The sequence below is a fragment of the Artibeus jamaicensis genome, unplaced genomic scaffold, assembly GCF_021234435.1.
Source record: "Artibeus jamaicensis isolate MK-2021 breed Jamaican fruit bat unplaced genomic scaffold, CSHL_Jam_final contig_391, whole genome shotgun sequence".
In the NCBI taxonomy this organism is placed as follows: domain Eukaryota; kingdom Metazoa; phylum Chordata; class Mammalia; order Chiroptera; family Phyllostomidae; genus Artibeus; species Artibeus jamaicensis.
Genome location: NW_026521814.1, coordinates 26,639,961 through 26,784,139, shown reverse-complemented (window position 1 = coordinate 26,784,139; position 144,179 = coordinate 26,639,961). Strand labels below are relative to the sequence as shown.

The window sequence follows — 144,179 nt, the reverse complement described above, 5'->3', positions numbered from 1 at the left end:
ACACTGCACAATTGTAAAATGTATTATTATTTCTAGGAACTTTCTTATAGATTCTACGGATTATCCTATATTCTGGATCATATTCCTTGAAAATACAAAGTTTTATTCTTCCTTTCCACAATATATGCTTTTTCTTTCTCTCTTTTTTTTGTTGCACTGTGAAGAACCTCCAATGAAATGTGGAATAAAAGTCGAGTGAGCGGGCATTCTCATTTTATCCTGATGGTGGTGGGGTGGGCTCAGCACTGCTCTTCAAAGAATGTATTAACCATGTGGCTCCTTTGTTTGTTTGCTGATGCCAGTAATCAAACTGAAGATGTCACCTTTTATCATTAGTCTTCTAAGAGTCTTTAAAAACTATTTTGAATAGTTTTTAATTTTGGCCACATATTCTTCTGCACTTAAAGAGATGATTATGTGACATTTTTAATTATTTTTAACATAAAAACACTTTACTAAATTGCTGGTATAACTTTTCTGGATTTTAAGTTCACTAATTTTTTCTTCTTGTATTCAATGAACATTACTTGGAATTCTCTTTTATATGTTCCACTTCTCTTGTTATGTTGAATATATTTTCCTTTAGATTTTAACACAACTATAATTGCTGCTTTAAAGTACTTATCAAATAGTTGAGTAATGTTCATCACTTTTTTATTCATTGCTCTTGGTATGGGTCTCATGGTACTGCTTCACCTTTTGTTTAGTTAATTTTGATGATTTCCTAGACATTGTAAGTTTTGTTGTCCTTTGTTATTTTTGTTGTGTTTCTTCAAAGTGTGTTATCCTTTGTTCTCAAAGGCATTTAATTTTTTTGTAGTGCTTTGCAGCCTTGTTTTTAAGTTTCTTAGACAAATTTGGAGTAACCTTTCCACTGGCTATTTTGGGTTCACTGCTACAGTTTACCCTTTCTGGAGTCTCTATGAAATGCCTCAGGTGTTCAACATGGACTTTTAACACCAGGCACTCAGAACTCCAATACCCTAGCCTTTTGTGAGCTTCAGTGTATAATTTCTGGTTGTTCCTTGCTTGGCTTAATGGATTTATTATCTATCTGAAGTGTACCCTAATGAAGATTGTTGAGCTCTTTTGTCATGTAGCTAGCTCCCTCTTCTCTAGATACAGATTCTTCAAATTTAGGGTACCTCATCTACCCTGAATTTTAATAATTTTTCTTCAGTTTAATGAGGCTGTTTTGTTCTTCTCAGACATCACCTACCTACAGCGTCAAAGACAACAGTCTCTTAATATTTTTGTTTTTCTTCATGTCCAGGGCTGTCTTTGCAAAGAGAAAGCTGAATTATAGACAAGTTGAATGATACACATGCCTTGGAAGTTAGAAATCATGGTTTGTACCGAGGGATTTAAATAAAACCTTGTCTTCATTGAAGCCATTTGCTTATATTCTAAGATAAATAAAACACAGTGACATCTGTTTACATTCCATGGTGATGAAGGAAAGCTGGAGACTTTCTCTCCCCTCCTCTCTGAAGAATCGTTTACATTTAGAGTAAAGGTCTTTCTTGCTACCTCTGAAAGGTAGGAAAGAAGATGTGCCAACAACTGCTATGTAAGGTCAAAGTTTCATAATTTCAGTGTTTAACTCCTATGTGCCAGTACTTGCAAGTGATAGGTACCATCTCATAAGAAATTGGAGTGTGAGGGGCTGACAGAAGATTCTCAGTGCATAAATAAGTTGTTCATTCCTCCATCCATAGGTCTTGTGTGTGTGTATGCGTCACTGTTTCAAACACATTTGTTGTCCTATAAGGTAGTGGGTACAGTTCATGTTTGAACCCACTCTCCCGCATGTCATTCAGGCAAACATAAGGAATTCATTGAAGTTAATGGTCTCAAAACTTATGTCATGATTTTCAATGAATATAAAATATTTTAATTTGCAATCAGGGTAACTTTCAGACCTTTTACACTTTCTGACTTAACACACACCATGATAAGAAAATGATTCCAGAGATAAGCTATGATTATTCTGAGGCTCACTTTGCTTGTTTACATTGTCTCAGATGTTACAGTCTGTTAGCTATTGTCCAATCTCTAAAAAAAATTACTTGTCTCAAATATGGTCCAGAGAAACAGAAATAAATTTGGATTCAAAGTCACATTTTTTATTTTCTTAGCAGGAATGGAGAGCATTGACTCTTGCGTGGTGATGGATGCTGTAACTGCCAATGAGATAGTTGATACTAAAAAGCATCACTAACAGGGCACTATAGCAGTATTCAGTAGAGGGCATTTTTTAAACATTTATTGGAGTTATTATCCAAGAGAGCTAATATTATTATCCCGAGGAAAAGAAAGAGACTAAAAGAAAGATGATTAAAATAGAATGGCCAGGGCAGTATGTATCTCCTTTTTGATTATGGGTTATTAAATTAGGAAGTCTTAAAAGATATGATGGTAACTGGTGAAATGGTTCTTTAGGAGAATGAGATATCTGACTATAAAAATAGTATCAAGCAAGGATAATAATAAACAGGGTGAATATTTGCATGTTGTCTTGAGTTAGCTTTTTAATTTTAAGAATTTATAGAGAGGAACAATCTGAACAACCCTACAGTAATGTGTAATGTTTTCTAATATAATTAAAACATTTTTATACTGATTAGAAAACATAAGTTTTGAGTCCATGAACTTCAGTGAAGTCCTTGTGTTGGCCTAGATAATTTGCAGGAGAGTGAGTCAAACATAAACTGTATTTGCTCTCTTACATGACACACAGTTATTACTAACATGACATCTTCAACAGTGTAATTTCATGTAACCTACTCTACCAGGGTTTCATGGATGATTTAGCATTTAAAATAACTTGAAATAGATATTTCATACTTTATAATTTTGTCAAGTTTCTTCAAGTACTGTACACCAAAAAATATAACAGTGAATGAAAAATAAATAAAAGCAGAAGTGTGCCATGTGCTGCAAAGGTTTGTGCAAAATATAGAAATGTAATTATAATTGAGAATGGGAAGTTTACGTTTAAACAATTAGTGTGACTTTCAAAAAACATTACCTCGTAAATGGTGCAAGCTGTGTTCATAGTACTAGACATTAGAATAACATTCCACATGCTTCTATAGGTATGTGTCAGTGGGGTTTTACTATCCTAATGTTAGGAGATTCATAGCTCGACCGACCTCCCCCACTTCATGGAAAAGCATCTCTGCTTAATTATAACAAATGTAAGTATACAGATTAAAATTCCAAAACTATAACAAATATGTGGATCAAAATGGAAACTTTTCTCATAATGAATGCATTAATACAAATAAAGCATAATATGAAAATATCAAAGTCTATATAAGTTCAGATATGAAGGAATTAGGACACACATTTTAGAAACTTTATAATTATTTCTCTCACATGCTTGTCTTAAGGGAAATTAACATTAGAAATATATATATCCCCCCACTAGGTTATATCTAGTAATTGCTATGTCAGGTAATATGATTCAAACAGAGGATAATGTGGTCTGTGAGAAGTACGGGATATGAGTATTTGATGTAAAATGTATATCGGGCCCAGAAGCACTTTCATGGACCTCAGATTCCCACTTGGTCAATTTTTTGGCATAATCAATAAATTACTGAATACATAGTACTGAGAACTCCAGCCACCCATGTCCTAGATTGTCCACAGACTGAGCAACACTCTGACCTTTGAAAGACTAATTTGACAGATGAAGCTATTTGACAACCTGTTAGAAAACGGTAGATACAAAAAGTTTATTGAGAAATACCAGTTTCAAGAATATACTAAGAAAGCACAAACATCACTCACCCACTTTTTATCATGACTTTATATTTTTATCACTTATGGGTTTTTGTAACCTACAGTTAAAAATAACTGCTTTGTTTAAGAATGAAAAAGGTAGAACCACTTTGCAATACAGTTTGGTAGTTTCTTAAAAATTAAACATATGCCTAGTTAATAATCCTGCCATTTCATTCCAAGGAAAAAAAAGAATATATAGCTATACAAAACTCATACATAAAATCTCATACTAACTTATTACCCCAAAATTGGGAACACAAGTATCAACAGATAGATGAAAAAACAAACTTGATATATCCATATAATTCAATACTACTCAATAATAAAAAAGGAATGTACAGCAGTTGTACACAACAAAATGGGTGAATCTTAAAATTATTTTTAAGAAAAAGCTAGATGAAAATGACAATATATTCTATTATTCCACATCTATGAAATTCTAAGATAATGTAATCTCACCTATAATGACAGAAAGAAGATCAGTGTTTGCTGAGGGATGAGTGATCTGTGTGCAGAGAGGGAAGAATTACAAAATGACACCAGATACTTCTGGTGTGATGGAAATATTTATTATTTTGATTGTATTTTGATTGTGGTGATGGGATGATTTCTCTCTCTCTCTCATACACATACACATAAATGTGAAAACATATCCAATTGTACCTGGTTGGTGTGGTTCAGTGGACTGAGTGCCAGCCTGAGAACCAAAGGCTCACTGGTTTGATTCCCACTCAGAGCATATGCCTGGGTTGCAGGTTAGGTCCCCAGTAGGGGGTGCATGAGATCAAACCACACATTAATATTTCTCTCCCTATCTTTCTCCCTCCCTTTCCCTCTCTAAAAATAAATAGATAAAATCTTAAAAAAACATATCCGATTATACTTTTTAAGTATATACAATGTATTGAATTTCAATTATACCTCAGTTAAACTGTTTTAACTAATACCTACAAAATCATGGGTAATGTTTATTTATAGAGCAGTGAACAAACATATACATATACTCTCTTTAGATGGTATATGAAGTTTTGGCAGAGATATTTGCTCTAAACCTTTAAAATTTTTTTGTTAATATTTTAGTATATTTTCCCACCAGATGAAGAAAAATCAGGCTTATTATCTTGCTTTTTTCTTAATTAGGTTTTGATGCCTGTGAAGCTAGTAGAGTTCTATGTATCAAGTATTGGAATGACTTCCAAAGAGGACAAGATGCCCCAAAGCAATCTAAACACTGTAATGATAAACAAAGGATAACTTGCTTTAATATTTAATAGGCTATTTTTCTATTGTCTTTATCAGCATGTATATGAAAAATATCTATTAAAAACATTGTAAGATATAAAAATGACTAATATGTCTAATTACATCTCCAGGAGCCATATGAACTGCATAAAAGGGGTAAATATAACCACAGAATAGCTATTATAAGCACAGGTTTATTATAAACATAGGCTTACTATATGACTTTTAGGATTACACTTTCAAAAGAATCCTCTTTGGTGAACTGCATCTAGATTCCTTTAAATGTCCATTTAGAATAGAAAATACATCACTGTAAGTTTTTATATATATATGCTATTGCATTGGACTAGTTTTAGACTTACAGAAAAGTTGCAAAGATTATACAGACAATTGCCATTTACCGGGCACCCATTTTTCTAGTATTAATATATTACAATTGTATGATGTATTTGTATCAACTAATGAAACAATATAGACAAATTATCATTAACCAAAGTAACTAGTGTATTTGGATTTTTTAAACTAATGTACTTTTCTGTTCCATGATCTCAGTACAGTATTCACATTTTAGTCATCATATCCTCTTAGGCTCTTCGAGACTGTAACAGTTTCTTAGATTTTTTTTATTCTGATGACCTTGATAGTTTGCTAATGACATTAAAATGTTCTGGTCAGGTACATTGCAGAATGTTTCTCAATAGCAGATTTTCTTAATTTGTTATTATGATTAGACAGTGGTCGTGGGTTTTGAAAGGAAGACTAAAGAAGAAAAGTGACAATCTCATTACATCATATGAAAGTATGTAATATCAACACAGAAAAATTAAAATGCTATTTACTTTCTTAAAATCCATCCACTTACAAGTCAGTTACCTCTTGGCTTTTCTTGCACATAATACACATTTACTCTCTCTGTTTACAGTGGGTAGAGACAGGGTGAGTAAGTATTTCCCAAGAGAAATAGCACAGCTTTATAGTGAAATTTGTCTTGAAAACCACTTGATTTTCATAGTTCTATAACATGAATTTGTTTTAAACTACAGACAATTCCTTTGCAAATATAAATAAAAAATACTATTTCATTGTTGTTATTGAATTTTTGGTTTGTTTAGATTTGTTTTTATTTAATTTATTTATTCTGTAGAAAGCCTAAAAACATTTTTCTCTATGTTGACTTTTGCTGAGGAAACTTCATCAATACCAGTTGGAATTTATCTCAGGAATGCAATAGTGTTTTGATTTTAGAGACTTCATTAATATTAATTCTTTTGTGAATGTGAGATAATTCTGAAAAGCCTTCCCAGGTCCAGAAATCCTTTAACCCCTTACAAGTATAGTGCTTAAGAGGACTTCTCAATAAAATTTTCTGTGTACAAATATTTATTTCAGAAATTTTTCTTAGAAAATTTGATCTAAGATATATTTAAAGTATGTATACCATATTTCTTCTCATTATATATTATTTTGCATTTTCTAGAAGTTTTCATATATATATTTCACTATATAAATATATATATTTTTATACATTTATGTTTTATGTAATTTATATATGACAACTTCTAAAAGAAAATGCAGAAGACTACCTTCACAATCATTGTGTAGGGAATTGTTTTACTAAAAAGGGCACAAAACCCACTAACTTAAAATAAAAAATGACAAATCGGACTTCATAAAATTTCAAATGTCTGTTCTGGATAAACACCATGAAAAGGCAAGTCACAAACTGGAATTAAATACTTGCAATATGTATATCTGACAGAGGAGTGGAATCCAACATAAATAAAGAGCTCAGTCATAAACAATAACACAATCGATGAAGAAAAGACTTGAATAGACACAGTTACAAAGGGAAAAACTATGAATAATCATTAAGATGTAGATCAATAAGCATATAAGTATTCATCAGGGAAATGCAGATAAAAACCATTGCATGCTTATAAGAACAACTAAAATTCTAAAAATTACCAAATATTGGTAAGAATGTAGGAAAACTATAGTTTATCAATTATTGAATATAGTGATTCTACTGCATACTAGAATCACTATATTAGATGTAGTAGAATCACTTTGTATATTTAACAACTTGTATTTAAATAACTTCTTATACAGTTAAATATACACCCAACTAAGTATATAGCAATTCCACTCTTAGATGTTTACTAAAAATTAATAAACATATACATGCACAAAAATGTATAAACAAAAATTTTATAACCCTGGCCACTGCGGCTCATTTGGTTAGAGTATCATCCTGTAAACCAAAAAGTTGCAGGTTTGATACCCCATCAGGGCACATACCTAGGTTGAGGGTTTGGTCCCCTTTCAAGGTGCATGCTAGAGGCAACCAATTGATGTTTCTCTTTCACATTAATGTTTCTCTCCCTCTCCCTTTCCCTCATTCTACTCTCTTTAAAATTAATAAATATGTCCTCAGTAAGGATAAAAATATATAGAAAAATTTTAATAATAGCAAAGCAATAGAAAGTCTTAATATTTATCAGCAGGTCAAATGTTTAACGATTATGTTATATTTGCATAATACTATATCATAATAATTAATAATAAAAATAAAACAATTATTGATATACTCAAAATGGAAGAATTTTCACACATTCTGTTTAAGAAATGAAGCCAGACTCAAAAGAGTAATCGCTGCATTATTCAATTTAAATAAAATGGTAAGACTGGCAAACTAATGTATAGTAATAAACATAAGAGCAGTGATCATCCTGTGTTAAGAACCTGGAGGGAAACTTTCTTAGCAATCAATATACCCTATAAAGTGAATGCTTTGGTGGTTGCTTGGTAGATAAGAATATATGTGACATTTATTTGAGTGGGCATGCAAGTATATGAACTGAGAAATGACTGAGAAATGCAATAATGAAATCATTAGATGAAGAATGTTAAAGGTGAGATATATCAAAGAGCAGTTGGACAGAACAATAATATGTGGATTTTTATATCTACATTGGAAATTATTCTAATGGCAAGATATCTCTTCAGGTATATTATAAATCTCAAATAATTGAACATAACCAATATTAGAAGATTTCAAATCTCCCATAATGGGAAACCAACAAACCAAATTTGGATGTATATAAAAAGAAACCCAACACCTTGGCCAAAAATCAAGACAAAGGAAATAAATCTACACTACTTGCTTATATGAAAAAGGGGAAGGCAACTTAACTTAGGAGTATGTTCCAAGAAGAAGAAAAATAAAAAGAAGAGAGAAAAGGAGATGCTTGAAAAAGCAATACCTTAAAGAGAACATGGCAAACATATAGTTCTTAATAGGTTCTCAGTCTCACAAGGCTTAGAAACATCAGGATAAACACCTGGTCAGGTGTTGGTTATCTGGGTAGTTGCTATAGGGCATGGCAACATAAAATACTATTTTGTAGGAATAATTTTGCCTGGAATAAGTACGTTGTGGGTTAAAGAATGAAGCATAAAAATATATATAGTTGATCAGGGACTTAGCTTCTTTTAATTATTTTCCTTTAACTCTGAACTATTTACAAGTGCAATCATGAAAATTGTTTTAATTTTCATCTCCCTGATGACTGCTTCAATATAGTCATTATACCTACTTATACCTTTTTGTCATCCATATATTTTTCCACTTGGTGACTGTGTCTGTTCATGTTTTTCCTCATTTATTGTATTTTTGTTCATTATTGAGCTCATTAAAACTTTTGAGATCCTAAAGAAACTTTATATTTCTTATTATTGAGCCTGGGTTATAGTAGTTAAAGCATACTCTGTTCCACCCAATAATTATTCTTCATGAAACTTAATCTAATAAGAAATTGGGGACAATGCTATTTTTATTTTATATTAGTCTAAAATAAGAATTTAGAAGTATGTACTTTAACACATCAAAAAATAATTTTATTTTTAACATAATCTATTACATCTTCAAACCATAATTTGTAAGGGGATTTAATTTTGGGGATTATATTTTTCCACTGGGGACTTTATAAAGAAAGAGTCAGATTTTTTGATGAACTATAGTAGACAGTGTGATTGGGTTTGTTTGAGCAAAGAAACAGACATGAGCAATATTGTTACCAAAAAAAGTGGGATTGGGCTGCCTACCACCACACTGAAACATAACGCAAAAATTGGTAGGGAAGTAAAAAGGTTTTTATTAAAAGGTTGCTGAATTGAGGGGAGTGGGGACTCTCTAGCTCCAACCCATTCTCTTCTGCAAAGCACAGAAAAAAACCAGCCACCCCTAGGACCAGAAGCAGTGTCCAGACAGTATACTCCATTCCTATCTGTCCTTCTGGGGCCCAAAGCTGTTATGCAAATGTGTTTTTTGTCTCTCCAGCCCCAGTCTCTCTCTCTCTCTCTCTCTCTCTGGAGTGCACACTTATAGGGCTGGCACCTCCATTCACACACAGCCGTTTCCTCCCCCTGCAGGGACCAGGGTGCTGCAGTGATCTGACCTTGCCAAAAGTTCTGTCTGCAGGACCAGCAAACGTACCTGGCTTACACATCTGGGCTCTGTTCTCAGAGCAAGAAAATGGAAGCAATCCAGGACCCATGCCATGTGGTGCAGAGCCACCATGTCCTGTGGGCAGCTGCCACCAAGGCGTATGTTCCGCCCGTGTAAGCCTGCTCCTGACCAAGCAAGCAAGGGCAAAGCAAGAGCCACAAGCGGGGCCCAGTGTTTGCTGAGTCCTGTGAATGAACATTCCAACCCCTCTCTGACTGGATGAACAAGAAGAACCAAAAAAGGGGTGAGTCTCTCCATGCCTTTTATTTCAATCTTCTGCCCCCAAATCCTACGTGGTATAAGATTGTCCAACTCATCAGCCAATTCAGGCTAACATCTACCGTGCTCATCAGTCTTCACAGTACCTCTGGCCCTCCTCCTGCCACTAGGACCTGCAAGCAGGTAGTAGGGTCTTTTTCTTTGTCCGAACATTTTACTAGCCCGGCACTTACTCTGTGCAAACGTCCTTCTGTCGTGTCACACCACGCTATTTGGTTGCCAGGGCAACACACATTGGCATGTTAGGCTAGCTCCTTTACTGTTGCCTCAGTGGCCTCCTCTTACGGTCCCTCCCTTCTCCAGGGAAGGCAGGCTCTTGCCCCAACTTGCAGATGCCCGCTTCCCTCTGCCCAGTGATCTGGCTTGTTACAGTATGCTATTTTTGTGTTCAAAGTGTTTTGAAGTCCCCTATGTTACTCTTTAGGATCACTTCTTAGCCTCTGAGTGTAAAATGGATATTATCCATCCACACACTACCACAACCAGAGGAAGCTCATTGTTATGAGGAAACAACCTTAGGAAAAGGGCAAGGACTTCCTTGAGAAACTGCTGACTCCTTTCACAGAGAGAAAGAGCCAGACCACATTTAATAATTAAGAGCAATGGGTCATGAACAAGAAAAAACATTAGGTGACATTAAAGCAGGTTATGTGGAGTAGAGAGGAAATACAGGGTCATTCTGAGGGAAAACAACCACAAGGTAGAGAGAGAGACTGTGGTAATGGCTGCCTAGGAAGCACTTGGAAAATTCAAAGGCTAGTATGGCCCTATCAAAAAACCAATGTAACAGTGATTACACAATATTAAATGAGCTGGTTCCTGAGAAACTAAGGAGACTCATCCACTGCAATCTTCCCCCTTGTTTCTGAGATAGAGAGAGAGAAAGAGGCATACGTATGTAAGCATGGGTATGCATATACAGGGAGCAGCAAAAGTAGATTTACTATTGTGAGTATGCAAAACACACGGCTTATTCTTTTGTTATTTATTATTGTATTATTGTTTATACTACCAACTGTAAAACTGTTTTTGTCCCACCTTATGTAATATTGTCACTGCTTGTTTGTCCTTCTAGTACATTTAATTAAAGCCTGCCTTCCCGAGGCAACTGTAAGCTCTGTGAGAGTAGAATCAAAGGTAGATGAGTTTGATTCCCTCACTGTTTTAGTGCTGGTCCCTCGCAGAACACCTAAAGCTTCTGTACACCTATTGAATCTTGAGTAAGTGAATAAGTTGCCTCATCTGTTTTATATTCTTTATTGCTCTAAAGGTAATTTTGTGTGTATGTGCATACATACACAAGAGGATTTTGATGATTTACACAACCTGCAAATGCTTAAAAAATTAATGAGGGGATAAAATAGATGCCAGATGTTTCTTCCATTTGGCAACTTTCTGGACCTTGAAAAAATCTTTTAATATAGGTCTTTGTATATCTTTACTCCATTGTTTTACTTTTAAATTTTCTTCAGAATTTTGTTTCAAAAGATTATGATGAACCTACATACATCAAGTCCCAAGGGGTAAAAACAATCTTAAATTGGATTAAAAGTTAATGAAATGTTTTACTACTGCATTTAAACATCACATTTGCAATTTGTAACTGAACATGCTAATAATTTTAAAATCACTCTCCTCATCTCAATCAGTGAAGGCTTATGAAAAATTCTCATTTTATGATCCAGAAAGTCTGATGCAAAAGAAAAGAAATTATCTGATAAAAGGAAACCTGCCTAATGGTTTGTAATCTGTTAAAAAGTACAGCTGCAGCGGGCTGTTTAACAGGTGCTATTATTATGGAGCATAATAAACATGCTGGGCTTTGTAGTTCATTTAATACCTTATAAACAATTGGGCTGACTGGGAAAAGTCTAATAGATTTGTTCAAGGGGCACTCTTTTTTAAAGGCCTGTGATTATGCTGTACACAGTTCACTGAAATCCTAAGCTTCTAGCAATGTGTTCAGCTTTAAAATGAGTAGAATACTATTTTTGATATTCCAGTGCTACATTCTAATATTGTCTCCTTCATATAAAATACTGTATTTTGAATGGGGATAAACATTTCTCATGGCATTCTAGTAGTTAGTCTCTACCAAAACAAAAACCATGCCTTAGAGTGTTCCAACAGTTTCACCACAATACACTTTGAAAATGGGCATAAAGCCCTACCCTGAAACCATCTGAGCAAATCATTTGGGTTTTTTTCTGCCAAGCAATTAACTACACATGTGCTACTGAAGTACCTTTGAGGAAAAGTGACAGGATTTTATGCACAGATTAAAGCCAATTATTTAATAATTGGAGAATTTTCTTTCTGAAATGACTGACTGAATACAAGAATATGTGGGCCAAAGGTAAAATCTTTGATAAAACTGGAAACATAATAACAAAACCAATATACCCTTTGGCAAATTCACTAAAACTCGAGAAGGAAGAATGGATATGAGGGTTATTTAGGGAAATCAAGAAAAATAGTACGTCACCTGGCAGGGGCAGCAACAGAGCAGGCATCTGAAGACAGTGTCAATGTCTATATCAGCTCGATGAGTCTGCAACTTTGAAGACCTATCTAATGGTACACATTTAGGAATTATTAACAAAGATGTATTGAGCCATTTGAATAGTTAAACTCAGTTGAAAATAAGCACAGCAAAATGTTGACACAGGTCACAGGGTCAACGACTGAGCAGCAATTGCATGTGGACATAGGGAGAAGAGGCAGCTTGGAAGATGAAAGTGGAGAGGTTGGGAACAAAAAAGCCAGAAGTTTGTGGAGTCACAGAAAGTGATAGTGTAAGTGTTCAGAGGAATGGAAATAGAGTTTCAGGATCTGTTGAGGAAATGATAATATCCATCAGGGCATGTTGATTGAGTTGTAATGATAGAAGGGTAATTAGAGAATGCTTCTATATTCTGGAAACCAATCCTAGCCAAAACAGCTGATGAAATGTAGGCTAAACTTAATGAGTAAGATCCAATCCTTAATTTAAAAAATCCCTCAACAACCTTTTTTTTTAAAGATTTTATTTATTTATCTTTAGAGGGGAAGGGAAGGAGAGAGGGAGAGAAACATCAATGTATGGTTGCCTCTCATGGGATCCCTGCTGGGAACTGGCCTGCAACCCAGGCATGTGCCCTGACTGGGAATTGAACTGCAATACTCTGGTTTGTAGGCCCGAGCTCAATCCACTGAGCTACACCAGCCAGGGCAAAATGTTTAAAATATATTATAATCAAGTGAGGTTAACCTTAGAAAATAAAAAAGAAAGTAATTACATTAACAGATTAAATGATGAAAATGTATGCTTATCTCAGAGGATGCAGCAAATAATGTTGAATATTTTATGGCCATCAGAGGAAAACAATTAAAGTAATTTTGTAGCATAAATGCTGTCTACCGGCAGCTCAAGGAACATACTATTTAATAGTAAAAAAGTGTTTTCCTTTATGTAATGAGATAAATGGATGTTGTCTGGCATCACCTCTTCAAACACACACACGTTCATAGAAAAGACGGAAACGTTGTAATGGAAGAAATCAAGGTATCCTGTGTGCACTTGTAAGAGACGTTTAGGTAAATAAGAAAATTCAGTACATTTCTGAAAATAAAATTAGCATGCAGAAATAAAGTACTTTCTTTTACCTCAGAAGCAGATTTAGAGAAAATAGTGTAAGGAAATACAGTTTATGATAGCAACCAACATATAAAGAAAGTAATGATTTTAAAGAAAGACAGGTACATAAGAACTTTATGGATACAATTTAAAAAAACCCAAATGTAAGACATTAAGAATAACTAAAATATGAGAAAGTAACGGATTTTACAAATAAAAGATACAATATCATAAAACCTCAGTTCACTCTCATATGAATATTTGAATTTAATTTAAAAATCAAGAGGGGTTTTTTAAACACTGCCAAGGAGATTCTGGGATTTATAAGGAAGAACAGAGAATAAGAATACCAAGACATTTTTGGAGGAAAAACAAGATGGAATAACTGATCCTAACAGAGAGCAAACTGATTAAATGGTGATGATAATCTGCATTTCCAACCCTGACGGAATAATTGGGACCACACTACCACCTGCCAGAACACATAGAACGCTGGAAGGGAAAACAGCAATGGTTCTTTTTTTCATATTTTTATTTTTTTTAATTTTAATTGTTTTTCAAGTACAGTTTTCTGTCTTTTACTCCCATCCCAGCCAATGCTCCCTCCCTCCCTCCCATTTCAACCCCCCTCAATTTTTGTCCATGTGTCTTTTATACTTGTTCTTGTAAACCCTTCCCCTTGAAATTCCCCTTTCCTTTCTGCTGAAATTCCCTCCCCTCTCCCCTCAGCCTGTTCTCAATTTCAGTGTCTTTGGTTGTATTTTGCTTGTTTGTTTGTTTTGTTGACTAGGTTCCTGTTAAAGGTGAGATCATCTGGTATTTGTCTTTCACCATCTGGCTTACTTAGCTTAGCATAATGCAGTGGTTCTTAAACACTGAACAAATGCTGCACTCAGACCCAGCCAGCTTTGCACCCTCATTGCCCGACCAGCTCTAAGGTCACAGAGCTGTGAAAGGGGTGTTGCCTTAGGTGAAATCTGATGCTTTGTGTTACTGAGTGCCTTCTGAGTCTCACTTGATCTCACAGAGACCTCTTGTGCCTGTAGAGCCTTGGTCAAAGTAGAAGACTCAAGTCTCAGAATTAGATGAGGGACATTGACTCTCTCACTGTGACCCTCATCAGGTCTTCACTCACTAGATCTATGCTTTTTGTGTGAGTGGTGGGGGTGTGGGGGGATTAAAAATTTTCAAAAATTAATTAATTAATTAAAAAATTTAAAAAACAAAATAGAAGTAAATGGGTATTTATATAGAGTATCTATTCAATACTTTGGCTTTCTTAAACCCACAATTCCAATTAGTCACTCCAAAAAATATCTCTGCCGGCTGACATTATCCTTATACCTATTTTTTTATGACTGCTGTTATTTGTGGTTGACATGATGTTACTCCACTCCACAATGACAATGGCACTATGGAAAGAAGAGTCCCATCTCAAAGGCAGCATATTCTGCCTTCATATGCAAACTGCAGAGAAAAAAAGAACTACTGCAATTTTCAAATACACTGAAATCTGTCTTCAAAAGTGTTTCCTGTGATTCTCCAGCCACTTTGCTAGACGTCTGAAACTAGTACAGAATAATATTGAATGTAAACTCTAATTGAAAACAACTTTAAATATATAAAAAAGCATTTTCCAAAAGGACTTGGACAAAGACATTGTTTCATATCTCCTTCCTGTATACATTTTGCATAGTAACTGAGCAAGTCATGAGAAACCTCCTTTCATTATTTATGTTATTTCCATAGATATTAATTCCTCTGTAACAGATTGAAGAATTTTTGACATCTCAACTTTATTTACAATGAATCCAGACTACAGACCACTAATTAAAATCTGTTTGTAAAAGTTATAGACATTTGCAGCTGTTTGAACTTGCATTTTGATTAAAAAAAACCTGTTCAGTTATACTGAGCCAATATAAAATAATTTTCCTTATGTATCTAACACAAGAATTACATATTGTTATACACATTTTAAAATTGTATACTGTTATAAATTAATAGAATGTTTGTGCGTTTTTGCCACACTGTCTCTCCCTCAGGTTCCCGATACACAGAAGCACGCAGGGATCTGGCCCTAGGTACTGATCTGCAGGAGAAAGGCCGTTAATTTGCATGGGAATGCATCAGGTACAGTATGATCAAAAAATAAAAAGCCTCAATATTTCAAAAGGTGGAGAAAGTTACTGCTCCTGCTGGCAAGAAAGTTTCAGTGGGATTTGCATTTCTATTACTTGGAGTTATCCCAGTTCTCCCAAATTTCTCATACTCTTACTATTTTTAAAAAACATTTATCTATCTATCTATCTACCTACCTATTTATTTATATTGGGGCGATGTTGTTTAATAAGATGATACAGGTTTCATGTGTACATTTCTGTGCTACATGATCTATATATTGCCCTGTGTGCTCACCGCCCAAAGTCTTCTCCTGTCCCCATGCATCTGGCTCCCCTCGCCACCGCACTTCCCCTTTGGTGACCACCACACTGTTGTCTGTGTCTGCGAGTTTCAGTGTTATTTCTCACACATGAGTGAAATCGTATGGGTCTCACCTTTTTCTGACTGACTTATTTCACTTGGCATTATATTCTCAAGATTAACCCACATTGCAGCAAATGGCATATTTCATGTGTTCTTACAGCTGAGTGGTATTCCATTGTGTATATGGACCATGTCCTCTTTATCCAATTGTCTATTGAAGGACACTTCAGTTGTTGCCATGTCTTGGCCATCGTGACTAATGTCACAATGAACATAGGGATGCATATATCTTTGTGGATAAATGTTTTCAAAATTTTCAGGAAGATACCCAGAACCAGGGTTGTTGGGTCGAATCACACTCAGTTCTGAAGTTTTTGAGGAGCCTCCACACTGTTTTCTGTGATGGCTGTACTAGTTCACATTCCCCCCATCAGTGAACAAGTATTGTCTTCTCCACAACTTCTTTAGCACTTATTACTTGCCTTTTTGACAGAAGCCACTTTAACAAGTGTGAGGTAGTATTTCACAGTAGTGTTGATATTACCCATACTATTTTAAACAAAATTCTGCCTTGGCCTGGGCAATTTTGTGAATTCTGAACCTAAAATTTCATTAAATCTGATCTGTAGCTACAAAGTATAAGTAGATAAAGTAGTCATAGAGAAGCTTTGTGATTCTTTGACAAAGAATTGAACTGATCATTTGAAACCTTAAATTTTTAACTCATTGTTTCTCAGTTAGGAGGAGTCAGGTCGTTCCATGGTCTTGAATTTCTTATAGTTATTCTATAGTAGTATTCACTCTATGTACAAGATATTTGCTTTCTCTTCACCCAATTTTTAATGTGACATCAAGCACAATTTTAAGAAAATAGTTTAACATTGCATCGTTTCCTCTAGTTCTAACCAAAACTTCACTTCTTTTAAACCCATTCAGGTTAGAAAATCACCAACTCCTCATTTACATCGTCCTTGGATTCTATTATATTTATTGCTGCCTGAGTTCTCAGCTGTAGACAATAGAATTTGTTCTTGCTAGTTTAATAAGGCAAATATTTATTAAAAGATGTAGACTGGAGAACAAGACTTGAACTATACACAGCAAGACACAGCCAGAAGAGTCGCTAATGACATTGTATTACACTAGTGCTTCAGCCACTCGACAGTAGCTTCCTGTGAAAGATAGACCCCAAATCTGGAATATCTATCATAGTTATTTCAGGAGAAAAAGAGCAACAGAAACAAACTGTCACACTGGTTGGTATGATGACATCTCTCTCTTCCTGCAAGTCTCATGCAAGTGCCTCTACATGAAGACCCTTAGCATCAAATGAATTTGAAATATGCTGTTTTATGAACTTTCCAACCCCTAGAGTACATGAAATCAAGCCAGAAAGAAGATGGAATGAAGATCAAGAAAATTTAAATAAACACTAAATATGTACAGCTTTCTCGTTTTAATTATGATGTTGACTTACAGACCTTCCTGTATGAGTTAAATGCAAATAACTGTCTTGGGGGAAAAAAGACACAAAGAAGAATAATATGATTAATGACCAACATTTTTGTTTACTAAATAAAACACTTTGCCTCTTTGTCTCCAAATGATATTTGGCATTCATTTTTTAACACAGAACTAAGTTATACCAAATACAAAATGTATACTTCTAAATAGTATGAAATATGTATGATCATTTGCAGCCCAAAAAACTCTTCAAAAGATAAACTAATTTAGAAATGAATGATGTATTTCTTACACAATTATACAGTGCATTTTGTTTGAAAGTAAATGCTTAACGCAGTTCTTTGTATCTTGAAATGAGAAAAATCTTCCATTCTTTTAGCTTTCAATATAAAAAAGTTGATAATGGCATACCAAAATTATGTACATTGTTTAAGGAAGCAGTTTTCCTGACAAAAATTTATAATGAGCTAATTTAGAAAATTTCTATAAATGATTTAAGAAACTTCTCATTGTCTGTGGTACTCTCCCACCTTGCTCATAAATCTTTTATACATTATACTAGGATACCCAATGGGATTATTACTAATTCCAGATGTCCCAAGACAATAGGATATTGTGATTTCTAGACCACTTTTAAATGATGAGCAAAAGAAGAGCTCCAAAATTAGTTTTGCAACCTTGAGTCTCTCAACTTCTTTGAGTGTACAGTATGAACATGGGAAAGTTGAAGAGGCTAGTAAGTAGAGAAATTCTTAAGAGGAAATTGTTAATATGGTGTGTGTCAGACCCTTGTTTCAGGAACTGTAATAACGAATGAGGCTTCCATATCTTTTTCAACCCAATATGAAGAGTTTCAGGAGACCATTTAGGGAGTGGGGTCTATGTCCCTTGACATCTTGGGAGGAGAATCCTGGATAAGGTGCTGGCTGATCATTTAATTGACTGAGAGGAGATGGCTGTGCAGGAGACAGTTTTCATTTTCAGAGTGTTTCTGGACAAAGGCTGTCAGAGCATATCCCATTTAAAAATAGGGGAAAAGGATAAATAGTTTGGAGTTGTTCTAAAGGAGACGTAAAGTAACCTAGTGAATAAAGTAACCTAAAGTAACCTAGTGAAACCCCAAAAGACAATATCTATGTGTGGGTTACTATCACAAATCAGAAGTTGAGAACAGATTGCCAAGCAGACAGACAGAGGAAAGACTAAGGAATTGACTGAACAATTATCTATGGTGATGGAGAGTCTCTGAAAGCCCACGAATGCGACACAAAGGAAATTTTGTTCTCAATATCTTGATTTGCTGTAAAAAAAAAAGACAAACACACACATAACACTGTTTGGTAAACAGAACCACTGTTTGCTTGACTCATATTTTTTCTCCTAGTCTCTCCCATTGAAATCCTGAATAAATCAGAAAATGAGGGTGAAGTATGAGGAGTTAGCCTGGATGCAGAAGAAAGGCAATGCTGGGAAACAGAACAAAAGTATCCCACTCTGTATCTCCATTGAAGGCTTCTGTATAAGAAGTAGTCCAAGTTGGGGAATAAAAGGTTCTTGAACTTTAATGAAGTTCAAAGATGTAACTATATGTTAGACTCATCATGTGTATTTTTTGTGCTATGGGTTTTTGGAGATTGAAGTCATCTGAACATTTGTATTTAAGTTTGAATTGATGTCTTGGTAAATATCTTAGATTGTACTCAGTGTAGAGACAAATTAGATACACAGAATTGGCTTATATGTACACTGTGAACGACAAAGGTCATGTTATTATTTCATTGCTGTGCATCCTACATGTTTAGAATAAGGCCAAACTGAGAATGATTTCAGGCTGTACATCAGTGTTTTTCTCTCTCTCACAAACATGCAACCACATCTACAGTTTAAAATCATTTTTATTACAAGTATGGCAAAATTAATAAAATACCTAAATGTATTGTGAAATGGAGGCTTAGCAGAGTATTGGAGTTCAATATTAAGCTATCTCTTACAACTCCACACTATTTTTTATTCAAATATCATCAAAAAAGATTTTCTATTTTTTTCGATGGAATTCAGTGAAAGTATTTTTGAATGTTTAATACCAGCAATCTTGTATATGTCAGAAACATGAATATTGCTAAAACCATGTTGCCATTTGTTTTAGTGAAGTTATGTCTGTTTATGCTAATTACTTAATAACTGATCCCATAGGTTAAGTCAAGTATTTGAGTTATAAACTACTACAAGTGTTTTTCCTTTCGATTTAAAATATGTAATAGAACTGTAACACAATGATTAATTATAAAGTCATTTGTTTAATATCTTCTACCCATGGGTGTCCTTAAGATTCATTTTCAAGTCTCATAAAGAATAAAAACTTGATGTCAGCAACATGACCCAAGAAGCCATCCCTGGGCATGTACTACTCCTTCATCCCCAACAGTTGGCATCCATTCTCAGGTAGAAGTGCCTTCATGAGTGTCTGGGGTCTCAGAAGGAGATTGTGAAACCTCAGTGCAGTCCAGGAATGAAAACCATTTGAGAGGATGAGCTCACACCGAGGCAATGACTCATCAGCTGTGGTTTGAGCAACGGAAACAGAAATGGCTCTGCACCTCTGAGAACCCAACTATACCCCTGTTTGGTTTGGGGCCTGTCACCAACATTATAGGCCAAGGGGCCTGAGAAGATTCAAGCCCACGTATATATCAGGTAACAGACATACAGACCTTGGTCCTAAGTAGAGACCCTGAAGTAGTTCATAAACTGTCCCTAGCTGCTCTTGGCCATGGTCTGGGAGATCCTGAATGTAAGCCTGTCAAACTCAACCAGACTGTAAATTCTGAAAGGGCCTTGTGACTGGGCTTCCATCCCAGCCACAGACTGTACATAGTCTGGCTGGCACAGAGACGGGGCAGGAGAAATTTCTGTCTGTAATCCAGGAGTTTCTGAAAGGAGGTCCTGGTACTAGGCATCAGCCCCCTCCCACCCACAATCTATAAGCAGGCCTTCTGGCCCAGGGACCAGCCCTGTCTCCAGAGCAGGCCTTCAGACCTCAGTACTGGTTGTAGAACATGAAACAGCACTGAGGCTTGGCTCCAGCTCCTTTCAGCCATGGTCCAGGGCCAGTACTACCCACTCAGGGACCCATCTAGTGACCAGGCAGGAGCCCTTCCATGGGTCTGGTGGGAGCCACACACACCTTAACAACTGATAATATGTCCACTAGCTAAGAACCCAACTAGAAATGATGGGTGGGAAAAGCCCACCTACTGAACAAGATAGTGAGGACAATTCCATCCACCTAGGTACCATAAATGATCATGGCTGCCCAAGTATGTGGTAACATGTTCTCCAATCATGGACCTGCTGCAGACCCAGTGCCAGCTTCAAATCTGTCTCAAGCCAGCACACTGTCGGTCTGGAAGTAAAGGTAATCACATCAGCCCAGAGAACAGTTCAGAGAAGGCCTTTACCTATTGCAACCAGTCTGTAAAGACTAAAAGAAATATATGTTCCTTCAAATGCAGAGAAGCAATGCAAAGCTGCGTGAACACTGAAAATCTTAGCATTTAAAAGACACCTGGGGTGGTTATACTTACACAAGATAAAATAGACTTTCAGGTCAAATGCATCCCAAGAGGCCAAAAAAATTATAATACAGTGATTATGGTGTCAATTCAAAAATTGCATGCAACATTGGAGCATCTAAATATTCAGAGCAAATATTAACGCCACTGAAGGGAAAAACAGACAGCAATAAAATAGTAGCAGGGGACATCAATGCCCACTTTCAACATGAGATAGATTATCTTGTCAGAAAACTAAGAAGGATACAGTGAACATATGGAATACTATATACCAAATATACCTAATGTAAGTATATGGAACATTCAAATCAACAGCAATAGAATATGCATTCTTCTTAATAGCACCTGAGACATTCTCCTTGAGAGATCATCTGTTGGGCCACAAAGCTTGAGCCCTAACAAATTTAAGAAGATCGAAATTGTATCTAATATCTTTTCAAACTACAATGATATAAAACTGGAAATTAGTAATGAAAGGAATACTAAAATTTTCAACTACATGGAAATTAAATAATATACTCCTGAACAATCAGTGGGTCAAATGAGAAATAAAAGGTGAAATTAAAAGTATCTTGAGATACAACATATTGAAACTTATAGGAGGCTGCGATGGCAGTTCTCAGAGAAAACTTTCTAGCAATAAATGCCTTCATTAAGAAAACAGGAAGATCTCAAATAATCAAACAGCAGTTACACCTGAAAGATGCAGAAAACAAAGAAAAAACTAAGCCCAAAGTTGGCAGGTGGAAGAAAATAATAAAGACCAATTAGAGCAAAAATAAATGTAGTAGAAATGAGAAAGACAAAAGGAAAAATCAACAAAACCACAGGTTGGTTTGTGAAAAGATAGAAATTGTCAATTTTCAAGTAGACTAAAGTCAGGTACAAGATAAAGGTCCTCACTCTCACTACTCTTATTCAGCATAGTACTGGAAGTCTCAGTCACAGCAAATAGGAAAGAAAAGGAAATAAAAGACATCCAAGTTGGAAAGGAAGAAGGAAATTGTTTTTCTTTGATAATGAAATGATCTTACTAAAACTCCACCATTCACTGCAGCATTATTCACAACAGCCAAAACATGTGAACAACCTAAGTGTCCATTGTTGGGTGAATGAGTAAAGAAATGAAGAGGATATGTGATATATATTCACAATAGAATATTAGTCAACCACACAAAAAATAAGGAAATCCTGCCATTTACAAAAACATGGATGGACTCTGAGGGCATTGTCCCAAGTTACAATCCAGACAGAGAAAGTCACATATTACATATTGCGTGGTATCACCTACATATGGAGTCTTTAAAAAAAATCCAAACTCATAAAAACAGGAAGTAGCATGTTGTTGTATTTGCCATTGGAGAAGGAGATAAAAAGATGATGGTCAAAGTGTAAAAACTTCCAGTTACAAGATAAATAAGTTCTGGGAATCTAATCTTCAGCATGTTAACTATGGTTAAAAATACTGTATTATACTGGGTCCAGCGGAAGTAATGCCATTGATTATGTTTGGTAGAGTACATGAATGTCTAGCATGAGATGGACAACAATTTGACTATTTCATCTAAAATGTCATATGGTGTGCTTGAATGTGATATTGTTATGTTACAGAATTACATGTTTATTATTTTGTGATAAGAGATTTGCTATATATTCTCTGCTCATAAAAAAGAGGTATTATGTGTGCCAGACCCTGTATACTAGAAAATTGCTAGAAGAGTAAAATTGCAGTCATGTAAGGAGGTATGTTACCTAGCCTTATTGTAGGGATCATCTCACAATATATGTCTAACAAACCATCAATTGTACACCTTAAACTTGCACCCTATAGTTGTCAGTTGTCTCTCAAGAAAGCTGAAAAAAAGAATAAAAACTTTGTATACGGCCTGGCTTATTGAAGGCATCATTGCATACATTACCTCTTTGGATTATTAGTATAAACTTGATGAAGATTTTACTAATTATATTTAAAGAAAAGTAAGAATTAAACATTTAGTAGGTGAATCTGTGTCCATATAATAAATTTTAAAATACACACCTACAATTTTCTTCTACATGTTACTCAAAATCATGCTTTTCTACTCTATCTTGTTTACCAGAATTATTTTTGGCATCAAATACTTCATGCCTCTATGACTTACCATATTTTTAAATCTATCTGTATATGAAATTCCTTTTTAAATGTTCAGTTTGTGTGTGTGCTACCCTTGATAGGTATGAAAAAGAGATGAAGTTTAAAATATATTAATATATGTTGGTACTTCGTTAAGCAGAATGAACTTGTGCTGTTCAGCAACCATTTCACATGTAGAGGAAACTGTTCCTTTAACTCTTGCATTTATGGGACATTTTTTCTGTGTCCCACAGCATTCAACTGCCATCCTTATTGTTGATCTGGTAGAAGGATTAGTGTCCCAGTGTAAATACAAGAAGAGCAATGTTTTTCTCCAAGAAAAAATGCTCACATTCAGTCTATTCTTCTTACATAATGGATCTTCTCTGGCCTACTCTTATTATTTTGTTTAATCAAGTTACTCTCTATAAAACCTACAAATGAACAAAAGGATTAAAAAAAAGTTGTTATTCTAGGTAGAAGAGAAGAAAAAGTCTATCACCAGGTAAGATGAATAAAAGTGCCACTCTGTATCTCCACAGCTCTCCACCCTCTTATGGTCTTAATCAGTGCAGCTCCCTAAAAATTCATATGGCGAAATCTAAACCCTCAGTGTGGACGTATTTGGAAATGGGGCATCTAAAGAAGTAATTACTGTTAAATGAGGCCATAGGATGGGACTCTTACCCAACTGAATGGGCATCTTTTTAAGTATAGATGCCAGAGAGCTCACTTGTTCTCTTTCTCTCTCCCTCTCCACACACAGAGATCGTGTGAGCACACAGGGAATGGTGGCCATTTATAGCTCAAGGGGCGAGCCCTGTTAAAGACAAACTATTCATGACACTTGTTCAAAACAGAGAGATAATTTTTATTCATGGGATACTATCACCATAGTTGTAGGGATCACTGCAATGGAATTTTGCAAAGGACAAAAAGGATTGAGTCAATTCCAAATAGGGCATGCATGAGTGGTGCAGGTCGGAGGACGAAACTTAGTAAGAGAAAACATCAGGGGAAGGGGGCTGTGGGCTAAATTGATCTAACAAGATTCTTGCTGAGAGCAGGCCAAAGTGACCTAGGGATGACCAAGGATAAGAAACCTAACTGGTTATGGAGGGTGGTCAGATGATGAGGGGGTGGTGGTTTCTGGTTAAACTGACTTAAGACTCTTGTTAAAATCAAACAGTGAAGAGATGAACATGGAGGATCAGAGGTCGGCCCTAATTGAAAGAGTTCAAGGAAGCCTGACCAGAACTGGATCAAGGAGGAGAATCTGTCACTTCTCATTAGACAACTTGATTTTCAAGTTCCAGTGTCCAGATGTGTGAGAAAATGCACTTTTTAAAGCCACCCGGCCTGTGGCACTTTGTTATGGCAGCCGAAGACCACTAATACATGGCTCTTAATCTATGTTTCGTTATATTTTCCTACCAATGTAACCCTCACGTTGTAACTCTAACATAATGTCTGGTTTACTTATTTACCAAGAAATTTACTTTTCTGCCACGTATGTAAGATTCAAATAGTGTAAAATCTCCCAGAAAGCAACCAGTTCTGTTCAGAAAACTTTGTACTTAGTAAGATTGAAGCAAGTCACCAAACGAAAAGTGAACCCCTCCTCTTACAGAAGTACCCATGGAGACACAGGGACCGTTTGGGACAGAGGGGTTAGAAGTGAATGTGATATGGTAGAGTTCTGGACGTGATGTTGTCCTTGTAAGTCACACATTCTGCCATTTTGGATCGCACTCTAAGAACCAATTTAATTTAATTTTTTTTCCTCTGGAAATATAGATGCAATGGTCAAATTATAATCCAAGAACACTAGTATGAGTGTATCCACTATATAGTTTATTCATCCAGTGACATACAGAGAATAAAACCATGAATCTATGCTCATTTATGACTCAGGGGGATGGGTAGAAAGAGTTAATGATTGATTCCAGGATTTGTATTTCTGTGCTACACCTCTAAGTGTAAATCTTTGGTTAAAATAATGATCAATGATTAATTTGTTTGACTTGCATGAATAACTGTGGGAGACTGAAATTGAGATAATTTGTTCCTAACAGGGGCAGATGTCATGGACTCGAGTTTGCTACCCTTTTCAAGTGCACCTATGCACAGCAGCCATTTGAAAATTGAATAGGTCTTTACTCTGAATAAAAAGCAGAGACTGCAGTGAATCTAAGTAGTACTTAAGGTGCTGATATTTGTGGTTGAGAATAAATGCACAGCCTAGAATGAGTGCAGAGAGTGAGTAAAGCATGTTTAATAGGTATGGGTGTTACCAGAGGGGACAGGGGAGGGAATTTCAGAGGAAAAAGGGGAAGGATTTACAGGAACTAGTATAAAGGACACATGGACAAGAACTAAGGGGGGTGGAAATGGGAGGGAGGTGGGGGACATGGGGGGGTGGGCTGGGATGGGAGTAAAAGACAGAATACTGTAGTTGAAAAATAATTAAATAAAAAACAAAAAAATCCAAAATGAAAAAAAAATCTTAAATACTTATGTTGATAAATTTTGTTTTTAAGGCAATTGGAATTTATTATTTTTACATTAATATGGATTGTGCACATATATTATTGAAAGTTCAAAAATATAAACCTACATATGGTTTGTCCTTGAAGGTGATTAGCATATGCACCTTGAAAATTGTTTCTAAAATTCTGGCATGTAGGATTTATGGGGCACAACTGCTGGTCTCCAGTTTCTTGGGGACATCTCAGAAGGATCTCAAGGCAGACCCCTCAGATGTTTTAGCAGAGTTGGGAGAGACCCAGCTTCTTGGCACCTGATCACAAGATCCCTTCTCTTTGTTCCCCTAGTTTAGAGCTTGACCAATTTTTTATTAAAAGTCCAGATGGTAAATATTTTGCATTCCGAGGGCCAAGATGTAAAATTGACAACAGTATGCAGGTCCTTACGTAAACGTTTTAAATGTAAAAAGGTCAGTTTTAGTTTGCTTCCAAAAGTAGGTTGTAGGCTGGTTGTAGGGTAGGGCTGGATTAGTTTGCTGAGCCCTACCCTAGTCCTAGGGGTTCAGCAGGCTCCTGAATTTGTTATTTGAATTTTGTCTTCATTTTTCCTTTCTATTTATTTATTTTCATTCTCTTTCTTTTTTGTAAGCTTGTCAAGGCCTATCTAACCAATTCTTGACATTAACTTCTGTTTGTTAAAACACCTTGTGCATATCTGTTTTCTTGTCCAACCTATGACTAAAACATCACATTGATAAACTTGACCTTGTGTTACCACTCATATGCTCAAGAATTCCTGGGGTCCTGAGGAAAGAAAATGTAAGAGAGAAAAGATTTAAAGTTTTGTCGTTAGGAAACAAAACAAATAGACAAAAATACTTATTTTATTTTTAATGAATAGTAATGAATAGAACTTAATAAATAGAAATCTGCCTTACTATTGCCTTACAGGAAAAAGTTAAAGGATAACAAATCATTACACTGGAAAGCTAGAGAGATGTCTTTTTGATATCCAGTATTTTCTAAATGCTGACAGATGAGGAGATCCTAGACAACATTTTGATGGTTGAGTCGTAGGTTGTTGACAACAGCGTCTGAGAGAAAATCAGGGAGAAAAATGGTATAAATAATTGAAAGTCACCTTGTGTAATTTTGAACAGAAGGCTAGACATAGCTTTCACATCAAATTAAAAAATAGCATACGTGTATGTAATATAATTTATGTTTTTAAATAACTGCTCTGAATTTTAGAGTCTAAAGTCTTATAAATGAAAATATCAAAACTCATAACTAAATATCTGCCTTGAATTTGAGGAGTAGGTTACTACCTATAAGACTGTTTTAAAAGGTGACACTGGGATATTTCTAAAAGTGTTGCAGTATATTAATAAAGTGAAGTTTAAGCGATTGGGTTAAAAACCTGCATTATAGCTTTCACGTAAAAGCAAAATTCCTGAAATTCATTTCACAAAAGCAAGTGTTTTGTTCAGTTTAAGAATTAAGTGAAGTGACAGTACAACATTAACTTATAATTAACATTCTACCTAATATAATGGAAATGTCATTATCTCCAATTAATTATATTGGACAATCATGTAAAGGAGATAAATATCCACTGTTCTTAAAGCTATTTGGAGAGCCATGGACACAGTGATGAGAAAGCTTGTCGGGATGGTACATCGAGTTGGCAGTTCTACCTTATTATCTGAAGATAATGCTTCCGAACACTGTAGACAGAGTTTCCTGAACATAATGCACGTGCTTTCTCTCAGCCTGGGAAAATGTCAGCCAATTTAGCTTCAAATACTTCAAAGTAGTATGAAGGAAGTATTAGACCCTACAATTAGACTCAATGATGCAGAGATATCTATTGTTGTAGTGTACAACAAAATTAAAAATAGGGAAGTCGGATAGGTACATGTTAATCCAAATTGGAGTCACCATGTTGTAAACAAGTGTATTGTTTTCCACTGAATGGGATAGAAAATAAATTATTTACCTGTATATATTTTTAAAAAATCATTATAACATAGTAACTCATCTTCTTAGTGACCTTTATAGAACTGTAGTAATACTGTGTATTAGTTTGCTAGGTCTGTTGTAACAAAGTACCACAAACTCAATGCTGAAACAACTGAAATTTGTTGTCTCAGCATCCTGGAGTCTAGAAGTCTGAAGGCAAGGGGTGCCGGTGGGTTTGGTTCCTTCTGGGTGCTGCCGAGGAAGGGTCCGTTTCAGGTCTTCTCACCTTATATATTACTGGCATTAGCCTCGATCTGTGGCTACATCCACATTTCTCCCTTTTATATTTTATTTTTTAAAAGATTTTATTTATTTATCTTTAGAGATAAAGGGAAGGGAAGGAGAAAGGGAGAGAAATATCAATGTATGGTTGCCTCTCATGTGTCCCCTGATGGGAACTGGCCTGCAACCCAGGCATGTGCCCTGACTGGAAATCAAACCGAGATACTATGGTTCACAGGCCCACGCTCAGTCCACTGAGATACACCAGCCAGGGCTCATTTCTCCCTTTTATAAGTACACCACAATCACATTGGTTAGGGGCTCACCCTTACTCTAGTGTGACCTCAGCTAATTACATGTGTTGACCCTATTTCAAAATACGCTCACATTCTGAGGAACTGTGGAATAAAACTTCCAATATAAAACAAAAACTAGAGAGAAATCAATTTAACCCATAGCATACTATCTGGTACAGTATTTAAATATGATGGATCACAAGATAGACGAGCATGAACAAGATCACACCCTACCAGTGGCAAACACAAATCTCCTATATTGGGGCTGTTAGTTACAAATGTTCACATGTCCCCTATGATGATCATAATGCTTTAATAATATTAACGCAGTTGATAAAACAGTAGAGGTGGAGGAGGGAGTGACATCAGTAGTGAATGAGAAATAAATAAAATGACAGCCCTACACTGTAACATGTTGATAGTGCAGCAGCAGCAGGAGGTATGCTTTGCTACATTCTCTACACCTGAGGCTACAAATATATGGTTTATAGTGGCAATAATATGTTCACATTATCTTTAGTGTCCCGAGTGATGCACCTTTGCCAACCATCATCAAAACACGCAAGAACCAATTTAATAAAGGCTGGCTAAACAAAAGACATATTTTCAATTATATTCCAAATGGTTCTAAGTGATTGTAAATAGATGCTCTGGAAGAGAAGTTCAAAGCTAATCTTTTAAAAATAGCTTCTCTGAAGCTGAACCACTATTTTAAAAGCCTCTAGCTACTTAGTGTTTCATAATGAGAAAAATGATGGACCCAAGATACCTTTCTCTTTAACAAATCAATAATGTTTTAAAAAATCAACACCCATGACTTATGAAGGTGGCTGATTCAATACAAGTCTGTGCCTTAAAAACCACATTAAGTATTTATATTTTACAATTGCATATAAATCGTTGTGATTTGGCAGCGTATTCTTATTAAAAGTTCATTTGTGAAAATTGCATGCTGCCATCTTTTCTGCTTCTACAACACTCTGGGGGGAAGCTTTTGTGTTTCCTGGAAGAGATACCTATAAAAATTGCCTTAAAAAAATAAATCACTGAGAAAACGCACCTTAGAAACTTAAGTGTGTGTTGATGTAGTCAAATTGCAAAGTTATAAAATAGAAAATTAATGCTGATTTAGTACATAAAATTAAGAATTGTTCTTAGTGTTCCTAAAGATTCGAAATAAAAAAAAATAAAACTTGCAGGATGAATCCTTGAGGGAAAAAATAGGGATTTACATGAAGAATATGGGTCATTAAAATCAGGTCATTTTCATCATTTCTTCTAGCTATGGGCCCATGAACATCATGAATAGAATCATCGTTTTTAAAGCAAGCAAAGAAAATATATCCTTTAAAAAAAGCTTATTGTGGGAAAATGCATTCAGAAGTTGAATGACATAAAATGAGGAACTGCTATTGCAAATGTCACTAAGACATTAAAAATATACAGTTACAAATAAATTTTAATATTGCATAAATTACTGTGATCCAAACAAAAATATTGTCATTCTTTGATGCGCAACAGCCATTATAAATAAGTAAAAATTAAGTAAATAAAATCTATGTATCTTTGTGAAAGTGAGAAAAGCAATTCATCACCTACTCAAGATCACTATTATACCAAGTTCTTACAGTGAAATTTGGTAACTAAAGGAAAAGAAATATGCACATATTTAGCCTGCTTTGTTAGCAGAAATTATAATCTAGTCCTACTTGAAACCAAGCCCTTTTCCCCCTTCTCTCTCCCTCTCCCTCATTTTTCACTTTTTTCCCCTCTCTTTCTCCCTTCCCCTGTCTTTTTCCTTCTCCTCTTCCTCCTCCTCCTTCTTCTTCTACATTTTTCCAAGTTCTTGTTAGAAATTACCTGTCCAAAGTGATTGAAATTTTATAGAATGAACAAATTAAGTTTGTGCGCAGGCTTCTTTTCTTCTGCCGTGGGTTTCTTTCCCATGGACTTCTGAACCACTGGGTTCTTGGTAGCTGCAGCCTTTTCTTCCCCACCAAAAGCTTCTTCTGCTTTGTAAGGCCAACAGTCTTCTTTCTTTCTTCCCTACCTCAGGTTTCTTGCCTTGAACCTCTTTCTCACCTGAATTGGCTTCTAGTACTGCTGCTGCTTCACCCACCTGGAGGCTGTGGTTCTTGACCTTGTGAGGAATGACTTAGGCACATGGGTTTAGCTTCAACAGGATTCTTGGGTTTTTCAGTGAATTTTCTGTTTGGACTCTGTGATGTATCCTCTTTGTGTGATGTTCAGTGGGCTCTTTAAATCTCTGAACATTTCAAGATTCTTCTGTGGTCGGTATCTAGTGCATGGGAAGGTTTCAGTTACTCCGGAGGGAGGCAGCTTTATGCCAGGTCCATACAGGCCTCATCTAACTTGTAGAAAGCACTGTCGGTCCAAATGCAGAAATCGTCCACATGCCCCCTAGGAGCAAGTTTCAAAATATCCTGTTTGCTTGCATTACTCAGAGTAATGTCAGAGACGTTTCTGGAGGATTTGGTGATAGCATTTTCCTCATTATAAATGATACAAAGTCCCCTGTGCTTGCTGGCTACTCTTTTGGCTCTTGTTAGCTGTCATTTGTTGAGGGGCATAGATGTTTTGATATCATTCCAGGCCTTAAGTTTTCTAAAAAACAAAACAGCCTCTTTGGGTTTTCTGAACCCTTCAACTTTACCTTCAACCACCAAAAGAAGTTCAGGAACTTCCTCAGTGAGATGACTTTTAGACTTGCCCAGGGCCCGTATGGCCAAGGCAGCCGGGCACAGCCCGTGGTAAATTGCTGCTGTGTTGAGTTCACTCTGCAGTGCAAATGGCATTAAGTTTTGTTTGGTGCAAACATCTGGCCCCTGAAACACATACTTCCCCAATCACCCCAGCCAGAACAACAAGTCCCACCACCTTGAATTCTGGGAACTGGAGCCAAAGCTCTGCCAGCACCCGGAGGCTCAGCGGTGTTGTGATGACTTGGCAAGTCACCAATAGAGTAAGACTGTCTATTGATTTTGTGCAAGTGGGTGTGAGCAAAGTTAACCATATCTGGCTGAATGTGAGCTTTTAACATAGCAGGCAAAGTGATAGCTTTGCCAGATGAGCCCTTCTTTTCAGAGCTCTCTGATGCCTGGGGACCAGCACACACCTGGGGGTGGAGAGGAAAGAGACACACACCTGGGGGTGGAGAGGAAAGAGACACACTCCTCTCCAGGTCCCCCACGGGCAGGGAAATCCACCCTCCTTTTGTTTTTAACAGAAGAATGCCAGGTAGTATTCTGGCATGACTGAAAAGAAAAACAATGGCAGTTTAAAATTACCTTTGTAACTCTGAAATAATGGATTCAAACAAGATGCTAAAACTAAAATTTGAAGAGGAAATGCAGACTGGCTAATCCAGGGTGCTGGAGTATCACTGTCACTTTACTTGGTAATCGTCAAGTAAAAAGACTACCTTCACAGTAAAAGTATCTCGGGGTCACAACCGTAACTGGGTGATTAAACGTCACCTATTGAAGAGGGGGACATCTGACATTCCGTGCGATGTGATACAATAAAGCAGCGTCCAGAACTGCAGCGCGCTCCCGGAGCCTCCTTGTGAAGACGTCGGTCTGAACCTATTTCAAGTCAGTAGAAGTGATTTTGAATTTATTTATAATCAATTTGTTTTAGTTTCTTTTTAGAATGAACATCTGAGCCAGTAGATGACAGACTGCAGAGTTAGTCTGATGTATGGGCATAATGTATGTGTGCGTACGTGTGTGAGAGAGACAGAAAATGGGTGTACATGTACACAGAGGCAGAAATCACCTTAGTAAAAAAAATCCAAATTAGAAAAAGAAAATATTTTCAAGAGGTAAAACATGGCCAGTGTGTGTTTCTTTTTTTTTTAAAGCATATGAGGAAAATGGCAAGGTAAGTCTCCTGAAGTAGGCAAAGCAGAGTCTATACATCAAAGAATGACTTTAACACCATGTTGCAAATCACTCTAGCTGCAATGTGAAAAGCAGAAGACTAAATGAAATTTAGTGGCGGTGTTTGTATTAAGCATGTTTCTTTATTTGGATACATTGTAGCTGTGGCACAGCCTTCTCGGTGATTGAAAAAACATGTTCCAGGATGAGTTGTCTGCTATTTCTAACAATTAGCAAACCCTGGGAGGGAAGGTCTCTGTAGTGTCAGCAAAGCCCAAGATCCGTGGTTGCTTGGATTCTCTGGTTGAGTTTGGAGATGGTTAGGACTGGGTACTGTATTTGGTAGTAACTGGAGCTATGAAATAGGTTCCCTGAACTGGCAGGGCATCAGGATAATAATACCCAGGGCCTACGCAGCTCATGTTTGGAGACCCAAGTCAGGCTAGAGTGTGCACTGCATTCCCTGGTCAGGTGAGGCCATGGATTTTGACGGGGAAGGCTACGGGCTGTGCTCTCTGTTTAAGTACCACGGTGCATGGGTTATGCAATTTCCCACATGCTCTGCAATGGGCAAAACAGCTCTAAGCTGATATAGCATTTTCTTATCTTAAGCCAGGGTGATCCACACTCCGAATTCCCTGACCAAACAGGGTCACCATCTTTGCTCTGCAAACTGTTGGCTCTGACTGTCCAGTTCTCTGTTGGGAGCGCTGCTGGGACATACAGCCACCAGGAGCTGTTGCCCTCCCTTTGGGGTATGTTGCAATTCCCTTATCTAAGCAGGAGTGGGAGGTCCAGCTACAGGCTGCTCTTAATTTCTCTCAATTTTCCAGTTAGGCTCCTTGTGTTGGGAGGGTCCAGGAGCCACTCACTTTCAAAGCCTTGGCTGTGAACTAATCCCCTTCCTGAACATATAGCACAGGAACGCTTCACACCTGGTCCTGGCTTTGCTCCAGGAGCCATGAACTCTTACTGCCTGTCTCTTGGTGTGAGCAGTGCTAGGCTGCACTGATTCCAGGAGTTGTCAGGAGCCTCCCTGGTCAAAGGAGGCTGGAATATACTCTTTACAGTAGGTGGGCTCTGATTCAGCTCCTTGCTGGGTGTGGGGTTTAGGGCCAGCAATAATCCTTCTTTGAGGATCTGAATCAAGCAGTTCTGTACCCTGTTGAGTTCCCTACTCAGAGTGTGCTACCAACTTTGTTGTGCAGATTAGCAAAGCTTCTAGTTCAAATTACTACTAGGACACTGAAGGTATGAACTTGCTCTGCCAAGATCTATGGGCTTGTTGTCCCAAGCCTCTACCCAGTTCTCCATCAGTCAGATTTCCAGGCATTGAGCCCCACAAATCCTCCTACAATACTCCTGGTCCAATATCAGAGTAAGGTTTTTCACAAAGTGACCACAATGCTGGGGGTGCTGGTGGTCTCTCTCCCAAGGGTTTTTTTTTTTTTTTTTTTTTTTGCCTCATTGGAGGAACCAAAGGCCCAGAGTAGCCTCACCACGTGGTGCTGTGCTGGCCTGGGGGAGGGGCAATGAGGTCATGTGCAATGGCTTCTGTTACCCTTCTATTGTGGTCTGTCATGGTCTCTGTGGGAGTGCTTTAGCCTCACTCCCTGTGGAAAGCAGGACAAATAAAATGACGTTGGACTGCTCAAGAGAGAATAATGTACATGAAACAAACTGGAGTCACTTATGTCATCCAAGACGGATGTCATATCCTGACTTTGGTTCAAGAGGGAAACTACCTAAGTCAGAGCAGACACATCTGGCAAGGAGACATGCCTAAGATTTCTGCACATGTGATCAGAACAGCCACATTTACAGAGTTCGACCACCTATAGATAAGCTCCTAGGCAAATATCACACTCGTCATCAGGGTGCCAAGACACTTATCAAGAGACCGAGAGGGTAGAGTCCACCACTCTCCAGGTATAACTGAGGGAGGCTCCAGACCACGGCTGAGAGACACCAGTGTGGGGCTCCACACCATGCTGATCTCCCTTGGCAGCAGCTTCTGGAGGCTCTGCCCTGCTGGACTGAGTGCTTCATCTTCCCTGCTGCCCACCTGGCTCCAGAAATCTATCCTTGAAAGTTGCTGACAATTCCCTTGCCCACCACACTTTCTCCTGGACCTGCAGACTGTGGCTCTGGGACTCAAGTTTGTCATTCCCCACTGATGGCTGTGTGGTTTGGTATTTCTCTTAAACAATTAGTGTGAGTAGGATACTAATGTATGCTGATGTTCTACTTTGAGTGGCCCTGTATTCAATAAAAGCTGAGTGAATAGCATAGTTACTGTGTGTGACTCTTGTCTATTCCTTGGTGCTGGGCTGCTCAGCAGGCAGCTAGCCAAGCAGTTGCCTGGATGACTTATAGGAAAGACTATGTCAAGAACATCAGCTCCTGACACTCCCTTGATTTAGACTTGTCTCAATAGTGTGTTGTTCTTGAATGGTTATTCACTGGTCTACTTGTGGTGGACAGCGGAGTCAGGGGCAACCCATGACATCATCTTGGTATGTAGTTTCTTAACTCCACATGGCAAAATACAGCACATCATTCAGCCAACATTAAAGTGAACCGCATAGATCACCACATCAGGTAGACTGGACTTTGAAAAGTGAGTAGAATTATACCTATGTCCTTATCCTACTTGTACAAGTATCTTTTAGTATATATTTGTTGCATGTATTTGTGAGGAATGTAAGCATGTATCAGGGCCAATTTCTTTAATATAGATGCAATAATGTTATTCAAAAATTCAGAAGCATTCTCAGTTTTTGAAGACTTAGAAAGTAAATGATGCATCACATTCCTTTAGGTCTTGAATTCAAAATTCAAGCTTCAATTCTCTCTGTAGAAAGGGAGAACAGTTATCCGCCAGGGACAGAAAAGTGCTTGCTTATCTTCACTGGACAGAAATATTTAATACAATACATCTCCTCTTACCAGTACAATGTAGTATGCAACTCAGTATGCTTTTTAAAAAAATTATCTTCACCCAAGGACATTTTTTTATTGATTTTTAAAGAGAGAGGAACAGAGAGAAAGAGAGGAACCCTGATGTGAGAGAGAAACAGCGATGGGTTGCCACTATATGTGTCTGTTCAGAGGTCCTATGCATCCCTATCAGGGAGTGAACCCACAATCTAAGCATGTGCCTTGGCCAGGAATCAAACCCACAACCCTACAGTTACAGGATGATGACCAACCAACCAAACTACACTGGCCAAGTCTTCAGCATGCTTTTTGATTTTATAATTTATCTTATTATAGCCCAGTTTAAAGCTACAAGTTTACATATTAAGGAGGCAAATAATCACATAGGCATCACTATTCAGATGTTATTTTTGTAATATCTTCATGTCCTTTAAATGAAATTACACTTAAAAATGTTCTCTTCAAAAATATGGGTACAATATAATCATTCAAGTTAATTTCAGAGAGCACCCAGCAACTACTTCAACTTAAAAATAATTATGCAGTATGAGAAGTGGACATACTGAATGAGAATTTGCCATCTAAAATCCTTATCCAGGTACCTTTCCTACAACACTGTTTATCTGTATGTATTAATTTATATTTAAAAATTAGCCCTGGCAGGTGTAGCTCAGTGGATTGAGCATGGGCCTGTGAAGCAAAGGGTTGCCGCTTCAATTCCCAGTCAGGGCACCTGCCTGGGTTGCAGGTCAGGTCCCCAGTAGGGGACACATGAGAGACAACCATACATTGATGTTTCTCTCCCACTCTTTCTCCTTCTCGCCCCCTCTCTCTAAAAAATAAATAAATAAAATATTTTTAAACATTAAAGATTTATTTGTTCTACCTTCCAATTAAACCAAAGTCTCCTTAGATATTATAATTTTTCCCATACTCCTTGTTTTACAGCTGTGCCACATGTGAGCACCATTGTACCAACAGGCATCTAAAATTGTATTTTAAACTCTTATAGTCCTAGAAGCCTTATGGACCTTCCTAATTTGGTCAAATATTTTATCATTCACATAGTATCATGTAATTTTCTTCCAGTGCATTCATCAAAACAGCAACTTTACATCAATTTTGTAATTAGTTAAGTAGCATCTTTGCTATCTCAGCTTCTTAACTCCTTCATGGTAAGGACTATATTTTTATAACCATTTTGTGGCCAATATCTTACATTTTGTCCAGTATATGAAAGATTATAAATGTGTTGAAATATATGACTTTTACACTTACAGCTTGTTCTTTTAAATGTGTTTTACTAGTTTAATAAAATTCTAAAATATTTATTATCTACCTAACAAAGTACAAAACTTTCACCCAAATAGACATTCAGTGTCATTATCACTGCATGCTTGCTTGGCTTCACCCAAGTTAGAACAAAACAAAATAAAACTTTGTAATAATGGTAGTAAACATGAATGCAATGCTTAGTATTTATTAAGTGCTTTGAACTTTGGTATGCATATTAAAAATTTTTATATTGTCTATTACTCATAATTTTCTTAGATTAGAATTCTAATATTAATTTGTCTGATGATTAAATTGAAAGGTTAATTTTTCCACTGTTACACAGCATGTGGTTTAAATGCAAACTCAAGACGTTTTGAGTCCAAAATGAAACTTTCCTTAATCTACTATACTTGTAATTTATTGATCCTCTAAATTAAATTAAAACAACATTTTAATGGCTTTTATTCAAAGTTCTTAAGGTATCTATAATTGATTCTACCTTTCATATTCAGATTCAATTTCAGCTTTCCAAATCTTTTTGAACTTTTATGCTTATAAACTTGGTAAAATAAAAACATATACATTTATATTTGAAGTGTCATTATGCATAGATAAAACTTTATATAATGTTTAATTTATTATATAGAGATCAAATTTTATTATTTATTCTTAATAAATGTGTTGGGTATGCAAACAAAAGTTGATTTATTATCCTAATTATATAAATAGAAACATCACTTTTAAAAGAAATGAATACTGCTAAACTTTCTGATAATTTGGAGTAATATGTTAATAGTCCAATAGCTGCATGTCGACATTTTCTAAATTGATATATTTAACTTAAATATTTCCATTGTCCTTATTCTATGTAATTTAAGAAAGACTTTCCTTCCCTTCATGAAACATTTTCTAAGCAGAATGATGTAAAACTAATCAGCTCCTCACTTCTTTGTATCTGCCAGTTTTCCAACTTGGGTTCTACTTCAAATCTCTTCCCACATAACAAGAATCAAACAATTGAACATTATAAATCATCCTAGAATTGTGTATTATAGGTATCCTTAATTATAGACTTTCTAATAATTGTACTTTCTCTAAGAACCTCTTTTTCTTGGAGGAAAGCAAAACAATGAGGTTCACTTTGTATAGCCACAAATTAGAAACAAAGACCAAACCTTTCACGTATTCCAGGCACTGCCTCCTGATTTGTAAATGGAGGTCATGAATCATCTAACCGGACAGGCTTCATTGGAGATGACACACACAACCGCATTCATAATGCAGCTCCTGGGTGTACGGGTTCGTGGGTCAATTGATTTTTCTCTGTCGCTATTGTTCATGTCAGTCAGTGGATTTTTAGAAATAAAAAAGGTTTATTTTAGCATTGTGCTATTGTTGCTAATATGCATATTTATTTATACACATCACATTAAAGCCTAGATATAACTGTTAACTATTATGGAAATTGAAGGGCAACGAGTGGGAAGACTACAGTGAAGAGGGTAATGTCTGTATTCTTTTGAATACTCCTAGAGTTTTATCACCTTCTTTATTTTTAATTAACCATTTAAAAAAATTTTTTGTTACCATTCTTTTCTGTCTTGTAGTTTTACCTTATTTATGGGTGGTTATTTAACCTAGTTTCAACATCGTAGTAATTTTACCTTTGTTGAGACCTCACGTGGTCTTCGCCTCACAGTGCCATCAACAGCATCCTAAATAAATCGGTATTGATTCTCCACTGTGCTCTACCTTTTTTTTGTTCCAGATTCTTAAGCCATTTTTAACCTTGTGATGGTTACCTTGCTGATAGGTCTACTTTGTCATGGTGAATATAGGGAGAGCTGTTAGTCTGTATGTAAGGGTTTGTGTTTTATGGGGTAGAAAAATTTAATTCGGGATGTTAAAATTGGACTCTTTCCATTTTGATTTTATCAGAGCCTCCAAAAGAGAAAAAAGTATAATAAAGTTACAATAATAAAGCAAAATTATATTGTTATGCAGAAAAAATCCCCAAGAGTACAAAGGAAGAGCAAGAAAGAGAATGAATGTCAGCGAGAATCGCTGCTTTTTCTCATTTTTCTCCTTGCCTATTTTTATAAGGGGTACAAGGAGTGGGAAGATTTTGAAAAAAAACAAGTAGGGCACAAGGCAAATGGCAATGCAACCATGTTTTTCTGCATTATACCTCTTGTACATCCCCCACTGAACCCGCAGCACCCAGTTAGGCACAGAGCAAGTGGGGAGCAGGCAGATCACAGGGGGAATAGAGCAGATGATGGTCATTTCCTGCCACCCAGCCATTCCTTTCCTTGTAAAATTTTGAGCCCCAGAAGAGTAATGAACTCGAATGCATTTATAGCGTTTTATAATAATTAGAATATCTGCAATATTTTAATATGAATGGGACTCTTAAAGTTATACTGGTACATATGAAATTTCATGTGAGAAGGAGGTAGGAGCATGAGAAACAACGAGTCAAGTAAAAGACTTGGAAGAAAAATGATAGAAAAAACAAAGCTGCTCTCCATTCATTGCCTACAGTAAATGGCTAGTTTAAAAAAACAAAGGGTTTTTCTGTGAAGACTGACTTCCGGTTCTCCCACATTGTTTAGCACTTGTCAGTTCAGGATGAACTCTGATGAAAGATGGTACATAGTCCAGGCATGGATATGTTGCATTTTTAAATCTGTCAGTTGTTCCTACCTTCTGGCTATTAGAAATGATGCTATGAGGAACATTTCTGTATAAGTTTTTGTGTGGACACATATTTTTACTTATCTTAGGTATATGCCTCCAAGTGGAATTTTGGGTCATAAGAAAACTCTATGTTTAACACTTTAAGAAACTGTTCAACAGTTCTCTAAAGAGACCATACTAAGCTATGTACTTACTGGCAATATGTGAGGATTCTTATATCTCCGTATTCTAAATGACTTTTGTTATTGTTGGTTTTTTTTCATACTAGTGGGAGTAAAGTAACTAGTGGGAGTTGAGTTCTTTTTCCCTAGTACTAACGATGTTGAACATGTTTAGATGTGATTATTGGCCATTTGTATACCTTTGGTGAAATGTCTACTCACATAATTTGGCAATTTTTAAATTGGGTTATTTTTTTTTATTGTTTTAAGAGTTCCTTTTAAATGGTAGATACTAGTCCCTTATCAGATATATGTCTTGCAAATATATTCTCCCACTCTGTGGAGTTCCTTTTTACTCTCTTGATGTTACCATTTGCAGCAAAAGTATGTTTAATTTAATATATTCTCTTTTTTGTTATACTTTTAATATCATATCTAAGAAATAATTACCTCAAAACTACTAAGATGCATTTCTACATTTTCTTCTAAATGTTTTATATTAATTATTTTACATTTAAATCTATGATTATCTTACATTTTATTTTTGTATGTTTTGAGATAGAGGTCCAAAATATTTTTTTTATATTTTTTGCATCTGGATAACGTACAGTTGTTTTGATTAATTGGACCCCTTACATTTCAGTATGAATCTGTAGATCAGCTTATCAGTTTCTATAAAGGAGCCAGATAGAATTTTAATAAAGACTATGTTTACTTTGCAGATTAATTTAGTGAATTTTACCATTTAAACAATTTAAGTCTTTTGATCCAAGAACATTAAATGTCTATCTTTATTTGGATCTTCTTTAACTTATTCATTTTTTTTTGTATTTTTAGTGTAAACTTCTTCTACTTCTTTTGTGAAATGCTATTCTTTCTAATGCTGTAGGAAGTAGAATCATTTTCTAAATTTTATTTTCTGATTGTTTATTGCTAGTATATGGGAACACAACTTATTTTTGGATATCAACCATGTATCCTGCAGAACTGCTGAACTTGCCTGGCTCATACTGTTCTGCAAGGCTTCTGTGTCTTTAGTGATATTTGTGTAGATCTATCCACTATTGAAAATGAGACATTACATTAATTTTCATTTAAAAAAGTACTGATTTGGTAGGATTTGATTGGTCATGTTACTATTTGTTTTTGTTATATTTATGTCTTTGTTCCTCTATTCTTTAATTACTGCTTTTTTGTATTAAAATAGTTTGCTAATGTACGTTTTAACTCCTTTATTATACTTTAAGTTATTTGAGTTATTTTCTTAGCTGTTGTCTTGGGGATTAAAACTAGGATCTTCATTTCAAACAATCTGCAGGGTCTGGGAGAAATAGCACCTGCTCGAGTGCTAAGCCTGTCTGTTTCTTTTGGAAGTTAGAAATGTATTTTTTTCCTACAACTATTGTGGCTGAAAATCTACTGGTTTTATGAGAGAGCGAGAAAGCTGAGGAGGGAGGGATGGGACTTAGTCAATTTACAGTGTAACAAATTCTATTGTTCTTTTAGAGGTTCATCACTTTTTCTTGAATAAACACTGCTTCAGTTACAACTCTTCAGAGAATTTCCAGAGTTTTACAAGAGTTTACGTTGAAAAAATCTTTCAATGTTTCATTTATTTCATTGAGGAGCAAATATATAGGTATCTTCTCTCCTCCATTACTGAAGTCTTACCTGGTATTTCTTTCTAATAACAGGTCCTATATTTTCTTTAAAGGTTATCTTTTTTATTTGGGTAGATGGCAAAATCCTTAAGAGAAAGAAAGAAAATGGTCCACGTAAACTCAATACAGAACATCAATATTCCAAAGCACTTTTATTTTAGAGTTTTAGTTTGTTTCCTTAAAATGAGAAGCTAAGACGAAAGTCAGACAAACATTATCTTTCTTGCTTATAAATATGCACAGCTGTGTAATGTAGTTACAGATTATTCATCTCATGATTATTTTCTTAATCTTATCTTCTCAAAGCTCACAATAATATACTTAAGTTCTGTGTCTTACATTTTATTTCTTTCTTGGTTGTCATGTCATCTAAGATGTTGAAGAATATGGAACTCCTTAGTTCTAAATTGAGCCTCCATTATTAAAGATAAAATTAAATTGAATTTACAGATTTATGTTGGTAACTTTTTTTTTAAATTTTATTTAGTTACTTTTCAAGTACATTTTGAAAATATAAAAAAGGAAGTATTCGCTTGTACTGGGGGAAAGAAAGCAAAATTATTATAGAAACAGCATACTAAATTTTTAAGATTGAGGATTTCAATAAGGAGGAAGTGAGAGGAAACAGCGATCATTACACCGTAGGAAGTGAAAATCAGAAGGCAGTTTTTAAATATCCTGCCAGCAATATGTTTCTGGTTTAATTTTCAAGATATGATAAAGCAAAACTGAAACTTGATGAACTAAACTTTTTTTGAATTTAGCTCAGTATCTAATGTCCTTACTGCAAATTGGCCAAAATGGTTTTAGGGAAGAGTTATGCATTTGCAACTTTTCAATAACTGAGAATGGTCTGTGAAAAAGGATAAACACCACTTCTTTAAAAAATATCTTAACAGAAAATATACTAGGAATAAATACTCTTATTTTAATATAAGGATATAAAACTTGGCACTAATACTGGTGGATGTGCATAGACGTGATTTTTGAAGTGTCACAGTGCAAGCTATTTACTAAGGTCAACCAAAGGTCATTGCCATTAATTCGATGCCAACAAGAGTCCTCAATTTGGGGAAAGGAGGAGACTGTATTCAGTGCCAACGGCTCAGTTGTGTTACAGCTCAGGTATAGAATAGCATTGCTGTGAAGATAGCTCACAGTGCTACAGCTCAATCATGGTACAGCATGGCTGTGAGCCAGCCTTGAGGCATGACAGCTTCAGTTCCCTCCACGGCAGTGTTGCAGCTTAGCTCCTTTCCAGTGAGACAGCTCTGGTCAGGTCTGGCAAGACAGCTTCCGTGTTACAGTTCCAGCTGGGAAACAGCCTTCAATGGAAATGAAACGCTTGCTCCACTGAGACAGAGGGGATGCTGACTTGCGCAGAGAGGAGTGCCCTCCCCTATTCCCTAACTGGTCCATTTCTATGCATGTGGGGACTCCAAATCTCCATAGTTTGGTCCAAATAATATTGTCCTGATTAGTCATAACGGTGCCATTGTGATTGGTTTGGCAAAGATGCAACTGAGGATACAATTGTACAGCAGCAATTGGATCAGGAAAGTCTCAGTCCTATTTGAAATATGGTAGGAGCTTTCGAACACACATACATTTAGAGGTTGAAGCTCAACACTGTCTCAGAATTTAATTAACAAACATGATAAGTAGGTGTGTCTCACAGAGCTGAAAAATATATCTTTTAATAAAAAATTAAAAACTTGAGATAGGTTAACAGAAAATCAAATGTTACATATCTACTGGGAAACTGTATCTAGTCCTTTAAATTTAAATACTCTTATTGTTTGATGTCAGTCATTTTTAGGTTGAGCAATATATTTTTCACTGTGTATGGAGTATCATTTGAGATTATCTATGTCTATTGATACTTACAATTAATTGGTACTAAATATGAATTGATATGTACTTAAAAATGTCAAGTTATTGATAAGAATGGAAAGCGTAATAAATCACCTTACTTAAATAGGAAATGTCTTGTGTTAGAAAGCAACTTTATATAAGATCTAAGTGAATTAAACTAATTTTGAACTTTACTCTGGAGATTATATATATATAATTTATATATTTATATACATAAATATACAAAATACTAATATATAAATAAGGATATAAAATTTCATACTAATACTGCAATATACACATACACAGATCACTTCATAGTTTTTCCCATGCAGCTGATTAAATTCATTTAAATGTCTTATTAAATAGTAAATATGAAGATATAAAAGGTGTTTTATTGTTAAAGTGCCATTGTATTAGTTGAAAGATAGCTTAAATAAAGCAATGAATTATTAAAATCAACAGAGTAGAAAGCATTTGATTCATTCTTTTATGTTATCAATCCTTTAAAATCTATTTCATTTTCTTTAAGTTCTTCTAAATTGAAATAGAAAATGTAATATCTGCCATTTCTTTGAAGGAGATATATTTTTAGTATATTTTATTGGCTCTGAATTTTATATCTGAAGTAAAATCTAAAGCATTGAAACTTTAAATGAATAATATTGGAGATGAAGATGTGCTTGATGATATAATCTTAAAGGAAATTGAAGGCAATGTTATTGTCAATCATTCATTGAAAGCTAGAGTTAGTGAAGTCAGCTTTAGAAAGTGAACATATCAATAGACTTTTATTTTTGTTACATTTCCTGTTAGTATGATGTATAGTTATAACACAAATTAAATGATGAAGTTATATACTACCTAAAATATAATAATTTAAAAACTATTTATGTAAAGGAAAAACTGTAATATAATTTTCAAACAATAACAATTTAATTAACCTTTTTTGATAGTCACAGAGCAAAGTAAATCACTACCAAGACTGATAATAATACAAGCCAAAGAGTTTCTTTTATTATCAATACATAGTGGATCAAAGGAGAAAAACATAAAAATTATCTAAAGATGTAGAATAATTATTAGGCCATCCAAATGCCTTTGCTCTCTGAGTGTCCATATCTATCAAGAAAAGAACCTACCCCTCAAAGGGATCAGCTGAAGTCCTTGCCCAAGAGCATAGACATTTAGGCACTGGAGGCAGTTATAGCTCCAATGTGAGATAGATTCATTAGGGTTTACCAGGCTAAGGTCACATCGTGTCATGAAACATTAATTGTGGTTATGAATGCACTATATCTGGTACATGTCACAATATGCTTGCAGTGACAATTACATGGCATCATACCTTATATGTCTCTCATAAGTTTAGATGTCATGACTCAGCCCCTGAGAATTAAACTCAATAATAGGGATTACTACTGTTTCCAAATATTCTCCAATTCTTGCAAAGCATGCTGATGTACTACATATCTCAGTCCTTCAGTTAGCATTTAGGGGGCTATAAGATTAATCATTTCCAATTGAATGTGAATGATAGTGAGAGGTGGCATTCCTAGGCCTACACAGATAAAATTAACTGTGCCTGTTCAATATTGTCTTTCTCTAGGAATACCAGATACAACACAAAAATATAAATATTAAACACTCCTTAAGATTCCTTACCTAATTTATTCTATAGATGCACACCATGAATTCCTTATGTTTTTAACCCAATGGAATTTCAACAATTGTCACAGCTCATCATGTTTGTCCACCATTTACAAAATAAATTGCCTTCTTTCTTCTATCCCTCTTTTATTTCTTGAAGGTGAGTTCTAAAATTTTTGTGAAAATTTCTATATTTATAAATAATTATTTATTTTTATAACAATCCAAAGATAATTATGTTATATAAAAACTAAATTTTGATTCCTTATTTAATACAATGTATACAACCTTTTAGTATCATCGTTCTTTAAGTTTGTTCTAATTTTGGTTGTTTCACGTATTATATAGCTAGCTGTATGTGCTTCATATGTGAGTAATAATATCATGTTTTTAAAAATTTTTCTTATTTTCGCCTTAGTCTAGGTGTCAATTTTGTGAATTTAAATGTCATTTTGATTTTTATTCTCATTCCCACAACATATATCTGCTTCTTCCAAAAATACATTCCTAAATCAAAGTTTGCTGATTAATTTCAAACTTTCTTTAATACAGAAGTATCTTTATATTTTTTTCTGGTACTATTATGTCAGAGGAGGTGCTAATATATTTTATATTATCTAAGAACTAACTTTTTTACTGCAGTTATTAATTCTGGGATCTTCTCATTTAAGGCATGGTTTTTAATAATGTCTAAATAGGAAAAGTGCATGTTTCTTTGAACATGCCCCCCAAATAAATTAATAACTTAAAATTAATTTTACAAACTGAATTAAATGTATATAAAATGAACAATATTTATATAATTAGACACACATATAATAATTAATACAGATGAGTGTGTGTATATACATATACATATACATATATATACACATACACACATACATCTATCAAGAGATAAACAGGTATTAAAATAGAAATATACATATTGAACACGCTTTCAATATTTGTCTTCAAATATAAATATGGAATATATGGTGAATTCCTTAAGTTTTCTTAATCTCATGGAGTTTCAACAATGACTTTCACAACTTCAAGTTGGTTCTTAGGTTAACTCTTCCACACAACAGCCATTCCTGCTCTGACCCTGTCTAGAGTCCCTTCCTTGCCTCTTTGTCACGTATAGTTATCTATTTTGTCCCAATGCCATTCATAGAGATTTACACTTGAGTAACACTCATTGATGATGAGTGAATATAATAAAAGTTTCTTATTATAAGATATCAAGCATTTTCTCAAATTACAAGCTTTAATAAATGAGTTTTTCTCAATTTTATTTCTTGAACTAACAAATAGCATGAATAAATATTTTAGTAGCTATGTTAATAATTTCTGATATAAAATACTGGCTATAATAAAACTAAAAACATTGTCCTCTAGAAGTTAGAATGCAGGATGGAGGAAGAAATTTATGAAAATCCATCTTTCTCCTGTTGAAACAAGAAAAGGAGTGTCAGCACGATAAGTAGAATATCCATTTCTCCTACCAATCTGAAAAGCAGTTAATAGTGATGATGCTTTGGGCATTTCAGCTTTACTGGCAAGTCTGATATACTTTTAATCAGAAAGAACATCTCAAGGCATTTTAAAGGAGAAATAATTTTAAAATTATCCAGTCTATGCTTGTTCAGATTTCACAAGAGATGTATTTATGATTTTGGTTACCTTCTAGATATGCCAAAGAAGAATTAACCAGTTATTCAAACAAGAGGATTTCAGTCTCTGTGACCATCATTATAGCCTTATTGGAATAAATCAATTGAACTCAAGCCAACTAACAATTTGGTCACTGTGATTCTCATCCATGAGCATTTAATCTGTGATAATGAATGATTTGGGGTCAACATGATACAAGTGGCCACCCTAGGATGTTCAACTGGCTATAAACAAGATAATGAAGTCATGCAGGTAGTAAATGTTCCGGTATATCTATAAATATTTACTTGTATTTTATATACAACTCACTGCACAAAAGGTGTAGTAATTATGAGGATATAACTGGTGATGTTTTTATTTGATATTTAAATGCTAATCATGGTTTGTGATAAAACTGATGAAAATAATCAATTATCTGGAACTAACATGCCTAGCATTTCCAGGTGCATTATCATCAGATGAATTAGAAATGACCAAGGTATGCTTGCACTGTTTCTTGTATACTCTAAACCTTGATGAATGAAGGATAATGGTTTCTCAGATCAGGAGAAATACCATTAATGTGATCAACAGAAAAACAAAATTCAGGGCCAAGTGATATTTCTGAAGACAAGGGGTTTCTGGAAAATGTTATGTAAGAAAAATTTTACATCATGTTACTTTGGAAGAAAAATTTCCCAGGTGGTACCTATGGCTAAAATATCACTTGACTTCTCTATTCAACTCATTTTGGAAGGCAGACACTATGGTAATTATTATCTGAATCCAGAAATCATTATATTTATCTCCCTTGAAATTGCTGCCACTTAAAACCGATGTGAGAAAAGTGGAACTCGACAAGTCTTAGTTTAATTACTTTTGTTTTGGATTCTTTTTAGAATCCAAAGGACTTTAGAAGCAAGGACTTTATAGACCAAAAGAAATGGAGATCTTGTTATAGGCTGTGGGAAAAAAAATTAGGGAATGATTCTGATTGGTTTGACTAGAGTTATGAGTGAGGTCATTTTTAAACCTATTACTGTTATCAAGAATACCAGGTGCTATGATTATTTTACTTTAATCACATTCCTACTTCTCTGATGCTGGGGAAAAGTATAGAGAGCATTTCAATTGTCAAAATCTATTAAAATCACATGGTCATAAGATTGGGACAATTACCCAAAATGGAAGACTACAGTGGTTCACATACCCTAGGATGGCCTCCCAAATCCCTAGCTCTTGATGTCCATGCTCTTGTGTATGGACATGGACCATGACTTTCTTCCAAAGAGGAGAATATGGAAAAAAATGACAGGGTGAATGTGATTACACGGTGAAGATTGTTGTGCCTAAACTCTTGGAGTCTCTTTGCTGGCTTTGCAGAATAAAACATTCTTATTGGGAAACTCCATGATGAAAGGAACTATGTCCAGTCTCTAGAAACTGAGGGAATTTATGGTTCACAGCAGAGAAAACCTAAAAGTAAAATCAAAACACTGAGTTCTGTCAGTACTGAGTCAGCTCAAAAGCAGATCAGCTTAACAATAACCCACAACCGTCGGACCAACTTCAAAAGCAGATCAATCCCCAGCAGAGCCTCACTGGAGATGGCCACTCTGGGGGAAGATTAGGTGCCAACTTGTGAATCCTTAAGAAGAAGTCCAACTAAGTCATATTGGACTACTGAAGTGTAGAAATAATAAATCATATAGTAAATGAGTGTTGTTTCAATCTGTTAAATTTGTGCTAACATTATTATATAATAGCTGATAAAATACTATAGTTTTATTAAAATACTAATTAGAAATATATGTTTTGACATGCTAACTGGCTGTCATTAAAATAAATGTTTCTCATCATGGAGTCTAATTTTGAGTTTATGTTCATGAGGTTGATCTACTCTTTACCTATTTGAAGTATATTTATATTCTATGTTTAGCAGAGATTCTCTACATGTGAATCACAGCTCTCAACATGTTAAACTGCATGTTTCTTAGAAAATAAACTCTTTGCCTCCTTCATGAAATGTTGCCTATCTTGTAGGTACTATGTCACTACATGAAACTGTCAGGCTGTGAACATATTAATGACTCTGACCTGCTGCGTTTCGATTACTCCAATTTTTACTAGTTTCCTATGATCAGTGCAAGATGGAATAAAAGAATTTATAATCAGGGCAATTACTTCTTCATTACAAAATTTTAGGAGTTGTTAATAATGATGTTCAGCATGTTCTGTATTTTCTAGCCTTTTCAATTTTTTCCCCATAGGAAAAAGACATTTTCCAAGCTGTCTTAAAAATATGAAACCAAGTGTTAAATTAAATAAGCTAAATGTCTTTTTTTCTGATAAATGAATGCTCACTCCCATATAAATTGTAAATGTAACTTAATCACTTAAAATAGAAATAAAGATTCCTTTCTGGTATCTGGTATCTTACTTTAGGGTAACACTTTAATCTTGATACACTTCTGCCATTTGTCACCCACAGTCTCTTAAGAATTGAATATGAACCATTTAACTCTTTATGAATTAAACTATTTAATATATAATTAGAATTTTGCTCTATAGTACTAGAGTATAAAACTCTATTATAAGACCTTGTTTTTTTTAAATACATTTTAAATATTATTTAAGACAAAGTAAGATTTGAAGTCAGGGTTGTGGACAGCCAGGTTAGGTCAGATGGGAAGGGACTCTACCTTAATGTTGTTCCTTAGTTCTTCTTGGACCCAGTGGGGGAAGGTATGTGTGTTCTGTGTGTGTTTAATGAGGATAGGGACATGCAATATGTAAATGTTACCTAAAAATAACAATTAATTTTTATTTGCAATCTTAATTATCTTCCAAACCATGAATCAGTATACTTTTTCTGTAAAGGGCAAGATTGTAAATATTTTCAGTTTTGCAGTTCATAAAATCTGTGTTGCAACTACTCAACTCTGTTATTATAACATGAAAGCTGTCATCAATAATATTTAAGTAAATAATGATGAATGAATTCCAATAAAACTTTACTTATAAAAAAGAGAAAGGTCATATTTGGCCTTTAGGGACATAGATTGCAGGCCTTTGTTCCAACGAAAATAAAAAAATGTATGTTTTATTAAAGAAAAGGACCAATTATTTACCTGACTATCCTGATCAAACCAAAACATGCTAAAATTTGGAGGGTGGAAGCTGGAGTAGAGCCAAAATTAAACTATGAAGTTGTGAGGAACTTTTTTAAATTGGGAAGAATTAGGAGGGGCAGAAAAAGGAGTTTTCTGAGAAAAACTCAGAAAGCAACCCCACCAATATGGCATTGGCTAAAGGAAAAACAAATTAGAGACCAAAATATCCAAAGCACAGTTTTAAAGTCATTTTCTATGATGGACTTGATATAAACTTTTTTATTACTCTATAAAAATCTATGTTGAGTCATCATTATTCACTCAAATTGTTCTGTGAACAGATTTGCTTTGAGGACTGTAAGAACCTTGAGTTCCACATACCCAGGTAGTTGTGCAGCAGAGACAAGAAAAGAGCTGAAAAATAAGAGCTTTTATTTGAATCTCTATCATCCTTTACAATGAGGTGTCTGAGCAGGAGGGTTCCATGAGTGGGCAGAGGCCAAAGTATGTTGCTGGGACCTAATCTACTTTTAAAGGAACACACCAAAAATCACATTAAATTTATTCTTGTTACCATTATTCCTCCAGAGAATGGCTGATAAAATACAGCAAAATAAAAGCAAGTCATCTTTTAAAAAATCCATGAAGACTTTCAGGAGTCTTTTAATAATTTGTTTTCATTTATCTTTTCTTGCTGGTTTGTCCCTTAAGCTTATCTGGATTAATCACATTGTTAGAAATTTGATTTATTTAACCTGTGTCTCTGGCTCTAATCCACAGTGAGGAAATAGGAAAGATCAGTGGACATTGTACCAAATCAGTAGAATTATATAAAACCTCATAAGCTCAGAAAAATAATAAGTTTGGGATTGTATACTATATGAAAATAACTAAATAAAATTTTTGTAATCCAATGTTTACAGAATACGCCTCATCTTTTTTAAAGACTAATTTTTTTGAGCTAGAAAGAAAAGAAGCAAACATTTTTATAGCCTGTTCTTCTATGTTCTCATGTCAAATTTACTTCACAGTATCTGATCTTTTTTATGTAAATTGATGAATTGGATGTATGAATGGCAATAAATACAGCCATTTGCTGGTGTTAAATTTGTTTTATTTTGTTTTAATAATTAAATGTTCATATATAAAGATATATGGATAAACTATGATTTATGCTATTGTCATCAGTGTAAGAATTAATTCTTAACTTAAAAAAACAGTTGTATTTTAAAAGAGTGCAGATATGCTACCTATTGAAGTCTTTCAATTCTCCCTTTTACTCTACCAAGTAATGTTTTTCATCAGTCTTCTACTTTCTACTTTTCCTTTTTTCCTGATCCTTCTTAGCTTAGCTAAGAAACTGATAGTTCTAGTCAAGTAGCTGGCTCTTTAATTTGTGTTTCTGTGTCAGATAAAGAGGACTTGCTTTCCCAGTACTTTATGCTCTAATATGCAATGCAACACCCTGAAAAACAAAACAAAACTAAGACTTACTATGTTCTTCTAATAAGCAAGAGAGTACACATTTTACCTCTTAGAAAACATTATTAAATCATTCCTCCAATTTTTGATTTCCTTAATCTGTCTACAGGCATTTTTCATTGATAAGAGTCATGTAACTATGAGGTTAAAGTGAGAAAAAATATTTTAAAAATGTTTTTAAATCCTAGAAAGCTTTCCAGATGTTAAACAACCACAGTTATTTGAATAAAATCTACCTGAAAATCTCTGTGATGTCATAAAAATTATGTTAATTAATAATTGCAGTTGTACTAGTTTGATATAAGTTAAGCCATTAAGTTAAAACATTTTGATTGGTATTTGTGAACAAGTTTAAGAAAGTGAATAAGTTGAGATTCAGTCTGATAAATGCAATTAATTTAACAACTTGAGATTCAATTTTCTTACCCATCACTGTGAGATCAGAAGGGTCATGTAAAGAATAGAAAAAGACTAAAAGACTGGAAGGTACTTGACAAATGTCAAGTAAATACAATAAAATAACCACCACAGACATAGGAAATATTAAGAATGCAGTCTAGCATAGAACTAGGAGTCAAAGTTTTGAGAATTTATATTGAATTCTGTCCCTGGGTTACTTTGCTACCTGGGGAAAAATAATTTTCCATCCTCTTCATGCTTCATTATATTCCTTTGCAAAGGGAATATACATCACCCAATGCACAGAAACCTTAATATCACTGAAGTTCCTTAAAATAGTAATGGTGAGCAGCACAATAGAATGTGATCACTCTATATAATATCATTGGAAAACTTCAGTAAAAGAGAGGGAGTAAAAACAAACAGAAACTTTTGAACTCTTGGTAAGTCCTATAAATGTGTTTCCATAATGGGCCAGAATGCATTTAAGAAATGAGATTTGACTGTGTTTTTACATAACAGTTATTGATTGCAAATGTTCTATAAAGATATTTGATATATTTAAACAAATATCTTATATATTTGTTTTATAAAATACATTTTAACTATCAATATTATTTCCAAACAAAGACAATATTTCACTGAGGGGTGGGAAGAGGGGGAATGGAGAAAGATGGTCCAAATGACATTGAAAATGTCACGCTAAGGAAAATAAGTCAGAAAAAGTCAAGAACCATGTGATTTAATTCATAGATGGGATATAAAACTGAAAACAATGAATGAAAAAATATTAAAAAAAAACAAACTAACAGACACAGGTACTAGTATGACAATCACTAGAAGAAAGGGGGTAGTGGAGTGTGTAAAGGGTGAGGGGGGTCAAATACATGGTGACAAAGATTTGACTTTGGGTGGTAGTCAGACAATAGAATATACAGGTAATATCTCATGGAATTATACACTTGAAGCCTGTATAATTTTATTAACTATTGACGTCCCAATAAATTTAATTTTAGAGAAGGTAGAAACTCCCAGTTATAAAATAAATAAGCGGTAAAGATGTAATGTAGAACATGAAGACTTTAGTTCACACTGCTTGCTGTACGATACATAGAAAAATTGTTAACAGAGAGGATCCTAAGAGTTCTTGTTACAAAGAAAATTCTTTCTTTTTTTTCTGCTGTATCTGTATGAGATGATAGAATAATGGAAGTTAATTAAACCTACTGTGGTAATCATTTCACAATATATGCAAATCAAACCACATGCAGTACATCTAAAACTTATTCACTGATATATGTCCATCATTTCTTAATGAAACTGGAAAAATATTTCAACATTTACTTTTTTGAAACATGGAATTTTAGACATTGTGTTCAGACATGTAAATGAAAGAGTTCTCTCTCTCATGGTAACTCAAGAATATCTCTAAAAGAAATGAAGAATTAAAGAAAAACAAATTGCATAGGTCAAAGACAGAAATCATTGGAGGTAGGCCAATGATGGGAAAATTATTGTTTCCCCAAAGCTATCTTCTCTCCCTAATTTCTAGACTTGAACAAATATTTCAGGGATTCTTTTAAAGCATCCAAATAACATTAAAAAGTGTAGTTAGCCGAATTAAATAATAACAAAGTAACTTTAATCAAACCCACGTTGTTCCTTCTCTTTTCCATTAAAAGACTCAACATTGAATCTTTTTTAAGAGTTTATTTATTTATTTTTATTTATTTTTATTTATTTAAATTTTTTATTGATTATGCTGTTACAGTTGTTCTATTCCCCCTTTATTCCCCTCCACCCTACCTCCTGTCCCCACCATTACCCCCCTTTACTTTATGACCATGTGTCTCAAGTCCTTTAGATTCTATATTTCCCATACTATTCTTGCCCCCCCATCTATTTTCTATCTACTGTCTATGCTACTTATTTTCTGTACCTTCTCCCCCCTTCTCCTCCCACTCCCCTGCTGCTAACCCTCCTTGAGATCTTCATTTCTATGTCTCCACTCCTGATCTAGCTGTCCTTTTAGTTTGCTTTTGTTTTAGGTGTGGTTGTTAATAACTGTGAGTTTGTTGTCCTTTCACTGTTCATGTTTCTTTAACTTCTTTTTCTTAGATAAGTTCCTTTAACATTTCATATAAGGGCTTGGTGATGATGAACTCCTTGAATTTGATCTTATCTGAGAAGCACCTTATCTGTCCTTCCATTCTAAATGAAAGTTTTGCTGGATAGAGCAATCTTAGTTGTAGGTCTTTGGATTTCATGACTTGGAATATCTCTTTCCAGCCCCTTCTTGCCTGTAAGGTCTCTTTTGAGAAATCTGCTGACAGTCTGATGGGGACTCCTTTGTAGGTGACTGTCCCCTTAGCTCTTGCTGCTTCTAGGATTCTCTCCTTATTTATTTTTAGAGAGAAGTGAAGAGAAGGAGAGAAACATCAATGTGTGGTTGCCTCTCATGTTTCCCCTACTGAGAATCTGGCCTGCAACCCAGGCATGTGCCCTGACTGGGAATCGAACCGGCAACCATTTGGTTTGCCGACCCACACCCAATCCACTGAGCTAGACCAGCTAGGGCCTCAATATTGAATCTTAAATCCCAACATTTGGGTTCTGCATGCCTGCTTTTTAATTTTTTTGAACACTCATTGCTCTTTAAGATATTAAAGAGTGCAGTGTATTTTCCAGCTTATTCTCTTATATCCGTCAGTTTAAGATGGAAAGGTGACATGCCAGTGTTGACATCAGTTAACTCTTGCAGTAGTTTCACATGAGCATTCAGTGAGTCTGACTTGTTCTAATTCTATTACTTTTTACTACTTATTTAGTTCAAAGAGCTTCCTTGGATTGCCATATTTTATTTCTAGTCACTGCCAGCTGCAGCAGCACTTGGTTCTTATAAGCATAAAATGAACAGCTATAAAAATGTGAAATGATATTGTTTCCTTTTCATTCTGATTTCCCATCAACAATTTACATTTTGAAGCAGCATTAGCACAATGTAGTGAGAAACAGCTGCCTAATTTACCTTAATTGTTAGGCAACATCCCATTTTATCTAGATAGCAAGTTCAGCAGATTCTTATAGTATATACGCTATGATTTACCTCACACAACAATGATTTCAAGAAAAAATGCTTTGCAAATAAAAACCTCAACCATTCCCTCAACATAGGATTCCCTCAACATAGGCTTTGGCCATTTCTTAGAACACACTGTGACAGATGCCTCAGACATAAACAATCGAAAATAAACAATTCAGTTGACCATACAACACTACTGCTTTCAATGTATAGTCAAGATTTAAGCAGCAATAGAGAAAGCTAACCTGATTGAATCTGCTTCTGTGAACGTGTGTCTGTGACTCTGAGACTCTGTCTTTCGTGATATAATGAATGGATTGATCTTTAAAACCCACTAAAATGACTAACAGACATTATATTGAAAAATGCAATAAAGAAAGCCACACAAAAAGAATAGAGTCTTACATTTGTGACATCATGGATGGATATGGAGCAGCAATTTTCAACCGGTTTGCTGTGGCAGGTACACTTGAGTGGTGCAAGAATTTTGAAAACATGCAGTACCTCACTATTTGGTCGGGGGCACTGCCCTCCTTTCACTTGGATTGTCAAATAAAAAAGTGACAACAGCCAACGCAACAATAACTGTCCAGTGTGAATGAATAAAATTATATTTACTTTTTTTTCAGATTAATAAAAATATATTTTGGTCTGCTCCAGAATTTTAGTAATTAGCTTATGCATGCTAAAATATAAAAAAATACCAAATCACTGATCTGGAGGGTATTATGCTAAGTGAAGTAAGTCAGGTAGAGAAGACAAATACTGTATGGTTTTGCTTATTTGTGGAATCTAAAGAACAAAATGAACAAATAAAATAGAAACAGATTCATATTTGCAGTAAATAAACTTACTGTTACCAGAGGTCAGGGTAGTTGCGGACTGGGTGAAAAAGGTGAAGGGATTGAGAAGTGCAGATTGGTAGTTACAAAACAGTCATAGGTATGAGACAACTAGGCATGGTGTCAGGTGGGTACTGCAAATATCCAAAGGATCACTTTGTAAGGTATTTGATTGCTTAGCCACTATGCTGTATAATAAAAACTAATACAAAATAATATTAAATGTTAACTGTAATTGAAAAGTGCAATGTGAAAAATGTAACAAAGAAAATTCTCCAACATATTTCAGAAACATTTTTTTCTTCCTACCAGGTAACGCATCTGTGATGTGAGGGATGGAGAAGACTGTTACGGTGTGGTTTCAGAAATGGTCATGATGCATAATTTTTATATTATTTTATGTGTGGTTAAATTAAATTTACTAATATTGTATTTAAGATATCATTACCTGTGTTCATAAATAACATCATTATATAATTTTCTTTTTTCTTATTGCTCTTGTCTGGTTTGGTACCAGCATTGTAAAATGAGTTGCACAATAATGCTTCTTCTTCATTTTCTTTGAAAGAATTGGATAAGATTGAAGCGATCTATTCCATGAATGGTCTTTCCCATGAACAATCTTTAAAAGAACTGGAGTGGTTTTGATGCAAAAAGTTTTAAATATCTTTTAAATTACTTTAATGGCTTCATGACTGATCACTTTCAATTTCTTAATAGAATTTATTCATGTTTTCTAGTTTTCACATATATAATCTAAATGTGTTCACATCATTGACAGATTCTATAATGATGTCATCTTTTTATTTCATTATAAATTTGTACATTCTTGTCTTTTCAACTTGTTTAAACATACTGTAAGTTTGTATATTATACTACTTTATAAATTAGCTATTACCTTTTTACCTTTCCTATTAAATATATATTATTCTTCATTAATGTTTATATTTCATTGTTTGATTTTCTTTAATATTATTGATTTATTCTTTTTTCATAATTGTGCAAACATAGAGTTCATGGATCGTATAATCTACTACATTCCAAGGTTGTGTGGTGTACTTTATTTATTGCCTTTATTCTATTGTTTTCAAGATTTTTATTCTATTGTTTTCAAGATTTTTAAATTTTATGTTTAGCTCATTCATTTTCAGTTTTTACCCATTGGCAATGTGGGTATTAAAGGCTGTACCTTTTTTTCCTAAATACTATTTTACCTGCACTAAACAAGTTTTGAAGTTATATTTTTATTGTTATTTAGTTATAGGATTATTTTTTATCTATAATTTTTAAGTTAATGTTACCAAATTATAGAAGTTTATATTTTAAGTTATCTTATTTTGAATTAATTACATTGTGATTAGTACACGGTTTGTGTATGTATTATTTGATATTTTTGTGACTATTAGGCAGTCTTACATGTGCTATTTTAAAACAATTATATGTGCTTAAAAGAATGTATCATCTTCAGGTGTAAGACTTACTGTTTGAAAAAATGTCCACCAAGTGAAATTCTTTAAGTTATTCAGCATCTAAATGCTATAGACCAAGTCAGACAGGTGTAGACTATGTAAGAACACCACCACTTTGCCCCTGCCCAGCTGATCCTCCACAGAGGGTGGAGGTTGGTTGTCACTAGTCATGGCTCGTCCTTGTAGCACCATAGTCTGGATAAATCTATCTCAACAGCAATCAAGTCTCAACTAGAAGAGGACAGTATACTCAGCCCAAAGGAAGGGCACGCCTTGAATACCCAGCTTGGGGGAGAGGGGAGGCTGTGCCACTGGACCCTACAAAACACCCACTACATAAAGCCATGCTACAAAGAGAGTTATAGCAGCTCTACCTAATACATAACAATAAACAAAGAGAGGCTACCAAAAGGAGGAAGCAAAGAAACATGTCCCAGTTTAAAAAAACAGATCAAAACTCCAAAAAAATAACTAAACAAAATGGAGATAAAAATCTATAAGATGCAGAGTTTAAAACAATCATTATAAGGATGCTCAAAAAACTTAATGAAGACCTCAACAGCATAAAAAGATCTAGTCAGAAAGGAAGGATACATTAATTGAAGTAAAGAACAATTTACAGGGAAATAATAGTACAGTGGATGAAGCTGTGAATCAAATCAATAATTTGGAACATAAGGAAGCAAAACACAATGAATCTGAACAAGAAAAAAGAATAAAAAAATGAGGGTAGCATAAGCAGTCTCTAGGAGAACTTCAAGCATTCCAACATTCACATCATAGGATTGCCAGAAGGACAACAGAATGAGCAAAAAATTGGACATCTGTTTGGAAAAATAATGAAAGAATTTTTTTAATTTGGTGAAGGAAATAGACATGCAAGTCCAGGAACCACAGAGAGTCCCAAACATGATGGATGCAAAGAGGTCCACTCCAAGACATACCATAAGTAAAATGCCAAAACTTAAAGTTAGAGAATGTTTTTAAAAAATATTTTTTATATTTTTAGAGAGAAGAGACGGGAAGGAGGAAGAGTGGGAGGGAAACATCAACGTGTGGTTGCCTCTCGTGTGTCCCCTACTGGGGACCTGGACTGCAACCCAGGCATATGCCCTGACTGGGAATCATACTGGTGACCCTTTGCTTCACAGGCCCATGTTCAGTCCACTGAGCTACACCAGCCAGGACAAAGTTAGAGAATCTTAAAAGCAGCAAGAAAGAAACACAGTTACCTACAAAGGAGTTCCCATAAGACTATCAACTGATTTCTCAAAAGAAACTTTGCAAACTAGAAAGGGGTTGGAAAGAAATATTCAAAGTCATGAAAACCTGAGACCTACAGCCAAAATTGCTCTACCCAGCAAAGCTATTGTTTACAATTGGATGGTAGATAATAAGCTTCCCAGACAAGAAAAGAGCTAAAGGAGTTCATCATCACCAAACAATTATTATATGAAATGTTAAAGAAACTTATTTAAGAAAAAGAAGATCAAAACTATGAACAATAAAATGGAAACAAATATATATCTGTCTACAACTAAATCTAAAAAGCAAACAAAGCAAAAAAGAAGAACAGGGAAAGAATCACAGCTATGTAGAGCATTTTGATGGTTGCCAGATGGGAGGGGGTGTGGGACAATGGGTGAAGAGGTGAGAGGATTAAGAAGTACAAATAGGTATTTACAGAATAGCCAAAGGCCTATATGGGACAGGATAGGAAAGAGAGTAGCCAAAGAACTTATAGGCATGACCCATGGACATGAACAAGGGTGTGCAGGTTGCCTCAGGGGGTGGGGGGCAAAGGGGGAAATTAAGACAACTGTAATAGCAAAATTAATAAAATATAATTAAAATAAGATATATAATATAATAAAATACATACATTTTTGTAAAGATGTTAATAACTGAAACTCATATGTGTTTTTACTGGGTATTTAAAATCTTATAATAACAGGAAAAACTTCTGGTGGTTTATTAAAACTTTAAGTGTGCATCTAATGGACTTAGAACTCTATCTTTTGATATTCACTGAAAAAAATATGTCCACAAAAATTCTGCACTCAAAAATTTATTGCAACTTTATTTATAGCTTCCTCAAACAGGAAAAAAACAAAGTGTTCATTAGGAGAAAAATGCATAAATGCCTTTAGAATATTAAATATTCCATGAATATAATCAAATATTACTCAACAACAACAGAAACAACTGTACTACTGATATACACAAAAACATAGATGATTTAACAGGCATTATATCATGTAAAACAAAAGAAATGGAGTGTATAACATAATACTGTTTGATTCATTTTTTGCACATAATATTCTAGGGTAGGTAAAACCAATCTATGGTGCAAATTCTCTAAAAAGAGTTCTCTGAAAAGAGTTAGGAAGGGGCATGAAAAGCGTGTTTGGATCTTTTCGAAAGGTGTTTTGTATTTGATAAGAGTGTCTGTTGTTTAGGTATGTACATTTGTTTAAATTCATCAAATAGGATACTTCAAGATTTGGGCATGTAATGCAAATTTACTGAAACAAGTAATGGTCTATGTGCAAGTAACTCTAGATAATATGTTGCCTTCCACATTGCTTTTGGCTAGCTGCAGCATTTCTTTTTCCTTTTTTTACCCCAAAGCTTTATTTTATTCTTATTTGAGAGAGGGGGGATGGGAGAGACCGAGAAAGAATAAACCATAACCTCAGGCACGTGCCTGGTATGGAATCCAACCTGCAACCTTTTGGTTACTGGGCAACACTCCAAACAACTGCGCCACACTGTCCAGGGTTGAGCTAGCATTTCTGAAACTACTCTCTGTGTTTCTAGCCCTCAGCAATTGAAAAACTATATTGAAGATAGAAGAACTCAGAATCCCTCAGTTCCTCAAACCAATAATTTTATGTAGGATATCCCTGCAATCTCTTCTTCCCTCATTTCTATTTCATTTGCTTTTTTCCTCCGACTTCTCAATGCCATCTTCTCCAATGGGTCTTGTATAATGTGATATAATAAAGCCCCTCTCTCTATAATCACATAGCACCCTGTGAAAAATTAGACCATGATATACTCTAGTTTAATTATAATGTAAGTACTTGTTTACCTAATTTGTTTTCATATTAACCATAAGTCTCTGAAAAGCTGCATTTGTAGTTTTTTTCTTTCCTTTTTTCTTCTTTTCCCTCCATAATTGTATTTTTAGAGTTCCTTATATTGTACCCGAGACACAAATTTTATTCAATTAACATAATCTATTGTATAAATAAGCTAAGGAAACATATAAACAGGAATATTGCTTAGATAATAATATGATTACCTTATTTTTTCCTCCAATATATTTTATACTATATTTTCCAACATTCACTTGGAAATTAAGTGTCCCTGGTTTTTACATACACACAGACTCTCTTTCTAGGTCATAGATTTAATCAGATTAAATACTTAGCAATATTACATTCAAATGTCAGGTTCAAATTTATCCAGAGTCTATTCAAGTGAAAATTTCTTATGCCTATTGTTATTACCTTTGCTAAAGAAAAACAAATCCAGACCTAGTACAGGAAACTCTTTATTTGAAAGGATATTGCTATAAGGGGTTAGGAGTTATAACAATAGAACCATCAACCTGGAACACAGAGACTAGCAAGTGTTTCAAAGGTCAGGCACAAAGTGCTTTTCTTTTACATGGAGGAGAAAACGAGTTTAGACAGAGCCTGAGGTGGAAGAGTTGGTGGTATAATCCCACAGTTGCCCTGGAAATGTCATTGCCTGTGGTCAGCCACTGCTTGGGAGGAGTTTTAAGGGAGAGTTAATTTACATTCTGATACTGGGTTGGAATGGAGAATGCCAAAAGCTCAAGGGTGCGGAGGAAGGAGAAAAATCTAATTAAAGTTTGGTCAAGTTAACAGGTATTTGTCCACAGCAATTAGTGGGTACAAACAGTCCAGCTAATGATTTATGAGACAAAGAATAGAAATTTGCAGGTCTGCGTCAGGTTGGCAAGTAAACAAGGGTGCATCAGAGAATGTTAACTACAGCATTGAGGAGGAATAGTTTGAATGGTTTTGTATAGTTAGCCTTTTTCTGGAAGACAAAAGGCTCAGGGAGTTTCCTTAAAGTTCCTTGTTTGTGAGATACACATAGCTCATGCAAAGTTTAGCATAGTTATTTTAGGCTATGTTTCTAAGAATTTGCCTGAACAAAAAATAGGTAAGTAATTATATTAAAAGTGACCCACGTTAATATTTTCATAGGAAATAATAGATTTGAAAATATTTTATTGCTTGTGTCATTACAGTTGTCCTAAGAAAATAATATGTTTAATTAAAAATATTAATTAAATACACACTTAAGTATTTGTGTTATTAACATCATAATGTTTTGATAAATGCATGCAGTAGTTGAAAATAAGATTAAAATAAGGTAAATAATATAAATGTAAAAAAATCATAGTAAATAACCATTGAATTCAGATACTAAATGATATAATTGATTGATAAGCACACGGTTTATTTCAGAAAGAAAGATTAAAAGTTAGGGCAAACATTGATTCCAGGAAAATCAATGGAAATGAATATCAGTTACTTTTTTTAGCATGTACTGAAACATCCAATCTAGGTTGGGTAGTTTTCCTAAGAAATCCCAAATAAGGTGATATTTCAGCAAATTTGGGCACTCAGAGAGAAACGTTGTTGAATAAATGGATCAACTTTAAACTATTTGAACATATTTTAAACCACCAATCACTTCATTTTAAAATACTCAAATCATAAAAAGGAAGAATACTTTTCGTTTTTACAACTTTTTCTAAAGACTCTAAATTTCAAAATAGATGACCAAATGCTAGCAACATTTTTCATTACTTACATTTCATATTCTGAAAATGTAGTAGTGGAAGGCAATTTAGGAGATAATAATCATGGATTGGAAGGGAATGGAAGAATCAAAAAAATGGACTTTAAAAATGCATGCATCAGCAACCTCAGACAACTGGTAGGAAATAACACATTGACGGAAAGTCTATAGCAAAATTGGAAGCTGGCAGTTTCTAAGATGCACTAATAAAGGCAAAAAATAAACTATACCCATAAAAATACAATACGAAAAGAGTAACTGGTAGACAATTTGAATAAAGTGTGAACTCTTCTAAGAGGATTAGGTATGGGAAAATCACAAAGATAACTATGTCAATGTAGTATAAGAATTTATGGACAGCATTGGAGAACCAAGGCCAAAATAAACTGCTGCTAGCTCAGAATCCTAAAAGTAAAAAGAAATGTAAGAGAAGTTAAATTGAGCATGGAGAGGTAGGTAATTATCTATAGGTCTAAAAATTAACTGCAATTATTAAATATATAGCTAAAATTTTATTTTATTAAGTTTGACTTTTTCTCCCTATTAAAATCTATTGATATGTAGGATAAAACACATGAAACTACATCTTACCAAAGAAGTATTTAATAACATACTTATCATCTTTAAAGCTTTACAAAAAATCAAGTGTTTACATTATATGCTTTTGTTCATAAAATTGATGTTTTAGAACAGTAAATGATTGATGAAGAACTAGGTGGCAGCTGGGATAAACAGAATAAAATTAAAACCAAATTAAAGACTATGTCTGAGAATGAACTTTTGTTTGTGATAATGAAAATTTTAGTTCTAATTAAAACAAAAGCAATTAATAAATATCATTTAGCGTTACAGATCTCTATTGTGTAAAGTTATACAGAGAGCAAAAAAGTCAGTTGTTAATGTGCAATTCATATTGTTTTCTTTAGCTGCCTAGTCAAATTCTGAAATTCTGAGGATTACTGACATTCAAGCAGCATAGGGCCTGGTAATCAATTAGCAAGGTAATTAACCCCCAGATAATTAAGAGTTGACCTTAAAAAGAAACTAAATGATTGACTATTTTTTTCACAGTAAAGACAAAGAAAAAACGAAGAATCTATGACAACAAAGAAATTGTTTAGTACTTAAATTACTTTGATTAGAAAGGTCTATTCTCATAAAAATAATTTTTAAATGGAGATTTTTAAAAAAACTGTGACAACTAAAAGTGAAATATGCTCCCTCTCCACCGCTATCAGTCAAATCCAAGCTTCAGTGATCTCTCGCCCACTGAGTCTGGTGCTGAGTTCTCAAATCCATTCTTTTCCTGTGTCTTCCTTAATAGAAAATATAAAATATGTCCTTCTCCTTTCTCTCTCTAAGTGCATTGTCACACTACATACATCAAAATAATATAGAAATATTTGATTTTAAACTCCTGGTTCTCATTCCATACCCAAGGAATCAAATCTGTGGGCATAGGAGTCCAGTAATCTGCATTTTTTAAAAAGCTTCATAAAAGTGATTCTTAAGCATATAATAAACACTCAAGAATCACTGTTTTTGAGAAAAATCGAAACATTTAAGTGTAATTTACTGTAGCCTGTATTTTCTTTTTCCTACCTTCCACAACAGACTCATCTCTATTATGGTCAATCTTTCAATTTCTAAATCCTTAAGTGATATAATAGTTTTTTTCCCTCCCAGAAAACATCCTGATCCTCCCCCTCTACCCACTTTCATCCTTTCCCTTTATTTGGCCAACTGCTGCTAGTGTGTTAACAAAATCGGACAAAAAATATTGTCTTCCAGAATGCCCTCCCTAGCCGGTACATTCCATGTTTTGCTGTGCATTGGAAGTTCCTGCTATTTTATGGGCAAAAATAATGATGCCCAAGAGATTCAGAGTTAGTCTGGTTAGGATGAAACCTGGGCATTGACATTACTGAAAATGTGGTGAGTTATTTCACATGAAGCCAAAATATACTACTACAGTTCTCTTCTAAGTCTGTGTGTTGTATATGTGTTAATATACAACACATATTATATATGTTCTATATTATGTAATATACACATTATTTTCTTATATATGTAAAAGAAAGTGGCATATATTATACATTATATGACATATTTTATATATATGTATATAATTTGGAGCAAAGTTTAGAAAAATTAAGGTAATGAAACACTTTAAACTGTATAGAGATACTTCTTTGGAAATTCATTTGTAGGCTGATTATCTTTTAATGAATGTATATATTCATTATGTATTCACTAAAAATATCTGAGAAAACATTACTAAATATGACTGGGGACTAGAATAAATGGGGGAGATATTGTCAAATGCAGATTCTTGGTACACTGGGTTTAATTTTAAATTGTGTGACCAAGAAACTAAATTTTGAAGAAACAAAAGTAAACAAACAAAAAAAATCCAACATTGTTCCTCAACATTTTTATTGGTTTTCAACAGTGGACTTTTTTTAACTTCCTACAAATGAATTCTAGAATCTTAAGAGATTTACATCATCAAGCATATAATGATTTTGTTTTCTATATGAAACTGTCACATCTAAGAAGTATTAGAACTGGGTTTTGAAGAGTGGTTAGAAGTTCGCTAAAGAGAAGAAGAGAGAAATACTTGGCCCCCAGAGAGCAAAGGCTCAAAGGTATAAAAACGCATTGTATCTTCAGGGAAACTCAAGGGGTTTCCTTGAGTGCACACAATCAAAGGTAATGGTAGCAAATGGGTTTCCAGTGAGTTATGCAGAATGTTCCAGTCATGTCAGACAATGCAATAGAAATTTTGTTTAGAGGAACCTTGTGTGTATATCCATTTATCCATCCATCCATTCATGTAGATCAGTAACTGTATTATTAATTCAGTACTAGATTGGTGAAAATAAAAATTTCATATTATTTTGTTTAAAGGTCTAATTAACTTTATTAGGGCACAGGCAAATTCAGCAGTGAATGTTTGACAATCTAATGACTTCCTGATTCGGAATGAATTTAACATAAAAGCTTATTAGAAGGGAAGTAAATGCCTAAAATATCCCTTGTGTGTATAAAAAAGTGTAATGATTATTAATTGAAATTAAAATTTAACAGTATACTAATGTAACATAATATAAAATTCCATCTGTTATAGAGCATCACAAAAACAAAAATACATAGGGAATATCTGATTTTCCCCAGGCTTTTCCTGGTTAATCGGTGCTCAATAAAAATGCGTGTGCGGTTGACAATAAGAATCCCAGTACACACAGCTGTAACCTTTTTCTTTATTCTTCTCCAACCCAGACTTTTGGGAATAATATTAGTGTGACAAAAAGATAGAAATAAGTTTAATATCAAAAATTGCATGCTCCCTCTATAATAAACTACATACACATATAATCAAATATATGTATATTTATACGTATGTGTATATACATTTTCTATAAATTACAGGCAATATTGCAGATAGAAATGAAATAAAACATATGGTCAAAAAGAAATGTGTGACACCATTTCTTTTGTTTAAAAAACATACCTAGATTGTTTGAATTAACAGACTTTCTACAGTTTTCAAATCTAATGACATCTGAAATATATCCGATATATTTTGAATTTAAAGTGTGACTCTACAGTGAAATATTTTGGTTTGTCTGATTGCACATAATGACAAAGTGTAGAGTGACAGTTCTGCTGCGCGTAAACCATTAGTGGAAAACACCATAATTAATTGCATATAGAATCAAAAAGAAATTGGTACAAGATCTGGTGCTACCATGCAGCACTCACATTATATTTCTCTAAAAAGAAAAAAATATTCTTTGTCCAGAAGAAAACTTAAGAAGAACATATAAGTCAGACTACTATACGAACAGAACATTAGACTAGCTATCAGTCGTCATAGATGTATGTCTTAATTCCAAAATGCACTGGTTGAAAAACAAGGACAAATCAAATACTCCAAATTAAATTTATCTACAAAACATGTCTAATAATTACTGTTTTGCCAATATTAGAGGTTTGTTTCACAGATTACAAAAGGAAGTGTGGAAAAATGATTTTTATATAGTAAATCACTTAAAAATGGATGCTCCAAAATATATACTTGATATTGGTTGATAAAGAGTATGAGGATAAAAAGTGTATAACAGATACCCAAATTAGAATAATTTGTCAACTGATTATACTGGAACTTGTTATTAAGGAACATGTTTTAAACTACATAATTTTAAATTATGGCTGGTATTCATTGGATGATCTTTTCTGTAATTGCATGATCAGCTTGAGTGCCCTGGTCTCCCATTCTAAGTACATTCTTAATTTTGACAATGGATTAATGGTCACCATAATCTACCAATTTTTACTGTTAATTTTGTGAAGATGCTGACCAGTGTTTTGAAGATTTAGAATGATGCAGTTGGATTCACTACCACAGGTTCTATAAGGGCAGGGTATTAACCTTACACATAAAATTATCAATCCCTGTAAAAAAAATCACCTTGATCCTGTTGGTCATTGTATTCTCTAAATACCTGGCATAATAGGCTTTAAATTAATCACAAAAATTTACATAAAAATGTTTTCTTTCGTCTTTAATTCTAAGAAATTTTATGTACAATAGAGCAATTTCAATTTAAATGCTCTTTCCTATTATATTATTAAAGTGATAACGTATCACTAATTTTTGTCTTTTACTAAGACAAAATTGACTTTGCTGAAATTTTACCTTGGAATACATTATGTTTAAACATAGTGTATTGCAGTAAAGACCTTCACCTTTGCCCTATGACTTGCACTGCATCTCATTGAAGTCATGGAGTCCATCTCCCCTTGCCTTGGGTCTGTGCTGGTTTTGCAACTCACATTGGCTACTAGAGCATGTTGGAAGTGACCAGTGGCCAGTTCTGAGCCTAGGACTCAGAGGCTTTCTATGTTTTTACATGCTTGCACATGCTCCTCTGCTAACAGGAGAACAAGTTCAGGTTGGCCTGAAGCAGGACGCCTTGTCACCATGAAAAAATCTATCAGACCACTAGCCAAGAGGCAGCCAACAGACACCCAAATACCCAGTGTTTAAGGAAGACCATCTGAGATCAGAACTGACCCACTGAATCAACTTTAAATGAGTGAACTACTGTCCTATGTGTTATATAAATATTATTGTTCTAAGACATTGATTTTAGAGTTGTGCATTATATAATATTAGTGTGGTAATAGACAACTAATACACAAACTCTACTACTTGCTTTTCTTTATTTATTATTAATTGATATCTACTCAATAAAATATGCATGCATGAAATTTATTTAAAAATGGTTTAAAAATGCAGTAACAGTGTTACAGGAGAATTGGAAGAAAACTATGCAATAAAAATAATCTGTTGTGGAGGAGTGAAAGACGAGGTAGCAAAGTGAGATGAATGTTCACATGAAAAAAATGAAATCCCATGCAAACCTGCTTCCTCCATCATGGGATATGAATCATTCCTCTGTCCAGTGTATATACCCTAGATACTCTGCCTGCCCATAGTCACTTAACAATCTTCTTGGTTATCGTGGTAATCCTTATTCTACTTACTAATGGCCCCCAAGTGCAAGAGTAGTGATGCTGGCAATTTAGATACGCCAAAATAAAGCCATTTCATTTCTTTAAATGAAAAGGTGAAAGTTCCCAATTTAATAAGAAAGGAAAGAAAAAAATGTAGATTGAGGTTGCAGAGATCTATAGTGAGAATGGATTTATCTGTGAAATAGTGAAAAAGAGATAAGAAATCATGCTAGTTTTGCTGTTGTGCCTCAAACTGCAAATGTTATGACCACAGTGTGTGGTAAGTACTTAAGTAAAATGAAAATGCATTAAACATTATCATAGTTATGTACATATAGGAAAAAAGCATAATATATATAGGGTTTAGCACTATCTGTCATTTCAAGCACCCAGTGGGGGTCTTGGAATGTATCCCCACAGATAAGGGGAGCTACTGTACTCTTTACCCATTTCAGTGATTTCAGTTTTTCCTATAATTCCATGATAGAATCACATGCCCAAAGATAAAATCAGATTGTATTACCAGCAAATTCAAAACACTCACCCCTTAACAGGCACTTCCCTGAACCTTTCTGAAATGATTTTAACTTCTCCCTAATAGTTACTCTGGATTTTTATGTCACATAGATATCTCTGGAGACATAATGCTAAGACAGTTTCTTATCCCCCATAAAGGAGAGCATTGAACTTCTATGAAAGGCGAGGCTGACTGAGAAACATTAGCATGAAGAGAAAAAAATGAACTACACTGCCATTGTACTAATTCGTGTTTATTTTCAGATCAAATGAACAAGGAAAAAGCTAGGACTTGGGAACTAAAGCTGCAGGTGCAGTAATTATTGCAATCAATGACTTGGAGGCAACTAGTTGATATCCAAGCTGTGCCTCAAGCCTCCTGGTGCCCAGCTGCTTGACCTCTTTGGACCTCAAGTTTCTTTTACATTATAATGAGATGTTTGGTCTTCATGTAACAAATGTCCCCTCAATTTTTACACAGATAAAAAAGAGCTGAAGATGCACATTTCAAAAACAGAAATTCCCATCTTGGCTGCTTCATTGAACCAGCTGCAGCCTTGTTCATGGCCCTTTTACATCAGGAGCCACAGTTTTGTCATCAGTGAAATGGATGGGAAAATTGTTAAGACACTTATATAAAGAAAAAAATGTATACTGAAGCAAAGTAACCAGTAAGGTTTCTAAATAAATACTATTTATTATTTCTGTGTTTGAGTTGAAGAAAATATTAGCAGAAATAAATGGTAGCAATTTAATGACTACTAGATTGTATTTCAGACTCCAAGAGGAAAAAAAAAGCAAAGTCAAATAACTATATAGTTGATTGAATTAAATGACAGATTATCGCATGGAAATAATAGAACTAGTAATTTTACATTGCACTTTACAAAATATTTATTTTGAAATAACTATAGGCCCAGATGAAGTTTCAAAAATAAGCTGAACTAGTGCATTAAATACTGTGGGGTTTTTTGACAACAGTTTGGTGATTTTGTAGATGGAGGAGTGAATGGGGGACAAAAGGTGATAGAGACTTTATTTGGGGTGGTTGGTGATCACACAATACAGTGTACAGATGGTGTGTTATACAATTGTGTACCCGAAGCCTGTTTAAATTTGTTTACCAGTGTTACCCCCATAAATTCAAAATAAATAAATTCTATTTCATTTATTTTTATAAATTGTAGTTTTGTTAACATTTCTGTTTTCATGTATTTAGATCTGCAGTACTCGTAGCTGCAACTCTGATAATTATCTAGTCTGAGTTCCCCAGTAAGAAAGTCCTGCTCTTTTTTAACTGGTATCCTCAATCACAGGCACACGAATTTGGAAAACATTTTATTTCAAGAGATTCTTTAGCAATAGAATTCTAAGTTGGTCATAATGAATGACCAGATTAATACAATTGAAACAAAACTTAAGTCTTTTATAGGAAATTAACCTGTTACTACAAAAAAAGGAAATACACACATGCAAGTAACATGGAGACACTGGTAAGTGTATACGTTTCACTTAGCATTTGAAATGTTTGGAACTCCGTGGGTACAGAATAAGATGGTAATTTGCAAGGTTATTTGTGGGTCAGTTAGGTCCCTTAGAGTTGCTTGCTTTGCTCTTCAGTAGGCTTTGTGGGGGCAAGATGACATCAAGTAAAACCAAAAATATCCTGAAACTAACAGCCTGGTTTATAGTTGCCCCTGGGAGACAGATGGCCTTGCTAACAAAGCAGATTCACTTACAGTTAGTTACCTTAGAGCCTGTAGTATACTGCATTTGTGTTCTTTCTGCTTCATCTGTGTGAAATGAACATACAGGAATCCAAATACACACACACAGTCCTTTTAGGTGAAATAAAGATTAAGCTTTTGTCAACTCCATTGCCTTCATGGCTATCATGAGACCATGATTTTTAGAATGAAATGATTGTACTGGTTGAGATTCAAACTGTATTACTAAAAATTTAACAGGGAAAACTTTTGTGGTAAAGTCTCCTAATGAGATAATTTTTTAATTAAAAATTATTTAATTATTTTTTAAGTACAGTTTTCTGTTTTCTACTACCATCCCAGCCCACCCCCCCAGTGCTCCCCACCTCTCTCCCATTTCTACCCCCCTTAGTTATTGTCCATGTGTCCTTTATACTAGTTCCTATAAAACCTTCTCCTTTCCCCCCTGAAATTCCCTCCCCTCTCCTCTCTGGTCACTATGCCCCTGTTCTCTATTTCCGTGTCTTTGCTTTTATTTTGCTTGCTTGTTTGTTTCATTGTTTAGCTTCCTGTTAAAGGTGAGATCATATGGTATTTGTCTTTCAACACCTGGCTTATTTCACTCAGCATAATGCTCTCCAGTTCCTTCCATGCTGTTGCAAAGGGTAGGAGCTCCTTCTTTCTTTCTGCTGCATAGAATTCCATTGTGTATATGTAACATAATTTTTTGATCCATTCACTTAATGAGAAAATTTTGAATGATAAAGAGATTTAGTACCAGGAAACCCTGTTGTTGTTGGCGTACCAAATTGAGAATGGTTCTTATGATGAGAAGTTTCACTGGAGCCTGGGACAAGAATGTGTGTCCACCTTTCAAAGATAAAAGGCCACAGCTATACCCATATGTGTCTTATATGCTTTCCCCCTTTTAAATGACACGATAAACTCCTGAGAAGGTGAAATTTATTGAAAAGATGGGTAAGCAGATTTTATGGCCAGTCCTTTCTACTACACTTCACTGTGTCTCAGCCACATACCATTTCAATCCAAAGTAAAAAAAAAAAGTTTTCTTATTTTGTTACGGGAAATGAAGCGACCAGACACCGAGGGATTCTGGAGTACGAGGTTTATTCCTTTTTACATGCATGGGCCCAGAGGAGTCAGTCTCCAAATTCTGAGCCCCGAACAAAAGATTCTTGGGGAATATATAGATTAGGGGTCTTCCTATCTACGTGGCGAAGCAGGATACAGAAGCAGAATGCGGTAATTAGTTCTATCTACGGGGCAGAAGCAGAGTTCAAAGGCTCCTATCAATTTTAATATATTTCATGTGGTGGTGGATACCTTTTCTCATACAACAGTCTAACTAGACTGCTACTCTTGATACAGGGTGCAACCAAGAGGGGGGCCCCAAAAAGGGATTTGGAATGGTGTCCAGAATTCCAGGTGTATAGAAGACATATAAGATGTCCTCATCCCTTCCCCCACAGGTGTGAGTTGGGGGAAGGGACACGTGGAACAGAAGCATACAGGGCTGTTTTGTACAGCCACAGCCTTGCAGCTAATCCATGGCAGGGTCATTTAACATATCTATAGTCTTTGGTGAGTCACTTGAATGTGTTAAATGGTGTGGCCAGGCTTGGAGCTAGGGGGATGAAGTCACTTTCCCCAAGATGTAACTGTGGGGCAGGTCCCCCCCAATTTACAGGGGGCCTGCATGGGAGCTTGGAGAAGATTGGCTCCAGGACATGGGGTCATACCTGCCCAGACTCACCATGGTAGACCAGTAAACTTGCAATAATAGAGAAATACTGGCAAGTGTAGCTGATCATGGGGGGAGTCGGAAATAGGGATACAGAGGAAGATTGGCGCAGGAATTTAAACCCAGACATAGCAGCCATTGGAAGGACAGTCATGTGGTTTTGGGCAGAGTGAGGACCCCCTCTTGGCCAGGTGAAAGAGAACCATGTGGCTTTGCCAGAATGGGGAACCCTGCAGCCAGGCGAAGAAGAAAGCCACGTACTTTTGGCAGAGTGTGGACCCCTGCAGCTTTGGTAGAAGAGGCCCACACAGCTTTGGGGTGCTCCCGTTGGCCATGTGGCCTGGGAAGCAGGAGAGACTGCCTGGAAAAATGGGTACAAAGAACTCTTGCCAGTAAGCCATGAGAAGGTGCCACATGACTTCGGATTAATTGGAGATCCTGCCTAAATGGCGACACAGCTGATGGTGCCAGGAGCCTGGAAAAACGGACGTGTGCTCCCTTCCTGAGTTATGGTACTCTGAATTAGTGCAGGGGGCGAAGGGAGTGCTGTGTGCATAGGTGGATATCATAAAGGACTTTGATATTTTAGTGAAGATGTTATGTTACTGTGTTAGGTCTGTATAGCATTAAATAAACATTTCCTTCCCTTTTCACAAATCTCTAGCATTGAGAGATGTCTTTGCAATTGGTGATGTATGATCTGGCCCAGTGGGTGGTCTGGACAGTATTAGCATACCATCCTGTGGAGTCCGGTCCCAGCGTATTTATTCTGTAACAGTTTTGGGCGTTCCTGGGTGGGCCAAATATTGCCCCCCTTAGACCTCTGCTCTGTAACGCTCTGAAACACCTTGCTGATGTAATTTAGTTTTGTTATTCAAAAACCCAGTATATACAGAAGAATTAATTTTTTCTGTATGGAGCTTTGCCCTCATATTGATGTAAGCTATGATTCATTTCTTATTAGACATGACAGGGTTGCTAGGTACTAACAAGACTTACCAGTAGGTTTGTAGTCATAAGTCATTTGAAAGATGTTAGCACACTTTCTAACCAACAAGTATGAAAAATAGCAAGGATAAACATGTTAAACTATAGTGAGAATGTCTAAGCTTGGCAAACTTCATCATATTTAAGAACACTATAGAAAAAAAAAGGAAAAGTGTGAAAGAATAAGCAAGCATATTTACAAAACTAGAAGGGCATTAAAATCCACAAATAAAAATATATAGAAATACATATGTATGTGTATATTAATAATTATTATGATTAATAACATTTGAGCTTACAACTTGAGAAGTAAAAAACTCCTAAATTAACATGTTCTATACTATTTTAGAAATAATATTGAAATTTCCAGTTTTTTTCACGTTGGTAAATCACAATAATCATTGGCTATGGATTCTATGAACACAGCAACACAGATTGAACAAGTATATTTCAAATTTACCAGTGGAAAAGATTAAGCTCAGGAAATTTAATTGACTTGCTTTAGCTAACTCTCGTGAATGATGATGAGCCACCTAAGGTGATATGATCAGATTATTTTAGATGAGAAATGACTGAAATAAAAATGTGGTTGAAACTGTTATATTAGACCAGCAATTTAAAGCTGTATCTGTAAGAATGCTTCTTTAGAAAATAAATTAATAATAAATGGAGAGGAAAGACTTAGAGAAAAAAAAGAACAATGTGGTACAAGGTCACACTGTGGGGCCGAGGGTTTGGGGGACAGAATAGAGTGAATTGATTTTCTAGTTTTTTATTCATTCATTTTTTTCAACAGAATTTGATGAATACCATCTATGCTGTGCCAATCAGTATTTCAGAAACTGCAGATAAAGAATAATAATTGTAGCCACATTAAAAACCAAGTTGTAAAATTGCTAAATAGACTTAAATCTGGTTTATTCTTGATTGAATGTGGGAAAACATTTGTTTACTTTGATAAAGTTATTTAGATACTTTATATTTATTAATAATTTAAAATAATAGCATGTCATTTAATTTAATTATTTTCCCTTAGTATTTTATTGCACTCGTATCTAATTAATGAGGCTATTAATTGCTTGTATATTATGGGCTTTATTATATTAGTAACTTCAAATTCATTAGGTGTTTGCAAATATTACATTAGAATAATGATTGCCTTTTATTATACTATCAAAAACTGATTTGTTATTATCTGCATTCATTAGTTTATATACATGTAATTACACTTCATTAATTTATTAGTTTCTTATATAGTACTTATATAGTGTAAAGATTCAGCATTAGATGCTATAGAGAATATCAGAGTTATATAAAATATGATGCCTTTTATGATATATTTAATAACCAAATGTAATATAATTCTATGTTAAACTTCAAAATGTTTTGTGGTTTAATTTCTTTGACTTGTTTTCTTTATTTTTTTCTTATTCTTTTTTAATGGTTTTATTTTTTTCCTTTTATTTAATTGTTGTTCAAGTACAGTTTTCTGTCTTTTACCCCCATCCCAGCCCACCCCCCAGTTCTCCCCACCTCCCTCCCATTTCCACCCCCCTTAGTTTTTGTCCATGTGTCCTTTATACTTGTCCCTGTGAATCCTTTCCCTTTTTGATATTTAGTATCATTTATTTTTTCTTCTTTTATTTCTTCTATAGACCCAAATAGTAACTTGGGATGGTAGTATTTAGTGAAGACAGTTAGAGCACTTCCCTCCTTATCTCCCAGGTCTGTGAGCCTCAGTGATGGCCTAGAACTGTGGGTAGTATCAAACATCATACAGAATATATTTTCCTAAACATACATACATATGTAGTAAGATGTACTTTATAAATTAGACATAGCAAGAGATTAACAACAGTGACAATCAAATACAATGCTAACAATAAACTCTAACAAAAGTTATGTAAATGTGATCTCTCAAAATATCTTACTATACTGCACTCTTTTATCCTTGTGATGATGTGAGATGATACATCTCACATGTGTTTACAATTCCAGCCTAGAATCATCTTTGATCATTTTTCTTCTTTCTTTACTTTGTCAGCTGCAGTCACCTTCAGATTTTCTTTACACCTAAAAATTCCAGTGAACTAAATTTCTGCTTACTTTGGTGCAATAACTCTCTGCTGCCCTGAGTCACCTGTTCCTTCTATCCCACATTCTCACACCTACAGTGGCCTGAAGCACAGTCTGATGAGATCACTTAGAGTAAAAAGCATCACTGTTTCCCCATTGAATAGCAAATTGAAAGAACATTCTCAGTTTAGTAGTCCTGGTCTTCTCCATGAAGTCCAATCTATGTGTCTAGGTGAGGTGTTCCTTTACTGTAGACAAACTTGACTATTTTGTATCTTTACCTTCCCAAAACATGCCATAGACCTTGATCATGAATATGTAATTGTAACCTATAAAGACCCCCATTCATTCCTATGTCACAGGAGGCTTCTCTTGTAATTGGTCTTGACCTCAATCCACATAACCACTATTCTGTCATTGACCTTACTATCATGTGAAATAATAGCCATTCATCTTGTATCAAAGCACCTTCCTGCTCCTTTATTTATACAGCTCTCATTTCAAATATTTGGGCACCACTGATTTTTTCCTAATAACTAGCTCTTATTATGTTTATGTTGTATTTTTTACTTGCAATCACAAAATTTCAGATAAATTATTTCTAATTTAGTAAACAACAAATTAAAAATACAAATCACTCATAGCAGCATATAATTTATGTTTTTTTATTTATTTTTCTGATCCAGGAATCTGTTGGTAAATTTGCCATGAGAAGAGAGGAACAAGGGTTAAGGCTGACATTGACCTGACTCTGAACCCAGGATTTGCTTCTATCGTACAAGATTGAAGCCATTTCAGTCAGTTGTAAAAACATGACACAGAGTCTTAGCAAGTTCAAAAAGAGTCAACATTGGGATCTAAGGTAATAACACACTGGATTTCCCAAAGAAATTCAACAGAGTTAAGTCCAGGACAGCATATGAGACATAGGTTCACAAAAAGCAGAACCATAACTCAAGATGCTATTTTGTGACCCAGCAGGTAGACGCTAATCCTTGCTTTTGGAACTTCAACTTTCTCAAAAATCAGGTATACGAGACAAGTTGGTTGACTATAAACCCAGAATAGACAAAAAAGATCTAGTTATACATACAAGGTAACAAATTGTAAAAATAAACTACAAATTTTGGCTACAGAAATTCTGTTATCAGAACAATGTACTTCTTGATGATAAATTATACAAAACCCAAGACCTCACTGTTACTCACTGGAAGCCCTCTCTCCAAAGGGTTTATTTAATACTGAACCATATTGTATTAAGTCCTAAGAGACCCTTAGACTTTCTGCTTTTTTCAGAATTGGCTTAGGATTAGAACAACTTTGAGAATACTAGTGGAGGCTCTTGACCAAGTTGACCCTTGAACAACACAGATTTGAACCGAAATGGTGCACTCATATGCAGATTAAAAAAATAAATACTGTAAAATATATTTTCTTTCCCTCGTGATCACCGTACTAATTTATTTTCTCTAGCTTACTTTGGTGTAAGAATAAAGGATATAATAACATACAAAATATGTGTTAATTGTTTATATAATCAATAAGGCTTCTGGTCAACAGTGGGCTATTAGTTAAGTTTGCAGCTAGTCAAAAAGTCATACATTGATTTTTGTCTGTGTTGGGTGTTGGCCCCTCTAACCCACTATGTTCTTCAAGGGTCAACTATAGGAGGAATAAATGGAGGGTGATAGTCTTATTTCTGCAATTTATCTTCCAGCATCCTTAGTCTATTTTCTTTCAGGCAATAAGTAAACAGTTGTTTGGTTAATATTATAGTATGGTCTTGTAACTTTTGGATTTCCTTTCTTAGAATTTTTAAAAATATTTTTAAAAGATTTTATTTATTTATCTTTAGAGTGGAAGGGAAGGAGAGATGGAGAGAAACATCAATGTAAGGTTGCCCCTGGTGAGTCCCCTCCTGGGAACTGGCCTGCAACCCAGGCATGTGCCCTGACTGGGAATCGAACTGCAATCGGGTGGTTCGCAGGCCTACGCTCAATCCACTGAGCTACACCAGCCAGGGCTCCTTTCTTAGAATTTTTATATTACTTGCATTTATTGTGCATTTTTGTGTTCCAAATTTTATATTTTCTGTTCACTATAAAGTTGTTTTAAATTAATGTAAGCTACAGGCTTTCCTGGCCATTAGAAAACTAGAAGCAAACTCTTCAGTGAGAGCAGAGCATCTGTGAATTTCCCCTGAGACGTGCATGGGTTTTATTGGCTCTGAATTTCAATTGAGAATCAGGAGACTCCAACATTTATAAATAGTTTCTTAAGAAAAAGTATATAAATTACAGTGTGACTTTTCCTGAAATGATGACAAAAATGTTAAGCATCAGAGATTTCTGCTATGATGAGACAAGTATTTTTTTTTCTTGAGCAGGATTCCATTATTTGAGAAAGCTGCCATGGACTACTTTCATTCAAGTCAGAGAACCCAGGGGCGAGACAATATATGGTCGCTCATTCTGCAGCTGCTCCTGTCTTGTGGAGCCACCAGGTGTTCACAGGGTACTGTACTTTTGGCCAAATACATTGGAAAATTAAAGCTGTGGTATCTGGCAAAAAAGCAAATATCACTGCTACCCTAATGGCCCCAACACATTTTTTAACATACACATACAAACACAGATCTGTATACACAAAGTTTCCATTTGATTTAAGCTCCACACTTTATTTCTTAAATTCAGTAAAAGTGTATAACGTTGTGGATGGATCATGGCATATACACTATGTAACATATGGTATGTCCTGTATCATGTGTTAGTTGGGAAAACTTGAAATGTGATTAGAATGGAACACATTTTCAGTATAAATTTTACTGACATCAGCATTCTTTTCAATCACTGACTACATATTTTGCTTATAAACACAGCATTCTTCTAAGTTTACAGGATATCTTTGCTTAGTAGAAATTTTGGGTGTATTTAATTATGTTCATTTTGTTTATAGTAGTGCTTCTCCTTATGAAGGTATGCAAAATTGTGAAATACTTTGTGACTTCATATCTTCCAAATTAATTATTTTAGGCAACCCCCATCTTGGGAGGAACTTCTCATGATCTCATTATAGCATCTCCCTTCTTCCAGAGCAGAACTGGCAAATTATAGCCAGTTGGCCAAATCCAGGCTGCATTTATTTTTGCAAATAAGTTCGCATTGCAGCTCAGCCATGCCCGTTCACTGGCCTGTTTGTCTGTGCACTGTTCGGTGGTAGAGGAGTGACAGTAACCGTGCAGCAACACAATGGGTAGAACATTTGCTCTCTGGTCCTACACAGGAAAAAAAACAAAGGTCGGATACCCTTGTTCTAGAGAAATCAATATTGGAAATAGACTCTTGTGAACTAGGATTTATGAACATATATAATTCTGTTAACATACTAAAATCTCAATTTGCAGGAATAGTCTTCATGTGAGAATCTCTACTATTTAATTGTGTAAAAACTTTACAAGGTGAATTAAAACATATAAACCTAGAGAACAATATATTTCAAATGCAGTGTACTTTGTGGCAGGAAAATGTACTAATTAGTTGGTATAAATGTTAACATTTGCAATGGTTTGAAATACACAACTTTTAAAATACAGCCACTCAGTGGCTAAATTTTTCTATTCTCCCCTACATATTGATGTAGAATTTTTACACCTTTGTGAGAATTTGCACTCATCATGAAAATAATGGATTTTATTTTCTTTTTGTGCTTTCTATTTAGTTTCTTTTAATTGTATTACAAAGGTATTAATTTACATGGTACAAAATTTGGTCAATTTAAAAGCTTCATTATTTATTGTCAGTAATTAATGCACATTGATTTGTCTACATTTTGGATAGTCCCATTTAAAATGAATTGAAGAAATTAAATACCTGTGAAAATAATGCTTGCTTGCTTTTTTTCCCCATTATATTTTCACTGAGTTCATCTCAGCACTTACAGTTTGGTCATAACACAATTTTATTGTTACCTCCTTCCACTGCAATCTAGATTTACTCTTTATGAAGGGTCACTCAGAAGTCTAATTTCAGCAACTATTATAAGGCTGATTCAATGGCTGGGTTATTTTGCTATTCATGCAGATCCTGAAGAAAATAATTGTGAATTTGATTAGATGCCTAAGTGACAGACAGATTTCCATATCTATTACTTATAATGAAATGCATTCCGTAAAGGGCAAGAATGACTTTGGTCATTCATTATGACTTTGGGCTTTTACATCTTTGCTTTTTATTCTGTTTGATAAGAAGTTTGTGAAGTGTGCTTCAGAAAACTATGAGTTCCTTTTATATGCATATTTGTGGATTCACCATCATTAAAATATTAGGTCAGAATTCTTTGATCATTGAATAAAAAGAAAAATAATTTATTGAGTAGTTCTTTGTAAAGTGAACTATTATTTAAAGTGACATTAGATGCAAATGCAGAAAATAAAATAGTTTCAATATTTTGAGTAAGTTCTGGAACAATCGTTATTCAGACATTCATTGAAATCTACCAAATGATCTCATCTTTAAGTGGAATCTAGTCAGCAAAACAAAAAAGTAAGCAAAACATAACCAGAGACATTGAAATTAAGAACAATCTGACCAAAGGGGACAGGGATAATGGGGGGAAATAAGGGAAGGGTCATCAAAGAACCTAAGTAAAGGACCCATGTGCAAAGCCAAAGGGGATGTAGGATCAGGGTAGAGAAATGGGGATGGCTGGGGTCAGGGAAAGTTGTGGGGGGAAAATGGAGACGACTATACTTGAATAACAATAAAAAAATCTAAAAACAATGAATAAAGGAAAAGAAAGATTCAAAGACTAGAAAGTCCTTAACTGTGCCCTCTATGAGGAAAGTTTCCCGATCTTAACCCCTATATCCAATGGGAACATTTATGTTTTCACAAACCCAGCTACTCCCATAGTACTTGTTATCCAGGAAAGTTCAATTATTCTCTTTTCTCTCCCTTTGTTTGCCAAGACTGAAGCTCACTGATAAGTTTCAGCTGAAATTTTTCAGTCTTTTCACTTGACATTATTTAATACTCCACTGAAATCACACACTCATTATTTCTAAAAAAAATCTCATATTCCACCTATACTTTGTACCACAAAATGACTTTCTTTACTCTCAGAATTTTCACTAAATATTTTTTAAATTATAAAATATTTCAATATGCAATAAATTAGGGAGATTGGTACAATGAACTCCAAAAATCCATCACCTAAATTAAGTGGCAGCAGCTTCATCTGTCTTCTTTCTCCACTCTCCCTCTCACTTTCTGCTTCTTTTTTCACTACTGCTGAATTGTTTTGTAGCAAATCCAGTGCCAAACTTTATGTCATTTTACTGGTACCTACTTTACTGTACACCTCTAAGTACAGACATTTGTTCCAAATGCCTGATTAGATAGGGGTTTCACAAGGCAAGAATAATTCATGCTAATACTTCATATTCTATACTTATGCACTTACAGGTGATCAGTGCATTGAAGTGATGACATCATTTTTATCCATTGCATAATTATTCAGCATAAATTAGTGAAAAATTTACTATGTGCTAAGTAGTGTATTAACTCTTGGGATTCAAAAATTGAATATTTGACCTTGGTTAAGCTAATATTTGCCTTTGTAGATATGTGAAGAATTTTTACTAAGAACTTTAACTGTAATGAAAATTTCCATGATCTATGAAGCTCATAAACTGGTGTAGAATTTACAAACGTGAATAGCTTGTAATATACCTTGTTAATTGATGGACACTATGATTCAGCTATAAAAGATGGGCCGTGTGAGCAAAAAAAAGTGTTACTGGTTTTCATTAAGGGAGTTGAAATTTGACTAGTGAATATCTATGCAAGAGATTTCTAGGGTAAGTATTGATAAGAAGCTTTGTAGACTTCAGCCTATATAGGCACTTTAAATATACATATAGCCATCTGTCATCCACATGACCCTTGGCAACCACCACCATTTGAAAGCCCCTGGTAGTCCTTTGATGAACTATCTAATGCATCTCAGATTCATTGCCCAGTGGGTCACTTTGCAGTTAATTCTGATGTTCACACTTCATGCTTCTCTCAACTCTGACACTGGCCAATTCCCATTTCCCTGATGGTAACTCCCTCTCCTTCCCCTCACCGTACAGCACAGTATTTTTATATAGATCATTTTTAACTAGTTTAAGACCCCATTATTAAGACCCCATTAGTTTAAGACCCCAGCTGGTTCTAATACTGGCACTTCAACTCTATGTTGAGTATCTCTAAATGAAGAGGTATTTCTAATTTTGTTTGGTCTCTCACCTGAAGTTTTACTGTAAAATTGGTAAGTGTGCTTCCTAGCTGATCTAGACATGGTTATAACTGCTATGGTATAGATTATAAATAAAAGACACATTATTTACATTTCTTATATATATGTGGTTTTAAATGCCTGCGTAAGAGCAAGTGGCTCAATTCAATTAAAATTTCCATTGACTTGTAGAATGCTTCAAGTCTTAGTTTAAATGCTATCTTCTCAGAAAGACTTTAATGACCATTCTCCACCTGCTTAATTACTATTTTCATCGTACTTTTTCCTAAATCATGTGAAGCAACATTCATATGGTACTTATTTATTTACTTACTTATAGCCTTTCTTCTCCAATAAAAATATAAACCATTTAAGAACACACCAATAGCATATCTAACATAGGCGCCATAATACACGTATTACCCAGGATAGTGACTCACACAGTTGGTGTTCTGTACATATCTGCTGAACAAACAGTTATGAGAAGGAATAGATTGGCAAAGGCTGCATATCATGCTATTAGAAGTGTTAGGAATACCAAGAGTGTTATTCTGTCAAGTAGCAACTCAATAAAAACTCAATACATATTGATTTAGTCCCCTATTGCACTTCCCACTCTTACTAAATAGTCGGTGTGCTGTGAATTTGTGTTTGTTCAATAATGAGGTGTGTGAATGAGAGGGTGCACGTGCTCTCTGTTGCCGTCTGCTGATTTCTCCTTTGCATTCTCCCACATTCCTACCGGTACTTTGCTCAAAAAAATCGATCACGAAGAACTTCAATTTCTCCTACACTACAATCATATTTAGTAATAGAGCTCAAAATGTTTCTTTTATTTTTTTGTTTGTTTGTCTTGAGGTAACTGAGTCAATCTTGCTTCTTTGTGGGGGGTGTGAGTGTGTTAACTGGTTTATACCTTCAATAGCTAATTTCAAGTAAAGAAAATGCAGTTTATTCTTTATTGGAAGGAAAAATATGAGATAAAAATATATTGCCCCATGTATATTTTCACTGTTATCTGCTTACTATTTTATAAAATGTATGTTTTTAACTTTAGAAATAACAAGAATATCTTGCTTAAAATTATGAAAAAATATATAATACAGATAAGAAAGTAAAACACCTCTAGTCGTCCTTTCCTGCAATTCCACTTTTGTTTCTTTTCTTGCTTTTGTTGAATTTTTCCTGATTTTACTCATGTATATGGGCATTTTCTTTGTAGTTATATCTCTACTTACATCCACATTTGTGTCTTGCTTTTAAAAATATTGCTTCATTGTCTTTCCTCTAAACATAGAGATTATAAAGTTACTAACTGGTTAACATGTTAACTATTGAATGCATTTCTGTGTTTCTAATTAACTACTTCTATATTGTTCAATTTTGTTACTATAAATAAGGGCAAGATAAACATATATGGCTTTTCCTGTAGTGTTATTTTTTATGATAAGTTTCTATAAACAGGAAATACAATGGTCAAAGACAAGAAATGACAATTTAGCTTAACTTTGTAAATATTCTGCTGTTGGTAAATGTTTACTTTTTAACATTGGGTAATTCATCTGTGTAACATAAAGTATGTTTGCAAATTATTTCGCGTAACATAAATATAATTCTAACTCTAATTACCTAATCACTTTAGTAAAAGCAAAGAAGTTTGAATATGTTCTTCCTATTTAAGATATAGCAAACAAGCACTTTACTTTTTCTAAAAGACAAGGATTGGATGTAACAGGATACTCTGCAAAATTCTGACTCATTTAGTAGGACTTCAAGGGGAAGACTAAAATACTTTATGTAGGAACACAAATGTAGGGACACAGTTGTTCATATGGAAAATAGCACAATAATTAATAAATAAGGCTAAACTCTGTGTTTTGTGCACTCACAACTGTGAGCCCACTTTTTTTTAAAGATTTTATTTATCTTTAGAGGGGAAGGGAAGGAGAGAGGGAGAGAAACATCAATGTATGGTTGCCTTTCGTGCGTCCCTGCTGGGAATTGGCCTGCAGGGAACCGACCTGCAACCCTGTTATGTGCCCTGACTGGGAATTGAACCGCGATTGTCTGGTTCGCAGGCCCGCGCTCAATCCACTGAGCTACACCAGCCAGGGCCCACTTTTGGTGCTACCTGTATTTTTGGTTATAGTGTAGATCTGCATCCTTTTTGATGTGGACCAACTTTAATTTTGCTAAATTTATCTCCCTTTATCTATATATTGTTTTGAGTATGCATGTATTATTTTGAAGTAGTAAAATAGTAATAAAATGATCTTTAGGAGGGATATTGAACTACAGCAACACTAGTTTTCTGTTAATTTCTCTTGCTTCTTGAGCTATGACAAAAGGAATACAGGTTAACACTTGCTCCTCCTCTTGGGAACTGTGAGTAATAAATACACTGCCTTCTAATGGCAATGGTCCCTGATCTCTTGGCTGTAGTATATCTTAATAATTTTTAATAACCTATATTTAAAACAGGAAATTCACAGAAATGGTACTCATCCTGGTAATAAACTGTAAAAGCCTTTGTTTTAGGGGTTCTAAAGTTTAATAGAGCCTCACTTGGGTAGTCATCCTCAATGCCATTCCTTTGCTTCCTTTTGAAGCCTTAAGACCTTGAGTAATATTTATTCACATTCTGTTTACTGACCATTTTTCTGTATATGCTGTGGAGTTTTGCTGTTGAAAGTGTTCTCTGGAACCGTCAACATCACCATCTTCTAAAAGCTTATTAGAAACATAGAGTATCAGGCTCTGAATCAAAATACATTTTAGCAAGATGCCAGGTGATTCATATTCATATTCAGTTTTCATCAGGATGTCAACTCCTTTACCCTACTTTTTTCAACTAGGATGACCTGAGATGTTAAAAACTATTTTGTGTTTCATTAATAAATCAACAAACACCAAGTACTGATGAGGATGCAAAGAAAAGGGCACCCTAGTGCATTCTTACATTTATACAAGTGGTACATTTATACAACTGAAAACTATGCAGCAGAGTACTAAAGGAACTCCTACCTTTTGTAATAGCACAGATGGAACTGGAGAATATTATGCTAAGTGAAATAAGCCAATTGTTGAAAGAAAAATATTATATGATCTCATCTGTATGTGGAATCTAATGAACAAGATAACTAATGAACAAAACAGAACCACAGGCATGAAAACGTGGAGCAGACTAACAGACGGCAGAAGGAAGGGGAACAATCATAGAATGAAGGGTAAGGGACTAGACAAAGAACATGTATGAATGATCCACGGACATGGACAACAGGATGGGAACTGACTTTGAGAGCGGGAGGTGGGATGGTCAGAGGACTGCAAAGAGGGGAAATTGAGACAACTGTAATAGAATAATAATAAAAATGATTTTAAAATGTATAGGATCTAAAAGGCAATTAACTACAAAGTAGAAAGCAGTTATTAATAATTGAGAATTTACCCTAGTCCTTATTGTAGCAGTCAAGTGCATATACTTCATAACCTACAAGAATTTTTTTCTACTTTAAGTCCAAATGCTCGAGAATAAAGGAAAGGGAGGTCCATTTCTTATAACTCCAAACTGATCTGTTCATAATCTCAGATTTAGCATTTTCACTTGGGAAAAGCCTGCTGAGAAAATGCCTGTGGTTACATGTCAGAATAAAGCCTCATCAGCTATGGGCCAGGACCATCAGAAAGCATGGGAAGGAAGAAAATAACCCAGCCCACATGCCGCTCCTGTCGTGTTAGCTAGCTCATAACTGAACTCCTTTGTAGGTTCCATCCAATAAACCAGTATCTAATATTCACACAAGGAAAAACAAGGAAAAGGGAGAGAAAAGACTGTCTTTAGCTACTGTTGAAAAGTTCTAGTGTTTCTGCCATATTTAAAATAACCTACAAAAAACTTCCATATAATATTGCAGATTTGAAGTAATTAATATTTTCAGTATGCATATTGAACAAAAAATATAAGACACCGGTAGTTCTGCTTGCTCATGGATTTAGTTAATAAAGGTAAGATTGTTGAGAAATGCATATTTCACTCTTCGCCTTTCAATGGGTTGATTTTTCTGACAGAGAGAACCAAAGTTTCCACATGTTTTAATTAGGTAGGTAAGCCAGTTAGTGAGAAATTTTGGTCATCACATATAAATGTATTTTTAATACATTTTAGATTATGTAAATAAATGTTTATTTTTTTAATTTTAAATGTATTTTAAAAACATTTTAGATTATGTAAATAAATTTTTTATTTTTATTATTATTTTTATTGTCGTTCAGCTGTAACCAAAATAGTCTGGAACTGGCATAGAACAGACACATAGATCAATGGAACAGTATAGAGAGCCCAGAAATAAACCCAAGTCTCTATTGTCAATTAATATTCAACAAAGGGGGCAGAAGCATAAAATGGAGTAAAAATAGTCCCTTCAACAAATGGTGTTGAGAGATTTGGACAGCTATATTCAAAAGAATGAAACTTGACCACCAACTTACACCAATATTGAAATAAACTCAAGATGGATACAAGACTTAAATATTTTAAGTTGTGGAACCACTAAAGTCTTAGAGAAGAACATAGGCAGGAAAATCTTATATATTCCACACAGCGATATTTTCACTGATATGTCCCCTAGAGCAAGGGACATAAAGGAAAGAATAAACAAATGGAACTTCATTAAAATAAAAAGGGTTTGCACAAAGGAAACATCAGCAAAATGAAAGGGGAAGCAACTGTATGGGAAAATATATTTGCCAATGATACCTTGGACAAGGGTTTGATCTTTCAAATATATGAAGAACACATGACTCCACTCCAGGAAGACAAACAACCCAATTAAAAAATGGGCAAAGACACAAAAACCTGAACAGATACTCCTCCCAAGGAGGACATTCATAGGGCCCAGAGACACATGAAAAGATGCTCAGAATCACTAGCCCTCAGAGATATGTAAATAGAATTTTAAAATAAAACACTGGAAAAATATTTCAACTAACTATTCTAGTTCATTTTTCTCTAGCTAAAGTTCTTTTTTTTGTAACAGATACAATTTTTGATCCAATAAATGCCGGATACTAGGAATGTATATTGGTTTAAACAACAAACTCCAGATGGTGGAATTGTGTATTTCTTCAATTTGCTGTTACCATCAGTTACCTTACATGAGAGTTTCCTTCATTATAATAAAGGGGAAACACAGTCTTTATCCTCCAGAAATGTAGACAAACAGAAAAAATAAAGCAGTGTTTCATAAAATTGCAGTTGTTATAATATTTGTAGTTCAAGCACTTACACTCTGCAAACATAAATTAGATTCACAGAAATTGTCTCAAAAGTTGTAAAATGAGACAAGATGATTTTTTATGTGTTTCTTATTTCTTCAAAAAAATTCCATGGGTTGAACTGTAAAGGTTTTGTGCTATTGTTTTCTGAATGCATTTTGGGGTCACCGCTCCATCTACTCCATTCCTTTTAGGCCGTTTATATATTTCACTTTGTTCTGTGACCATGTATTTATTACAATGACTTAGCAATGACACAGAGGGTTCAGTGTCACTGACTGAAAAGTGAACACTGCTCACAGTTCCCCTAGAGACAGGCTGTCCACACAGGGCCACGGAGACATACCATGTTTCAGTCAGGAAGCAGAAGCAGGAGCAACCGATAATTATAGGCCACAGCTTTTACTGGGATTTCCAAGGGAAAGGTAAAACTCGGCAGGAGGAACCATTGAAGACTAGCTAGTCTGAATAATTTCGGTGGGCTTTGTAGGCTAGAAGGGTGATCCCGACTTGCCTAGGACCTGGCCCTGGAATAATTAGGGCAGAGGAGTATTGTGTCTTGGGGTACAAGGACAAGACAGAGGAAGTACTGCTCTGGATTGAGTTATTTGTACTTCTGAGACTTATTCTGTGTGGGGTGTAGCTATGTCTAAGAATTGCCTAGCTCCTTGTAGGGCATTCTGTCTGTAGTCAGAAAGGTTTCTTCATGATATAAAAGCATCACGATATATAGAGCATGGAAATATGATTAATACATATATATCTCCTCATTGTATATGTTTTCCTATAAATCCTTGAGCAAATTTATATTAAATCTATCTTTGCAGTCTTTGTGTGCTAATTATATTGCCTCTATTATTTCTGAGTAGTATTTTTAATGGGAAGACTTGTTCCTGATTATTGAAATGTGCAATGATTTGTTACTGCATACTGGATGTTGTGTATTTTAATTTTTTGTGTGATGGATTTCATTGTTGTCCTTCAAGAAGAATCAACCTCAGTTCTGGCATGTAGCACACATTACTGATGGATTAGTTTGAGCCTCTCAAAGTATATTTTAAAATACATTGTATAGGGTGGATTTAATTACACTTTCACTATGGAGCCAATTTATTCTCTTTATTAAGGTATACAATTTTTTGAGTCCTTCCTAAATGTCCTAGAGTCTCCTATCTGATTGTCAGAATTTAAATATTTAGTGTTCACTGCTTAGTAGGATTTCTAGAGTTTATTTCATAAGGCTGGTTTAATATTCAGCTAAATACTCAAGAGAATCAGCCCCAAGAATAATTCTTGAGATCTTTTTTAGGGAATCCAATTTCTCCTTTGCCCTGAGTCCTTAATTTTCAGGCCTGCCATGCTCCCTCAGCTTAATCTCCATCTCCTCGTCTAGATGGTACCACCTGCATTCTCTCTCTATGCATCTTGTGCTTAAATCATCTCTAGACACAAAGTTGGGGTCATCCACAGGCTTTATTTGTTTCTTTTCTCTCATTAATCACTTATCTGCACTGCCTGCTATCAAACATCTAAAAACATTTGTCGTTTTGCTAGTTGTTTACAGGAAAAAAATGTAGGATCTATCCAGTTATTCCATTATTGCCAGAAGCAGAAGCTTAGATTTCAAAGTAAGTAATACGTTTAAAAATATATGTCTAAACAAGAGGACACTTTTCGAAATGATGTATTATGTCCCTACAGCTTAGAAACTAAAACTATGACAATTATTTTCAATATTTAATTTTGATCCAAAAGAATGTTTTAAAACATTTGATTGTGGGTGTACAATGAGGTACTTGATGAGAAAAAAGCTCTTTTTTTAAAAGATTTTATTTATTATTTTTAGAGGGGAAGGGAAGGAGAGAGGGAGAGAAACATCAGTGTATGATTGCATCTCATGGGTCCCCTGCTGGGAATTGGCCTGCAACCCAGGCATGTGCCCTGACTGGGAATCAAACCACGATCCTCTGGTTCGCAGGCCCATGCTCAATCCACTGAGCTATCCCAGCCAGGGCGATGAGAAAAAGGCTCTTGAATAAAAAATAGAAATAGGATTCATTGGTTTTCTATTTGAGACTATTGCAACAACCATGAAAGAAATACACAAGCAACAATAAATATACATCTCAAAAAAGGCCCATATTATTCCCTTTTAAGTCTTTGAGTGAAATGGTTCTTATACACTCCCTAATGTTGCCATAATACTGTATGACAATTTTATGTAAATATATGCATACAAGTTTATATTTTGAAATGTTATATATGCAATTTTTATGTAACTATAAATTAAACTTACAATAAATTAAAGCCAAATAAAACTTCATATGAAATAGAATTTAGCAACATAGATTGATTATAATCATTGATTTATTGAAACTAAATTACAGATGTTGAATTTCAAGTAGAAATATGTTTTTTATTGCTATCAATTTAACTTCCTAGTAGACACATTACGATTATCACAGAAAAATGTTGTTATCAACAAAGCCATTGTTTTAATGGGTACTCTAAAAAAGTTGTTTTGTAGAAAAAATTTTATTAAGGTTTTGTTGCTGAACTAATGAGCTCATAAGTTGACAAATAGAAGAACTGCATCTCCATGACATATATTTTTAAAATATGAATGTCCAACTATATATGTAGGTATTTGCTATTGAAATGCCTACATTTCTGCATTCTTTTATTATGCTTAGTTTTACTATGACCTTTCCCTATTCATACATCAGTCAAAACAATTTTTATTCAGCCTAATGTAATAACTTATTATATATAACTATCCATATAGCATTCAGGTATTTAAAATATTCATTTTTCAACATCCTAGCTAATTATAAGAAATATAGCTTGATGCTAACATGATTTTAAGCATGGATGTGAATTTAGGCACGCAAAGTATGTGGCAGTGGTTAGTTATAAGGCATACGTCTTGTCAGGGGGTGTAATTTTTTTCATGTGCGAAGGCAAAATAGAAATAGTTTTGATAATTCCTGAACTTCTGAAAATAGTTACATGAGTCTACAGGATCTTTGAATCCCAGTTGAAAAATAAGTCTAAGAATTATGGGGAAATCCCTGAACTATTTAAGAAAGGGAAGGATAAAAGCAGACACTAAATGAAAAGTGAAAACTATAGATGCAATATAACAACATTAGCATTTTAAAGTTTGAAGCAAAACACACCCAGTTCAAACATTTAAGTACTGATGAACTTGAAATTATCTATCAGACTGACTTGGAAATGACCTCAGATCCTTTGGGTTAATGCTCTCAGTTTGTGTTTTTGCCATTAAAAAAAATCAATTAATGTAACCATAAGAACTGTGGTTAAAATATTTGACTCATTTTGAATTATTAAATTGATTTTTGCTTATTTTGTCTGGTGCATTTGTGGCTTATTACAAAGGCAAAGATTATAATAGTAAAGGCTTCCTGATCTATGCACTTTAAAGACTTCAATAATCATTTTGCACTCCGTATCAATTACTCTCACTTTGCTGCTGATCTCAACCTTACTGTTACTTTAAACATATTTTAAATGGTAGGGGAATGATTATTATATACAGAAATAATAAGACTTTCCAGTAAATGTTTTACCACATGAGATGTTTTGAATTGATTTGTTCACCCATCTTAATCTAAAACACCTCTACAGTAAGCAGAAAACATCCTGTAACAGATTTTTTGTTCACTCTTTGAGACTTTTTCAATAATAAATGTTTGTTATTTAAACTAAACTAGTAGTTTAATATATTTTACATCTTACTCAAAATGGAAATAAACTCTCAGAATATACAGGTTAGCAAAACTTAAAACTATAAACTCTTGAAACTATTTTTAGTGTTTAATTTTGTATTTTATTTAATTTTAGTAATAATTTTGTACTTAGTTAATACATGTGGATTAGTTGTATACTGGAGTTTGAATGCATTTAGTGACATGTTTATTTTACGGTCTGTGGTTGAGAATTATACAAAATAATTATGCTTTGGTACTATGACTTAACCTGTGTAAATGTTATATTTTAATTTTGTTTTTTTTATCAGTTGTTTTGATATCAATATGCTGACCCAGTATTCTCAGGAAAGATTAATCTTTAGTTTTACTTTGAGATACTATATTTAATTGACTGTTAGTTTATTTATTGAATACTCCATTTTTCATTAGTTGAAAATGAGGAATATTTTTGCCTTTCCTCATTTAGTGTTTAATCTGGCAGGCTTAACTTTTCTATACCAGTAATTTCAAACCTCTAGTTGTGCTTGATAGATACTATTAATTACATTCTGGCACACTCTTGAAAAAATTTACTTTCATAGTCTTTTAACTCATTTTCTTTGCCCACAGAGATTTTTTTTAAATAATGTTTTTACTTTAGAATGGTTTCAGATGTGCAGAAAAGTTACAGAGACAGCACATGTGTCTTTGGGTGTCTTGTCACCCCTCATTCAGTTTGTCCTACTATTAACCATTTATTTATATTAGTATGGTACATTTGTCATAGATACAATAATAAACTAACACTGGCATATTATTATTAAGTAAAGTCATTAGATTTTACCTAATGATTTTACCTATTTTTATCCTTTTTCTCTGCCCCAGGATTGCATCTGAGACACATGCTTATGAACAGCCATGTCTATGTAGGCTCTCTGTGCCATGCTGATCGCTCAGACTTTCTTTGTTTTGATGACCCTGACAGTTTGGAAGAGTAATAGTCAACTATTTTGTAGATTATTTTTCAGTTTGGGTTTTCTGACAGTTTTCTCAGGGTTAGACAGGAGTAATGGGTTTGAGGGTAAGGTGCCACTGTCATCTAATCATATCAAGGCTAAATACTATCAATGTGACTCACCGTTGGTATTAACTTTTTTTAATTGTTGTTCAAGTACAGTTGTCTCCATTTCCCCCTACACTCTACCTCACCCTAGCCCACTTTGATCACTTTGATGAGATAAAAATTGCAGGTCAAGTTACTCTTTTTCCTTTTTCATACTTAAATTTCCTGTAGGAAGTCACTATACACAGCTAGTACAGGAAAATAGAGAATTGTGATCCATCTCTGGAGATGGGAGTACTTACATCAATCATTTGGAATTATTCTGTGTAAGAGATTTGTCTATTTCCATCCCCCTCAATTTGTTTATTCAATCATTTATTTATGTCAGTCTGGATTCACAGGTTATTTTATGCTTTGGGTTTAGGTTATTATCTAATATTACCTTAATTATTATTATTATTATTGTTTTATATAATTTGTTTCAGCTTTGGTGATTGGGAATTCTTTTAGTTGGTTTTGTGTCCCTTTAACATATTTTCGGTCTTTTTGGTTTTTGAGCATTTCCTTACTCTCTGGTACTACAAAGCTCATTGTACATACTTCCTCCTCAAAACCCCAAAATTAGTCAATTTGCCAATAATTCCTTATTTTTTATTGAAAAAATGGCTCTAGAAACCAAGATCTGGATACTGGATGTACCTATTCCCATTGGGGTGTCATTGCTTTTAAGCTCTCTCAGAGAACAGAGCTAGGATATATATTTATGTATACTAACTCATGTATACACATATATCTGTGATCATTTTTCCCCTTAGCCTCTGATTAGCATAGACACATCATTACCTGCAGTGCTAATAGATGGCTAAGAAACAATGTTTTTGCAAAAGGAAGAATTTGATGAAATATCACTGACTCAGTTGTAGGTATTGCTGAATAACATAAGAAAAAGAAGGGAACCCAAGTTGAAAGGATTAAGGGATGCCTTTAGGTGGTCAGAAGAGCTGATGCCTACGGTGAAGCTGTTAGGGCCACACAGAAGAAGCTGGGCATAGCTACTTGTCTAACGTCCCAGGAGCATTTGCTTGTGTATATGTGCAGCTCCCACCCACCCACCCACCCCCACTGAATATATATGAGCAGAGTTACAAAATAATTCAGTATGTGCTCTTCAGTGTTAGTGGATAATTCCAAATTATTTTCCAAATTACCTGATTCAATTTATATCCGCATTAGGATATAACCCATATCCTCACGGGAAACAATGCTTCCAAGTTTTCCAACAGGGAGATCTAGTTGGAAACATTGTTTCCCAAGGGGAATGGATTAACAATTCTGAAACCACTATACATGTACTGCTGGAAAATGGACAAATAAATAATGGATGGAGGATTGTGACAACCAGGTAGGTTATTCTCGGAATGGAAGGTTACAAATAAGCAAAGAGAAGGCTAGAATAAATGAAGTGTGGGGCACAAAATTGGAATTTAAGACAATAGTGTTAATTTATATTTAGTTTAACAGACACATACAAAGAGAATACACGTGCAGATGAAGGCAAAATGTAAAAGTCAGGTGCAGAGGCTTAGGACAGAATCTTCCCATAGCCATCTAAATAAACGAACCCTGTTGAAACAGTGATTTCAAACTTCTAGCAAGAACGGTTAGACAATGTTTCTTTTCCTTATGCCACCCTGTTTGTTTTTTCAGGGCAGCTCTAACAAACTGATACAATCATCTTTTTGATTACAGGCATTCCAGTGGGTTTGTAATCATAGCTCATTATTTTTTTACTTCCCTTTGAATTCTTCTAGTGATTAATGATATTGAGAATCTTTTAATCTGTTTGTTAACTACTTAGGTAATTTATTTAGGGAAATATGGACCATTTTAAAATTGGGTCATTTGTCAAATATTGAGCTGGAATATTTTTTATATTGTAGATATAATTCCTTTAAAATATATGATTTATAATTATTTTCTTTCAGTCTATGGCTTGGTTTTCATTTTCTTAGTAAAATTGTATTTTATTGTTATCTTTAGTTTTCAAGTTGACTGTGAATTGCTTATAAGTGTTATCAGATTTCCTTTAACACTTTTTTATACCTTTCACGTAGTGTGGTGTACATAGTAGATGCCAAATTTTTACTTGTTAATCTGAGGTTTACATATTATATTACAAAAGCAAACTAACTGTATTTCATTCCAAGAAAGTGAGAAAGCTATTTCTTTTTAGTTAGTTTAGTATCTCTTAAAATCCTTTTTATTACACTAATGAAGTTCCATAGATTGCAACTACCAAAATGTAGAAAGTGCATTTTATAGTAGACAGAATCAAGTAAATTGACTTTCACAAAGTTCTAAGGTTTATAAAATAGCCTTTGAATACTATGAATCTCCTTTATTCAACATCTATAACAGAATATCATTTAAAATATTATCTACAAATTATCTTTGCATTCATTTCATCCAAACTGTGTGTAAGTTTTTTGTATTAAAACATAGAGACAATGCATTTCTCATGGAATAAGTATAATAGTATCGAACTGAAGTGATATTTTTGTTAGTTCAAGGATATTTATTTATATGCAATTTTATTTATAAGTATTTACTAGGATATTTATTCATATGCATTTTATCATCAATAATGTTGGAAAATATTTTTGAGTCAATTGTGTTAAGCAAATTCTTAAACATTTCCTTACCATTTGCACCAAATTTAAATTAAAAGAATTTTTAAAGAAAGACTGCTATTGCTCACCATTGTATTCAGGTGGATCTTATTAAACGCTATTTTCCAAAACCATTCCATGGCCATAAAAATCTCTTTTAAAACATAATCTTTTTTTATTTTCAAGCTTCTTTTCTTTGAGTATCAGTAGTATAAGTTCCCAAATACTTATATGTGGCTGGAAAATTTCAAAGTGATAGGTTCAATTATACCTTCATGCAGATAAACATGTCAATCTGAGAAGCTAGGCATCCCCTGAAGCTGACTGAGGCTGAAGAGGAAATTTAATAGCACAGAGCAATTATCTACTTATTTTAGTACTTAAAATATACAGCGCACAACTAATTTGAACTCTGATCTCTTAATGTGAGACTTTAGTTCATTAACCCACCGCACTGACTACACCAACCTTCTGATACTGGAATACACTAGAGGGAATCATACAGTAATGCATGTAACTGATTTGCTGTCGAGCAAAGGGAAGTTTTCCTCACTTTCAACCATGTAACCACAGTGTATTACTGTACATAGTGTTCTTCTCAGAATTTTGCCTTCTGAAGTAAACATGAGGGCAACGCCCATAAAAATGATTTATTTTCTTTTTCAAAGAACATGCTTACCATTAGCCAGCATACTATAGCATGTTGGAGTGGACACATGGGTTTCATTTCCAGTAAGAATGGAATAATCCACATTCTCTTATTATATTTATGCTAAGCTTTGTAGAGTTACTGTTACGGTTCTTTCAAGGGCAAGAGATGCAAAGAAGAAAAGAATAATCCACAGACCTCCAGAATCTGATTTCATTATGTTAAAGGTTCTCATTGTTAGTGTGTAGGTCCAAAACCTCCTATGTCTGTTCTGTTCAGAAATAGAGAAGGAAATGTCAGAAAGGTAATGTTAGTTGTTTTATATTATCTTGTTCTGATGGTTTAATTTAACACTGAAAGTTTGAGACTTTTTTCCCAAAATTCTCTGCTTAGGGTATATGTTCCCAATATTTTCAGTAAAATAACTAGCTAAAGGACGTTTGTAAAATGAGTGAAGAAACTTTGATACAATTGAAAAATGTTAGGTTTGTCTTTCATCCTTCTTAATTTGGATAAGAGAGTGCACAGAATATATTTGTATTTTTAACTGTTGATGGTATCTCATAATTTAAAAAATTCTAAATAACTTTAAGCAATCATCAGAATACAAAGTTTTCCCAACTCCTAGTACAGGGTTATTTTGTGTATGTAACATGTTCTCCTATTCACCATTTCCCTCTTCCCTTCCTCACTTAGATACTAAAGAAATGATGTAAATTGAGACTTTCTCTTATATTAAAAATGGAATTGATGTTTTCATGCATATGGCTCTTTTTTATTAAAAGATACTGAAATATATTCACCATACCAGTGCTTCATTTACGTGCAGAGTCAACTTAAATGCATATCATTGGTTGTGAGAGGAGCATACTTCCTTGTCTGATGAGAAGGTCCAGATTATCAAACAAAATAAGCAACTTAGAGTGGACAAAATGTTGGGCATTCAACATTAGGTAGTCACAAAAGGTAAATCTAACTGCATTGTAAACACCAAGCTGCTGGTTTAAATATACTTTGGAAATGTTATAATAAAATGGCCTTACATAATTAAATGGTCTTTTAGTTATTAACAGTCATTACATACATTTCAGAAAGTTTTGAGGTTCAAATTTTATATTTTGTTCTATAGATTATATGAGTTCCTAAGGCAGGGGCGTCAAATTCATTTTCACTGGGGCCATATCAGCCTCCCAGTTGCCTTCAAAGGTCCAATGCAATATTAGGACTGTATAAATGTAACTACTCTTTAACTAGGGGCAAGGAGCTCAGCGCTGCTGCAGGGTAGAAACAAGGTGCCGGGCCAGAGAAAACAAGGGGCAGGGCCGGATTCTGCCTACACGCCTTCTGTTTGCCACTTGTACCCTAAGGGGAACAGATGGCAGTTACTTATATATTTTTGCTAAGCAAAGAATAATGGAGAAGTTTGTCGATTCTTTTATTTATACTTCTATTTAGCATTTTTTCTAAGATAAATTATACAAAACTTTTTTGTAAGTGATATGGTACTCTAAGATTTAGTTGATTTTCTGGCATCAGCTTGGAGCATAATAAAATTAATAAGATAACACACTCCAAAATTATGGATGTATATTGTAACCCATATAAAATTTGTATTTGAAGAACATGAAGTAAAGATTAGCCCTCAAATATACATTAATTCCAAAACTGAAAATAATAATTTGAAAATATTTTAGGGAATTATACAATATAAACAACATTAAAAACACCCTAGTAGTCATTTAGGTAATCTCTGTGAAATGAATCGGTTAGCAGTTTGTCACAGAACTATATGCATGCACACTATTAGAACCAGTCTTATCAGCGCTACAGTCCTATCATTACAGTTTTGTTCATGCTTCCAAAAGTCCATTTTGCAAATTTGTTAATACAGGGAATAGTGTGGCACGTTAAATAATGTCGATATATAAATTAATAAAGGACAGGGCTTATAAAATTATCCCATATTTCTGATCCTGATAAATTCTTACATTTTAAATAAATATAAATATATGTAACTACTGTTTATGTTACTTGCATAATTATAAGGTAGTTATGCATCTTACTTCTTTATCAAATTATTGTGTTGATCTATAAAAATATGTTCTTAATAGTACTACTGAGCCAAAACTGCTTTTTATGCATATAACTCTTTTTTATTAAAAGATATCTATGGATTTCACCTTAACCTAAAAATATTCAAAGAAGATATCTTCTTAAAACCACCATTTTCATTACATTGACAAATATTTATTGAGTGTATAAGTATGAGCCCAGAACTTTGTAAGGTACAGCGTTGTCGGCTATGAGTAAAAACACCCTCTTCTCATGGAAATGCATATATATGCTGTGAGAAGTCCCATGAATGTTATCAGAGAAAGAACGGTTACTAGAGAACGGCATAATGAGAGAATAGAACAAGAGAAATTAAGCTCTCCTGGTGAGGGTGGAAGAAGTGGTTAAGAAAGCCTTCACTGAGAAAAAAATAAACAGACTTGTTGGGTGCATAGGTATGACAAAGATTCTTTGTATGACCAAACTTTAGTTAGGTTGCTGAAATTTCTCCCTGGCCCAATCTGTGCACTTCCTTAAAAAATCAGGATTTAGTAAGAACACTGCTAAGTAAATTTAACCAAACACCCCAGCATACCTTCTCACTTGCCATATCTAATCATATTTCTCATTTTCCACCTTCACCCAGATGCACATGATCATTCTGCTGGGCCTTTGACAAAAATTGTGTTAGGTCCGTTAGCAAGATGGACCTAACTTACCCCTCTTTCCTCTTAGTGAATTCCCATCCTGTAACATCGACCCTGTTTCTTGGCTACAAATTCCCACTTGCTCCTGGTGTATTTAAAGTTGAGTCCAAAATCTATTTTCCACCATAAAATTCTACTGTAGTGATCTCTATACCTATCATGATGAATATAGTCTGATTTACAATGGTCAACAAATGTCATTGACTATTTTTTCTTTAGCAGATATTAGTCAAGTGAAGAGAGGAGAAAGACTATCTCAGAGAGAACTGAGTGTTTAAAGGCTAGAAGTGAAAGGGACCTTGATGAATTCACCAGGAGAGAGGCCAGGAGGATATTAAGAAATGAGAACACAGAGATAAAAAGAACCAAGAATTGATCATTTTATGTCATGTTAATGAGCTGAAAATAGATGTTAAAACAGGAGCATTGGAAATTTTTATGGAAGTTGTGATATAATGTCATGTGTGTTTCAAACATGTTCTTTAATTTTTGATGAGCTCTCCCATTGTACTAAAATATAAGCCTTCTACAACTATTAGAGTTAATTAATAGTCGGGAATCTATAAAAAACATTGCCTTTCAAGAGTATATTTTAAAAGAGTGATATCTGGTTGAGTTTTATGTCTAATATCTCTGACGCTCTCTACTTTCTGAGGGATGTTGTAAAAATGTACCACAAACTGGAGAGCCTAAAACAGCGCAGATGTATTGTCTCACATTTCTGAAGGCTCGAGTTCTGAAATCAAGGTTTAGTAGTACCATGCTCCATGCGAAACCTGTGAAGGACTTCTTCCTTACCTCCTTCTACCTTTCGCTGGTTTGTCAGCATTCTTTGATTTTCCTTGTCTCATGTCTGCATAATTCCAATTTCTGTCATCATTGTCACATAGTGCTCTCCTTGTGTGTCTCTGTGTCCTCACGTGGGCAGCTTCTACTAGGGACACCAATCGTATTGGATTAGTACCCGCCCTATTCCAGTATGACCTCGTCTTATCTAATTACTTTGGCAGAAATTCTTCAGTTCAAATAAGTCACACTCACTAAGTCAAGGTAATTTTTACTAGGACTCCAAATTATCTTTTTAGGGGGGCACAATTCAACCTGCAATGATAAGACTATTCTATACATTCATATTTTTCCCGATGTAATATGAATGTAATAGCAATATATTGACAGAGAAAAGTTATGGTTATAGAAACACTATCGGGAGAGGCCAAGAATGCCTTATATTACAAACTATTAGAGATAACCCTGGAGACAATCAATCTAAGTAGTGTAGAAAATGTTTGTGTTTTTAAAACCCTTCTTTCCCTGTCATGCTGAGACTCATAATTATTAGAAAAATTAATTGCAAACTTGTGAATAGTATCGCATATATAAAACTAATCTAGATTATAAAAATTGTGGACGAACAATATTGCAAGAAGAATATTGCTTCTAGAAATTTGAAACAATGGAAGTGACATTATTTTATAACCTTTATTCATGAGCTACTCTGACAATGTAAGGTCATGGTATATCTCTATTTATGAGTTATGAGAAGATTCCTAAAGTAGAAGTTATGGAGATAGAATAACATGGAAAATGTGGTGATTAAATTACAATTGTGAATGTTATTCATTTTCAATGACATCTTGAGGGCTATTTTTCAAATGAAATATTGTACTCAGAGCTTAAATATTGTATCAGAATGCTTTCCCAACAACACACTAGGTTAATGTCTCATCAAAAGGGCTCTTAGAAAATTTCTTCTTACAGTGATTTATTACCCTGTTAGTTTTGTAATCAAAATACGACTGTTTGCTTTTTCATTTACCATAGAGACTAAAATTCTTACTGTCAAGAGATTCAAATATATTTCAATGTTAAATCTTCACTGTGAACAGAGAAAGACAAATATTTCATTCTGTCCTTATATGTGGAACATGAAAGCAAAACAAAACATGTACACAGAGATCTAACTGGTGGTTTCCAAGTGGAGAGAATGGGGATGGGCCACTTGGGTGAAACAGGTCAGAGGGTACAAAAGCCCAATCATACAAATAAGCCGTGGGCATAGTGACTGTAGTTAATAATACTGTATTGCATGTGTGAAAGCTGTTAAGATATTCTAAAGTAGATTTTGAATAGCTTTTATCACAATTTAAAACGGGTAACTTTGTGGTGACAGATGTTGACTAAACTTGTGGTGATTATTTCACAATGCGTACAAATAGCAAGTTATTATATAATATACCTGTAATTAAGATAGCATTCTATGTCAGTTATATTACAATAAAAAAGCTTCAGTATGGAAAATAGTTGAGTTGTAGTAGGTGGTAGACAAAATACTTAATTCTCAACTGAAAAAGAAATTGATGAGCAGTTGTTGACTATGAGAAGAACTCAGTGAAACTCCTATTGACAATTTTGTCCAAACATGTTACCTACTAGCTCTAGCAGACAGATATCTGTGGGTTTCATCCGCCCGATGACCATCACTTTTTCCCTTCTTCGGTAACGACTCATTTTAGCTGAGTTCTAGTTTGCCAGGCTTCTCCCATTACTTCAATTTTGGTGGGACTTCTAGTATAATACTCTACCAGCCCCTAGCCAATGATTGGGTATATAATGAAAACAAGAATACTCCATCTGTACTGTTTAGGAATTTTTATCATAAGTGACAGAAAAAATAAAAATGTTCAGAACTTTTTTCACCCTCAAAACGGTCTTTAGCAGACTAATAATTATTTCTGGCTAACTGACTCTGGGTGTATGTTTAATCTCTGATCTTTAGTGAAAACATTTCTGTGTCTATGAATTTTTTAAGCAAAGTATTGAAGACATGACTTGGTTTCTACTTGTTGTTTATAGTAAAATTTGAGAGAAGAGAAATAAATTAAGGAAAAAATGCTAAGCAAAAAAGAACCAGAACTTGAAGATTTGAAAAATCTATAGCCCACCCATATTGCAAAAGGGAGAAAGTATGTTCTGAATAAGCACCATGGTAGTGGCCTGGCTCCTTTGCTAAGGAGATGATAGGTGTGACTCCTGGGTGCTATCGACCACCTCAGCAGAAGGCAGGAATAGAGATGGGATTATTCAGGAAAGATTAGTGGAGAACCTTCTTGTCTGATGGCTGGAATTGTGTGATTTGCATGGGAAGCCATCAAGATTTTAAGAACTGTATAACAATAGAAATACTGACAGCTTAACCTGAAGTAGACAGAGATGGGACCAAATAAAGGAAGGCTGTTGGAATTCTAGGTTCTGGAATATCAACCCATAGAGATATCAGACTACCAACATCAAGTGTCCTTCAAGGAAAAGGAATAATGATCCCAAAGGCAGCTCATAATTTTGTAAGGCTGCCAATGCCATTAGGGGCTCAGGAATATGGGGACAAAGATGATTTGTGAGCCTTCAAATCCAGTAGAATTTTCCCCTTTAGTTGTGGACTTCCTCGGGATCATAGGTTTTGCCCCCCCCCCCAATTGTTCCCAGTTTTTCCCTTGTGGAATTGACATGTTTATTCAATGCCTATTCTATTCCCACATTAAAATGAATAAATAAAATTACTTGGTAGCTGTGTAGAACGCTTGGACAATCCTACTTTTCCTCTGAATTCCAATCACCACAAATACCACTCTAGGATTGTATTACTAAAATTGCTTCTTACTAAGCTTCCTTTGCAATGTTACATTGAATGGATAATTGTTTAATTCCAAACTCTTTAGTCACAATGTATCTTCTCACAAATTTAATCAAATCTTTCCATCATCTTCTGTAAAGCTTTCCACTAGCAGCTCATTTCATACCCGGTAAGTGTTCTTTCTGTCGCAACACTCATGCTACTTCCTCCAGAGGGAGAAAAATCTGTTTCCTGTTATTTTTACAAGGTGGGGCAAAAGTAGGTTTATAGTTCGTATGAAATATAACACAATAATTAATAAATAATAGTACAACAATAAGACACTGTGTTTTTTATGCCCACAGCTATAAATCTACTGGTACCACCCCATGGAAATATACATGGTGTACTCACTGTGTTCACTTGCTTATTATAAAATACACCATCGTAGATTTCTCCTGCATGCTCATTTATAATGATAGAAAAGACAAATATGAATAAAAAACAACAATCTAAGTAAAAAATTTTAAAAAAACTATAGTGGTATGAATATGATATGTGCTTTTATAGCCTATGAACAAAAGTTACCTGCTGTTTACATAACTCACTAAGAGTCAATGGTCAAGAAATTTTTTCCAAAACACTGTAGAAACTTCTTACTTGCATTAAGATATTATTTTTATTTGAGTGGTGATAATTTCAAAAAGTGAAAATTTTGTTTTGGAGAGTACAATTATTTTTTTCATAGGGATATTTGTTTTTTGAACTATGATTTTAGAAAATTATATCCAGTTATTATTTTGAGCAGGTTTTTCAACCAGTGTTTTAATTGGTTCAGATTTTTTAATTGAACCTGAATTTATTTTTATTTTTAAAGATCTTTAAAAATTTTTATTTTTAAAGATCTTTAAAAATATTTATTTTTAAAGAGAGGGAAAGAGGGAGAAAGAGAGGTAAAAAAATATGTGTGGTTGCCTCTCATGTGGCCCTCACTGGGGACCTGGCACGCAACCCAGGCATGTGCCCTGACTAGGAATCGAACTGGTTGGTGATCCTTTGGTTCATAGCCAGTGCTCAATCCACTGAACTACATGAGCCAGCATGTTCAGATGTTTTAATAAAATAATTCTCTGATTATAATTTAGAGCCCATACTTATCTAGACATTTTTAATAATATGCTTTCGGAAGTAAATAAAAACAAGTAAAATATATTCATAAAACATGGAACAAGTGAAAATAAAGTTAAATAAATTTTATTTAGTTAAGCACATTTAAGTGTGTGACTTTGTTTTAGTTAAAAGTTTTCTTAATTCTAAACATTATAGTGAATGGATGACATTAAAAAAGTAGTAACCTTTGTTAAAACCATTTCAAACGTTTGGATCTCTTAAAACCTTAATGGTTAAGTAAATCCAAGCAGCAGGCACACACTTGAAGGATTTATTAGGTATGTGCATAGAATCTACATGTGCACAGAATCTATAGAACACACATTGACATTTTAACACAAATCTGTAAACATTAAAGTATTAATAGTTATTTATATTAAAGTAAGATAAAAGAATACAATTCTTTATGTACTTTCAAATCACCTGATACATGTAAATGGGTAAGTATTGAACTTCCATTGTCTGCATAGATAATAAAAAAATAAAATGTTAAAAAAAATTATGATTAGTGTTGGTATTATAGCATAGCTTTTAGATAACTCCTATTCCAGAAGAAATATATTATTACATCTATATTTATATCTCACTTTTCTATTAATTGGTATTTATTCTTTGATAATTTGTTTGAAAATGTGGAATTTAGGCATAAATTCATCCCCTAAATCTGAATCAGATAATATATTTTATTGTAAAGGCATTCAAAAGTCTATAGATTAGAAAGCTTAATCATTAGTTTCATTTGATGAATAACTCTGATGAAGACACAATGTTGCTGTCAAAATCAATAACTAATTGGAAGCATGGTTGATCACTTTATTTGCCTTGTAGATTAATTTCCAGTAATAATATATTTCTGATTAAGATGACAAAAGTGCTTGTGCACAGTTAATATTTATAAACAAATTCGTCTTCTCCTGTTATATGTACTGTTCAGTAAATCAATTAATCATATTTAGAGATTTCCTAGACTATGTTTTTGCCAATATCTTAATTGAAATTGCATGGTAATAAAGATATTCATAAGCAAATGTTCGCTGTCTGGATTAGCACAGTAATTATTTAGAGATTGTAATCTCCTGGAAAAGTTTCTGTTCACACATATTTACACATGTGTTTACCCAATAAAAATGTTGTAGAACAACTCACCATTTTTTCTCTCTTTCACTTTCTCCTTTTTACACAAATCAATTAACACACAAAATTGTTGATTTTCCAAACTTCCAGTCATTTCTTATCTAATTCTACATTTCTAATTCTCCTTGTTGTGTTCAGTCAAACTCATCACTAAGCATACTTTAGACTCTATTTTACAGATGGATAATAATCTGATTATGTGAATCTTAAACTAGTTAATTTATGCATTATTTGCATACTCTGAGAATTGAAAAACTGACACATGTTCAGCAAAAAGTCTCAATCAAATTTTAAAACTAAAATGTATAATTTTTCTCAAGAATTTATAAAGCAAATTATAACAAAAGCTTGGTATTGCACTATTTTTCTTGAGTGGAATCCAGCACAAAGTCTTAGAAACTGTCCAAACATTATTAACTATTGAAATACCTAAACTGAGTCTTCACAAACACATTTTTTTACTGGTGCTATTTTTTAAAAAATATTCCTTGAGTAGTTTAAATTTAGAGAACAGTTAAGAGAAACAACAGTATCATAAACATAAAACATTTTTTCATATATAGCTCTTACATTTTAAAATTGTTAAAACTGGATATTTTAAAACATTTTCATAACAATATATTGAACATTTTTTCTGTCATTGGGTAATATCCTTGAGTTACTTTGGAATTGAATGGATTTCTAAAGGCATCCATTTGACATAAAAATGAATTAAAAAGTCTGGTAAATTAAATCAATATTGCTTTAATGTTTATTCCAATTTTTTAGTCAGATTTATATACATGGGTTATAATGAAAAAATGCCAATAGATCAAATCCCTGCCCACACACATATTGGACTGCAAGGGCTGATTTGGTTAACATCATTGTCACCTAGTCACACCACCTGCCTATACAAAGCTTCACATAACAATTGCCAGTACGTAAATAAAGATTGAGAGGCTAAAACTCATTCCTGTGAAATATTTTGACCAGCCTGGTTCTAATTAATTATTTCATAACTGTGAATAATTTTGCAGTAGTTTTGCTAAAAAAAAGATCGTAATAAAAAATAGCCTAGTTTTCAAGACATCCTTGCAAAGTCGGTGATAGTTAGGCCATAATTAGATAAATCATATTTGACAAGCAAGCTATGGCGTAAGGAGGTCCACGTTAATTTCAGCTTTGCTCTTCTGTTTGGTCTATCATCAAAAAACCCCCACAACAGTCGCTTTTAAAAGAGAGAACAATGAAACAATAAATCCCGTGCTAACAGAATGTGCCAATTGTTAAACAATAAAATATTCAGAGCAGTGAAGGCAGCTGCCCATTGGTAAGGGATGGAGGAGGGAAATCAATACTCAGTTTTCTGAGAGTACCCACCCGGGCCTGTGGTATTGATGTTGTCAACAGTATGCAAAAGCTTTTTACTGAAAGACTTTTCACTTTTTATAAAGACTCACCTAAAAGGCGAGGTATGCTTATGGTTGATTATTATAGCATGACAATAGAGTCTTTAAAAAAATATAAAGTTTCTTATGTGTGCTGTGAAATGTCTGGGTTCCAAGCATCACTATAATTGGCTGTGTCAGGTTATATAGATTAATCAATTTGGAATATATGCATTTACTTCAACAGGCAGCTGTGCTTACGCAGAATTGTTTTTCTTCTGTGAGAACAAAAAAGCTTTTTATCCTCAGCTCTCAGCCCAAGATGCTCGCTGATCACAGCATTTATTGTTAGTACCTTTAACAAATCCCTGTTTTCCTCTTTGGCCTGCCCCCCTTGGGGACACATCTACGGATTAGAGAGACACTGCGGTGGGTGACTTTTGGTTGTTATTTAACTTTGATACAGCTGAGACCTCTCTAATGCTTGCTTGCTGACCTTTGGCTCCAAGTGAAAGGAATTCATTTGAAAATGAAATGCTTCTTGGAACCTTCACTAGTGTTAGAACTTTGATCTAAAAATGAATTGCTGTTTGCTCTCCATTGACCCCTGTTTTCAATGTACCCAGTGACCTAACAGCATTTAAGTAGCTATCATTATCTTTTAAAACAAACTAGGGATAAAATGAACAGATGCAAAATACTTGTTTCTTTATTAATTTTATTTGAAATGATTCTGCAAGTGATATCAATATAAATAAATGTCCACATTCATTGACATTTTATACCATTTTATTGTAATAACTAACCAGAATTAGCTTTTTATCAATATAAAAAGTTAGATGCACATTATCTTTTTAGCTTATATTTTTCTTTCAATAAATGATCAGTGTATTCTCCCAATAAAGAGACAGTTGGTTAAGGAAAGAAAATAAGACATAAAATAACAATTTTAATGTATTGTTAATGGAGATGAGAGGTAAGTGAGCAGATGAATGAAATCTACAGGGTAATATTTCAACATTTTAAAAAAGTAGAATAACTAAATTCTTGCCAATAAATTTCCTATCACTTTAGTATGTTGTATTGATATATTTTAGTACATATGATGTAACAATAAAATATTTCCTCATAAATTTATTTCCTCTCTTTTGAGAAAATAAATTACTAAATAACACCACTAGTTTGTAGAAATATAAGTAACATTTTGGTGTCATTCCACATCTCTTTTTAAAGTTCAATTTACAATGCTCCTATAAATATGTTTAAATTTATCATCTTTTACTGCATATCTGATACTAGGATCACTCTGATTTGCTACAGGCCCCAAAAGACCTGAGTCTATTGCTGACCTGACCATGATCCAGGCTCTATGATTACATAAACCAGCATCTCATTGGTGTGGTCCTTCAAATGACCTCTTGTACACGGCCCAGAATGCAAGTGAAACAAGAGCTCCCACGGAAAGAACTATACTAATCTTGTAGGGTGTAATATACTACTTCTACATTTTTCCCATATCTATAATGTACCAGAACTTCCTGAGCCAAATGTCAATGATAGGATCCTATTCTGGCCAGCACCAATCAGAAACAGAATCATTAACTAGATATAGTCAAATAATAAACTGTAAATAAAAATGGCATGAAAATGTGGTGTTTCTATTACCTGAGGAGGCCACATGGACTACGGTTAAATAAAGGAACTAGTGCAAATTGCTTTGATTGGAAGGGCTAGTCTCTTTAATTAAATGAATGGGGTTCATTCATTAATAAAATTATATAGGTTTGAAGTATACAATTCTAGGATACATCATCTAGCTATTGCATTGTGTGCTCACCATCCAAAGTCAGATATCCTTCCATCACCGCGTACTTCATCCCCTTTACCCATTATGTCCCCCACCCCACTGCCCTCTGGTAGCCACTGTTAGAGGGATCTGTGACACAGGCAGTGAAAAAAATTCACAAGGAGAAGAAAATGAAGAGAGCAAAGTTTTTATTTTACTTCCCCAAGGGAGGGAAATGGCAAAGTGCAGAGAGAAATGCACTGGCCCCGAGGGGCGGGACCTTTGAGGTTTCATCAGCTGACTGGGGTGGCTGTGGAGGAGGATGTTTTTGCTTGTCTTGTGTAGGCTGCAGCTTGTCTCCGTATTAGCTTGGTGTGCAGGGTCCAGCCACTGCAGTTTGTCATGTCCTGTTTCCTAAGTCCCAGGAGCCTATGCACCTTCAGGGCGCTTCCAGTAATTTTTTAGTCCTTAAAGGCTCATAAAGCAATCAGGGCTAGTGGTGACTTATGGGGTCCAGCTAGCTCTGGCAAATAGGGCCTAAAAAGGGGCTTTTGTTCTATTAAATACCATACTGTTCTGTGTCTATGAGTTTTTGACTTTTTGTTCTTGTCTGTTCATTTGCTACTTTTGGTTTTACATCCCACATAGAATGAAATCACATGTTTCTTGAGTTGTTCTGTCTGACTTATTTAGCTTAGCATGATATTCTCAAGACTCATACATGTTGCAATGGCAGTATTCCAACTTTCTTATGGCTGAGTAGTACTCCATTGTATACATGTATCAAGTCTTCATTATAAAGTCATCTATCAAGAGACTCTTCACTTTGGCAATTTCCATACCTTGGCAAGAGCAAATAATGCTGCAATGAACATAGGATTGCATATCTCTTTGTGAACCAATTATTTTCAAGTTTTTCTCACAGACACTCAGAAGAATGATAGCTGGGATATATGGTAACTCTATTGTTAATGTTTTGAGGAACCTCCATACAGTTTCATAGTAGCTGTACCTGTATATATTTCTACCAGCTGTGAATGTGTGTTCCTTTCTACAACTTCACCAACACTTGTTATTATCTGTCTTATTGATAGTTGTCATTGTAACAAGTGTGAGGTGGTATCTCAGTGTAGTTTTGATTTGCAATTTCCATAATAGCTAGTGAAGTTGAGCATCTCTTCATATATCTGTTGGCCATTTGTATGCCTTCTGGAAATAAGTGTCTGTTCAGTTTCTCTGCCCATTTTTAAAATTGGATTTCTCATTTTCTTCTTCTTTTTTTTTGAGTTCTACAAGTGCATCATATATTTTGTATATTAACCCCTCGCTGGAGCTGTTGTTTGCAGAAAACTTCTTCCTTTTTGTTAGTTACTTTTTTGTTTTGCTGGCAATTTCTTTTGTTATGCAGAAGCTTTTTAGTTTGATATGGTCCCATTATTATTTTTTGCTTTTTTTGCTTTTACTCTCTTGCCCTTGGAGACAAATTCATAAAATCCTGTCTAAGATCAAGGTCCATAAATTTAGTGTGCATACAAAAAAAGTACTTCAACATAATAAAAGCCATACATGACCAACCTCAGCTAATGTCATACTCAATGCTGAAAAACTAAAAGCTTTTCCTTTCAGATTAGGCAGAAGAGAAGGATGTCCCCACTTTTGTTCAACATAGTACTGGGAGTCCTAGTCAGAGCAGTCAGCCAAGAGAAAGAAATAAAAGGAATCCCAATTGGGAATGGAGAAGTAACGTTGTCATTTTTGCAAATAACATGATTCTTCATATAGAAAACCCTAAGGACTCAACCAAGAAACTATTAGAAACAGTAAACAAATACAGTAAAGTTACAGGATACAAAGTCAATGTATAAAAATCTATTGCATTCTTATATACTAACAATGAAATTTCAGGAAAATAAATGGAAAAAAACATTTTGCAATTGTATCAGACCAACTTAACACAAATGTGGAGGACCTATATACTGAAAACCGAAAAGTATTATTGAGAGAGATTGAAAAGAACGAGAAGAAATGAAAAGATATTCTGTGTTCATGAAGTGGAAGAATCAACATAGTTAAAATGGCCATATTACCCAAAGCAATATACAAATGTCATGCAATCCCTACCAAAATATTGTTATTTTTTAAACAATTTGAACAAAAAATCATCAGATTTGTCATAACAACCCAGAAAAATAGACAAGCTGTAGGTATCACATGCCCTGACTTCAAAATTGAACTACAAACTAACAGTAATCAAAACAATATGGTATTGTTAGAAAATCAAACACACAGACCAATGGAATAGAATTGAGAGCCCAGAAATAAACCCACATGTACATGGCAAATAATTTTCATCAAAGGAGCCAAAACATGCAATGGAGAAAAGAAAGCCTCTTTAGTAAATGGTGCTGACAAATTGAAAAGCCACATGTAGAAAAACAGAATTAGACTATTGTTTGTCACCATACACAAAAAAAATAATGGTTGAAAGACTTAAATATAAGACCTGAAACAGTAAATTACCAAGGAAAAAACACAGATACTAAACTGAAGGCCTAGCCTCGTTTCGCCTGTCACAGTAGCACAGAAACATCCCTCCATTTTTAAAGCAGAAAAAAAATCCCAAAATTGTGTTTTGGAGACATTAATGAGCTGCTGAAATTCATGTTCATGTTTTATGTTCCCTGAATATTCAGTTTCTGAGAATATTATTTTATCAAACAAAATTATTTGTTATAAAAATGTCATTTTTCATTTAATATTCTTCATTTCATGTAGGTTTGTGTTTAGAATAAAAGTACATTAAGGAATTTTCTGCATTTAGATTATAAATGAAGTGCTTATCTGTATAGATAAGAAAAATAGAGAAAAATAATTCTGATAAACTAAGAAAAACATTTTATTTCTAAGTGGCTTATAAAAATATGCCCATGTCATATCTTTGAGCTACATAAACCAATGGCACAAGACACTTTGTTTTGCAGTTTATGAGTTTCAACATATATTTATATTGAAATTTTTAAATTTTTTTAAAATTTGAAAATTCTAAAATTTGCAGCAAGCAATTTGACATTTTATATTTTCAATAAGCAAGTGGGTTTTTTTTGGTTAAAGAAAGCAGTGTATAATTAACATATTTACAGAAAAAAGACTGAGTCCGCACTCCAAACATCACTTACCAATTTCTCGGATTCTCCATAGGACTGCCATCCTTCACTCCACAGTCGGGCAAGAAGGATTACAGCAATGTCTCTTAACTGTTCTCCTTTTTTCAATCCCTATCCCTTTAAATCGATTCTTGGCATTACACACAGAGTGACCATATTAGAATGTCCATCACATCATATCAACTCTCTGCTTGCAATTCTCTAATGCCTTTCTGTGCCCCTTGAAGTAAAATCACACTAAAAAAAAATAGTGAGTGTAGAAGCCCCCATGGGTCTGGCTTTATCTTATCTCTTGACCCCACCTCTTAACATCTTTGTCCCTTGCTTGGTCTACAACAGCCACATTGCCCTTTTTGTTTCTAATAAAATTGTTCTGCTTCCAGGCATGTACTCTTGATATCTTCTGTAGAATAATCTTCCCCCAGATAATCATATGGCTTGTTTTTTTTTACCTTATTCAAGCCTTAATTTAAATATCAAATTATTAGTAAGGCTTCCATTGACTTCCTTAATTAAAATTATATGAATACCATCTGGTATTGCCTGTCACATTTTTCAGCTCTAATTTTCTATATCACTTACTATTATCTACTAAACTATGTGTTTAATGTTTGTTTTATCCTGTCTTGCTCAAGAAGAGCAGAAGTTTTATTAGCAGTTGTACTTTTGGTTGCTAGAACAATACCTAACACATAATAGATGCTTAATAAATATATAATAAATTAATGAATGGCTGAATAAATGCCTTTTTATTTAGATTCTATGATGACTTAACCAGTTCATCTCCTAAACATCCAAACACTAGCACTTAAACAGATGAATTTTATCTTTGATAGATACGCTCCAAATCAGAAACCTTCAATCCTAGTAATTAAGCTTAGTAAATATGCTTCTAAGATATGAGCCAAACAAAATACAACTTCATGGTATAATGGTTTGAGAAAAATATCAAGAACTAGAAGTTAGGGTATCTTGGTGCATACAAGGTCAAGTTAATGCAACATCCACATAGCCATTTTGGCCATTGTTATTAGCCTTATGTCTTTATCTCAGAAAGAAGACCAGGATTTGGATCAAACATTCTGAGCATTTGGAATCAGGAGTGTCTGAATTTGAAAAATTATTCTAAGAAGTTAATGCATTTAAATGTGCATCAATTATAGTTAATAGACTGAATGATATTTAGGCAATCAGATATGCATATTCCTATTTTTCAAACATTTGACATTATGATAACATACTGGTATAAATTTCAATACATAAAAAATTAACTAAAATATAAGTTTAATGGGATCCTAGAACTTGTTGGGCACTATGCCATGTGCTAAACAGGTTATGTGCAAATAATGGTAATTGAGTGTTCGCATCTGAATCACAAAATTGGATCCTGAAATTTCAGAAAACAAAAAAACATGTAGAGAAATACAGTTTCTTCCCTAACTAGCATTACTTTTTCAACTCACAAGAGAAACTAAAAGGGTGTTTTTTAGCTCTTCTTTCGTTTTATACTTTCATAAGAATACTTCTTTAATGCCATGGGATCTTCCCAAGCTTTTTAGAGGTAAATCTGAGTCTACTTTTGTACTAAAAATCTTTGATACAAAATTACTTTGGTTTATGATATTCCACAATTCAATGTAATTTTAAATTATGAGTGCTTAAATTGATCTAATAATCAAAATATAGGAGAGCCATAGGTTAAATTTTAGATACTTCATCATTTTTTAGTTTATTAACCTCTTAATCATAAACATTTGTTTTTTCAAAATACAATCAGCACACACTTGACTTTTCAAAAGGTGCATGTAGAATTATTATGCGATATAATCCACAAAAGTCAAGTATGCTTGAATTTCACTTGAGTTAATTACTAGGCTTAAATGAAAACTAGTTATAATGATAAAAAGTTAACATATTTACAACTATATGCTTGATATGTTTTCTCAATTTTCATGTGTAGAGGCTTACTTTCTAAAGTGTTAATGGAGATATATATTTTGGAAATAATACCCATATGTAGGAGTTGCTACTCTTTATTTGTAATATTTTTTTTCATTTTCCTTAGATATTTTCTTATAATTGAGTTCATTAAAATAAATGTAGTATTTGTAGAACGAGTAAATTTAAATGACATTCTTATGTATATAATAAACACTGAATGCAATGCCTTTAAATGTGTCTGTTTTGTTGTTGTTGTTGTTATTGTTTTTCCCTAGTTTCATCTCCTTCAAGTTTCCCAACATGAAACATTCTGAAGTATTTACCGTCACAATCAATAACTTCTTTTACACTCCCATGTCTATAAATCTGGCAATCCTGCTGGTTCAAATGCTCTCCTGGTTGATTTTCTCCTTCCTGCCTCTACTTTCCCCTACCTCATAGTATGGTAGATACAAATGGTCTATTACTGAACTCACCTAGAGCATTTGCTAAATCAGATGTAAGCATATTTTGTTTTATACCACCTGATACAGTCATAGACAATGACTCTGAATAAATTCACTAGGAATATAAATGTAAGAATCTCTATTCTATCAGTCATCTATTTAATAGACTCTTTTTATATAGATGAATGCCTATGTCATCAAGATGCTTCCATGCTAATGAGTTGCTTCTGAGACCTCAAAGATGAATAAGATTTGATTGTAGAGTAAGCGACAATATATTTTTAAAAAGCAGATGTGTGAAAGTGATAACAGACAAGAATATAAAGATGGCCAGGGCCAGATGAGGAGTAACATTACCTGAAGTTCAGTACTGTTGGTATTTTATCTTGTGGGTAGGTGTTAGAACACCGTTTAAAATTCTTCATGCTGCAAAAAAAAAGCTATTTATATTTAATAGGTTCGGAAAATATTTGGTGAATTTTTGTCCAGCTAACTATCCCCACTTCTTCAAACAGAATTCAGTTGTTTATTGTTAAAATATTACTTTATTTTTCTTTATTTTCTTACTAAACTGGCAATTTTCTCACTAATTCCATATGGTTTAAGTGGTGCTAAATCTGCATGACAGACAACGACCTAAAAAAATCGAGAGCAGCTTATCACACTGTCTACAGCGACTAGACATTTGATAGACTGATGAGAGGGAGCCTTAGAACTTTCCCTAGAACCATCAAGAAAGTGTGGCTCCAGAATCTTGGTAACTTGGGGTTTTTAGCAATTGTTTTGGCATCTCTTGGGAGAGTTTGCCTGAAAATGGGGAAAAAAGAGGGGAAATAAATAAATGAGAGGACGAATGGCTGAGGCCATGGCGATGTAATTAAACTCTTGGTAAGTTTAGCCCACAGTCACATGACAAAGATTTATCACTGATACAGGGTATTTCCATAATGGAAATGGGAGATTTTTAAAAGTTTATAAATAAATAACACACTAAAAAATTTCATCAGATATTTGATCTCCTTGAATGTTTTTTAAAATAACTAATTTAAGAACAGTTAAATAAGGACTTGCTTAGTCTAAGTAATATCTTTATCAGGTACTTAAAGATGACAGATATTGCTAAATATTTTAATATAAAATTCTATTACTTGCGTCACTTACTAGGCAGTTGATACTACTAATAAGACATGGCTCCAGAAGTTCTGCTCAGGAGTTTCCAGACATTGATAGCTCCTCTTCCCTTCGACCTTACTTAAAACCAAATTATGGAACCTTCCATTTCAGACCAAGATATGGTACGGCAACACGACTAGATTTTGCCTCTGTCTTAAATAACTAGAAAACTAGATAAAATATGTGAGTTAACAGCTGTTAGCACTGCACAAAAGCAGTTCAGAACTGTGCTTGCGAAAACAAAAAAATGAATAGGATTCAATTCAAAAAATTGAATCAGGTGATAGACTGAGAGGCTATTTGTAAGGCACAGTGTAGAGACGGGAGCCCAAAGGGAGTCTGAACTTTACAGTTCAGAAGTCTGAGTCCAAAAGTACAGGAGAATTCAGGTCTGTGAGACAGGGGAACAAGAAGAAGGGGGTGATCTGGAGAGAGTGTTCTAGAGATCTCTGAGCAGTCTCATCACCATTGGTCTGTGCATGTGTGCAACGAAACTACTCAAGTAGGGGGGCGGACAACTTCTGGAAAAAATGGAAAAAGCAATTCTAGGATCTCCACCTAGTTTAGGGAATATTCATGTGTCCAGCAAGAACAGAAATATGTTATAATATATAAGGCATTTGGTAGAGTCTCCTAAGATCCCAAGGGTAGAAATAGTTTATTCTTCTTAAAACTATAAGCAAGAAATATAATTCAATATTATTTAAGGAATATAAAATCCAGCACCCCAAATGTAAAATTTTCAGTTCTCTTTATTTATCATCTAAACCAAAATTACTAGCCATGAAAAAAAAAGCAGAAAAAGATGACTGATAACCAGGAGAAAAACTAGTTAATAGAAACAGACCCCAAAGTGATGGAATTATCATAGAAGAATGTTAAAATAGCTATTTTATCTATGACTGTGTGTGTGCTATACATGTTCAAATAGTACAGAGCATGACTATTATAAAGAAAAAGGAAGGTTTACTAGAATATTAAAAAAGGAAGGTTTAATAGAATATTATAAAGAAAAAAAGGAAGGTTTAAATAAAATATCCAGAGACAAAAAATCCAATATCTAAAACAGAAGATTAGACAGTATAGAAAACAAGATAAACATATTTAAAGATAGAGAAATAGAAAATGAATAAAATAAAGAACAGAAAAAATAAAAACAATATTCTGCATCAGTGGCCTTTGGGAAGATATCACAAAATTGAAATATATGTAAATGATCTCCTACAAACAGGTAAAAAAACCCAGAAACGATAACATGTGAAGAAGTAATAACCAAAATTTGTCCAAGTTGGTTGAAAACTAAATACACCAAAAGAAGAAGAAAAAGACCTATATACTGATATCAATATGCCAAGGTCTATCATAATCCAACTGCTGTAACCAGATACTAAAAGTCTTAGAAGCATCAAAAGAAAAAATATTATCCTGTTCTTATTCTATTCTGAGAAAGAATAACATGAATAAACTATGCAAATAAAGCTTTCATTGATAAAACAGAGAAAAAACCCTCTCATCTAAAATAATAAATTGCGCTGAATGAAAAATGTTCTTTCAAAAACATTATTGTTAAACTAGCAAGCCACTGCTGGTAAGAAAATTTACAAAATATACATCAGAAAACAGGTTTTCTTTAGAATATATACTCTTACAGTTCATAAATAAGACACAAATAACTTAAAACTTCCAGCCTTGGCTGGCATAGCTCAGTGGATTGAGTGCTGGCCTATGAACCAAAGTTTCACAGTTCCATTCCCAGTCAGGGCATATGCCTGGGTTGCAGGCCAGTTCCCAGCAGGGGACACATAAGAGGCAACCATACATTGATATTTCTCTCCCTCTCCTTCTTTTCCCCTCTAAAGACAAATAAATAAAATCTTAAAAAAAAAACTTCCTTCCAAAAATGGGCAAAGAGCATGGATAAACATTAAAGATTAGCTCATATGCTCCTTAAATGAGGGAAAGCCATAATATGAATTCCAAAACACTCAGAAAGGTTAACATTAAAAAAACACTGGTAATAAATGGCATTAGCAAGGATTGGGAGCAACTGGAACTTGTATATGTTCCTGTTTGGAATGTAAAATATTATAACCATTTTGGAAAAGCATTTTACAGTTTATAATAAGGTTAAACAATCATTCCATGTCTCAGCAACCCCATTCCTAGGTAACTGCTAAGACAAATTTGAAAAACCATGCTCATCAAAAAAATAGTAAACACATGCAGGCTGATGTTTATGGACTTCTTATGTTAAATTTAAAAATCAAAACCACGGGTATCTTCAACATTTTGTGAATAGATTAACATATCTTGGTTCATCCATACAATGGAATATTACTCAGCAATACAGATAAACTACGGACATACAATATGAATCAATCACAATAGCATATGCTGTCAAGGAAATCAAACACAAAACAGTACATAATTTTTTATTTCACTTATATGTCATTCTAATAAAGGCAAAAACAGATGGACATAAAGCAGAACAGAGGTTCCAGAGAGTGAGAGTCAAGGACTTACTTGATTCCAAAGCATTGGGAGACATTTTGAGGTAAAAAAATATTCTATATAACTGTTATAATGGTAATTACAGCTGCATACATTTTTTTTAAAAACTTGTTAAGTGGCACATTTAAACTTACTTTTATTTTATATAAATTAGACCTCATGAAACTGGTTAAATTAAAAATATTCTGAAATATAAGTCCTGGCTGGTGTGGCTCAGTGGATTCACCTGGGAACCAAAAGGCCGCCTCTCCAGTTCCCACGCAGGGCAGGTACATGCCTGGGTTGCGGTCGATGTGCCCAGATGGGGGTGTGCCGGAGGCAATAGATCAATGTATCACTTGCACATCAATGTTTCTCTCTATGTCTTTCTCCCCCCTTCTTGTTTTTCTCAAGTTAAATAAATAAAATCTTAAAAAAGAATTTAGAATATAAAGTTAGTGTGATTATTATTTACATGATAGCATAAATTAGCAACATCGGGGATCTTAAAAATTAGTTGAATGTATTCACAAAAGTGCATTAGGAGCTGAGATGGAAGGTCACACTAATGGTTCTTAGCTTTAAGTTTCTTTTCTCATATCCCACTTTAATTTTACATAATCCAAGCTATACAAAAATGTTAGAATAGTTAATTTTTCATTTAAAAATTATGTTATTGTTGTTCAATTACAGCCATCTGTATTTATCCCCTACCACTCCCCCTACCCCAGCCATCCCCATCTCCCTCCCTTGCTTCTACCCCATCTTGGTTTTGTCCATGAGTCCTGTATAGTTGGTCCTCAAAACCCTCCCTCCCTTCCCCTCATTATGCCTTCCCACCTGCCATTTCCCCCCAAATCTGGAGTCTAGGAATCTAAATAGTGGATTATTACTTTTTAATAATTAAAACGTTTAAAAGTGCTTTTGTAAATATTATTTAGACAAAATAGTCTATATATTAGGGTTTTACATTACTGGTTTTGCCAATTACAAGCCACGCCATTGAGTGGACAAGGAGAAAAAGTTTAAGAACATTTTTTAAGACTGATTTATCTATTAAATGATAATTATACCTCATAGTTTTTTTCAAATTGCATTGTGATGATGAAGTAATTAATTGTAAGTGATATGCAAACCACAAGCCCTAAAACAAATATTGTTTAAAACTGGGTGGTATACAAGTGCAAGGGTAGAGCACTGTAGTCATTGAGATAAGGGTTCAATGCATTTCTAACCTTTTAGGCTTTTAATACTCTTAGCAGTATAAGGAAGAAATAGAGAAACAATAACATATTAAGAAATAATGAGACCTACCTTCTACAGTTGTTTTGTTACATAAACATGAAAATGCAGTGCCTAGAAATAGTAACCAATAAATAATGTCATTGTTATTATTTATAATATTTCAGTTCTAGTTTAGTTTATTCTAAGATCTTTCCTTTTCCATTTCCCATGTTGTTCTCTATGGAGAAAGAAAATATCTCCCTTAATAAGAAGCACTTGTACGACTTGGCCACTGAATTTTAGGTAATGTATACTTTAGTAATTCAGTATGATTTCTCAAAATGATGGAGCATGTCATTTAAATGACAAAATATGAAATCTTTACTTATGTGAGCATAATAAATTATATTTTCATGAAATTTTTTGTATTAGGTGCAACTGTTATTTTGATATATATATACATTTTAAAGGATTTCGATATGTTAAAATACGTTTTCTGAATTGGTACAAAATAAATAATATAGAAGTGACATGGCAAGAATAGGCCAAGTATGGTCATGTGATTAAAGATAACTCATAAATTACTCCTATAATTTTATAGAAATAATGCCTGCATATTTTAAAATAAAGAACAATGAATAACTTTGCAGATCTGCCATGAAAGGTAGCTGGAAAGTAGCGTCAGCTATATATGCTTATATTTTCTTACGACCACTTTTGTTTCTAAAATGGCCCATATTTATTTATTTTTGTACATGAAATATAACCCATTCAGAGTTCAAGGAATTAATATTTTAAAATAAAAGCTTGTTCAAAATATTTATAACTAATAGTAATATCTGCCCTGATCTCAAATATTAAAATATTTATACTACTAAGTATATTATAGAAAAATAGATTTTTGACATCCCATAAAAAGGCTTAAATTAATAAGACTTAAATTAATTCTAATGGCTCATGTTTTAATAATTAATATGAAAATTATGCATTTTACATTTCATTGCTCATGGAAGTTAAGGTTGCTATTTGCATTCACTATTTGGAAGTTTTATAGAACAATTTAGGTGAGATAAAGAAGATCTTAAGAAATCCTTTTCATAGCCTTAAGGATTCTATTCATATCTTTCTCTTCTAACTGTTATGGTACTTAATTCATTGTGGAAGTGACCCTATTAAGTAATTGTGGTTCTTTTTATCAATTAAGGTAATCAAGAGTTATGGCATATATTTGGTATAACTACATAATTACTGTGATTATTAATTTTATGTGTCTACTTGTTTAGTCTAAGATATGTTCAGAGAGCTGGTAAAATATTATTTCTGGGTTTTTCTGAGAGGGTGTGTCAGGGAAAGATTAACATTTGAACCAGTAGACTGAGTAAAGAAGTTCTGCCATCACTATGTGGGTGGGCAACATGTATTCCTTTGAGGGCCCAAATAGAACAAAAAAGTAAAGGAAGAATGAATTTTATTTTGTCTTGAGCTGAAACATCTTCTGACCTCAGACAATGTAGCTTCTGGTTGTCAAGCCTTGGAAACTCTGGTACCTACATTAAAGATCAAAGTTGCACAGTGAACATTTTACTAGTCAATCATAAGAGGTAATAATGAGATAAGACATTCTAGTCTCTACCCTTGACCCCAGATCCATGAGTCCTGCCAATACAAGCAACAGTAAAATATGATGGTTACTGATACAGAGTATATCCAACATTCCAGAGGTCCGTATTCTTGCCCCACAATGTATCACCACCCATCTAAAGCCAGTTATTACAATACTGGATTAGAACAAGATAACACAGATATGGTAGCCACTTTTCGAGATTGCCTGCAGTATACCTGCCTCATTGTATGTATTGTAGTTTTCACCTGTGTTGTACCAGAACAGAGCTGTTCTGTGTAAACAGTGGAATACTACATGAATGATGGTATTTCACTTTCAAATATAGGTTATAAAAATTGGTGGCTTCCTCTTGGCCTGTCATATGATTTTGGAGACACTATGTTATGAACAGCTCAGTGGACAGTCCCAAGTAGCAGAGGACTGAAGCCTCTAGACCAAAGTCATGTGAGTGAGCATACCCTGCCGAAGCACACTCATGAGAAACACTGAATCACAATTTTCAGCTGCTCCTCAATTTCTGATCTCCTGAATATGTGTAAGATAAAAAAAGTTATTTTAAACCCATAAGGGTGGGATAATTTATTACATAGCCATACATAATCATTACAAGCTATGAATTTCATGATCATGAGCTGTACTTCATTTACTGAAAATTCATTCTTTGCTTAGAAGCAATGTCAAGTGGAGTAATAAGACAGGGAATAAGGCATTCTCTAAGTTCAGAGTTTTGACAGAAACTTGAAGGCTAATAAGGCAAAGCATATTGAGGATAAGGTCATTTACATAAAGATATTACCATTTCACCCAAGCAGCCGTTTTTGCCCAATATATTGAATGCCTGCTCCACATCCCATGTAGAAATGGTGCCATTTCTGAAGCTCAGTGATGCTCAGCTCAAGTCTTTAATCAATTTTTTTAATTGGGTTACTAGTCTCCAACTGTATTTGAATGTGTCTCCTAGCAGCCCATAAGTGGATATAAAAATGTTTATCCTATCAGGTCATTTTTGTCATTGTAAGTCATTTCTATGACTATATTCTTATGAGTAATAATCAGCAAATTATATCAATAAATAGTTCCTCTAAAACTCATTGAAATCATGCACAGCATAAATGTGATAATGTAGTTCCATAATATAAAGCAAGAATGATAAGAATTTGGAAAAAAAGTAAAACCATTCATTGTGATAAAGAGGGATTTAAAAGTATCTCCTTCGGAGACACAGTAGAGAATATACAAAATTAGTAGGGAAATTGAAGGCAAGAATGACAAACTTAAATACTGTGTAACAGTTGTCCTATGGACAGTTTGAAAACCAAAAGAGTATTTTTTTGAAAAGTCCTCAGAAGGTTTTGATTCAGAAATACAAAATTATACAAACTGATTTAGAATATTAGAATACTTCCATACAGATATATCTTTACTTGACAAATATTTTCTATTGTTAAAGGAACAATATTAATACGTATTATTGTCTACTGAAATCTAGCAAGCAAGCACAAGCACACTTGATATATATTTTAATATAACTATATGTAAAAATAATGCAAAAATATTATAAATGTTATTTAGTTAATTTTTATTCCAGTCGTATTCTTTAAGTAAGCTTTTCATTACTTTACTGTACTTTTCTTTTACTTTACTTTTTATTTCATTACTTTGAATAATTTAATTTGTTTATGCTTAAGAAATTACACTTATGAAAATGGAAAATATGAAGTCAATAATGTAAAAAGTACTCAAAATTAATTTAATTAATAAAATATTTGATAGTTTAAATTTATTTTATGTTATAATGCTTCTTCATTATAACACTTATGTATCAATGGAAAAAGTTTCAGTAAATATTTTATGATAGAAGGTTTTCAATACGGACTATTATTTTCATTACTAATCTCCAGTGAAGCCTGTTTCCCTACATGGTTATGCAAGTGTGACAAATAAAAATACCTAACTGACCTCAGAACGTTCTCATTTATTTTTAAATAATTACCTTTAGTTGTCAAATAATTTACTTTTTCCATGTAAAGAAGAAAAGGCAAGTTTTTATTACTAAAATTATTGTTTTTCCATGTTTCATATAGGATAAAATAGAAAATGAAAGTGTTTTTCATAAGGTTAAGAATGTATCCAAATTCAGTCAATGTTATTTTATCTAATGTTGGTAATATATGAGATCGTTGTTTCATATCAAAATAATCTATAGAGTACACGCTGTATATATTAATCATGTAGCTCAAATTATATATTGTGCATATTGGTTATTAAAGTAGTGAAAAGCATTTTTCAGTACTTTTCTGTAAAGATTCCTGAATATATAGTTTTGTCATGCTAAGTTTATTTCGTGTTCAGCACATTTTAGAGGCAAAGGCAGATACCTTCTCTCAACATCTTCCTCCAATTGTCATCAGGACTGCAGGCTTTATAAAGATGGAGCCCTGGCTGGTGTAGCTCAGTGGATTGAGCACAAGCCTGCAAACCAAAGGGTCACTGGTTCAATTCTCAGTCGGGGCACATGCCTGGATTTTGGGCCAGGTCCCCAGTAGTGGGTGTGTAAGAGCAAAACATGCATTGATATTTTTCTCCCTCTCTTTGTCCTTGCCTTCCCCTCTTTGTAAAAATAAATGAATAAAACCTTTTGAAAAAAAGATGGAGTGAAATGGCTGTGCTTGCTGTTTGCAAAGGAAGGTAAAATTATAGCCATAAATGGAATGAAAACACCAATTATTGCATTTGAAGAACTACAATTCAAAGAAATTATAGCATGCCACCTTTCCTCGAAGGTTTGTATTTTAGAATAAATATTATATACCAACTATAACTAACTTTTTCAGTTAAAAGTTTGTGAATACCCTATCTGATTTAGTGATAAGACATAGCCAGAGAATTCACTAAGAAGAATGTTAAACGTTATGGCAAATGGAGGTGTATTGGGGAGAACTGATTGTAAGCAAGTTGAAGGAGCAGACAATCTCTAGGTTGAAAACATGAGCTCCGTTATAGGAAAGCAACTGGTGTATTTTGATGTAAATAGAACATTGACTGGACTATAACTAAATGTTCAATAATATTTGTTTGATTACTAACATACAGGATAGAACAAAAGTAGATTTACAGTTGTTTGTATGGGGAATAAAATAATTAATAAGTAATAATACAAGAATAAACTGTGTGTTATGTGTACTCATGACTATAAACGTATTTTTGTCCCTGGCTGTAAAATATTAAAAGATAAAGTCTTTGTTATTTTTCTTTAAGGAAAAGTTACATATTAAAGTTAGGTTTAAAGTAATTGAATGTAATGTGTAGTAATAAGGGATATTTTATATTGTAGATCATTAAAATATTTAGAATATTTTCATATTTTTTAAATGAAATTTGATGTGGTATTTTATGGTAATACCAAAAGATGTTATGTCTCAACTTTGCAATTAAACACCACAGAAAACTATACTTCATTTGTGATATTTAGTTCTAAGTGATATAATATATGGTTGTATCTCCAGTTATATAATTTTATGAGACAACAGACTGCAAGTTCTAAACATAAAATTTATATTCACATAGAAATAAAAAATGAATTTCAGAAGAGGTATACATTTTTGCTACAGAGTTGAAGTAACTTATTATATCCAAATTCCTGTTTCTATGAAATAAAATAAGTCCAGTATAAAAAATAAATTGTGGGTACATATGGAGTAATTTATTTATTTATTTATTTTTCATATGGAGTAATTTATTAATTATACTCCTATCCTTTTAGGTTCATAACTTATGGTGAATTTTATTATGTCTTGATTATTTGTTCTACTTGCCTCTAAAACTTCCATATCTCAGGTGCTATTTAAAAATATGTACTCAACCCTCTTAGTGGATTTATTTCTTTTTAAAAAATCCTTGTGGGTCTATTAATTCTATAACTTTCATGTAGTTTTTTTTCTTATCATAAAAGTTGACATTGACTTAAGCAATGTTCAGTCTTAATTGATAGTGACAGATACTAGATCTTGGCATATCACCCAGGTTAGAATTTTTGTGAAATGTTAGGTTCACTTTGAATATGTAAGTAAGGTAAGAAAAATTGTTATAATGGAAGGATGATTGAGGAATATTTTATGAAAAGACAATGGAAATTTTATCTAACAAGCATTGTTATATAACAATTAATTTTTTTGGAAAATATACAGCTTACTTATGTATAATGTTATATTGACATAACCTTATGTCTATGTTTTTAAAAAATAAGATATTCTGCTTATCAAAAAATACTCACTAGATCTTTCTAACTTACCCACATTCTACATTACTGTTTTTTCCCCTTTTCTATATTCTGCTGTTTAAAGTTCAGCTAGTGGTTCTATTAATCATTATAAATATTGCTTTTATTTAAAAATTTCCTAGTGATATAGAATTTCTCATAGAGTTGGCACAGATAACTTTTTTTGGTCTAAAATCAAAATTGAGACTCCCATTGCTTATTTATGGCCTCTCAACATCTGATTATTGCAAGATATTCTGTGAAAAAAATTATAGAACAAAGCAGAAAAGTTTATCAGAAAATAAACTTTTACAGACAACTGGTTATATATTTATTCTTTGCCTTGGAGCCTCAGACAACCCAGTACCAAAAGAGTCTGCAAAGGACTTTATGGAACATTAGTCTGTTAGCCTGCTTCTTGGGATTTACATATCCAGTATTATTTATCTTACCAGGGAACAAAAGAAGTACACAGTAATTCTCAATTACCAGTGGAATGCAAAAGTGGGCTATGCTAAAACATTACACCATCTTTCTCCGGAGGGGGGATTTTCTTTAGCCTTGAGTTGTCATCCATAATGAAGAAAAGCCAGTCTCACTCTCCTCTTACTCATTGTCATTGTTAACAGCTCTGCTTAATCAAGAAGTCTACACTTGACATTAGGGCCTTTTGACCTTACTCAATGTCTTAGGCAACCACTTTGGTTGCCATAACACAATACTGTAAACTAAATGGCTTAAACAAAAGAAATGATTTTTCTTACAGTTCAGGAGCAGGTTTGAGATCAAGGCTCCAGCATGGTTTGACATCTGGTGAGAGATCTTTTCCTGGCTTGTAGATGACTTCCTTTTGGCTGTACATTTGCAAGACATTTCTCTGGTGTGGAGAAAAGGAGATCTCTCTCTGTCTTTCCCTACTTATAATGTCTGTAATTCTACAAAATTAGGACCCGACCATTACGGTCTTATTTAACCTTAATTTTTTTTCTAAAAGTTTATCCCCAAATGTAGTCACATGGAGTGTCAAAGCCCCAACAGGTAGATTTGGGGTCGGGGAGACTCAGGTAGATTTTGGGTGGGGGAGACTCAGTTCAGTCCTGAGTACTCCAACTCACCTCCAAAACCTGATGCCTCTTTACACCTCAGTGTCCATCACTGAAGGATACATCCTTGCTAATAAAAAGAGGCTCCCAGCCTTTAATTGGGAGGGAAAGCACACAGCCTTTTGCCTGTCTAAACCCAATAGCTAATTCTAAATACACTTGTTTCCTGTAGTTCTAGTTCTAGTACTCCTGGCATTCCCCACCATTCTAAAGCATCTGGATTGACAAAATTTGGCTGATGCAACTGGTTTCATTTTATGAGTTGAATTTACTTTGGGTATAGACAATAAAAACATATTCTGGCTTGTTAAATTTTACTCACCCTTTATCCAATCCCCTGATAAATTCCAATAAGTCATACTCAAACTAACCATAATTTTCTAATGTTTATGCCTGATAGATTTTTAAAATATATTCAACATTTATAGGCATTAGTGTCAGTGTGTTTAATGTAACGAATCAAAATTCTCTCCAAAAGGCTCAACTCCCTGAACCTGCTAAGTGGGATCTTGGATTATCTCACTCCTTACAATGGTGATAACAGCATTTGATACAGATATTAAAATCTACTAGTATAACCTGGTTAATAGTTGTACAAAGTAATATATGATCATAGCATTCTAGGATGTTGGCATCATATGGCAGCCTGAGTTAGTGATAGTTTTAAATTCTACATTTTCTTTAGAACTTGTGTTTTCCATATTTTCCCATGTAAGTTTGATTTTGCTACTATTTTTTGTATCATTAGATCTGAAAAATTTCTCTACTTACTTATTAGACTTGCATATTTTCACTGCAGCCTATAATCTATGTGAATGTATGTGTGTGTATGAGTATATTGAAAGTCTAGAGCAGGATCTAAACTAGTAGCCACTAGTCAAATGGAGATATTGAGCATTTGAATCCTGGCTATTCTGATTGAAATATTCTGTAAATGTAAAATAAGACTGTCTTTGGTCAAATAAAACATATTATTTAAATTCCACCTTTTTGTTGCCCTTTTAAAAATGTAGCATTTAGAAATTTAAAATTACATATGTGGTTTTGTTATTTTAATCAAAAAATGCTAGTGTAAAGTTAAAACACTTTTTAGATAATTGTTTAAAGCAAATGTCTTTGAAAGATCAGAACATAGATCTAAGTTACTGTTAGTAAAATACTAATTATGTAATAGAGTTATAATTTTATTTTCAAGTCAAAGCAAACCAGGTATAAAACTCTTTCACTGTTATGGTTTAATTCTATAATAAGGTATGTGCTCATAGGACTTGCTGATGATATTATTATTTAACTAAATAATATGTTATCAATATCAACAAAAGTTTGCTTCTATTCTCCACTAAATATATTTTAATATGGGCAATTATTTTATAATAAATGGTAAATATATCCAATATGTTGTTCTATCAAGTCAACTTCTTCTGAAATATATTATTTTTATAGTGGGGCCAACTAAGTGCCACTTTTTCCTCTTACAAAATACCAACAATCCATGCACTTGCTTTCCCCTGACCTCTCCTTTATTGTACAAAAAATTATTTCACAAAATATTATACATAAACTAATGCATTATTTCAATGCTCTTTACTGTCAAGTAGGCAGAAAACTGATTAGGTAAGTGACTCATTGTTTCAATTACACTTGCTCAAAGGGGTGCAATTATAGTGTTATAGACTGAATGTTCATGTTCTCCCCAAATTCATGTAGTAAAGCCCTACTACTTCTAACATGGTGGTATTTGGAAACAGAGCCTTTGGCTGTGAGGTCTTATTAATTGAGTTTGTAGCCTTATAAGAGACACAGAAAACTTGCTCTCTCTCTCTCTCTCTCTCTCTCTCTCTCTCTCTCTCTCTGCCATGTACAGAACAAAAAGAGAGCTCCTACCAGAGCCTTTCTGTGCTGGCACCTGATCTCAAACATCCAGCTTCCAGAAGAAGGAGAAATAAATTTCTGTTGTTTAAGTCATGTGATGTATGGTATTTTGTTATGGCAGCTTGATCTAAAACACTTATTAATAGAATTCACAACAAATGAGATTTGTAGTGAACCTCCCTCATGTTAAATACTCCGGAAACTTCTGAGAATTAGCTAGATTTTTAGGAAAAGTTTCATTATCAGTTTTAGAAATTGTATTTAACTATCACCTAATTGTTGGAGTCATACATTTTTTTCTGGAAACATATTTAAATATTTCTACCTCCCTAACAAAATATGTAAAAGTTTCTCATAACCTTGTATCATTTGGGGTTAACTTCATACAATTTGAGTAACTGAAGCTTAAGTTATGGATATAACTTTCTGATATATTTACTACTTACTACTCCATCAACTTTTTTTTTCCAAGAAATCCCTTCAAAATCTGCACATTGGCTTAAAATTTCTTTATATATTTATCCTGTTCCAGAATTTGAGGTATTGTTTGATCACCATCATGTCTGTAACTGACTCAATTTTCTCCTTAAAAATAATTTGAAGAGATGAACTGTATAGACTCAATACTCTGGTGAAAGTGCTTAGTTTTTAACAAAAAAAATGCATATTTAATTTACCTACATTATCTCCTCAGCTCTTCCAAGGTGAACTCAGACTTGAGTCTAATTAATTAGCTTATAACATTGAATTTCAAAAAATTGTAAATATACTTTTGAATATATTGCTCAATACTTTGATAAAAGGCTGTTACTCATTTCTTAGGGAAAGCATTGTTTTTACAATCATTCCTCCAGTTTTCTCCAAATGAAACTATAATTAGTTTGAACAAAGTTTAAAATTTAAAAACGTGTTCTGCCATCAACGATTACTTTCTTGATTTCTTAATCTTTACTTAATATTTACTTGTTATTTATAACAGTGCCAAACACAAACATTTTTATGACAAAATGAAACTCTTAGCTGCTTTACAATTGGATCCTGCCAACCGCTTCCTAAAGGATGACACCTCCTGTAATTGCATGTGAGCATTCTCTGATGTGCGTTCTGCCACTTGCTGCCTCTAACTGGCCTTCAGTGTTTTTGTTTCTGGCCCAGATCCCAACATAGAAAACCAGTACATTCTTCTTTATACCTAAAACTGTCTTTATCTTTCTTGTGGTTGTGTTCGTCCGTCTTTTAAGGTTGAGTATATTGCCTTGGTGTTATTACTATTATTACATCTCTCAAACAGATATTCTGAGGTTAAGGATATGACTCCTTTATTCTGAGGTTCCATGTTCTGGGGTTAGAGATATGATTCCTTTATTTTGATTCTAAAACTCAAGTAGAATACTCTATTTCTTTTTGGTAAGAAAGTCTTGAACTCCCAAATTTTTTTACAGCCAAATTCTGCCAAGAGGCAGATTTTTGGTGATTTTAAAAATAATTCACCTCCCTGATGAAATGTCAAATTACCTCTAATTTTTACCCCTAGGTGAATTCTCATGTTCCCTTCAATCCAGGATTCAGGTTCTTCAATGTCAAGTTTTATACTAATTTTTAAAAAATTCAGCTGGGAAAGTTTATATAATAAGCACACTGAAAAGAAAATAATACTAGTGATTTCCAGGTCCTAAAGTTCTGTTGATAATTCTAAATGCAGCCTTCTGTTATTTACTAACTGCACAACACACTCAGAAATAAACTTCACATAGGAGAAATCAGGTTTGTTAGTACCAAATAGCTCACATAGCTGTTTATCACTTCTTACACATCAATGTAAAATCAGAATTTGAGTGATTTGAAGGCATGGACTATACTCTATTTGCAGTAACAGTTGATCACTTTCAAAGACTGTTTCTTCTTCAACGTTGACCTAATAATTTTTATTAGTATTCTGTGATGTTTCTTTCTTTATGATAAAGGTTTTGTTCTGACTTGAAAAAACTGTTCTCTCATTGTGAATATTTTTTACACAGGAAAATGCATACCTGGCAACCTGTAATAAGTCACCATTAAGTAAATTATAAGACAATATCTTGGTATAGTTTACATTTAAAATCTATTGATTTTTTAATTAAATGAAATCAAATATAAATTTCAATATCAAGGCTTTTTCTTCTTTCTGGTTTGGAGCTTATGTTAAATTCTTAACAATGTCTCAAAGAATTGTAAATTTTTTAAATTTTTTATTTATTTATTTTTAGAGAGAGAGAGGAAGGGAGGGAAAAAGGGAGAGAAACATCAGTGTGTGGTTGCTTCTCTCATGGCCCCCAATGGGGGACTTGGCCTGCAACCCAGGCATGTGCCCTGACTGGGATCAAACCAGCGACTCTTTGGTTCGCAGCCCATGCTTAATCCACTGAGCCACACCAGCCAGGGCAGAATTGTAAATCTTGTGCCTGTAGTCTCTACAGTATAAAGATATGTTGTCAGTTTTATAAGTTTTATAATAAAGGACAAATAAGTATCTTTAATTAATACATCAATAATTTGGACACATAATTAATTACTTCATATATCATTACAAGTTTCAAAATTAGGATGTCTATATTCTCAATGTTATTGCCAATCTTAATTATTTTCCAAAATTTTGTTTTTTCAAAAATAATTCTGACAGTGTAAATAGAGTGCCTGATATAATATATATAATGACCTAAGTAGAGTTGAATATAAAACTATACTTAAAAATAGCATTAATAAAACAGTATCCATGTTATTTGACTACATAATTTCATCCCAACTATAAAATATTCAATAGTATATTTTATATATTTTAGAACTATGTAATATCACATTAAACACTATAATATCTCATAACAAATATTTAACATGTTTCATAATATTAAAACATCAAGTACAAGTTCAGTGCATGTGCATCAGTGAAGGACTGTAAGCTTCCTCGGTCCTTTTTCTTATTTAAATCCCACATCTCCCCCCTCCAGTTTCCCCTTCTCACTAACATTCCAGATGAGCTGCAAGTCGAATGAAATTAAGAAAAAAGTTGTAGTTGGTGCTGTGAGAAAATAGGGAGTAATTATTCAGGATGCATTGCCTTTGTTTCATTGTTTCTTTTCAAAGCAAAGATTAACAAGGTTGTGATCATAAGCAAGAGATTAAATAAAAATATTTAAAATTTCCCAAACTATAATTGAAGCTAGGAATAATTTAATATCCCATCATAATAAATATAAATGTTTTTATTCACTAATAAATGCATACTAGGAAGATGTGCTGTGCTTTACATATAGTATTTCATTAATCCACATAGCTATCATATCACACATTTATCAATTTCCCCTTGTTGCCAGATAAGAAAAATATCTGGGTTCCAAGACATAACTTCAAAACCCGAGGTTTTAATTTTTAATTGTTCACATATTCACTGAGTCTGAGAGATCATGGGAAGACAAAAGTATCAGTAACAAAAATCTAATTGGAAACATTGTTTTTTCTTCAATGCTATAAAAATTGGGCAGGGTTTTTAATGTATCTACTTAAAACTTCATATTCTTAAACGTAGTTCCTAGACATTTATTGTTGCCTGAACTGTAACTGATTTCATTGGCAATTTCTGAGACCATTAGTTTTGGACAGAACTGTGCCATTCTAGGTTAAGTCCAGGGCCTGAGTCACTGGAGCACTGTGCTTGTGTGTGTGTGCGCATGTGAATTTGACTTGCAGCCTTCTAAAAGTGTTTTTCTAATGAAAATGCTGTTTGAATCCTCAGTAGGAAACTCTAGACATTTTACTAAGTTCCCAGTCTAACTTTTGTACTTTAAATATGAGACTACTTTACCAATCACAAACATTTATAAAAAATTAAAACCAAGTGAATTCTTCACTTTTGGAAATGCACTAAAATTGTTTGGAATGAAATATGCTACACTCAGCCCCTTTCGCTAAAAAGTGCATTATAATAGGTCAGGAAATCTATGTATAATAAAGAGAGAGGAAAAACTGTATCTCTTCTATTTCTTTAGTGTCCTGTAACTTTCCCATGACAATGTCATTGAGCAAATCAATTTGAATCCAAATTAATTGTATTGATTGAATACTATTTGCCAGTCCTTGTGCTAAGTATTAAAAAGATACAGAAAACAAGAAAGACCTTTATACTCAAGGGACTTTCAATCTGGTAGATGAAGTGGGAAAAAATAAGAGGTATTGAGAGGTTGTCATTTGCCAGGAAAAGAAGTATTTTAATACGTATTATCTCTGTTGGCAATCTAATACAGCAGTTAAGTATTTGAGTTGAAGCTAAACTCCCTGGGTTCCCACTAACCAATGAGTGGTCAGAGGCAATCTATGAAATCTTTCAGTCTTTTTGCATGTATAAAATTGGAGGATAATCTTGTCACTGGGATACAGGGAGTCGAATATTGAGTTGATAGCATCAAAATGGAGGAACCCAGGACTCTGAGCCACAAACAGAAAAAAAAAAACAGTGCTAGAAATAATCTTTTGAGGTGCTGAATCACTGAAATTTGAGGGCTTCTATGGTATATCTGTAACCGCAATGGAGACTTCCCAGATAGGTATGGCAAGTTAGAATCCTGAAGTAATATGTGGACATAATACGATTCCAATCTATATGAAATTGGTTTAGTCGTTGGGCAATGGCTTGCAACAAACCAACTGGTATATCTTATTCAATTTGTCTATTTCTATCCCAAGATTCAGCCCTTTACTTTCTGAGTCAAATATCCTTTATTCAAGCTAATAGTAGATTTAAAAATCTTGTAAAATGTAGGGAATTTGGGTATCTATAAAATAAAGAAGATATAACCTGCTTCAAGGTATACACAAGATAATAAGAACATATATGTAGGAAAACAATTGATATTTAGAACAACATACCTCAATTAACTTATATATTAAGTGCTAGGAAGCATAGAGAATGTGCAATAAACTGAATTTGGATGGGTCAAGAAGGCCTTACAGAAAAGGAAGTATTTAAATAATATCTTAAAGAAAAAAAAAGAGCTTAGAAGATGGAGATGAAGCAAGCTTTTCCAGAGTGAACAATACTATGCAAATGGAAGAAAAGACAAATTCAGGGAATCACAAGAAGCCTACAGTGCAGAAATGGGAAATGTCACAGTGATGCATCCAATAGGTGTGCAAAAGTCAGAGAATAAAGGTTTTTGTAAGATGATGAGGTGAATTATTTATTTCTTATAAGTAACAAGGATATTTATTTAAGTTACATTTAGGGATAAGTAGAATGTGAATAAAGAAACAAAAAGGAAAAGAAGAAGAGAATAACTACGTGAACTGGAGATATGTATGTAATTTAAACAGATACACCTCTGAATAAATGCACATATTAGAAGAGGAAACGTGAGAATATCCTAATGCATGCCCTCTGACCATAGTTTGGTGGTCCTATAGTGCATATAGGAAATTAAGCCCAGTAGAAAATTGGATAATTTCATTACATTATAGACATGAAGTTTATCATTTGGTCAAATAAACATGGAATTTAGAATAAAAATTGTATCTCCAGAGGCCAGAAAGGGCTCTTATGCAGATCTTACAACTCCTTCTGTATTTAAATTTCCTGGATTTTAATGAACTGTAGAATCAGTTTTATTAAGAAAAGGACTTTATAGTAAAGCATATTCATATATATATATAGCTACAATGGTAGTATAAAATTTAATTGCATTCTAGGATATCTTCATTTTCCAATTTGAGATTGCAAGATATTCTAACTTATTTTTGCTTCATTATAACATAGATTATGACAATCAGTTGCATGTTTGTCTTCAGCTTTGCAAACTAATAAAGCAGGTGTCATACTTTTAACTATTTCTGAGTAATACCAAGCATGAAAGCATCAACCTGAGGGAGTTTAATGTGTAACCATCCAGATGCTCACCATTTGGAAACTACTCCCTTGGTGTAAATTAGTCACTTGGCAATGAGTTAATAAGTATTATTCTGCCTCTTATTCTTTCACGCCGTTAAGTTATTAGAGAGTAATAACTTCAGTAAGCCTTATTGTGATCATGATCATCACCAAATAATGAACATGCAAATTCTTTTGAGATACATAGTAGGTACCCTGAGAAAAGTTCATTAACTCCTTTGGAACTTGAGAGCTAATTCATCATCATAAATAGTCAATTTTTTAAAGTAGCATATTCACTTCTATATTTTTGGTTAACTTTTAATATATTATTTTAATTCTGTATTATTTTGCTTAGGGAAATTAAGGCAAATACATTCTAAGATTCTTTTTTTATTATGTTCACATCATATCATCCAATTTTTACAATTTAATATAAAACTTTATTTCTCAGAATGTGTTGTAAATAGTCCATACAGTATTTTTACAATAATCTATTTTTATGTTTTGGGCATAAATAGATATAAATATTAGTATGTATGCACATGCAAATATAAGGCTTTCCCTAGTAATATGTGATTTTCACAAGGAATCATGGATTAATTTTTTATATTCTCCACAGTTCACAGCATATTATTTAATAAAATTCAATTTAATAAGTCAAATAATAAGACATATCAAGTGATAAATATATAAGTTAATATAAAACTTTGCAATCATGCACAAGACACCCAAATGATTATGAAAATAATATATTAATTTTATAAGCAAATATTTACAAAGACTGAAAAATAATTAATTTTGACTTTATTATTTGAGATCATTCCACCATGCCACCACCATCAAATTTAAACAAATTGAGCAGTCTCCATAGTTTGTTTTAAATCTTAGTCTATGTAGATAATTGTTTTTAATATGTATGAAACTCATTACAATCGAATGAGTCAAAGTTTTGTCATCATGTAAAACAAAATGTATTTAAGAATCTTGGAATGTAATATTTTCAGGAGCCGTATGACATCTTGTTCCAGTGCCACAAAGAGCTGTTATTGTAACTAGACTTTATTTCCTGCTTATACCCATAGTTACAGTAATTGCCAGAAATTTCACAGTCGAGTACTTTAACTGGCTAATCTCCCTTAAGGATCATAAATGAGAGATTATGCTCCTATGCTTTTATGTTCACCTTGATGTCCTTTCCTAGGCTTTTAGCAATCAGCTGTATTATTTTGCTGTTTTAAAAAGAAAAATAAACCAATAATTAATCTTAAAATCAAAGTAAAGATACATATTAATTAATACCCTTCAAACTATAGAAAATTCAACATCAACAAATGCACAATTTTACAAAAAAGACATTCTCAAAGCTAGCTTGAAAATAAGGGTGAACCTAGGTACTATTGAATGCTTCATAATTATTGATATGTATAATTGATATGGGCTTGACATAATTTCTATTCTAAGACCCCTGATAAATTGAATTTGAATACTATTAAATGCAATGTTGTATGAGAAGTTAATAATTTAGTTATAAAGTGATGCAATTAATTTTGTCGATTGAAATAAAATTTGAGTCAATATGTTTTATTTTTTGACTGTCTGAAACAAACGTAATTACAATAACAATAAAGGAACAACACTGCAGTGCAGTTGATGCACATTATTCATGGTTTACCTATTTTAACACATTATCTAAGTGAACTCAAGATAAGATTTTAACTTTGATTAATTAATTTCAAAATTGTGTGGGGTGATAACTATTTTCCTGAGTTGCAAAACCATTCTTTATGACCTATGTTTCAAATGAACGACTTCCAAGATTAGAAAGACTAAGTGGGGAATAGCTATGTCTTGTATTTATGAAAAGTGAAACGTATGGTCTGTAATCATACCAAGGGGTACAGTTTACATAAGGATGAGAGACTAAACCACAAATTGGAAGCTTGAATAACAACAGAATGTCCATAAACATGTTATCAAACTCTGAGAAACATCTCATTTTTATGTGTTAATAGTGTGTATAAATTAGTTTTGCTGAAAGACACAGGAAGGAGGACGAAGTAGTGCTTTTTAAACACATCTCATAGCTTCCTTTATAAAAGGCTTTAAGAAGCCAAATTAAAATTAAGGACTTGTCAAAGAACTGATTATGTCCATAATGCAAATGTAGGCTTAAGTTATATGAATACTTTAGTTTGGCTCATTGGGGTTTTTTCCCAGGTAACTCAAATGTAACATATAAAGATTCTTCAACAGATATTTTCTTAAACCCTGTAAGTCCGAAAATGTAATCACATTCTTATTACGTATACAAGGTTTACTGAATGTGTAAATCTGTGTATAAATTTTTCTAAAAATAGGCCTCATTTCTTCATTTTAAAAAGGTCCTATTTATTAATATCATCATATAGCATGTATGTCTATCTTCAGAAGAGGACAAATGTAGTTTATTTGTTTGACTTAATTTCAGACAAATTCAGAATTTTACTTTTACTTTTAGAGGTTGAGGAAAAGGAATTCAAAATGCTAGTTAGGAACCTACCAAGAGACTTAAAGGCTTGAATATCCTTCTGCTTTTGTAAGTGTATTTTATTGATTATGCTGTTACAGTTGTGCCATTTTTTTCTCCCCATCTCCCTCCACCGTGCACACCCTCTTCCTTCAGTATCCCTCCCACTTAGTTCATGTCCTGGGTTGTACATAGAAGTTCTTTAGCTTCTCCATTTCCTGTACTATTCCTAACCTCACCCTGTCTGTTTTGTAGCTACAAATTATGCTTCTTATTTCCTGTACCTTTCCTTCCACTCTCCCCCTTCTCCTCCACACTGATAACCCTCCATGTAATCTCCATTACTGTAATTCTGTTCCTGTTCTAGTTGATTGCTTAATTTGTTTTGGTTTTGTTTTATTTTGTTCTTTTTTAAGATTCTCTATCTGTATCTTTAACCTTTGGCATTTTTTTATTTTTTTAAGGTTTTGTTTATTTATCTTTAGAGGGAAAGGGAAGGAGAGAGGAAGAGAAATATCAATGTATCGTTGCCTCTCATGCATCCCCTGCTGGAACTGGCCTGCCTACAACCCAGGCACGTGCCCTGGGAATCGAACCGAGACACTCTGGTTCGCAGGCTCTCGCTCAATCTACTGAGCTACACCAGCCAGGGCTGTTTTCGTTTTTTTTTTTTTTATGTTCAGGTATAGATAGTTATAAGTTTCTTGTCATTTTACTGTTCATATTTTTTATCTGTTTTTCTTAGATAAGTCCCTTTAACATTTCATATAATAAGGGCCTGGTAATGACAAACTCCTTTATCTTGACCTTATCTGGAAAACATTTTGTTTCCCCTTCCCTTTTAAATGATAGCTTTGCTAGATAGAGTAATCTTGGATGTAGGTCCATGCCTTTCATGACTTTGAATGCTTCTTTTCAGCCCTTTCTTGCCTATAAGGTTTCTTTTGAAAAATCAGCTGTCAGTCTTATGGGAACTCCTTTGTAGGTAATTCTCCCCTTATCTTGCTGCTTTTAAGATTCTCTCCTTATCTTTAATCCTGGGTAATTTAATCATGATGTGCCTTGGTGTGTTTCTTCTTGTATTCAACTTCTATGGGACTCCCTGAGTATCCTGACTTGGATGTGCATTTTCTGTGCCAGACTGGGGAAGTTTTGCTTCACTATTTATTCAAATAAATTTTCAATTTCTTCTTTTCCTCTTCTCCTTCTGTCACCCCTATCATTCAGAAGTTGGAATGTTTAAAGTTGTCCCAGATTTTCCTAAGCCTCTCCTAATTTTTTTTATTTCCTATTTCTTCATTCTGTTCTGGTTGGATGTTTATTTCTTCCCGTTGTTCAAAATTATTTACTTGAGTCCCAGTTTCCTTCCCTTCACTGTTGGTTCTGTGTATGCTTTCCTTTATTTCACTCTCTATAGTCTTCATTTCTTCTTTTATTTTGCAACCATCCTCAATCATTTCATGAGCATGCTGATTGCCAGTGTTTTAAACTCTGCATCTGATAAGTTGTCTATCTCCTCATCTATCAATTCTTTTTCTGAAGTTTTGATCTGTTATTTCATTTGTATCATATTTCTTTGTCTCGGTTCACCCAATATTTTTAAAGGTGCAGAGCCTTAGGTATTTGCCAGGGTGGGACAACCCATGTCACTGGGTTATGGTGCTGTCTGTGGGGGAGGAGTCAGAGAAAGAGCAATACCAGTTGCTACCTCGTTCTCAGTTCTTGGCTACTTTCTACCACTTTCTGTCACTTCCCTCACTTCCCACAGGCAGTTGGGCCCCTCTGGTACTGATTCCCGATCCCATGGGACTCTCCAACTGACTCTCCTGGGAGAGTACGAGTTTCCCACAAACCCCAGGTTTTTACAGCCAGAGGTTTTGAGGCCTTATTTTCCCACTCGGGAACCCATGGTTGTTGTGTGGTCTCTCTTGCCCTCCAGCTGTTCCTCCCAGCTTATCTGCAGGGGAAAGTGGGATAACCTGATCCTCCAGTAGCCTCCCCATGCTTCCTCACCACCCTGGTTGCCTGCCTCTGCCCCCTCTACCAGCTGAAATAATGTTTCTTCTTTAAATCCTTGGATATTGGACTTCCGAGTTTGATTTTTCTGGCAGTTCTGGTTGATTTTTGTTTCTAAATTGGTTGTCATCCTTCTTTTGGTAGTGAGAGGAAGCAAAGCATATCTACCTATGCCTCCATATTTGCCAGACTAAGGCTTATCATTTTTTATGGTATTTATGGAGTTTTTAAAAAATATTTTTTAATTTATTTTTAGACAGAGGGGGAAGGGAGGGAGAAAGAGATAAACGTCAGTGTGTGGTTGTTTCTCACACACCTACTGAGGACCTAGCGTATAACTTAGGCATTGTGCCCAAATTGGGAATTGAACCTACAACCCTTTGGTTCACAGGCTGGTGTTCAGTCCACTGAGCCACACCATCCAGGGCTGGACTTCTTTCATATGCTCTGGATATAAGATTAATGCCTGTATTTTCTGTTTACAATCAACTCTTTAAATTCTTGACAACATATAAATTATATACTTGAGAGATACAAATGTCTACTTCATTGTGGCATAAATTTTCATTTGTCATTCATCCCACAAATTTTTGATTCAATATATTTTCAGTAATGTATAGAACTCTATTCCAAAACTGTTTGAAAATATACTGCAAGTATTTTTAGATTTAAGCCTGACACAACAGGAGATAATAATATAATTAACTGGTAAAATTTATAAATTGAATAGATAAATGAAAATAATTTATAACTCAGAAATACTGAATTTATAATGTTTTATATAGGAACATATGTATACATTAAATCTAAAACAAATCTATGGAAGTCATGTCAAATTATTTCCTAAAAATGTAAAAAAAATAGACATTTGACACAGAAAATATTTTTAAAGAGCGTTTTAAAATGTTTCAACATTCATTTTAACATTTAAAGTAACTTTGTACTTATATTAACCTCACTGAAAAATCAATGCAAAGGCATATCAACATAAAATTATTACATATTTTACATTTAAAATATGTGTCTCCATTCTAATTTAATAGGCATTACTTTCTAATCATCTCTTTCAACAAGATAACTTAAAAACTATACATTAAATATATCCTATAGGATTCTAAATTATCCATAATTACTGAAATTGATTATAAATATTGACTATGTTTATTGTTAATCCAACCTGACTTATACAAATAATTTAAAATTGATAAAATACTTTAAATATTATAAGAACCCATATTCATATATTCATTTTTTTCTGTGCTGAGTAATTTTGAAAATCTTTTTAATAAATAAAATGATGACATTTGGTATAATTAGGTTCAAGACCTCTCATAAAATACCAACCATTTAACAGTTTGTATTTAATAGGCTTCAGAAAAAAATTCCTTGATGAACAGTTAAAGTAAATGTCATCTCTTACTCAACCATTTTTACTTATTTAGTGGAGAAAACATGAGTAGATATTCAGATATATTAGGACAGTATAATAATTCCACCACATTAATAATGCATATGACACAAGAAGGTTAATTGCACCTAAAGTGAGCAGGTGTTTCTCATGATGCTCTTTAGTTAGACACTGCCTACCCCACCTCCATAAGCAAATGCACCTCCTTTTGTCTCCTTGAATTCTAACAAAATGCTGCACATGTGGGCTGTAGTCTTTAATAAGGATGACTAACTTTCACATTCCAAACTTATTATCACCTTAAAAATTAATTTGACATTTAAAGTAATGTATTTGTCAGAACATTTCAAAAATTGTAGTGCTCTAAGAATTGCTACATAGAAATACAGAATTACTCAATTCAATCTCAAACACATCACATGTGGCATGCGTTATAGACAGTGTTTTCTTCATTTATTGAATGATCGTCTTGTTTATTCACTCAACCATCATGTGTTTCACTATGACTCAGAACATAGACATAAGTACAGATAAATGTAGTCCTTGTCTCTGGTGTTTGAAACACATTGGGAAAGAATCACAATAGTCAAATAATCACAGCAACAATAAAACAGCTGTCTCTTTTTTTAAGGATAGGTACCTCACTACCCAAAAGTATTGTGATGTTAAATAAACTTCATCTGTGTACATAGTCATGCGATACATGTTAAACATAAAAAGTCATGACATTTGTCCTGTTAAAGGGACATAGGGTTGTTAAGGAAATATAGTCCATGGGAATCAAAAGCTTAGGTTAAATACTGGCTCACACATTAGCTGTGCTATCTCAGAGAAGATCGCATAGCTAATTCCTCTGTACCTCAGTTTCTTCATCTTCATAATGGGATAGTTTTGACAGCTCATAGGGTTGTCCTGAAGATGAAGTAAACTAACATTTGTAAAGCATTTGAACAATACTGGGCACAGTATATAGTACTATATCACTATTTATTTGTTAGTTAAAAATAAATGAGAATTAAACAATGAAAAATAGTGTATAACGTATTGTAAGTATTTGACATAAAGAATTTAAATTTTTGTTTTCAAAATATTTTTCAATGAATCACTTTATGTAGATATGAATCAGCAAACACAGACATTTCTAAGCAAAAGTTCATGTGTATGCCAGGCAAGCATTTTTACATAACTAGAAATAAGCCAGGCTCATCCATTTTTCTTGAATGGATGAGCCTGGTTTATTTCTAGTTATGTAAAACTAGAAATCACATTACAAATGGATATTTCTTAGAAAAAATGAGCTAGAATACAAACTATTCATTATGTGTATGTGTTCATGTCTGCATGTGTACCATTTATAGCATATTTTGATGAGTTTTAATTAGCTTAATTTGTAGGTCATTATGAGCATTATTGATTGTGAAAATATGCAATCCTTTCCTGAAGTACTGTACTTCTTTAGCCTTCTGTATCACCTAAGTTACTAATGCATTTAAAAGCTCCTTGGCCTTTATGTAAAGTGCAGTCCTTAAAATTTTTATTGCCATTATCTTTTCTTTCATTTAAACAATGGCAGGATAGTAGCTCACAACAAAACTACCTTCAAAATACCTGTAAATTGATGCCAAGTCCCTGTTTTATCATTGCCCTATAGGTCACTGGCATCCCAAATTACGTGCATTTATTTTCTCAAGATGATCCTTATATAGTGAAATTTGGCAAAATGATATTTGTGTTCTGGAAAAATAGAATTTTATTTATTGATTCCTCTAAACACTTCTTTTAAAATACGTGTTGAAGGCTGACTTCTGGTCAAGATGGAGGCATAGGTAGACACACTTTGCCTCCTCAGGTAACCACAACAAGAATTACAATGAAATCTCAAAACAAATAACACCCAGGACTGTCAGAAAGTTGAACTGTATGTAAATCTGACAAGCAATGATTTAAAGAAGCCACATTTATCCAGATAAGTAGGAGGGGTGGAGACACTGAGATGGGCAGAGAGGTCAATTATAACAATATATGATTGTTATTTACAGTCATCAAGATATGGAAGCATCCCAAGTATCCATCAGTAGATGAGTGGATAAAACAACTCTGTGACATTTACACAATTAAATACTATTAGGCCATAAAATAAGAAAATTTACCCTTTGTAACAGCATGTGAGGACATGGAGAACATTATGTTAAGTGAAATAAACCAGTCAGATCAAGAAAAATACCATATGATTTTACTCATATGTGGAATCTAATGAAAAAAAAAAGAAAAAAGCCTGAACTAACAAGTAACATAGGGACAGGGGAGACTTAGAGAGAGCAGGAAGACAGCTATGGGGGTGATACATTGGAGGGTGGAGAGACCGAAGAGAAAAGAAGAGACATCCATGGACATTGACAAGTGTCGTGATTGCTGGGGGGAGTACAGGGAATAAATGGTAATGGAAAAATGCAATTAAAATGGAGCAGAAACTCTGGCCTCTGGCTTTTGTTTTGGTCTTGGTGAGGATGACTTGCTTTTGCCTGGGTTTTGCTTGGGAAATGAGCTTTGCTATAAGGAGCTCTCATTTTCACCAGCTCTGCTTCTAGACTTTTTATTTGGGAGCAGCCTAAGCCCCAGTTATTGTTCAGTAACATTTCTAAGTATACACCAATCGTCATGGGGATCATTCGGCAAGAGCTCTGGTGCCCGCTTTCACTCTTGAATACTACTTCATACTAAGAGGAGGCAGGGCTCTTTGAGAAAATGCGTTCTGCATATCTCGGGGCATGCGGCAATAAAGACGTGACTAGAAGTACTCTCGCAACTGTAGCTCCCACAATAAAGTCTGTTCACTATTGGCATATAAAAATGAAACTGATTTCTGGATATTAATTTTGTTCCCAGCTATCTAAATCTCTGGGTACAACAGCTTCCTTTTTTTGCCCATTTCACCCTGATTACATCTCTGTAAGTAGTCCCTTAATTAAAATCTCTGTATTTTAAATATCCCAGATAAAGGATAGTATAAGCATAACAAACATAAATCAGAAATGATTTTGGCTGGTGTGGCTCAGTGGACTGAGTGCTGGCTTACAAACCAAAGGGTCTCCTGTTGGATTTGTCAGGGCACATGCCTGGGTTGTGGGCCAGGCCCCCAGTAGGGGGTGTGTGAGAGCAACTCCACATTGATGTATCTCTCCCTCTCTTTCTCTGTCTCTTCCCCTCCCTCTAAAAATAAATAAATAAAATCTTGAAAAAGATAAAGCAGAAATGATCCAAAAATGTATTTATGTGATAAACTATACATAGTATAACAATATACCAGTAAATATTATTCTTGTTTTAACACTGAGTATATTTGGTCTATATTTTAAGGTCTTTGAAATGTCTTAGTGACTCAGCTATTTTAAGCTTGTAATTTACAGTTTAAAACATTTTAGGAGAATCTAATTAAATAAATTTGCAAATGGTATTAATTGTTCAATGAAATTTAATCTTCCAAATTTGTAAGTTCATTAACTATCAATCATAGAACAAAAGGTATTGAGTACCATTAATTTTAAGAACATATAAAATTATAGGGAAATTTATTAGATTTGTATTATGTATATAACATCACAAATTTTGGGAAAATTGGTTGTTTATTATTTTAAATAACATAACTGACTAAAACACATAAAAGCTTTCTTAGGTAGTAAATACTCAAGTGAGAAAATGTAAGCACTTCTGAATATCTGTTCTAATATTCAAAAGTCCTTAAAATTCTTATCAATGTACTTGTAAAAATAATAGTAAAATTGAATAAACAAGAGAAAACCCACAAATGTTAAAATGACTTCCTTACTGTTTAAAAGACATTCAAATAACCTGATTACTTTCCGATAAACTCTATGCTAAACTGATGAAGGTAAGCAGAATCATTTAAGTTGATAACACAGTCTTATTATATTGTGGCTCCATTGCTCATTAACATGTCTGAGATAAAGTAACAACTTTTGTTACTGAAGTAATTTTCAAATTTCCAATGCTGGATTAATTGCACAGACAAATTTTCACCAATGGAAGTAATATGTTTCCTGGTTCCCTGCTACACAGATGATTTAAAGTTCAAGGTAACTTTCCATTTTGTAAAACCATGAGCAAGCTTGAGTAACTGCTTGGGTTTAATTCTCCTTTTATAATTAGCAGGGAAGAGCCTGAAAAGACATTTGTCCCTCTGCTGGAGCAGCTGTGATGAGTGTGAGAGGGAGTAGTTTCATACTGTTTTTGTTACAAATTGATGACTGAGAAACTCCAGCATTTATCACTGTGGGATTTGAATGTTTACTCATCTTTGAGGATAAATTGTTATCTTTATGAAATTTTATTATTTGTATTCTGCTTTGTAATTTTTACCAAAGACATATTTTTAACCTTAAAAATTGCGTAATGTTCTATATGTTATAATTTGTTAAAATATAGTATCCAAGTTTGTGTTTTTATTGTCTTTATTTCACGCTATTGAACATCCAAGTTTGCATTAGTTTTTGTTACCTATTAACTTGAGGTCTTAAATTTTTTCGTAGCCTGTTATGTCATTATTAATCATCTTATCTTTAGTTTTTTTAGCTTTTTAAAGTCTGAAGCTTTAATTTCATGTATTTTGTCAAATTATATTTTCTTTCAAATTGAAATATTTCTTTTCTGTACATTATGATTATAGTCTTACATTGGAATTTTCATTGTGAATATCCAGCTTTAATAAGTTAACTCCAGAAGAAACAAAAATCTCTTTGCTGTAGACAGAATAAAGGTTTCCTAAAGATATCCCACCCTAATTCCTGGTACCTGAAAATGTGTTGCTTTATGGCAAAAGGGATTTGCATATGTTATTAAGATTTTGAGAGCTCCTCCAAAAATTAAGAATAGAGTTACCATATGACCCAGGAACATCTCTTCAGGGTGTCTACCCTAAAAATTTGAAAACATTATGTTGCAAAGATATATGCTCCCTTATGTTCATTGCAGCATTGTTTATAGTGGCTGAGAGATGGAAACAGCTGGTGCCCTTCGCTAGATAATAGAATAAAGAAGATGGGTACATATACACAATAGTTATACCCCATCTTTGAGTACACATTTCACCATCTTTTGTCTCAATTCCCAAGGGGAAACTTCTGACAATTTCTGTTTTTATTTTCTCCTAATGAGTAGAGTAAAACTATTTTTTTTTGTTTTTTTTAAGTAGAGAACAATGCAAATTGAGGTTACATTTTGACCCTTACAATGAAATAAGAAGCTTCAGCCCAGTTATACTACCTTATTTTACTCTTCTTCCCTTCTATTTTTAATTTATCTCATTGTTTTTTTTGGTTAGAATTTTTCTTCTAAATAGTGCAATTAAACTTCTATTATTTTCCATTAATTTTAGATAGCATCTCTTGACTGCCTATGTTATTAGGTATTATTGCAGAGATGACTTAGATATTCACAACACATGTTCTACTTCATTCTGGGAACACATCTAGATAACACTTTCAATTTAACCATGGTCAAAAGACTGTGTTGCAGGCAATGGACCAGCAGCAGAAGCTTTCTAGACCACTTAGAGGACTCCTGCTATGTGGTTGCCATGCCTGTGTTTTTCATTTACTATCTAGTTGTAGATGATTTTGGTGTTCCTAATAAACAAGGTTGGAAGATAGTCAAGTGACAGGATAAAAAACATCATGGATTCTGTAGTAACATCTCACTTTTTGCTTTACACTTCTAATCTATTTAAGCCATTACACTTTTCAAAGTATATTTTTAATAGCAGTATACATTGACTTACCCATATAGGACTAATTAGCCCTGGCTGGTGTGGCTCAGTGGATTGAGTGCTGGCCTGCAAACTAAAGGGTTTGCTGGTTCAATTTCCAGTCTAGGGCACATGCCTGGGTTGTTGGACCAAGAGTCAATCACACATCAATGTTTCTCTCCTTCTCTTTCTCCCTCTCTTCCCTTCTCTCTAAAAATAAATAAATAAAATCTTTAAAAATATATTATTATCCTTATCATTTCCCTCATCTCTCTTTTGTCTTGATGAAAAATATCAATACAGATAAAACAGTGAGTCAGACAAAAGAGACGAGTGAAAAACTCCCCGTATTTCCTGGCACTTGCCCTTCTGTCTGTTCCAAAGGCTCAGGTGTCTGCCTATCCTTTGATTCTCTAAGGTGCCATGGTATCTTATAACACATACACAAATTTTGTCCTAAATAACCAGATAAGTAATTATTTGATTCTTATGTGCAAGAGTTCTAACCAGTAAGACAGGAAAACAAATATCTTACAAAGATGTATTACTAGCTTTATTATTTAATGAGAGATATATGTTATTATGTTTCTCTCTCTCTCTCTTTCTCTATTGACTATAAGGGAACTCAGAAAGAAGTAGTTACTTATTTAGCAATATAAGCTCTCCCTTAATTTTGTCAATTTGTTCTCTGGTTTATCACTAAATACTTATACTTTTCATTTTAAACCACTTTAAATACTTTGTTGACATAGGACACAACTAAATATAAGATGCCCATTTCTATTTTATTGTCCTTCTAATTTATAAAATAAATGATAGAATATAATCACCACTACTATATTTTTATGTTATATAATTATTTACTAGATATAATTATGAGATGAAAGATCAATTTTTCTGTTCTGTTTGTAGAACTCTGGGTCTGTGAAAAAGTATCTTAAGTATTTTAGAACATAAACATTTTTGCTAAATAATAGTTACATTGCCTTGCCCTGGCATGTGGTTCAGTTGGTTGAAGCATCATCCCATGCACCAAAAGATGCAGGTTCAAATTTTGGTGAGGACATGTACCTAGTTTGCAGGTTCCATGCCTGGGTGGGGCATCCATGGGAGGCAACCCACCAACACCCATCAAATTTCTCTCTCACATCAGTGTTTCTCTCTGTCTCTTCGTTTCTCTCTTCTTTTTTCTCTGTTTCTCTTTCTCTCTCCCCCTTCCTCTCTCTAGAAAATCAATCCACATATCCTTGGATGAGGATTTTGAAAAATAGTTAAATTACCATATAATTCTCTTATAAATTAGTTTTCCTTCTATAAAATTATTAAAAAATCTTATTAACATATTTGCCATCTGTAATAGAACAGAAACCTTCATAGTATTGTGTTAAAGGCAACCATCTAACATGAGTGACATCCTAAGTTTAGGGGAGAAACATTATTCAAGATCAAGAAGAATTGTTGACACTACTACTAATTCTTCATCCATTTAATCCACATTTTTGTGGTATATATTCATGTCACAAAATTCTATATAAGTAAATATATTTTTTAATTTTCAAAGGTATGTAAATTTGTTAACAGTCAGTATATCTTACAGCCCTTGTATAAAAAAGGTACTAAGTTTTAGGCATAGCAAACCCTTTTCTGTATGCAATATAAAAAAATCAAAGCCAGCAATTTATATTATCAGTAGATTTCTAAGCAGGAACACACTTCACTAATTGCTTTGGACTCACTTAAGCCATTATATATATTGCCTTACCTAATTTTAAAGCACTAATTGCAATCAGTTCTGTTACAATGCATATTTAATTCATTTGTGGTGGGTAAATAGAGAAACAAAGTCAATGTGTTGCTTGATTTTTATGGGTTTGTACACAGCATTTTCCAGCCTGTTGGTATTGTGTGCCATCAACCTGGAGGCAGTGAATGCAAGGCACAGAAGCAATTGTAGGCAGCGAGTTACTCAGTGGGACAATGTGAACACCACCAAATGCCCGGTGCTCTTCCCGTATACAACCAGTGCTGTGAGTCTTCCTTTTGTCTTCAGTACTTAGTAACTGCAATCCTTCAATACGCTGCCTTCTATCAATCTACCTTCTCCTTTTTATTTTTAAAGATGAAGCCCTATAATTACTGTAAT

General features: G+C 34.0%; 1 pseudogene; it reads right to left on the bottom strand.

Annotated features, from left to right (window-relative positions):
- Nucleotides 1-29,979: 29,979 nt before the first annotated feature.
- Nucleotides 29,980-98,592, bottom strand: LOC119056872 (60S ribosomal protein L4-like; annotated as a pseudogene).
- Nucleotides 98,593-144,179: the final 45,587 nt, after the last annotated feature.